At 43.3% G+C, this 121,896-nt stretch overlaps 3 protein-coding genes across 4 annotated transcripts; 2 read left to right on the top strand and 1 right to left on the bottom strand.

The window, feature by feature from the left end:
• Positions 1 to 7,846: 7,846 nt before the first annotated feature.
• SPATA2 (spermatogenesis associated 2) lies at positions 7,847 to 33,222 on the bottom strand. 2 transcript variants are annotated; one of them, XM_030211765.1, is made up of 3 exons: positions 33,136 to 33,222; positions 21,755 to 22,181; positions 7,847 to 12,118 (listed from the first exon to the last, which is right to left on the bottom strand). In XM_030211765.1, exons 2-3 carry the CDS (start codon positions 22,070 to 22,072, stop codon positions 10,877 to 10,879), a joined length of 1,560 nt encoding a protein of 519 aa, XP_030067625.1. In that variant the 5' UTR covers positions 22,073 to 22,181; positions 33,136 to 33,222; the 3' UTR covers positions 7,847 to 10,876. The 2 variants fall into 2 exon arrangements, with proteins under 2 accessions (XP_030067625.1, XP_030067624.1); XM_030211764.1 differs by having other exon boundaries at positions 33,133 to 33,198.
• A 5,193-nt stretch (positions 33,223 to 38,415) lies between these two features.
• RNF114 (ring finger protein 114) lies at positions 38,416 to 49,613 on the top strand. Its single transcript, XM_030211116.1, has 6 exons — positions 38,416 to 38,575; positions 41,535 to 41,685; positions 43,324 to 43,430; positions 44,689 to 44,803; positions 46,405 to 46,512; positions 48,702 to 49,613. Exons 1-6 carry the CDS (start codon positions 38,454 to 38,456, stop codon positions 48,765 to 48,767), a joined length of 669 nt encoding a protein of 222 aa, XP_030066976.1. The 5' UTR covers positions 38,416 to 38,453; the 3' UTR covers positions 48,768 to 49,613.
• A 12,087-nt stretch (positions 49,614 to 61,700) lies between these two features.
• Positions 61,701 to 64,203, top strand: SNAI1 (snail family transcriptional repressor 1). The gene is made up of 3 exons (XM_030211114.1): positions 61,701 to 61,893; positions 62,194 to 62,709; positions 63,994 to 64,203. The coding sequence occupies exons 1-3, from the start codon at positions 61,815 to 61,817 to the stop codon at positions 64,173 to 64,175; spliced, it is 777 nt and encodes a 258-aa protein (XP_030066974.1). The 5' UTR covers positions 61,701 to 61,814; the 3' UTR covers positions 64,176 to 64,203.
• The last annotated feature ends 57,693 nt before the right edge of the window (positions 64,204 to 121,896 follow it).

Genomic DNA, 121,896 nt, shown 5'->3' with positions numbered 1-121,896 from the left:
GTCCTCAGGACACACCAAGCCAGTCAGGTTTTCAGAATATCTTCAGTGCCATAGCTTTACATGCATTACCTCCATTGTACACAAATCTAACTCATGTGGGTCGCCTGAAAACCTAATTGGATTGGTGTGTCCTGAGGACTGGGCTGAGAAGCCCTGCTCTAGGTCAGTGGTTCTCGACTCAGTCCTTGGGGCACATCTAGCCCGTTGGGTTTTCAAGATATCCACAATGAATATACATGAGATAATGGAGGCAGTGCATGCAAATTTATCTCATGCATATTCGTTGTGGATATCTTGAAAACCAGACTGGCTTGGTGTGTCCCGAGGACTGGGTTGAGCACCCCTGCTTTAAACACTAGGCCAGGGGTAGGCAACTCCGGTCCTCGAGAGCCGCAGGCAGGTCAGGTTTTCAGGATATCCACAATGAATAAGCATGAGATAGATTTGCATACCATGGAGGCAGTGCTTGCAAATCTATCTCCTGCATATTCATTGTGGACATCCTGAAAACCTGACCTGCCTGCAGCTCTCGAGGACCGGAGTTGCCTACCCCTGCCCTAAGCTACTCCACAACTCATTGCCCTCAACAGTTAAGACAGAGGTTTTGCAGTTGCCCTGTTTTAATTTTTGCAATTACCACACCTGAACTACAGAGTCTTAGAGCAGTTTAATAAAAGAGGCCCACGGTGTCTTACAGTTTAACAGCATTCAATATCCTTAACCCATCCATTTCAACTAAGATCCTAGCAAGCAACTCAGAAGGAGGACTAAAAAAATGGACCATGTCACTTATTTGGGGCACCGCACTGCCATCTTCTTTGGAGACAGATCTATTCTTAGTGTATCAGAATTCAGTTGACAAGATCATAGGGTACTGGAGCATTTCAGGAAACAACTTGGTGCACAACATATACCTCTTCATTGCGTACTTTTGCCAGAAAACCTGAGCCAGCAATGAAACCCCAGATCCTGTCAACACTGAGTTGGCCCTTGGATTATGATTCGATACCAAAGTAATATAAATGGGAGTCACTAGAACCACAATTTAAAGAACCAATAAGGTGAGTCTAAGAAAAAGGGGATCACTAGAAAATGAATGTTCTATACAAACTTCAAACATAAGAATAGCCATACTGGGTCAGACCAATGGTCCATCTAGCCCAATATCCTTCTTTTAACAGTGGCCAGTCCAGGTCACAAGTACTTGGCAGAATCCCGAAATAGCAAGATTCCATGCAACTGGTCTCAGGGCAAGTAGTGGCTTCCCCCATATTTATCTCAATAGCACACTATCGACCTTTCCCTCCAGGAACTTGTCCAAATCTTTTTTTCTAAACCCAGATAAAAATATTTAAATTATGTATGTTTTAAAGGATCCATTCTGCAGATTTTTTTTCATGATATTTACTGAACACACATAGTTATCCCACTTAATATGTGCATTTAAAATGGATCATTAGACTGTAAAATACCAGAACAAAGAATGAACAAATAATGTTATCTTGGTTGCCTTCTATTTTGTATATAAAAAGAAAATCTCATCAATTACTTTGTGGTTTCAGCAGTGCAAACCCAAAATACAAATATACTTACTAATCTCCTTTAAAAGGTTTAAAATAGCAACTTGTTTTCTATCACTTAGGGCTTCTTTTACAAAGCCACACTAGCAATTCCTGCGCAGTAAATGAGAGGAAGCCATTCAATTCCTATGGGCTTCCTCTCATTTGCCGTGTGGGAATTACGAGCCTGGCTTAGAAGCCCTTAATCATAATTAAAAATCATTTTAAACATAGTAATTTTTAGTAAGAATATAATTTATGTTCTCTCTGAAATAAAAGCAAGTGGGAGAGTTGTGAATTTCTATTTGCAATTTATACTGTGCCTTTTCAGTCCCTAAGGATCACCCAAAGTAGCTTAAATCAAATAGAAACATAATGCAGAACACATAATTCGTAAAATAACAGGAAACATCTACACAAATTAGGTTGAACTTAAATACTTCATCAAAATGAAATGGATTTGTTCTGGTGCTATAACTCTCTACTAAATCTAGGATTCTTGTCTCTGTGGAATCGCCTTTAGTAAACAAATTATATAAATAAAATCTTGATAAGGTATAAGGAGGACCAGTACACACCCAATCCATCATTATCCTGTTCCTTATACCAATTGATCAAATTGCATTATTCAATACAATAAAAAGGAGCAGTAAAAAATATATACATCTTCGTATCAATATTCATCCAGTAGTGGTCAGTGCTGTTTTAAATGCTGACCGCTATAGGCAAAATTAGGCCTAGATATTCAATGGCAGGTCATTTTCGGGCACTGGCATTGAACATCTCAGGCCATACTGGCTTAGGCTGACCATTGGACCTTGTGTGGGTCCTGGCCAATATTCAGCCAGGACCCGCTTAAGACACTTATGCAGACCCCAGCAGAATATCGACTGGCAACTGCAGAAAGGAAATCAGGTGCCCTCACTCACTCCGAGTCCCCCTTTCCTCTCCCCAATCCCAATTCCCCCTACCTCCCCAAAGGATGAGAAGTACCCGACCAGGCCCCCACCTTCCCCCACTCCAGGCCTACCTTTTCTAGCCCTGTCGGTCTAGGTCAGGGTGTCCAACCTCTGGCCTTGAGGGCTGCAATCTAGTTGGTTGTCAGGATTTCCCCAACAAGTATGTATGATATCTATTTGGATGCACTGCCTCCACTGAATGCAAATAGATCTCATGCATATTCATTAGGGAAATCCTGAAAATACCTGGTGAGGGTAAAGGTTGGACACTCCTAGTCTAGGTGGTCCTCACTCCTGTCCATCATGGTTCTGGCCTCCAAATGGCCACCACTTCTAGGCTCCTGCCCAATTAAACCACGATGAGGTAGCCAGCTGCCAATAATCAGCAGCACTTTGGTTAGTGCCATTGAATATCACTAACTGGCCATCCCCTAACAGGCTAGGATAGGGGCAGGCTGAGGGCGGAGTTAGAGCGGAGCAGCAACTTAGCCAGTTAGCCGAGATATTCAGTCCGCTAACCGGTTAAGAAAGTGCATAAGGTTAGAACACCAAAAGAGCTGTCCGCTGCAGGCTGAATATTACCCCCTAAGAGGATGCATTTAAGGGGTCTTTTACAATGTGGTTACCGCTTGCTAAAAGGAACTATCACCAGCTCAACGAAGCCACTGGCGGTAGTAGCGGCTGGAGCGCACGCCATTTCTGGCACTCCAGAAAACTTTTTCTCTAGTGCAGTGTTAACCCGGTGGTAATCGGGCATTGCTGCGTAGTGCCCGGTTACCGCAGGTAAGTGCTCCCTGCAGCATGGCCACACGATAAGGTTTATCTTACCACATGGCCATTTGGGGGGGGAGGGGGGATTTTTACCCACTATAGTAAAAAGGGCCCTGGTGCGTGGGAAAAACGGCCCCTGCCACTACCGCAGCTTAGTAAAAGGGCCCCTTAACAATTGTACTTCTAGGAAAGATTCCAAGAGAAGATGTTCATATTGTTTATTCTTTGAAGATTAGCAGTCTGGGTATTTTCACCTCTTTTTTTTTTTTTTTTGTGTGCAAGCAGTGTAAAGGATGCCAAATAGTATATGCACATTTGTAACTGAAAAAATATGCACTGTAAAATCATGCAGGCAGAGATCTTTCATATCACTTTGTTTGTGTTCTTTCATGTTGTTTTGTAACAGCAGGAACTATTCCTAAATAACCATGTGCTATTCATTGCATCCCAAAGCTCCTACGTGTTAACATTTAGTGCACGATAATGTGAATAATATCAGGCAGTGTTAGGGAAAAGAGGCCTAATTAAAAAGTGTGTGTTCATACAAAATGACCTGATGCAAAAATGCATGTTCTTAATACAGTTACGCCTTTTATATTCTGCTAATTCCTGTCAATAGTTTTAAAGCTTAAGAAGCCTAGATTGCGGGGTTCATTTTCAAAACAGAAAAAAAAAACATGTAAAAAATGGCACAAAGTGACAGATGGATGTTTATTTCGCAAAAACATCCAAATCGCAATTTTTCAAACTCACCTTAAACACATTTTTCTATGCAGTTTGTCTACATCTCAAGGGGCCATGTTGGTGTATTTTGGTTGGGACTAAGGTGACCCTTTTTTTTTTTACATCATTTTCCTGTCTCCCTCAGTTCTTGGAAGAGTCCTGTTGGTCTTGCTACTTCCTCGCTCCTATACTGTTTTCTTTGTAGCAGACCTTGTTTCTCCATCTTGGTGGTTGATTCCCGTCTTTACCCAAAAACTTAGGTGCCAGAAAGATCCGCACTAAACCCATATTCTCTAAAGGGCGCTCCGTGCCAAGTGTTCTTTATAGAACGGCGCTTAGTACTGATTCCCGCACCCAGCTTTGGGCATGAGGACTTACACCTGCTGAAGCCTGGTGTTAATCCTGATAAGCAAGTTGGGTGTGCAAACTCAGAGGCCCTTTTACAAAGGCGCAGGTGGGCTAACGAATGGGTAGCACTCACCCAATCGGCACTACCGCCGGGGTAGCGCGTGTGCCCAGCAGTAATTTTGAGTTTGGCGCACACTGAATCCCATGGTAGACAATAAATTTTCTACTAGGGGGGAGGGGGGGGTCCCACCGGTAACTGTCAGCACACCCACATTGGTGCGAGCTGCATGGTTACTATGTGGGTAGCGTACGTTCCCTTAATGTTAGGTCAATGGGTGATGGTAAGGGCTTAGGCTGTAAATAGGCACGCACTAGTTTTAATATTAACGTAGGCCCATTAAAAATAGCCCTTTTCCAACTGCAGTAAATTGCACACCCACACTACCTACCGCAGGCCACTTTTTACTGTGGCTTTGTAAAAGGACCCTTCAGAATTCTAACATTGCACATAAATATATGGAATGCCCCTGACCAGGGTCAGTGTTATGGGGGTGGCAAACAGGGCAAGTGCCCTGGGGCCTCATACCTGCTTCAAGCTAAAGGTCCAATAGATTATCTTAAACTAGTAAAAAAAGGCCCGTTTCTGACACAAATGAAACGGGTGCTAGCAAGGTTTTCCTCGGAGTGTGTATGTTTGAGAGAGAGTGTGTGTGAGAGATGGAGTGTGTGTGTCAGAGAGAGAATGAGAGAGAGACAGTGTGTGTGTGTGTTTCTGTGAGAGAGTGTGTGAGTGACAGAGATAGAGTGTATTAGACAGAGAGTGTGTCAGAGAGAGTGTATGTGAGAGACAGTGAGTGAGTCAGTGTGGGCCCGCACGCCCCCACCCCACTGGTCTCAGGACCCCCTTCCCCACCTCCCTCTCCCCCTGCCCCCACCCATGTCCAGCGACCCTCCCCTCCCCCCCCTCCAGCCACCCATGTCCTGCGACCCTCCCCCTCCCCCCCAGCGCATCAAACCCCCTCGCCACCTCAAGTGCGGCACCGCAGACAGCCATCAGGCATTGGCTGTTGGCTCTGCAGCCGCTCCTCCTCTCCCCTCCGGGGTCTTACTCCAGGGGCAGTGATGTGGAGGCGAAAGGAGGAGCAGCCTGATGGCTGTCTGCGGTGGCGCTTGATGTTTTAAAACATTTCTTGCTTTTTTTTCTTTTTGTAGCGGCCGCTGCTGCTGAACAGGAGAAGCAGCAGCAGCCGGACAGCGTTACCAGTGGCAGCTGCGGGTGGCAAGGGGGTTGATGTGCCCGGGGGAGGTTTGTCTGCAGTGCCGCGGTTGTCATTTTTTGATGCGCCGTTCCCTGCCACTTGCTTGGAGCAAGTGGCAGGGAGCGGCGCACTCACAGCTGATTCCCAGGCAGGGGGAGGAGTAGGGAAACACTTCACACGGATAGTTATATGGTCATTTTATAACATGGACATTGCTATGCTGCCACAATGATGTTCATGTCCCTTGTTTTGCCCCTTTCATAATTTGGACATTTCAGTTTTCAAAATGGTTACTCATGCTGGACATCACCAGCACATAACAGCCATTTCTCATGTATTTTACAACAGGCTGCACACCAGCAGATCCTGTTCTAAAATACAACATATTGACCTGAATATCCTATTTCTAAGCTGAAATTTCTAAAGTGCCTTTCAAAATGTCTACAAAAAAAGCATACAAACATGTTTTATCCTAAAAGCAGAACAAAAAAAAATGTTCACTAATATAAAGAAGGAATTTATCAAGATACTGTAAAAGGCAGGCTTTTACCATGGGAGTCTCTAACCCACGGTATCTCAAGTAAATGAACAACACTGTTTGCGAACCACCTTACTAGCAAACACTATTCCATTGGCCTGGGAGTATCAGGCCTCTAAGCCGTGGTCCTATGCTCCCTGGCTACATCATAAAGTGACCATCAGAGCTACTGCCCCCCTCAGCACCTGGCCCCCTTGAGCCTACCTACACATCCATGGTGGTCCAGTAGGTCCTTGGACAGGAGCTATCCCCAGTAGCTCTTACCCTGGCCAGCTCCTTCAGGCAATATGATACCCCTAATAGCAGGACTACAAGACCACCACTAGGGGCACCATACTGGCTGAAGATGCTGGCAAGGGCAGGAATGACTGGGGATTGCTCCTGCTTGGGGACTCACTAGACAATCATGCAGCTAGGCCAAGGGGAAGGTTTCTTTTGGGGGCTTGGGTGCTGATTAGGGGGGTGGAGTGATGAACAGCTCTGATGGCACCTTTCAGATGTGGCCTGGGAGCATCTGAGCTCTCTTTTTCATCAAGCACTGCCATTTCCTCCCCTCACCCTCCCCACTGACAGTTTGAACTTTGTGGGTGTGGCTTGGATCTCTTTCAGGGAGAGAAAACTAACAACTTATAGCAGCAGCTTCAGAGAGCATTTTCCATCTCACAGATAGGCTGCAGAGAATACCTTCTCCTGCTTTAGACTTAGCCTGGCCTCAGAATGACATCCTATAGTATATCTCCTATCAAACTGAGCTCTCTTTTTCATCAAGCACTGCCATTTCCTCCCCTCACCCTCCCCACTGACAGTTTGAACTTCGTGGGTGTGGCTTGGATCTCTTTCAGGGAGAGAAAACTAACAACTTATAGCAGCAGCTTCAGAGAGCATTTTCCATCTCACAGATAGGCTGCAGAGAATACCTTCTCCTGCTTCCACCCACCCTACCCCTCTACCCACCCACCCCTAGAGTGACATGTCTTATATAACCTCCCTATCAACCCACTCATTACTTTACCTCACCCATTTCTATTCTTCTATCACCTTCTCCCACTACTCCAACCAGAGTTACACCTAATCACACTGACCACCCTTCAACATCTTCTGTCCTTCTGTGACTGTTCTCTTGTGCTTGACTGCTTAAATATTTTAAATTTAAATGCTTTACTTTTTGTCTATTAGATTGTAAGCTCTTTGAGCAGGGACTGTCTTTCTTCTGTGTTTGTACAGCGCTGCGTACACTTTGTAGCGCTCTAGAAATGTTAAATAGTAGTAGTAGTAGCTCCTAGATTTGATGCTCCCAGGATGGTAAAATAACCCCAGGTTTTTGCTGGGGTTATTTTTCTAGCTATAAAGCTATGTTATAAAATTAGCATAATGATGAAGTGTTTTCCATGCATTTGCATGTTTCGCATATCATTACTATTTACTCCACAGCAACTTGCCTAACATTACATTGTGGTAATTTAGTGCCCTTTAACGTGTTACGGGGCGAAGCACACGGGTTATTGCCATAACACAGCTTGATAGCTTCCCCCTCAATGACAGAATATAGCACAAGCACTGAGTGCATATACTTTCTGCAAACAAAAAGAAAACACAGAAAATGTTATCACAACTATCTGGTATTTCTAGTTTGCCAGAGACACACATAAAAAAAAAATTAGGACTGCATTTAACATTTATTTTCTTGGAAAGTGTTCTTTATTTTTAGAATATATATATTGTAGGCATTGTAAATGCTCAAATATGATCAAGATCTCTTGATGGAAATCAGATACACAATGGCTGCATTTTAAATTAGTTGTATATATATATATATATTTATATATGCATATATTTTACTGTCTCAGTCACAGCACTCTCATACAAGGTACACACACTAAAAATAAAAAATAAAGGTGTGGTGTCGCTTGCAAGTTATCACATTTTATATTACAGTATTCCATGGAAAATTTATACACAGGACTTTTTTGTAAAGCAAAACTGTAGTCCCTCCAACGTTCACTGTACAAGTTACGTGGCATCACATGTTATTACTTGTTAGTGTAGTGGCAAGTGGCAATACGGAAAGGACACATTCACCAGCATATGTACTGTGTACTAGTGGAACAACAAAATGGACACACAATTTCAGAAAAACAAAATGAAATCAAAATAAACACCAACCTAGAACCAACCATACAGACTTTAATAAAATGTTCCATTTGGCTTTATATACAGATCGTGTATCTACATGTGTTCCAGTATAATAAAAAGCCCCATTTGACACTCTTGATCACTCCAAAAAGGCAAATCTACCCCACATCTGTGCAGCTGTCAGTCATATTTCTGTAAGATACTGGGCACTTTGTTCAATGGACACAATAGAGCAATGTTAATAAAATAAGCCCAATCTTTTGTGGTTGTTCTGATATTAAAGAATTTGGGCTTTTCTTTCTTTATACAAACGCAGATCACATACACTTAACTGTTAAGCTTGGTTTCTTTTCCATATTTCACAATTGCAAATATATAAAGGCCAGCTCTAGTGGTGAACTATCAGCCTCAATTAGAACATGCTCAGCATGTGACAAAGTGCAAAGCTAATCACCTGTACATTTTAGAGAAAAAAAAATAGGCTCAGTTTCTAAATGTAACTTAACATATCGATTTCCAAAAAGGCATGCTGTCACATAGGCCTCACTTTTTCTAAAGGAAGTCAGTCAAACGGTTACAGTGCCAGTTCCACCATAGTAAAACTCAAAAATTGTAAAAAGCAGCATTCCAAATTGCCCAATCTGAAAATAACTTGATGAGTTCACTCACACATAGGCATTTAAACAGATTTTAAAAATGTATTCATATTAGGAGCAAAGTAAAACGGGTCCTCGAAAAGTTCCCTCCCCAGCAGCTTGTGAACCCCCATGCTGGCCTTAACAACACAGTGCCACGGAGAGACACAAAAATGGAGCTGTCCTGAAGTGCACCATTAACCGAAAAAAAAAAAAAAAATCAAAAACTTTTATTAAAAGAGGCTTACTTTAAGGCTAGGTTTAAAGCATTTGTTCACCTGGCATCTTGAAAGCATAAGGCTGTTTCTAACTCAGTATACGGTATCTAGTAATTGACTAATAAACATTGTCCTTAACCAGCTCTGACATAGTTTCACCAAACCTTTCTGCCACAACAGCTGTGTTAAGCTAGGCAGGTGCTACTGAGAACCGAGCCCAATTCAAACCAGAATATTAAGCTGTATATCATGCAACAGCATCCGAAGATCCAGGGATTACCAAGTCAAATCAACTGACTTATGGATTTAGTTTGCAAAAAGAATTCTAGCTCCACAGCCAACAAAAATACATAAGCCTAACGCAAATACTTTAAGGGACAGTTTAGCCTGCATGCACTGGAAAATTTCAATTTGGCCAATCAAACCAAGGTCTTAAATTAAATTAAAACATCAGAAATAAATTTCAAAAGATCAAATTAAGAAAATGTTTGAAAAGCTGCATAAGAATGTGTTTTATGGCTTTTATGCAGAGACTATACTGATCAAGTTTACTGAAAAAAAAAATAAATATCTGTACTGTTTTATTTAGAGTACACAAAATGATGTAATACAAGTTATTTAAGCATTATTTTGCTTATTTGGAATGACAACCATGTGCAGTATAACTGAGACTTCTTCATAAAATCCTATGACTAAGAATGCTGTGTCAATAGTAATTAAAAAAAAAAAAAAGTTATGCTTCTCAAACATACAGGCTTGAAATTGAGATGGCTCAGGGGGAAGGGGAGACTACGGCAAAATGAAAAGCAGAGATGTGCTGGTCTTTAAGGATCAGTAATCATATATGGAACAGTTGAAATTTATACCACTAACACACCCTTTTGTATACACTGAATTAGTCACCTGCTATGTAAACTGACAGTAACTTTATAAACCTCCTACTGTTGTGTTAACTTATTTTGTGTTGGCTGTCTTACTTTATAACCTTAAGCAGATACATGGTCTACCTGAAAACAGAAAAAAACTGATAGACCGGAAAAGAAAAAAATATATATTTCTCTTCCTTCTCATAACAACTGGCATAAAATTCAAGCCCAAAATGGAACCGAGGCAGTCTCACTCTTAAAAGAAATGGAGCAGCTAGTTCAAAAGCTAATGATCAAAACATTTCTATTAACGAAACGATAAACTTCCAGAGGCATAATAGTGAGAAAATAGATTAAGGAACAAAACCACCACTGAAATCTGTTTAAAAAATGGTGCTCCAAAGTGCCAGTAGTTCTGAAGTTCAACTGGTTGTACAACCTTGCCTACTCTCTGCTGGACTTTTAGTGTTAGATGAGTAAAGATACATTAAATGTAAGCCTAAAGCACAGGTTACATTCCTTTAAAGAGCAAAACTGCTTCCATACTAGGTTAGTACCTGGTTAATTTCAGTCAAGGATGTGGATCAAGTACAAGCAACTTGCCATTTGCACATATAGTAGGGATGGTAATATCGTGTGTAGCTACCAGTTTAAATAGCAAGTTTCCTTCCAAGAATTACTGTACCGAACTGCAGCAGCATGAACTGTTCAGCATCTTTCTAAGCCCAAGGACCAATGACACCCAATTAGTCAGAAATATATCCCAATGATTTGGCACATCTCTGAAGCAGAGGTCAGTGTTTAATATTTCCAGTCATGACAGAGTTCTCTACTTTAGCCCTTTTTTTTCAATAGGAAACTGAAAATCTACCTATATACAATGTGGGACAATGGGTTCGATTTATAATTTAGTTGATTGTTGGGTGTGAATTTATGATAGTCATTTTTTCGGCCACAAAAGTCATGACAGTATGCAGCGACACACGTATCACATGAGACTTTTGAACAGACCATGCATGTGTGTGATGCTCCGGGTCGGTTACAAAAGCCACAGCGCAATGGTGCTGGTTTCATTTTTGTATTTAGATAAACCCTATCTTGGCTTGCTGTTTGAGAGCCATGCAGTTTCTCTCGTAACACACTCCCAGAGGGCATACTGTCGTTAACAGGTGTTCTGCCAGACAAACTACTTTGCTTGACTGCCTGATAATCCGGTCTTAAAAACAAAATCTCACACTTCTGGCAAACAGAAGTGCCACAAGGTACACCGCAACTTTGGCACTTAACGGACGTGGTCTCTTTGGCTGGATGTGTACGCTTATAATAAGCAGGACTGGTATCATTCTTTAGCAGCCACACATCGGCTTTGACTGGTTCTTGTCTTTTAACATGTAGCATGCTTCTAGAATCGTGATCTGTATATAAATCTAGATCTTCTTGAGCGGAAAAATAAATGTGATTGGAGTTTGTTCGCAGTACTCCATTGGGATTGCATGAAACGTGCACAAATTCATCTGAACACCCATGAGGAGAGCTTGACATAGTGAGAAGAGAAGGCGATGGACGAATGATTTCGTCTTTGATATCATCTTCTGAATCAACCAAAACTGGTTCTTTCCGAAGACTCAAAGATGTCATCAAAGGAGGTTTATTTTTGTTTTCCCAGTAGCTCTCGTATGTGTCAACAGACTTAGAAGGCTTGGTTACTTTTGGTTTGAAATAGTCTTTAGAGGCCCTTTCACTAGCCGATTTCTGAAGTACCATACGGGTCATGGACACATTCAAATTTTCTTTGCATTCTGCACGCCTTTTCAGCTCATCGCTGCACCCACGAACATCCTCACTGCTATTTTTTCGCTCATGTATAACGTCACGTTCCAAATACCCTTTATCTTTCACCTGTAAATGGATTTCAAGTAGTAGTTCACATTCAACTCTAGCCAAGAAAAGTTCAAATGAAATCCGTTTCACTTGGGCAGTGTCAACCATGTCTTTGAGTTTATACACAGCTCCCAGTTCATGAACATATCCCATGTAGTTCAAGATTTGTCTTATGTCTTCTTCAATTAATGCAGACTTTATATAATAAACAAACGGTCCTGTGTAAGTCTGAAAAAAAAAAACGAAAAAACTGTAGTAAAATCCTAAAATATCTAGCCAACGATTTAAAAAGAGCTATTTCTAGCATTCCTGATCTAGTAAAGTTAACAAATTCACTTAACAGGTATGCTCTGTGTTGCTTGCAGAGCAAAGTAATTTCAAACAAATCCTCAAAACAAATGTAAAATCTGTTTAAGCATTTCTAATTAAGGCAAGTAAACTGAATAAACCTTAAAATAATAAATCACACCATCTTTATTCAATTAACAACTCTAGGCTCCACGTATAAAAAGAATTTCCAAGGTGAGAACTTCAGGCAGCAAAACAGTAAGTAAACCTCACTCTTCCTGATTCTGAATCTCTACTTCCTTGTCATGTTCCCTACAGTATCCCAAGTACATTATGCATGCATATATACATACTTGCGGGAAGAAGTCTTGAGCAGCAATCCTATATTATAGTTATGGAAATATGTAAACTTCTTGAAGCTATGCATTATGGGAAAATTAGGTTCTTACCGTGATAATTTTCTTTCCTTTAGTCATAGCAGATGCAGCCATTACAGATGGGTTGTGTCCATCAACCAGCAGAGGGAGATAGAGAGCACACTTTTTTCAGTGCCTCATACCAGCTTGCTCCACTGCCTCTCTTCAGTATTTGAAGCTTCCAAAGCAGTATGGCAAACCGCAATGGGAATAACATGAGCTTTCCTCACAGCGAACGATGGCCCTACAACAAAGGGCATTAACTCAGAATGGAGGGAATGAAACATCCTCCCGGAGGGCATAAACTCATCCTCCACTGAGACATAACTGGAGGGAATAAACTCATCCTCCCGGAGGGAATAAACTCATCCTCCAAACAGATGCAGCCATTACAGATGGGATGTATCAAAGCAATCCCTAGATAAGGTGGGAACAAGCCACACCACGCGCCAGCACTTGCGCTCCAAAATGTGCATCCCTCCTGGCAGCCACATCCAGTCTGTAATGTCGGGCAAAGAGAGCTTAGAAGCCCATGTTGCTGCACTACAAATCTCTTGAAGAGAGAGTGCTCCAGTTTCAGCCCAAGAAGAGGAAATTCCTCTAGTGGAATGCGCCTTAAAGGCATCAGGCGGAGGCTGGCTGGCAAGCAAATAAGCTGAAAAGATAGATTCTTTAAGCCAGCGGGCAATAGTGGCTTTAGACGCTGGAGACCCTCTGCGAGGACCTGATAGCAAAACAAACAGATGATCAGAGGTCCTGAAAGAGTTAGTAACTCGCAGATACTGCAGCAGAGTCCTGCGCACGTCCAACAGGTGCAATTGCACAAAAGATTCTGGAAACTCCTCCTCAACAAAGGAGGGCAAGAAAATAGGTTGGTTTAGGTGAAACGCTGAAACCACCTTAGGCAAGAAGGAAGGCACGGTCCGAACCGTGACCCCGGACTCTGAAACTGCAGAAAAGGGTCTCTTCAGGACAGCGCCTGGAGCTCTGACACCCGTCTCGCTGAAGTAATGGCCACTAACAAGACGGCCTTCAGTGTCAAATCTTTCTCTGAAGCACGCCGAAGCGGTTCAAAGGGAGCACCCTGAAGGGCCTTCAGCACTAGCCCCAGGTTCCAAGCTTGGCAAGGTGCACACACGGGAGGACGGAGCCGAAGCACCCCTCTAAGAAACCGTGCCACATCCGGATGAGCAGCTAAAGACACGCCTTCAACCTTGCCACGCAGGGAGGCCAATGCTGCCACTTGCACCCGCAGGGAATTATAGGCCAAGCCTTTTTGTACACCATCCTGCAAAAAGTCCAGAATCGGCGAGACAGGAGCCCGCAGGGGTGTGATCTCTCTGGAAGCACACCAGACTTCAAACTGGCGCCAAATCCTGGCATAAGCCATGGCAGTGGAACGCTTGCGGGCTTGCAGGAGAGTGGTAATTACTTTATTGGAATAGCCTCTCCCTCTCAATCGCCAGGCCATAAGACCTAATCGGCCAGCGTCCTCCATGGTCACCGGACCCTGTGACAACAGGTTGGAAACCAGAGGTAACTGAAGGGGATCCTCCATGAGCATCTGTCGGAGGTCCGCATACCAAGGCCTCCTGGGCCAATCCGGGGCGACGAGAACCACTTCTCCTGGATGCAGCCAAATCCGCAGGAGCACTCGCCCTATCAAGGGCCAAAGAGGGAACACATACAGTAGGCCCGGAGGCCAGGGTTGAGCCAAGGCATCCAACCCCGCCGAGCGAGGATCTCTCCGTCTGCTGAAGAAGCACGGAACTTTGGCATTGGAGCTTGTCGCCATTAGATCCATCACGGGCTTGCCCCACTTGGCACATATCTGCAGGAACACTTCGTCTGCAAGTTCCCACTCCGCTGGATCGATCTGATGCCTGCTTAGATAATCGGCTTGCACGTTGCTCTGACCTGCAATGTGAGCTGCCGACAGAAACTGTAGATGCAGCTCGGCCCAGTGGCAAATTTGTTCGGCCTGCGCAACTAGAGCTCTGCACTGAGTGCCGCCTTGTCGATTTATGTAGGCCACTGCTGTCGTGTTGTCCAACATCACTCTGACAGCCAATCCCTTCCAGGGTCACTTGAAAGGCCAGAAGCGCCTGAAACACCGCTTTCAACTCTAGGCGGTTGATGGACCACTCCGGCTCCTCGGGTGTCCATAGACCCTGGGCATGCTTCCCCTTGCAATGTGCGCCCCAGCCTTTCAGACTGGCATCTGTCACCACTAGGCATCAATCGGGGAGCGCCAGTGGCATTCCTCGCCGCAGCATGCTGTCTGAGAGCCACCATTCCATGCTGAGTCGGGCCGCAGGGAGCCAAGAGAATCTGCATTGGTAATCCTGAGATACTGGAGACCATCTTTGGAGTAGAGCATACTGTAGAGGTCTCAGGTGCGCTCTTGCCCAGGACGTTCCATGGTAGCCATCATCGATCCAAGCAGCTGGACAATGTCCCAAGCTCGCGGGCGGGGCATCCTCAGGAGCAGACGGACCTGATTCTGAAGCTTGCACCGCCTTTGCTCGGGTAGGTACACATACCCCGAGGCTGTGTTGAACCTGGCCCCCAAATATTCTAGAGACTGCGAGGGGGTCAGGTGACTTTTGGTCAAATTGACGACCCAGCCCAGAGATTGAAGTACTGAGACCACTCTGGCTGTTACATGCTGACTCTCTGCAGCAGAGTTTGCTCGAATGAGCCAGTCGTCCAGGTACGGGTGAACCCGAATACCCTCTCGCCTTAGAAAGGCAGCTACTACCACCATAACCTTCAAAAAGGTGCGGGGAGCTGTGGCGAGGCCAAAAGGCAAGGCCCGGAACTGGAAATGCTTTCCCATCACCGCAAACCTCAGAAACTTCTGGTGCGGGGGCCAAATTGGAACGTGCAAGTAAGCTTCTTTCAGGTCCAAAGACGTGAGAAACTCTCCTGGCTGTACCGCCGCAATGACGGAGCGCAGGGTTTCCATGTGAAAATGCTGCACTCTCAGGGACTTGTTTAATTCTTTTAAGTCCAGAATAGGGCGAAAAGACCCTCCTTTTCGTGGCACCACAAAGTAGATGGAGTAGCGGCCGCAGCCGTGTTCGGCGGGAGGTACCGGGGACACGACCCCTATCTGAAATCAGACCTTGTAAAGTCTCCTCTACCGCCACCCGTTTGGCGGCAGAACCGCATCGGGACTCCACAAACACGTCTCTTACAGGGGCGTCGAATTCTATTCTGTAACCGTCTCTGATCAGGTCCAAGACCCACTGATCTGAGGAAATGTTGGCCCACTCCTCGGCAAAGAGGGAAAGACGTCCTCCGATGACGGGACTCGAGGAGAGGGCCGGTGCACCATCATTGAGAGGGTCGCCCCTGAACTCCAGGCCTTGAGCCAGTGGCTGTGGAACGTTTGTCCGAGCGAAAGGAGTTCCTCTGCTGAAAACGGGCACGAGAAGTGAACCCAGCAGAACGCCCCGGGCGGTACTTTCGAGCTTCACGGAAACGAGGTCTGTAAGAGGAGTGGACCGCCGCACCCTTAGAGGAAGGCCGAGGCCTATCTTCGGGCAAGCGCTGGGGTTTAGCCTCACCCAGGCCCTTCACAATTTTCTCCAACTCCTCACCAAACAGGAGAAGGCCTTGAAAGGGCAACTTCACCAACCTTTGCTTAGAGGCCATGTTAGCCACCCAATGCCTTAGCCAAAGAAGATGGCGAGTCGCCACTGCTACTGCCATGTGTTTAGCCGAAGCTCTGACAATATCATAAAGGGCGTCAGCAAGAAAGGACAAGGCCGACTCCATCCGCGGAGCCACATCTGAAAAGGGCTCCGCTCCATCACCACTGCCTGTTGCAACCAAGCCAGGCAGGCTCTAGCAGCATAACAACTGCATGCAGACGCCCGAATAGTGAGACCTGCAATTTCAAATGACCGTTTAAGTGCTGATTCCAGTCTACGGTCTTGAATATCCTTCAGGGCAACACCTCCTTCAACAGGGAGGGTAGTTCTCTGTCACAGCTGTGACTAGGGCATCCACTTTAGGCATAGCAAAGCGAGCCATATGCTCCTCACTCAGAGGGTATAATTGCCCCGTAGCCCTGGAAACTTTCAAAGGTCCCTCGGGGTCACCCCATTGAGCCGAAATAAGCTCTTGGATGGAGTCATGCAAAGGAAAGGCTCGAGCAGGCTTTTTGGTACTAGCCATCCTAGGATTCACAGAGGAGGCTGTGCCACTGGCAGGGTCCTCAATAGAGAGAGCCTGCAGGGCATCAGAAATAAGCGTTGGCAGCTCATCACGGTGGAAAATCCTCACCGCAGAGGGATCGTCCAGATCCTGAGTCACTTCTGCACCAGACTCTGGCTCCTCAGCCTGCCAGAGTCCTCCGAATCTTCGCAGCCCGACCACGGGGGGGAAAAAGGAGGTGCAGCACTCTCTGAAGGGGAATGAGCACTTCTGCGCTTCATATTCTGCCAATTATCAAGGAATAATGTCTCAGAGGGCATACCCAGGCTAGAATCCACCGGGGGGGGGGGGGCATTAGAAGAGGCCCGTGCCGGGCTTTGTGGGAGAGCTCTTTTAAGCATGTATGCTTTATGCATTAATAAGACAAAATCAGGGGAGAAAAACTCACCCTGGGCACCCGGATCTCTGCCGGGGCTAGTAGCTCCCATATCAGCCTCACTCCGAGGCCTCCCCACCGGGCTCAGGACTCTCCGTCTCAGCGGAGGTCGCGCCATGTGGTAAATTCAAAATGGCGCCCGCTGCCAGCTCAGAGCGTGAAGAATCGTCGCTCGCCATGCTCGGGCCGGCTCTAACGTCTGTACAGCACGATTTACAGAGCCCCGCTGCTGATCTGCGCTTGCCACACTTGGAACAGCGCTTTACTGTCTCCGCAGCCAACGCCGAAAACGGCGGTAAAATTCAAAATCGCCCCAATCGCGGGCCCACCCCGGAGGAGGCAGAAAACACTCTTACCTCACTGGACCGAGTATCACAGCTCCGGTCCCACAGAAAAAGGAAAGGAAAAACCTCTGTTCCAGCGTCTAAGCGCCAAAGCGTGACGCAACTTTTCTTTTTTTTTTTTAACGCTGTGAGGAAAGCAGAGGTAAATAGAACTCCGGAGGCTCAGGTGAGTGGGAAAGGCAGGGAAAGGGTGAACCTATGTGCCTGCATCCACTGTTGGTGGGGAAGGACAGGGAACGCTAAGTAATGTGTCCACATCCACGGAGGTATGGGTAAGGCAGGGAAAGGGCGAACCTATGTGCCTTTAAAGTGAAGCTGCTATAGCCTCCAACACCCCTGCTAACAACTGGCAAAAGCACAGGAGCAACCTCCAGGCAGATTTTAGATGGAGCTCGAAGAAGCTGCAGCCACTCTGCTAGGGGAGATAGAGAATACTGAAGAGAGGCAGTGGAGCAAGCTGGTATGAGACACTGAAAAAAGTGTGCTATCTCCCTCTGCTGGTTGATGGACACAACCCATCTGTAATGGCTGCATCTGCTTGATGACAAGGAAGTGATTGTTTTTAGAACTATTTCCCCTTTAGACTCTGTATAAGTAAAAGTATGACCATTTCAAATCGATAGCACTTAGTATTTCACAAAATGGACTAACCAATCAAGTTATCAGCCCTGCCCTGGCAATATCAACGTGAGGGCATGAATCCTAATCATACTATGAAAAACCCTGATTATATCCCACATACCCAGCACTCCAACTAGAAATTCCCAGCTCTAGGTTTCTGTATGTCATAAATCAAAAAGAAGGAGAACAGGATAACTCAGGAAGGGAAAAGATACATAAAAACACAGATAAGCTGATACAGTGAAACTATTCTAAAATACTAACCCTCAGATTTTATGAATAGTGCTAAAAATTGCACACATGCACAATTTGAGTAACGAGCCAATTAGCGCCAATAATTCAGCGCTATTGGCATTAATTGGCAATTTGGATTTGCACATACTATTCTATAAAGATGCACGCGCAAATTGTTTAGCACATAACTGGAGAGGGTGTGGCCATGGGAGGGGTATGGTGGGTCAGGGGCGTTCACTAAAGATGTACAAAGTATCATAGAATTTGGGGGATCTGCACCTAATTTACACCAGGTTTCAATTGGTATAAATCCTCAGGAATGGAGGAATGGATCCTCGCGCCATGTGCTATTCTATAAACCCAACTCGGACCTCCATTTATAGAACAGTGATCAGCATGCATTTTTTACAGCGCACAAATTTGGGGCGTCATTTACAGAATCTGGTTCAAAGTACATCCCATGCATTTTTTGAAAAAAAAAAAAAAATCAAGAGGTACATAATTTAACATTTATTTCTATAACTACATTACAATAAAATATTTTTAACCATATCTTGGTTTGCAATTTGTAAAGAAAATGTGATCATCATCATCTATGCTTTTATTTGTAGCATTGGATAAGTTGATTAAATACTAAAAAATTGTTTCAAAAGAAAAAAAAATATATCAGTGAACTAAGAAGGTGGTATCCAATTGGATTTTGTAAGGCCAGTAGGGGGGAAAGCCAGTCGCCAAGCTGCACATGCATAGAACAGTCAATCGCTAAGCGTGGCTGCTCTGTACATTCTCAGAACAGCGTGCGCTACCCACGGCTTTCATACACACATACAAGCTGCATGTATGAAAAGCCATGTGTAGCTTTTTCTTCAAAACTGGAGTCACAGGAGAGCTGTGGGGTCTGGCGAGCCTGATGCAGGATCTTCTCTGGATCAGCATAGTTTTGAAAATTAACCACAAAACATCCCTTAATTGGGGTTGGGGAAAAACAAAATGCAGTTAGAGGAAACACGGCGAGCTCTTTAATCTTTAGGAAATGGCAGAACAGCCATTAAAAGCCAATACAGATTTGAAGGCTACGATTTTTTTTTATTTTTGTCTGTAAGCTGGTCCAGACATGGCAGGCAGGGAATGCTCATGCTCCACTGGAGCCACTAAGAAATATCATGCATAACGAAGTGCTACACATGAAACTAAAAATCAAAGAATTACTTTTCTGATCAAGATTTGCTCAAAACGTCACTGCGGTGTGCTGTAGGGGGACCTGTTATGTGGACTCTCTGTAGACCTGATAAATGTAGCCTACTGAGTCTGCCTGGATAAAAGAGCAGAGAGAGCAGAGGCGTCACAAGCCATGCTCCGGGGCATGCACAGGGGATTCTCCTTAAAGGTCGCAATTCTCATGGAAGTTATCACAGCGGAGAGGCCACCGTCATTCTACGACTGCTCCTGCCCTTCCATAAATAATCCCTCGTTAAAGGTAGGTGCTACATTTTGGGAATCACCTGTAAAACGGCTGTGCATTGCTCGGAATGCACATTTAAATACATTACCGTACGTTTCCTGTTGTTACCTGCCGCAAACGGTTCAAAGCCCACACAGCCCCTTTGTGCATTGTCTGCCGATACCATGCTCGCTGAAACGCACATTGGTGGCCCGGTATGTTTTGGCAAAAAATGGTTACCGGCTAAATAAACGCTCCCAAAGGGGACTTCCCCTTCTCACGACGTCACATCCAAGAACCAATCAAGACACAATCAATATTGAAAATCCAATCACATCACAGACCCAATAGCTCAGTAGAAGGCTTCCCATTCAAGCCTCTTGGGAACATAGTTTGTAGCCATTTTTTGCCATTAATCTTTAAGACTGGAAGATATTCGTTATTTCTAGTTCACCCCTCCTGAGTAGTAATGAAATAGAAGGGTCCTTTTGTTAAGGAAATGGCATGTTGCTTCAGTTAATATGTTCGGAGCTCACCCTGGATGAAGGTTGGATGTTGGATCACCACTGGGTGGAGAAGCTAAGTGATTACAGTTTTGCTGTGCACATGTTCTTCAATTTAAGATTATCTTCTTCGGTAGTCATTTTTCTTAATAGTTTTGGTATTAACTCAGTACTTCATTATTATTAAGAAACTAGTAAAAGAGGCCCGTTTCAGAGCAAATGAAACAGGCACTAGCAAGGTTTTCGTCGCCAACACCCCCCTCCCTCCCTGGCCAACCCCTTCGTTGTTCTGCCATTGCTCCGCCCTCGAGGGATTTTGGTGGCTTCACCACCACGAACCTTCGAACCTTTTTGAAGGAAGTCAGGGCTTGGCTTCACTGACGTCAGTGTCCTCAGAACGTTGAGGGTGAGTTTTATTATAGTAGATTTCCTCTGGTTCTTTAGCTGCAGTGTTTTTCTCCATTAGGGAGTTGTTTTGCACTGCAGTTGGTTTCAGAGGTTACATTAAAGCCTGTGATGAGAGCCTATTAAGGGGAAGACCATCATTGTAAGCGCCATAGGCTTTTGAGGTTTCCTTTATTTAAATATTCTATATATATGAAGTCCTGGTTTAATAGCTAGAGCAATTTTTGATTTAGATTTTAAATACAATATTGCTGTATCTCGCTATGAACACCAATTGAAGAGCAACTTTCCAAAACTCACTCACAGTCCATTTTTTTGTCAGTTTTGAGCTATGCGATTAATTTCATTCATCATGGCGAGATTAATTTACTGTTGCTTATTCCCGTGCCCTTTATAGTAAAATTACCTCTTATTCTACTAATATGTTTTTATTACATAAGTACTGACACTGTCCTTAGTAAGATATGATTTTTGGATTTTGAAAATAACGGTTAAACCTTTAACGCACAGGCTACCACAGAACGCATTAAAGCATTTTGCAGAATTTGACCTACTTGCAACACCCTAACCCATGCATTAACGATTTAAAAAAAAAATTTTTTTTTGAGTGGGCAGTCCCATGTTTTCTGGCTAGCGTGTTAGGATTAAGTGCATGCTAACCGGATAACGCGGAGTTAACACAGAAACACTTAACACTTCCTAAACAGGAGGCGGTAAGTTCTCTCATGTTAATTCTTTGCAGGTACCACACACTAATGGGAACATTAATGCATGACCTGCAATTAACACAGCAGAAAAAGCCTTTAAAAATGCCGCATTCAATCTGGGCTTTGTGCATGGGAAAGTCCCATATTAAGCCCAGATTTTACCACAGCTTAGTAAAACTTCCTCTAAAATGCTTGTGTCTCCTTCATGTACCTTATAAATAAGCCACGAAAATATAATACAAAAACCTCTGTAAATCTGAACTGCAGTTAACATAAAGCAAAAAATAAGGAATAAGAAACCTTACCTTAATGTGTTTGAATTCTTTCTTCCAAGGATAAAGGAAAAGATTAATTCCAACTGTTTCCAGCACTCCAAAAGCAATGTGAAGGGCACGTAAACTTGAAGATTTCAGAGACCTTAAGGAGTTTTCAGCCACCTCGTAAAGGTTTATTATCCTGAATCTATAAAAGGGATCGATTGTGTACAGGTTGAGTAAGGCTGAAGCTGCTGTTCTAAGGTATTCATCACTAATGGAGCGCTGCCTGCTGTCAGAAGCATCCACTTTGGACTCGTGAAACTGTACATACTTTTTAAATAAGTCGTCCCGGTATTTTGTATCCATTGAAACTGGTTTCTAAATGTCAGTAAGCAGCTACCTCATTGCATCCATGGCTTCTTTAGGAAAGGTGGGTTGGTTTGTGCCACATTACTAACTTTGGCAACGGTGATTCCTGGAAAAGAAATCAAACAAAATTGGTGAACAGACTTAAAATGGCCCTCAATTTACAAGACTTATTTGGATTTGATACATACATAAACTGGCACTTATCTTGCATAAACGTCTAAGTCCCCATTTCACAAAGCCAGGAAATCCAAGTGCATGCAAATGGCAAGGAGGCATTGGTCTGGACGTGTCTTGGGGGAACAAGGGTGTGGAAAGTTTATAGAAGAGGGCTAAACATCTATGTCCCAAAAGATTGACATCAGGAGTTACACCTGTTATTAAGCATATTTAGGATTTGGTAAACAGTTGCTACAGAGCAGCAATCCATTGGAGGGATTAGGGGGATTGTCTCCTTAAACACCCAGTGGTTTTTGTCCCCTCTCAAATGTCAAGCTGGCAAAAGAAACCGGTCACTGACAGCATCGAGATAATACCCGGTTATGTTTTTAAAGGTTACGAAGATAACCAATCATGTTGCTATTGGCTTTGAACCCATCGATATACAATGGATATTTTTGGGGTAGATGTGGCATAAACATCCATTTCTCCTGTATTTTAGGACAGGCTATATACATCAGCAGATTTTGTTTTAAAATACTGGTGAAACTTGAGACGCACCGACCTGCACATCTCAATTCCTACTTCTATGACCTGTCTAAAAAGGGGCTGTATATGGAGTAATCACTTATGTTTGGCTACTAGCTTTTGGATTACACAATATTAAAAAAAACCCAACAAACTATACAAGAGATATAGTCTAGAAGCACACCAGTATATTTTCTATGCTGTTTCAGTTAACATGGCAAATTATGGGCAAATAGTACAGCAAAAAGAAGCCTTTAAGGACACTCCTCCGATCACCTCAGACATCCCACAAACACTCTCCTGGCTACTTTGGATATTCCCCTATCTGCTCCAAATGCCCCCCCCCCCCCCCCCCCAGAAATGCTTCTAAAAGTGGAGAAACGCCAATTGCTCCTGCCTCCAGCACTACCATCTTTCAAAATATTAGTGCCTGACCCTTTTTTAAGAACATATAAGTACGTAAGTGTTGCCATACAGGGTCCATAAAGTCCAGCATCCTGTTTCCAACAGTGGCCAATCCAGGTCACAAGTACCTGGCAAGATCCCAAAACAGTACAATACATTTTACGCTGCTTATTCTAGAAATAAGCAGTGGATTTTCCCATCCATTTTAATAATGGTCTATGGAAATTTAAGAAAGTTATCCAAACCTTTTTTAAACCCCGCTAACTGCTGTTACCACATTCTCTGGCAACGAATTCCAGAGTTTAATTACATGTTGAGGAAGAAAGATTTTCTCAGATTTTTTAAAATTGACTACTTTGCAGCTTCATTGCATGCCCCCTACTCCTAGTATTTTTGGAAAGAGTAAACAAGCGATTCACATCTACCCAATTCCACTCCACTCATTATTTTATACTAGTAAAAGAGGCCCGTTTCAGAGCAAATGAAACGGGCGCCAGCAAGGTTTTGTCGCCACCCCCCCTCCCTCCCTGGCCAACCCCTTCGTTGTTCTGCCATTGCTCCGCCCCCGTCATGACGTTTGACGCGAGGGCGGGGCCCGGAGCGATTTCCACCCCGCCTCCCTGCCAACCCCTTTCGTTGTTCTGCCATTGCTCCGCCCTCGAGGGCGGGGCCCGGAGCGATTTTGGTGGGTTCACCACCACGAACCTTTGAACCTTTTTGAAGGAAGTCAGGGCTTGGCTTCACTGACGTCAGTGTCCTCAGAACGTTGAGGGTGAGTTTTATTATAGTAGATACCTCTATAATACCTCCCCTCAGCCGTCTTTTCTCCAAGCTGAAGAGCTCTAGCTGCTTTAGCCTTTCCTCATAGGAAAGTCGTCTCATCCCCTTCATAATTTTCGTCACCTTTCTAATTCCACTATATCATTTTTGAGATGTGGTGAGCAGAATTGCACACAGTATTCAAGGTGTGGTTGCACCATGGAGTGATACAAAGGCATTACAACATCCTCATTTTTATTTTCCATTCCTTTCCTAATAATACCCAACATTCTATTCGCTTTCTTCGCCGCCGCAGCACAGAAGGTTTTAAAGTACCGTCAAAGATGACTCCTAGAGCCTTTTCCTGGTTGGTGACTCCTAAAGCGAAACCTTGCATCACTTTGCACTTGCTCACATTAAACATTTGCCATCTGGATGCCCAGTCTCCCAGTCGTAAGGTCATCTTGCAATTTAATAAACTTTGTGTTTTCGGCAAATTTAATTACCTCACTAGTTATTCCCATCTTTAGATCATTTATAAATATGTTAAAAAGCAGCTGTCCCAACACAGACCCCTGTGGAACCCCACTATCTACCTTTCTCCATTGAGAATACTGACCATTTAACCCTACTCTCTCTTTTCTATCCTTTAGCCAATTTTTAATCCACAATAGAACACTACCTCCTATCCCACCACTAGAGATCAATTACCACTATACTTAAAGATGGTGGCACTAAAGGCAGGAATGACTGGGCATCAACTTCTGCTTTTAAAAGTGGGTCTGGGTGGGGGAGCAGGTGAGGGAGAAGGAGAGATGCTGGACCTGGTGTCATGAAAGGAAGGGAAAAAGGGATGCTAGATCTGGTGGAGTGGGAGGAAGTAGAGATGCTGGACTTGGTGGCATTGGTATACGCTGGTTGGTGTTGTGCCTTATGTGGGAAGATATTTCTCAGCTCTTTTGGACAAAAAGCGAGCACCATTACTGTAGAGGCAGAGGAAGCAGTGTTCACAGGCTCCTTACTCCCTCTCAGGGACACTGTGCTACCAGGGTATAAATTATATCACAATGATAGAGTGGATCGAATTGGGGGGGGAGTTGTGCTGTATGTTAATGGATGAATTCTGTGATACAAAATAAAAATTCTGCATGAAAAAGACAGCAATGTGGAATCCTTATGGATAGAAATTCCAAGTGTGAAGGGAAAGAGTACACTGGTAGGGCTGTATTACCATCCGCTAGGATAGAACGATCAGACAGATGAAGATATGTTAACAGAAATTAGAAAACCTAGCAAATTTGTAAACAGCATAATAATGGGTGATTTCAATTACCGAATAAAAGAATAAACTTATGGCATAGAGATGAGATTAAATCAAAATCCAAAATGATTCACCTCTCTTCTACCATAGGGGAAGAACTGACCACCTGCAACTCAAATTATACGTACAGAAACAAAAGACCTCAGTTATATAAAGAGACAATTCCAGTGTTTGGATTACCAGTCTCCTTCTTCCCCTGACAATGCCTTGTGGGGAAACAAGGATCTCCCGTTGGCATTTTTAAGCAAAGATAAGCAACTATTTTGATTTCCTATAACGTTAGATTGTGGCTGATTATGCTTGCTGTTAAAATCTACTAACATTGACTGGACATTATTTGAATGCCTACTAGGGTAAAAGCTTTAACTACTGTTGGGTCTGCTGCAAAACAGTGATCATAACATGATCAAATTTGACTTAATAACTGGAGTGCAGTCACTAAGGAAATCTACTGTAGCAGCATTTAATTTTTGAAAAGGTAACTGATAAAATGAGGAAAATGGTGAAAAAAAAAAGCTGAAAGGCTCAGCTGAAAGGTTAGGACTTTAAATTGGGCATGGGCATTGTTTAAAAATACCATTATGGAAGCCCAGACCAAATATATTCCATGTTTTAATACAGTTGGAAAGAACAATAAATGACAACCAGCATGGTTAAAGGGAGAACTGAAAGAGGCTATTACAGCCAAAAGAACATATTTCAGAATATGGAAAAAAAGATTCAAATGAAAAAAACAAGAAGCAACATAAGCACTGGCAAGTTAGATGCAAAACATTGATAAAGATGGCCAAAAGAGAATACAAAGAGAAACTTTCCTCAGTGGCAAAAACTCATAGTAGAAACGTTTTTAGGTATATCAGTAGTAGAATGCCTGTGAAGGAATCCATGGGACCTTGAGATCATCAAAGAATAAAAAGGGTCACTCAGTGAGGACAGGGCCATAGCAGAGAGGCTGAATGAATTCTCTTCCTCGGTCTTTACTGAAGATATAAGAGATCTACCTGTACCAGAGATGGTTTTCAAGGGTGACTATGCAGAGGAACTGGAAGAAACCTCGGTGAACTTGGAAGATGTAATGAGCCAAACTGACAAAGAGTGGTAAATCACCTGGATTGGATGGTATACACCCCAAGGTACAGAAAGAACTCATATGAAATTGTAGATCTGCTGTGGGCAATCTGTAACCTGTCATTAAAAATTGTCAGTAGTACTTGAAGATTGGAGGGTGGCCAATGTAACACCTATTTTTAAAAGGGGATCCAGGGGTGATCTGGGAAATTATAGATTGGTAAGTCCAATGTCAATGCCGGGCAAAATAGTGGAAACTATTATAAAGAACAAATATCACATCTACACATAGACAAACATGGTTTAATGGGCCAGAGTCAACAGAATCAGCCAAGGGAGGCCTTGCTTCACCAATTTGCTTCATTTCTTTGAATGTATGAATATACATGAGGATATAGTTGATGTAGTGTATCTAGATTTTCAGAAAGCTTTTTACAGAGTCCTTCATGAGAGACTCCTGAGAAAATTAAAAACCCATGGGATAAGTGGCAGTGTTCTGTTGTAGATTAGGAATTGGTTGATGGATAGAAAACAGGAGGTAGGGTTAAATGGCCAATTATCTCAGGGGAGGGGGTGAAGTGCCCCAGGGATCTGTACTGGGACCAGTGCTATTTAACATATTTATTAATGATCTGGAAATGGAAACAATGAATGAAGAGATTAAATTTGCAGATGACACAAAACTATTCAAAGTTGTTGAAATGTATGCAGGCTGTGAAAAATTGCATAAAGGCCTTAGAAGTTGAAAGACTGGGCATCCAAATGACAGATGTCATGTCCCTGGTCCTAAATGTGATAAAGAAAAATGATGTCTATTTTCTTTCCTTTAATGCTACCAGACTAGTCCAGACTAATGGGTTATACAATACTATATGATACTTATAGACCACTAACTTCCAGTAAACTGGTTCAAAGCAGGTTACAATTAACAAAAAGAAAATACACTAGTTAAACATATAATTTCTGAAAAAAGATAAGTTTTCAAACCTTTAGGAAAAAAATAGGCAAAAAACACCAAAATTGAACAGCCTGATATACAAAAGTTGACTACAAAGAGCTTTTATATTTAATTTGATGGAATGAAGTATAATAAAGAAGCAGAGAATCCCCTGCCTTAGAGGTGGTAGGTGATAATGGAAAAGAAAATAGACTTGCTAGATAATCAGAACAAGATCTTTCAAAAATCTTATAAACCCAGCAAGCCAACTTAAAAGAAACTCAGGCTTTTATAAAAGCCAATGCAGTTCTATTAGTAATAGTGTGGCATGGTCAAACCACCTCTTGCCAAATACCAGCTTTTCAACCTTCAAAGTTAAGCCATCAGGTAATAACTCAGTAGGAATTAGGGACCAGGTACAATGTAACCACAAATGATTACCCAAGAGGATACTGACACAGTTCGGCTGAAGAGACAGTCACCACAATGCCCATGCAAGAAAAGAGGCTGCGCCTAACACGAGGGAAATGGGATGCTAGTCGCTTGGATTCTGTTTTTCCCATCATAGCACAAAGGGCCATAGGCACTGGAAGAAGGAACCAAAAAGTTGCCGTAAGTACGTAAGTGTTGCCATATTGGGACAGACCAAAGGTCCATCAAGCCCAGCATCCTGTTTTCAACAATGGCCAATCCAGGTTACAAGTACCTGGCAAGATCCCAAAAAAGTTCAATACATTTTATGCTGCTTATCCTAGAAATAAGCAGTGGATTTTCCCCAAGTTCATCTTAATAATGGCTTATGGACTTTTCTTTCAGGAAGCTTTCCAACTTTTTTTAAACCCCGCTAAGCTAACTGCTTTTACTACATTCTCTGGTAACGAATTCCAGAGAGTTTAATTACACTTTGAGTGAAGAATTATTTTCTCCAATTTGTTTTAAATTTTTACTACTTTGTAGCTTCATTGCGTTCCCCCTAGTCCTAGTACTTTTGGAAAGAGCAAACAAGCATTCACATCTACCCATTGCACTCATTAGACCTCTATCACTGTTGTCATGGAGCCTAAATCTGAAGATAATCCATTGCACAAGGTAGCAGTTTGCGCAGGAGTGAACAAATCTGGTTCTGAAGTCTCACACTCGGCCGTGAAGAGTCTTTTCTCCAAGCTGAGGAGCCCTAGCCGCTTCAGCCTTTCCTCATAGGAAAGTCATCCTATCCCCTTTCTCATTTTGTTGACCTTGTCTGTTCCTTTTCTAATTCCACTATATCTTTTTTGAGATGCGGTGACCAGAATTGCATTGCACACAGTATTTAAGGTGCAGTCACACCATGGAGTGATACAAAGGCATTATGGCATCATAAAGCAGGGTTGTCCAGCCTTCACTGTATGCAAACAGATCTCATGCATATTCACTGTGGAAATCTTGAAAACCCGACCTGACGTGGGCCAAGATTGGATGCCCCTGCCATAAAGATTCCAAAAGGGAGAATCCTAGTACAACTTGTAAGATGGATGTAATACCCAAAATAGAGGATGCTGCCCCCATGCAACCCAAGAGGGTGCTGACAAACACAGCCCAAAGGCCACCGACACATATAAGCCATGCACTTGCAGCCAAAAACAAGCCAAGTGGCTGCTGATACCCACTAGGAATGCAATCACTGTGGCCAAAAGGAACAAGACACAAGATTGCTGAAAATAATGAATCTCCTATGCTGAGGAGACAAGCCAGCCACAAGGCTGCTGCCACAATTAGACGTAAACTGCCTTACACCAGAATCCAAGAGGCTAACATTTTCAAGAAGTCAAGAGGCTGCTGACCAGAAGTCATTAATAGCTGTTTAAAATGAAGGCCTAGATTAGTGTGCCTTGTAGAAGGAAAACCATGAGACCACCACCAGAGCTCAGCCCTAGAAGGGATGCTGACAACGTTACCTTGGAGGCCGTGAACCAGAGGCAGCCCAAGGGAAGGAAAGAAGAGCGGCCCAAAGGGCTGCAGACATAAAGTGTTCTCCTCCCTCAAGGGGCCGCATCGCAAGCGAACAGGCTGCCGGTGAAACTGAGAACAAAAGGCTGCCATGATCAAGCACCCTAAAACCGACATCCACCAGGGCCACAAGGCATTGCAAATGCGCATAAGGAAAGCGCAAAATGGAGTCAAAAGAAGCAACTCTAGGGCAGTTGCAGGAGCTGCCACTGCACTTCAACCATGCTATCACCACAGAAAATAGGAACTCACATGAGAATCATAAAGTGACAAAATCATGGCAGGCTGCAGACACATGGGAATTGCCTACATACCATAAGGAGAGAGTTCCTGCAAACTAAGGTTATGCAGACTCTGTCAGCAGAAGAGGAAGCATCAAATGAATCAGGCACACAGCTAAATTGACACTGCACATGAGAAACGGCCATTGGAGCACATCGATGCTCAGAACAATGCGCTCCAACTGACGCCTGCACAGAAACAAGAGCATCCCGGCACAATTAAGTCAGATAAAAAGGTGCAGCAGTGCTCAACACCCAAATTCTGTCTGTTTGGTCAGAGATACGGAAATACAGGCAAGGGGAGGGAAAAGGCTAAACATCCCCAACCCCTGCAGTGTGAAGGTGGAAGTAGTAAAGACCTGAAACCCAGGACGTAGAATGTGAAGGGAAGAAACAGCCTGCCAAAAATGGACATGACAGAGAGGGCATGAAAACTGAAAAAGAGAAATACAGAATTGAAGACAAGAGTCGCCTGTCTGAAGAAGGAAAAAAAAAAAAAGATTCCCCCCCCCCCCCCCCCAAAATCAGTTCACCTCAGCAAGAAAAGGAAAGTAGTATATACTTGCCAACGCCAAATAGTTAACCATTCAGTGAAGGAGTGTGCTCCATGTAACTCCAGACAATCGGACGCCGTGCTACAAAGGCATATAGGCGAGGAAGGAGGGACCCAGTACCACTAGGTGTCACCCTAACCGGCAGATGAAGGACCCAGCACAACTGGGTGTCATCCTAGATCAGATAACTTGCTTGGTAACCAGCAGAACATTTAACTCAACTGAACCCCAGAACTAGCCAGGATAACAGGAGTTGCATGATCTGTCCACCATCCACTAGGGGACAGAGAAAATACTGAACATTCCAGGGTGCACGATACCCTTAAGGGGCAAATTACTTGGAACTATTTTCTCTATCTCCTTCCAGTTGTGGATGGACATAATCCATTAGTCTGGAATCGTCTGGTATGGATGAAAATGAATAATCCTTGTTGGGGCTGCCAGCTCTTCTCCCTCCCATTACGTGCAGTACAAGATAACAGGGGATTCCACACAAACAGCACAATACCTACCAGAGACAGAAGGAAAAATAAATAAGAGCTTAAAACAGATACACATCCATTAGAAATATTATATAATATACACATCCATTAGAAATATTATATAATATTATATAATATACATGAATAATTTTATAATCACTGGACAAATGCTCATATCAAGAGTTTCAGGTTTATATTAAAAATACTTGTACAGAAATCAGTGGCATTATCAACACTGAGAGCCAGATGCACTAACTCCAAGGAAAGAGCCCTTCCTTTACCAATCCTTTAGCGAATCGGTAAAAAATGGGCATGCATGAAGGAAATCGCATGCAAATGAGCTGCTCACTGTTAGCTCATTTGCACGCGACTTCCTTCCTCAGGAGGGGAAGCCAGTCGGCCAGCTGAGCATGCGCAGAGCAGCCAAGCGTTATGCTGGCTGCTTTGCGCGTGCCAAAGACGAGGTCATACACGCAGACAAGCTTTATATATAATAGCCGTCTACAACCAATAAATTGCCGGGCATTGTGCAGCAGAGGGAGAGAGCAGGATCCTACAAAGAGAGAATCGGGGATCAGGACATGCGAGGACACCCAAATCGAAACTATTTGGACCTCCCTGTCGATTATGCCCCTCCAGGTCTCTCTCAGCCAATCAGTGCATTTAGCTGACACACAGCTAAACGCGCTGTGATTGGCTGAGACAGACCTGGAGGGGCATAATCGACAGGGACGTCCAAATAGTTTTGATTTGGACGTCCTCGCATGTCCCGATCCCCGATTCTCTCTGGCAGTGGTCATTTCAGGCACCTTAGTCGTAAGAAAAACACATCCAAGAGAAGGACGCCCATCACAAAATCTGAAGAAAAAAATGTCCAAGTGTTCATCGTGGCCGTCCTTTTTTTTTTTTTTTTTTGAGTGAAGGACGTCCCTGACAAGCACTTGGACGTTTTCTTTTTCTTCCGATTTTTGCGATGGGCGTCCTCCACTGCATGGGTCCCACTCACAGCAGCCCAACGAGAAGTATAGACCTCCTGTTAGGTTTTCCACGGTGCATGGGGTCAGAAAATGGCTGTGCATCTGCCTTGCATGCGCATTATAATACTAATTAGCTCATTTGCATTCCGTTTTCATTAGCTGCTACTGTGACAGGAAAATGGCTCAGAGAACCCTTTTGTGCATGTCTTGTTTTACTACTTGCTCGTTAGACTGGCTAGAACTGGTTTAAAAACCACGTTGCTGGCTCATTAAGTTTAGTGCATCTGGCCCTGAATGCAACAGAACATCCATTAAAAAATGAATGGCATCTCTATTGTTATGGACATGCAAGCAAAATAAATGTTTCCAACAGCAGGGTATGCTTTACAATTTATTTTTATAATATATCAAGCCTTTAGCAACAATACCCTGCTTAGACACTTTGTAATACCACAACAGTTTAAATGTGGGCAATAAATAATAAATCAAATCAATTCCACTCTATTGTCAGCTAAAGGCCTTATAAACTAAGGCCAGGAACCAAACTTTGCAATGAAAATTTGGCGACTGTATTTTAAGACACGATTTTCTAGAATTGTAATTGCAATGCTTAAACACTAGTGATTTACAGTCATCAAATGCATTATCATCTATACTCAGTTTTTTTTTTTTACAGCACATCCTGGTTTAATATATATAATTTACTCATAGCAACATCACTACGTCATTGTTCACTACTTGGCACGCTGACTGCAAACCTAATCGGAACGAAGATTACAGAAGGCAGCAGTTATTTGTAAGCTGTGCCATTAATATTATCAGGCTCATATTTCATTCCATTACAAGAATCCAACGCGTTTTTCACCTTTCACGATCGGCAATGATCAAATGTGGCTCATATGAACTGATGACAGCACAACACTTATCATGCATTTCAGAATCGCAACCATTCCAACAGTAAAACCAAATAAGATCAAGTGCTCGAGAAGTTCAGCGCTTGCTGCGCAGCAGCTCTGCCGCTGTTAATACCCGACCTTGGTGCATCCAGTCACTCCTCCAGAAATAATCCCCGAGCCGCAGCATCATTTTCTCAGGACCGAATTCCCCACATCAAAGCAGTTCCCAATGCTGAGATGCAGCAACTTCTCAGTTCGGCTCGTGGTGGGGGATTCTTCTTCCTCCCCAGCCGGAGCGCTCCGTCCATTCACAGGCACCAAAATGAAGCACCGTCCACGACGAGTCGCAGTTGGGACAGTTTTATATAAAATAAAGGACCAGGAAAGTGCGTTGGGTTGACAGGAGGGGGAGGGATGCTCGCTTTCACCGGCGTAGCGCTTCAGGGAGAGAACAAGCTGCAGCCCCACCACATCTCCCCCACATTCCGGTACAGTTTAACACCCTAAACACTCTGCCCCAAAAAAAAAAAAAAATGAGCAAAGCGGCGAGAAGGTACTCGGTAAAACGTGAGGGGGAGTCACGCTCGAGCCACTTCCTAGGCTCGCACCTTCTTCCAATGCCTCCCTTCCCCCGGTCACCGAGAGGGAGGGAGGTAACTGAGGGGGAGGGAAGAGACACAGCATCGCAGGGCACCGAAAATACTCACCACCAGCTGCCACCGTGGGCCGCAGATCCCGGCTGGGCTCTATTTCTGGCTTCCCCGCCCTCCCCCACCCCCCCCTGTGGCCTCTCCCTCGTCTCCAGCTCGATCAACGAGCCTCCGCCGCCATTGCAACCAAAAAAAATTAAAAAAAATAATCCCACACGGCGCTCACTTCCTCCTCCCGAGCGCCGTCAAGACGTACGAAAGCGTGCGCGTGCGCACAGGCGGCAGTTTCGTTGCGTTTTATTAAACCTCCTTGAGCGCGTGATTGGCAAGAACCGGGGGCGGGCGGGCAGGAAAGGACCTCCATGGGCGGCGCTGGGGGCGGGGCTAGGAGTGACAGTTAAACAAGGCGGTGACTTGACGTAACGCTAGGCAAAACGGAAGAACGGGTGACGTTAAAAGGTTTCTGCCACATTCCTAATGGTTGCCGGCAAACAAGGAGGTTTTGATTGAGCACAGAGGACGGCATGACGTCACAAAGTTGAAGCCACTTAGGTTAGCCTGAGTTTCCCCTTCCCCGTTTAGCCGTCATTCTGTGTACACTCAAAACAAAGCAAACAAACCTATGAGATGCTGCATCCACGTTGTAGTTCTTTATTGTTGGCAGTATTTTTATTTAATCCTTTCAAACATGTCAGCTTGTGCAGCATACGAATGTACACAAAGGAAGTATAATAACAGAATAACGTTTGATAGAGTTATAAATCGTAATCAAGGTGTCATTCGGAGGGGCTGGTTACAGGGCCATCCTAGCACATGTTATATTCGTGCAGAGATTTTTTCCTCCTGGTGAAAAGGCCACTAAAACAGACTACTACTACTACAAATCATTTCTATAGTAGCGCTACCAGTTGTACGCAGCGCTTCACAATTGAACATGAAGAAAAGACAGTCCCTGCTCTAAAGAACTTACAATCTAAATCAGGACAGACAGACAGGACAAATAAGGGATAAGGGTAGGACAGACAGATAGGACACATAGGGAAAGGGACTATTGAAGAGAGGAAGACAAGCAGCTTAGCCGAGATTGGGTGGCAGAGCCAGTGGTGGGAGGCGGGGCTGGTGGTTGGGAGGCGGGGATAGTGCTGGGCAGACTTATACGGTCTGTGCCGGGGCTGGTGGTTGGGAGGTGCGGAAAATGCTGGGCAGACTTATACGTTCAAATATTTGAAAGGTATTAATCCGCAAACGAACCTTTTCCGGAGATACGAAGGCGGTAGAACGAGAGGACATGAAATGAGATTGAAGGGGGGCAGACTCAAGAAAAATGTCAGGAAGTATTTCCTCACGGAGAGAGTGGTGGATGCTTGGAATGCCCTCCCGCGGGAGGTGGTGGAGATGAAAACGGTAACGGAATTCAAACATGCGTGGGATAAACATAAAGGAATCCTGTTCAGAAGGAATGGATCCTCAGGAGCTTAACCGAGATTGGATAACAGAGCCGGTAGTGCGAGGCGGGGCTGGAGGTTGGGAGGCGGGGATAGTGCGGGGCAGACTTATACGGTCTGTGCCAGAGCCGGTGGTGGGACGCGGGGATAGTGCTGGGCAAACTTATACAGTCTGTGCCCTGAAAAGCATAGGTACAAATCAAAGTAGGGTATACACAAAAAGTAGCACACATGAGTTGTCTTGTTGGGCAGACTGGATGGACCGTGCAGGTCTTTTTCTGCCGTCATCTACTATGTTACTATGGTCTGTACCAGAGATGGTGGTGGGAGGCGGGGCTGGTGGTTGGGAGGCGGGGATAGTGCTGGGCAGACTTATACAGTCTGTGCCCTGAAGAGGACAGGTACAAATCAAGGTAGGGTATACACAAAAAGTAGCACATATGAGTTTATCTTGTTGGGCAGACTGGATGGACCGTGCAGGTCTTTTTCTGCCGTCATCTACTATGTTACTATGTAGGTTATGATCAGGTGACAAGTTAGGAATTAAAAGCAGCATCAAACAGGTAGACATCATGTTATGAGAATCAAGTGCTCAACTATTTATTTATAAATTTATTTGTTTGTTTTATTTGTATCCCACATTTTCCCACCTATTTGCAGGCTCTGTGTGGCTTACATGGTACCGCAACGGCATTCGCCAGTTGCGGTATGAACAAATACAGGTGTTATTGTGGTAAAAGAAGGTTCGTGTTTGGTAGATACATTGGGGAAGTTAGGGAGGGGGGATGAGGGTTAAAGTATGTCCATTACAGTCTTTGGTTTTGCACTGTTGCAGGAACTTAGGTTTTTATGTTGGGTCGGTGGGGTATGCCTTTTTGAACAGGTTTGTTTTTAGTTCTTTCCGGAAACTTAGGTGGTCATTCGTTGTTTTTAATTATCTTTGGCAGAGCATTCCATAGTTGTGCGCTTAAGTAAGAAAAGCTGGATGCATAAGTTGATTTGTATTTGAGTCCTTTAGTACTTGGGTAGTGGAGATTTAGGTAAGTTCATGCTGATTTTGTTGTATTTCTGGTTGGTAGGTCTATGAGGTCTGTCATGTATCCATCCCAGGGCTTCGCCGTATATAATTTTATGAACCATGGTGCAGACCTTAAAAGCAATGCGCTCTTTGATTGGGAGCCAGTGCAGTTTTTCTCGGAGAGGTTTGGCGCTATCATAACGTGCTTTTCCAAATATAAGCCTGGCTGCTGTGTTCTGAAGTTTTTTTTATAATTTGTTCTTTGCATCCCGCATAAATTCCATTGTAGTAATCTGCGTGGCTTAATACCATTGATTGTATCAGGTTGCGAAATATAGCCGTTGGGAAGAATGGTTTCACGCGTTTGAGTTTCCACAATAATGTCCCACATTAAACATAAATTAAGTTGAAACCTGGGAGCATTTAACATTTATTTATTAGGGTTTATTTACCGCCTTTTTGAAGGAGTTCACTCAAGGCGGTGTACAGTAAGAATAGATCAAACATGAGCAATAGGCAATTACAGCAGTAAAAATATTCGAAAACAATACAAAGTATAGCATAGTATACTAGCAATGTCAACACAATACGTAATAGAACATTATAATTGGTAGTGAAGGGTAAGGCAACGTTGTAACATATAGATGGGTAAGAAAGTAGGAAGAATTAGAAAGTAAGGTGACTGACTTGAAGAAAGTTACACATGGAGGAGTGGTTAAACAAATCTGGTGGGGGGGGGGGAGGAAATGAGTCAGCATGAGTAGAGCAATCAAAATCTAGCTTTAAAACTATTAGCTGGTTGATATTCAGCAGAAGTTAACAAAGCCAACGTCAAGCTTCCTAATATGATTTGATAACAGCATTTTCTCAGTTATTACCCAAATGCGAACACAATTATAATATTAATTATATGACCATGTCTGCCTCTGATGGTAGTTAGGGTAACCCATTCATACAATATTAGCCACAGTCCACGATTTAGTAATTGTTACATGTTCGTTCTTTGCTTAGGTTTCCATCAGAGCCTTTTTTCGACAGCTTTTGTTAATTAAACCTGTGGCAGAAAAATATTTGCAAATGCGATTTTATTATACAGGCAAACAATACGCCACCAAAATACAAGATAGCAAGCAGCACATTATTATACACCAAGTTCATACAAAGTTAATTATTTTCAGTGGAAATTAAATCTGTTGGCTGCCTGCTTTGTGAATATTCCATCACTGTTTCATTATTGCTACCAAGTATTACATATTTAGGGCATAGCCCTTAAACATAGATTGTTTAAATTCATTTATCCAGACCTTACATGGACATGGTATTGCTTGTTAAACTCAAAGGCAAAACCTAAGGGTGGTTAAACAATTTGGTATAAAGTGTGTTGTTTATGAATTTACTTGTTTTGTACTGCTTTGGATCCTACTGATCTGTACATCTGTTGTGTTAGTTTGGTGAGTGGAAACAGTTGGGTGGGCCTATAGAGAGGGAGGGGAGTAAGGGAGAAGGGTTCTTGGGATATGTTCTCTGTAATAACTTTTATTGTGTCATGTTGGATGGTTCACTGCTTTTCTTGTTCTGTATGAAGCTTGTCAACCAACATGTGCTTTGAATAAAGATGATTAAAAAAACGTAAAAGATAAGTTTTGGATGTTACTGAATTCTATTTCACTGTATTTCCAGTTTTGGCACAGTATAAGTCATCACAAGGACAAAAAAAATGAGAGATCTGCATGAAAGAAAATACTTATTTTTATTATTTTGACCTATGAAAAGCACTTGTCCCTGAAACATGCTCAAAACAGAATAATCCATTTGTACAAAAGAGATGAGGTGAAGATGTGATTCCATGTGCCCTAATGAAAGGAGAGTTTAATTTTATTTCCAATCTTTGTAACACCAGGCTTCCCAAGGCAGATTACACCAGTTAAGAAGAACCCATCAGTAAACATATCCTCACTGAAATTTGGCAATGCACTGTATTGTATAGAACAGTGTAGAAAAATGAGCACAAAATACAGCCTTTATTAGTGCTGTTTCCATCTCCCTCCTCACACCTACCCATACCCATCCTGTTAGAATATCAATGAAATGCTTTGATGTCCCCATGCATACCTCCTACCCACCCCACCCTCCCACACTGTCAGACTGTCAAAGTAATGCTTGGGTGTTTCACTTATATATACTATCTGCTACCACATTTGCTTATTTCTGATCTAACGAAGAAGGGCAACCTTCGAAAGCTAATCCAGAAATGTATTAAGTTATGTCCAATAAAAAAGGTATCATCTTATTTTCTTTTCCATGTTTTATTTTGTTTGATTTCTATTGATAACCTTAAGAGTGGACTAACATGGCTACCACACCTCTCTACACAAGCTACAATAATTTAAGTTGATTTGTTGATATTAATTTTTTATTTCATATTTATATCTATATATGGAAAGCTTTGAAATAAATTCAAAAACTGTCAAATAAGTTCAGAAAAAAAATCTTTTGTCCTCCACCTTTTAAGGCACTGCCTACTATCCGATTGGAACAGGTTTTGACTTTTTACAGATGGACCAAGCATAGGCAGTCCGTTATTTCTAATGATGATCTTTTTGCTATAGTTTTCAATAGCGTTTGTTTGGGTGAACCAGTGTGGCGGCAAACCCCGCCTACTGGCTTCAAGATTAGGCTCACTCACCCCGCCTCCTTTTTTTTTTTTTTCTAACCTCCTTGGGCTCACCCCCATCTCCTGTTCTCAATCTATCCTCCTTGACGTACCCCACTTCACAAATAACTTGCCCACCCCTTGCTCCCGCCAGCCACTGCGAGACCGGAAACGCCTCTTGCTTGTGACGTCATGTTCAGTTTGCGGAAGTGGACAGTGGAAAGAGACTGTGAGGAAGGAGGAGCAGAAGACGGCGGTGAATATGGCGGCCGAGGTGAGCTCGCCGGCTGGAAGGGCTGCGAGTGCGGATGTGCCGGCGCCGTTCACCTGTCCTGTCTGCCTGGAGGTGTTCGAGAAGCCTATTAAAGTGAAGTGTGGACACGTGTAAGTAAAAGGACCCCTGCACTGGCTAAAAGTGGAAACGAAAGTGAAGGGAAGGAGCAGGGCGGCTCATCTGGAGTTTTGGGATGTTGCTTGGCAGACAGACGGTATAGTGTTAACAAAGAAAAACTTGTAGCACAGGGATAAAAGTCACTGGGTAAAGAGAGAAAAAGCGGCTTTTGTTGCTGTAGCTTTGCTTTAGGGCATACTCCAGTAGAGACACCACCAACCAACCCAGTGCATAAGAAAGTGAAAGTGGGATTAATTTAACGCCTTTGACCTGCTGGATGTACCCCCTCCCCCCCCCCCCAAAAAAATGGTATCAAAACGTAATAGAAAGCGTATAAGAACGTAAGAGGCTCCAAAGCTTTTAGGCCACAGGGTCATCATCAAATGGTAACTGCAAACACTACCAATGTCCGAAATCATTTTTACTTACGTTTGTAAATATAGTTAAAAATAGGGCTCTTGTCTGATGTAGTCATTGAGGAACGCCAAACTCTGGTGTACAGTTTAACAAAACGAAAAAAAAAACCCCCACTGTCAAGCAGAAAAACAAATGGCTCATTTCGGTGCCCCTAAAACGTATCCTGCAACTTCGTTTCTTATGGACCTAAAGAAAAGTTTTGTACTGGCAATAGAATTTGATCACCTACTTCCAGTTCTGGACAAAGTGAGTTTTTTTTTTTTAATCTGCTAGTTTGAATGACATTTTCCTAGAACATAGTTTAGGAATGATAACCAAGTGAAAAGATAATATTTTAATTATAACAAAGTAATACAGCTGGGAATTGATAGTCTGGAAAACAATGTGAATTCTAGCCACTTGTGATTTGAATTGTCTACTGTTGGAGACGGCTTGCTTGCCTTGGTCTGATCCACTATCGGGGGCATTTTCGAAAGAGAAGGGCACCCATCTTCCGACACAAATTGGGAGATGGGCGTCCATCTCTCAGGGTCGCCCAAATCGGCATAATCGAAAGCCGAATTTGGGCGCCCTCAATTGCAGTCCGTCACGGGGGCGTGTCGGAGGCGTAGCAAAGGCGGGACTGGGGCATGCTTAAGAGATGGGCGTCCTGGGCCCATAATGGAAAAAAGAAGGGGATCCCAGTCGAGCATTTGGTTGACTTTACTTGGTCCATTTTTTTTCACGACTAAGCCTCAAAAAGGTGCCTAAACTGACCAGATGATCACCGGAGGGAATCGGGGATGACCTCCCCTTACTCCCCCAGTGGTCACCAACTCCCTCCCACCCTAAAAAAGATTTTTTAACATTTTTTTGCCAGCCTCAAATGTCATACCCTGACAGCAGTATGCAGGTCCCTGGAGCAGTTTTAGTGGGTGCAGTGCACTTCAGGCAGGCGGATCCCGGCCCATCCCCCCCCCCCCTACCAGTTACACTTGTGGTGGTAAATGTGAGTCCTTCAAAACCCACCTGAAACCCACTGTGCCCACATGTAGGTGCCCCCCTTCACCCCTTAGGGCTATGGTAGTGGTGTACAGTTGTGGGGTTTGGGGGGCTCAGCACCGAAGGTAAGGGAGTTATGCACCTGGGAACAATTTGTGAAGTCCACTGCAGTGCCCCGTAGGGTGCCCGGTTGGTGTCCTGGCATGTGAGGGGGACCAGTGCACTACAAATGCTGGCTCCTCCCACGACCAAATGCCTTGGATTTGGTCGTTTTTGAGATGGGCGGCATCGGTTTCCATTATGGCCGAAAACCGGGGACGACCATCTCAACAATTAGGTCGAACTGATTTGGGCATCCCCAACCGTATTATCAAAACGAAAGATGGACGCCCATCTTGTTTCGATAATATGAGTTTCCCCGCCCCTTCGCTGGGATGTCCTTAGAGATGGCCGTCCCCATTCGAAAATGCCCTTCTATGTCAATACTTATGATGTTATAGTATAAAGCTCATCGGGATCCTGGATAAAGAGGTTGCATAAATCCAAATGCATTTTGCCAAGAAAGCAAAGAAATACTGATGGAAAGATAAGTGTTGATTGCTTTGAACATTGTCCAGGGACTTTCTAGATGTAAACAGATATTTAGAGAACTCCTTTTGAAAATTTCCCCTGACTTCTGTAGGGGTGGGATTAAGGCAAGCTAGTAAAATACATGTGGGGATTTAATTTTCAAATGTCCATTTAAGAAGTCCCCAGGGTAAAGAATCTCTGTAGGGCTGCCAGGGGATTTCAAAGGGAATCTCTGAGTGGTTTTCTTTGATAGTTAGTTGGCAGGCTTTGCAAGCTCCTTGCTGGTATGGAAAGTACTCTCAAAATAAGGAGGAGAATGAAAGAGACTTGAAGATTCTTTAAGAAGGGGAAAAAGTTTATTGTTGGTGATGAACCTATGCTATGTAGAAAACATTATACTATAACTGGGTTCCTCCATTTAGGTGCTCCAAGGGTGCATGGTAGAAGCCTATAACAGCACTCTGGACACCCATGTTCCAATATATAATACTAATATATCCCAGTATTGGTGCACCTAACATTTATGTGCCCATGGTTAAACCAGCCATAGACCTGGTGTAACTACAGATGTATAAATGTGGCCAGGATGCATGTGTAAGTGAGAGCTCCACTCATGCATTTGCCCTCTTATGTTTATGCACAAAAGTCATATGTGCCAGCATGTAGATGCTCTACTGGCACTTTTGCAAGTCTATACATATTATAGAATTGCCCTTAAATGTATGTGGGCATTATGCACAAGAGACATCTGGTAAGTAAAATTACCAAGCACCCTTTGATGTGGAAGTAAAAAGCTATGGGTCTTCAACATTAATGAAACTTGTTAAAATGATAAAGTACATAAATTAAATCACTCGCATAGCTATTTAATATTTTTTTTTTTACTTTCCTTACTCACTAACGTTAGAAACTCTTCTATCCTTCACAAACAAAACTGAGTATATGACAGAATTATCATTAATCTTCATATTTTTTTTATGTTAGCTTTTGTACTGTGTGCCTGCAAGAATGTTTGAAGCCAAAAATACCTGTATGTGGTGTGTGCCGCTCCTCGCTGACCCCTGGTATTAGGGCTCTGGATCTTGAAAAGCAAATTGAAACAACTGAAACCACTTGCAGAGGATGCAATCAAAAAGTATGTGGAAAGCACTGGCTTCTTTCTATATTGATTTCAGCATTTACCAAACTAAGAGGCCCTCTTTATTATAGTGCAGTAAATTTATGCACTTACCACACTTTTAACCGCTAACATTGGGGCTCTTTTGCTGAAGTTTTGCACGTGCTAACACTAGCATGCACTAAGTACTTGTGACCTGGATTGGCCGTTGTTGGAAGAGGATGCTGGGTGTGATGGACCTTTGGTCTGTCTCAGTGTGGCAATACTTATGTACTATGTGGCCCAAAGGTATGCAATAAGGCATGCAGCATTTAACACACATACTAAGCTTTAGTGAATGAGCCCCATTCATGTGTAGTAAGTGCAGAGGACATGCAGTAATTGTTGGGGGCATGCCCAGCAAATTCCCTTCAGTTACCAAATAGAGAAGTTCTATACTGCATGTTAAGTTGATTTGCATTGTGCCCATGCCAACAAATGACATTGTGCACTAATTGCCTTGTGCCAGTGAAGTGTGTGGTTTACACCCATTCTCTGACTATAACCTGCCCCATCCCATGCTGGCTGTTTTTAGCATGCACAAAATACCTCGCTAACTGCATAGTGCACTTAGAAGTCTTTTTACTAAGCTGTAGTAAGCATTAACGCGTGCATACCGCAGCTTGAAAAGGCTTATTGTGGGGCGCTACACACTCTCCGCCCCCCTAGACACGCACCTCGGGGAGAAAAAAAGTATATTTTTTAGCGCATCTATGCTAATCAGTTTGTCGGCTTTGCTGTGCTCTGTGGGATTAGCACATAAGCCTTTACTGCCTACAACATAGGTGGCGTTAAGGGCCCATGTACTAATGTTATTATTATCACTTGCTCTCTAAATAAACCAAAACTGTAAGCTATCAAGAAGCTCCCAGCAATAAGCTGAAAGAGCGGGACTTCCTCATCATTGGCACAAAAAAACCTCCTTAAATGTGAAGTGATATTGAATGAACAGCATTAAATAACTAGATTTAGTCAAAAAGTACTTAGCTTCAGGGTCTCTTCTTTCCAATTATAACAAAACCGACTGTGACCAACGGTGGCCAACGTTTCGAAAGACTGTGTCAGGGTCAACTGGTTGAAAATATATGAATTCCATTCAAAAGCTGCAGTTTTTGAATGGAATTCATATATTTTCGACCAGTTGACCCTGACAGTCTTTCGAAACGTTGGCCACTGTTGGTCACCGCAGATCCAGATCTGTGACTACTGGGGAAGTAAGGGGGGAGGGCTATGCCTTAAACCCTCCAGTGATCATTTTGTTATTTAGGGCACCTTTTGGTCGCTTATTTGTGATTGAAACAGATGTAGCCAAAAAGTCTTAATTTTGGCTCTAGACGTTTTGTTTCATTATAGCAGAAAAGCATCTATCTTTTGGTGTCACCCAGGTCCTGTCCAAAACACGTCCCCAACAAGCACCCTTGAAATTTGGATGCTGTGGAGAAAAATGTGTAAATTTGAAGTGTCAAAAATCACAACTTGGATGTTTTTTTTTCTCAAACACGTCCATCTACAACATTAGGGCCTTTTTTTTTTTTTTTGAGCCCCTTAGCGTTTATGTGATGGGAGAGGTAGAATTCTGTTTTCCTAGTTGTTTATAATGGTTATTGATTTGCACAGATGTACCTTTCCAAAATGCGTGTCCATGCTGCTTCCTGCTCTAAATACCAGAATTATGTAATGGAAGGCATTAAAGCAGCAACAAGAGATCAGCCTCCTCATACCAGGTGAGTGCGCACAGATTTGTCAGGATGACATTTATGTTTAATCATACTCAATTGTATATTGTTAATAAAGTTTTTACATCAATAATGTGGGAATACAGTGAACTGTATCAACTCTCCTGTACAAAGGACTTCAAGCTGTATATCACTGCTATAGGAGCTAACTTTGGCCTGTGATATTGGCCCAGGCCCTCACATTTCACTCTGTGTAAGTTATTCTTGTAGTGTCCTCTGAAGTGACTGGAGACAGATTAGGATGTTTTCAATGATGGCACCTACTTGGTGGAATGCTCTTCCTGAACATTTTACAACAATTTAAAAAGAAGTTAAAACATGGCTTTTTCAGGCTGAATAGCCCGGCAGTGGGGAGCTGGATTATTTAAATAATTTGTTGAGATGTGAAAAACTTGTCACGGTCATTGATAATTGATGTACTTTTGTATGTGGCTATTGCTTTGACTGTCTTTTTATGCAAACTGCTTTGAACAAGTACTGTAATTGGTTACTGGCATAAGTTGTATAGAAATTTTTAATAAAGGTAAAAGATTAATCCTGATTTTTTTTTTAGTGTCATAAGAAATAAAAAGACAAACCTTGCTAGTCCCACTGCTGGTAACCTTAAAGGTACTACTAAACAGCAAAATATGGGGGTCCTTTTACTAAACTGCAGTAAAAAGTGACAGTGCACCCTTATTCAGGTTTTTCCTGTGTGCTAAGGCCATTTTTATCACAGCAGTGAAATGGCCGATTCTCTCTTTGCATTAATGGCCATGTACTAATGTTGCAACTAGTGCACAACTATGAACTGTGGAAGCACTTACCAACACCTATTTTGTAGGCAGTAAGGGCAGTGGTAATCCTGCGCTAATCAGCACTGATTAGCACTGGAGTGCCCATTCTGTGCCTCCCCTAGACACACTCCCACTGTCCAAAAATTAAAAATATATTTTAGTGAGCAGTTAGCACACACCAATTGAGAAGTTACTGCAGGACGCCTGCAGTTTAGTAAAAGGATCCGTATGTGAATTATTTTAAAAAGTTAAATTCAGCATAAAAATGTTCAAAACGTTTTTGTCTATAAATTTGAATAGGTCAGGACATGAGTTTCTGATGTTCAGTGAAACCAAATATTTCCTGAATCCCACATTCTGTTGATGGTAGTAATTCTTGCTCGGAGTATTTGACAGTGAGTTGTCAGGGTCTCAGTCTCTCTGTCAGAGGATTCTTAGCAGCAATATTTTTCATTTTTTTTTCCTTCCAGGGATGTTCCAAATCGCTACACATTTCCCTGTCCTTACTGCAGCGAAAAGAACTTTGATCAGGAAGGATTAGTTGAACACTGCAGAAAATGCCACAGTATGGATACCAGACAAGTGGTAATATCAGTCTATCCTCTCCAGATCACTTCTTTTCATAAAAAAAAAATCTTTTACAACTATAATATACTATACGATATGTATAATCGAGAAAAGGAAACATCATAAAAGCAAAAACACACATATTAGAATAAAAGCATCCAACTACAGAAATCCTAAAGTCCACATTATGGAGAGAACTAAGAGAAGATCAAGAGAAAAAAAAACACTTTTCGTTAAGAATTTAGGAATGTTCTCTAACCAGATGTAACCTTTATCGAGGGTAGCCATTTACATTTTAAACAAACCAAGCTAGAAAGTTAATTTTTAAAGAGTAAACCTAGGATCAGGCCTCTGATTTCAGGTGCATATCTCCCTGGTTTTGCTGTGTCAACTTCTCATTCTTCTGATCTCTCTCTGGCTCTGAGAGGCTGAGCACAGCAAGTTGGACGGGCCCTTGATTAAAACCTGGTGTTGGGTGAGCTCGGAGAGGGATAAATGTAATGGGCTCTTCCTAAATCTTATATAACACCATGGTAAGAAATTTCTTTATAATAAGATAGCTATCCAATTAAAAAGAATAAAAAGTGCTTTGGAGAAGCAAAGTCCTAATTTTCATGATGTTTGTGTTATTAGAACGTTGCTGCTTTTTCTGAAACAAGCTTCTAGAAGGCAGAGCAGGGCCATTTAAGTTAAGTTCTACCTCTGGCAGAAAGTTCGTGTTTAAAACCGTGGGGAAAAGGGTTTTACATTATGGAAACTGCTTATTTTTAATTCAAACTTAATTGATTAAACTGTCTTTTATCAATCAACCTACAATTTCTTTTATCCCAATCTTTAAATTGCCAAAGCACAGAGCAAAATGATGTTCACTTACCCAGAGAAATATTCTCTTCTCTCAGAACTTCAATGTCATTCATAATATGTACCATAAAATACAACAAAAGATGTAATACAAAAAATATTTAATGCAATTAGCAGAGCAAAGGCTCAACAAGCACCAAAATGTTGTGAAAAAAAAAAGTAAGCTTTAAACTCCTCCCCTTCCCGTCGCTTCTGTGGCCAGTGGACCTCAGCTGCTTTGAACCGTATGACTTACCACTGTTCAAAGAAGCCTACTTTAAGCAGAATAAAAGTTAATAGAACAAATGAGAGGTAATTCTGCAAAGGAGGCCGAAAGGTCCGGTGCTAATTCTGTAGTGATAATTATGGGGTTAATTGTCGTTATAGAATACGTACGTGCATAACTTTAGGTGTGACCACTTACGCCATGTCAGTGACCAGTTCAAATGCTCATATGCCCCTATCTAATGTAATTGTAATTGAGTCACCTGTGCATTGTAAGCCACTTTGAGTCTGCTTCATGTGGAAAAGAGTGGGGTATAAATGTTCATAAATAAATATGTAACTGCTCCCCTCCCCTCCAGTTACATGCTAGAGCGTTTAGGTACAATTTCACACAAAACTGCCATGTTTCCCCATTTAAGCTGCATAACTGCCATTTTAGCATGGAAAGTTACACGCTTAATCAGCTCCTAACTTCAGGGGCTCTGTATAGAATTGGGATAATGTATAGGTGAAGCACCTGGAACAGTTTTTCACAAATCTTGTTCTTTTCATAGGTTTGCCCAATCTGTGCTGCTATGCCATGGGGGGATCCAAATTACATGAGTGCAAACTTCATGGAGCACATTCACAGACGGCACCGCTTTTCCTATGACACTTTTGTGGTATGTGAGAATCAGTGTTCTCTGCAGAGATTCTGCTGCATCTCTTGCATTGCCTTGGAGTAAGGTGTCAAACATACGGCCTTGATTCCTATGAGCTTCCCTCCCCCCCCCCCCAATAAAAAAAACAAACAGTTTTCCACCTTGCTGAGATGCAAGGGGATCCTCTGGACAAAACAATGTAGCTGGATCCTCCAGGTCCCACCAGCTGAAGTACTCTGGGGGCATTATTGAGAGGTGCAGCAGGAGCTTTAACCCCCCTCTTCTCACCATTCTGCCTCCTCTGTTATATGCTGTCACTTTCTAAACTCATGGGGCATTTTTGTTGCAAATCTCACCAGTTTAGAACATGCTTGTGGTTGGTGTTGGCACATGATGGAGGAGGTAAGGTGGGGAAGGGGAATAGATTCCTGCTGCTTAGTTAATCTGAGTGTTTTCCAGTAGCCCCCTGTGTTTAATGGTTTGCAACTGAATATCCTTCGTCAGTAGGCAGAACAGTGGCAGCAAGGGACTAGAAGGGGGAATAGAAGAGCCCAGGGCTTCTTTCTATAGCACTACCCTTTCCCTGGGACCCAGAGCTTAGGTCTGTTTTATAAAAAAAAAATAATAATAATAATTTGCTTTTTATATATTCAAGTTTCATGCTGTATTTGTAAAGGTGGGAGGCCTTGGAGCAGTTCCCGTGGGGAGGGGATCAGAGATGTGAGGAGATCAGGGTGGTTGGGGATGTGTAAAAAAGTGAGAGAAATTAGATGTTCTGTTAACTTCTGTTCTCAGAAACCCATTTTTGTCAGTTATGGTTAAGGTTTCTTAACACTTGGAAAGACAATTTGCAGCTTGATTTGGAATGTGGTGGTTACTTGGCAGCACTTTCACACAGAGGTGCGAAGCGCTGTGATTTCAATGCAGGGGGCCCGGCCCGGTGGCAGCCGGTCTGGTTATCCAAAATAATCAATGTATGGCCCTTGGTGTGAGAGCCAAGTTACTTGCTAAACATGTTTCCCCATAGAGACATGGGAGAAAATGTTTGGTTTATTTAGTTAACCAACTTTCTGGAAAAAAAAGAAATTCACCCAATGTGGAGTACAGCAAGAATAAGCCAAACATAGACAATAGAGAATTACAGCAGTAAAAATATTCAAATAACGGGTTTTCAACAAAGTCCTCAGAACACTTCAAGCCTGTCAGGTTTTCAGGATACCCACAAAGATTTGCACACAAATCTGTCTCATGCATATTCTTTGTAGATATCTTAAAAACCAGACTGGCTTGGTGTACCCCTGAAATAACACACATTATGACAGTGGTTCTCAAACCCATCCTGGGGGACTACCGGCCAGTCAGATTTTCAGGATGTTCATGACAGATATGCATGAGAGAGATTTGCCTATAATGGAGGCAGTAGGCAAGCAAATCTCTGTGATGTGTATTTGTTGTGGATATCCTGAAATCCTGACTGGCTGGAGATTGGGCCTCCCCCCTGGACTGGTTTGAGAACCACTGCGTTATGGCATAGTATGCTACGTTCAGTGTCAACACAATGTGCATTAAACCATCTTAGATGACATAGGGTGGAAGCAGAGGTGGACCATGTAAGATAACGTAACAGGAGTTAGATAGAATTAAAGGTGACTAACTTAAAGAAACATTGCAGATGAAGTCAGAAAAAGTGCAGGAAAATCATCTCGGCAAGTCCTGATACAGTATGCGCAGCTGGTGTTAGTCCTTATAGCTGTGACTAGATAGTTGCTTCTTCCATTAAAAGCTTGGGAGAAGAGGCCAAGCTTTCACCTTCTTCCTGAAATAGGGATAGTCTTGCGTTAAGTGAAGCCTTTCTTAGAGTGTATTCCAGAGTATGGGGGCTATTCTGGCGAAGGCTCATTGGTGGGTATCATATCACATGATTTCTTTGGAGAGGGTGTGGTTTAGCAAAAACATCTAATGAATGTTCATTGCAGACTGAAACGTTACGTCCACAGCTATAGTTGCCAAGTACTGGTTGATTGTTTTTTTTTTTTTTTACTCATGTTTTAATTAATAATGCACAATCTTTTACATTGAAACCCGAAGCGATTTACACTCAGATCTCTCCATTCTCAGTAGCCCTAAATGACAGCAGTTGCCCCATCCCAATACACAATAATTCTTATCAACGCTGTTTGCGTGTTTCAGGCTATTGGTTTTCTTTCCAGGACTATGATGCTGATGAGGATGCCATGATGAATGAAGCCGTGCTGCGATCTTTGGTGGATAACTGAGCCTAGTAATGGAGAAACCGAAGTCACTTCCGTTCTCCAGAAGGGCCTGGAGTGTCTTCAGTTAGCTTTGCTCTATTCCTCTGCACTTCACTGCATTCTGTCACCAGGTTTCTCAGTTTGGAGTCCATTTAATTTGTTTGTTTTTAAATAAACAAACAAACAAACAAAACACAAAAACCCACTTTTCCCAGCAAGCCTGAGCATCTGAATAGCAGGTAGTATCTCCCATTTCCTCCAATGGCACTGCCTAGAATTTAATACAACTAATTTTTTTTCTATTTTTTTTTGTTCCTGGGATAGGAAAGCAATAGTACATATTTAAAAAAAAAAAAAAAAAAGATTTTTTTTTTTGTTTATTTAATCAGCTCGAAGACAATATTTAGGTATTTATTGGAAAATGTTTAGATAAATAAATATCTTACACTGTTCCAGCAAATGTTATTTGCAGAGCTATATAGCAGTCTGAGGCATAGCCTGCAGTGTCTGTGCTGCCTGTGTTTTATTTCTCTACAAAAAGACTTGATCTTTTAATTTACAGAATAAGAAATTTCATAACACGCGGTGGTGTTTGGGGGGGGGGGGGGGGGAGTCAAGAGTTTTGGAATGTTATGTACCTAGTTTTTCAAAAATTTATAATGGCAAAAATTCCAGTTCAACCACCTCTTGAGCACCTTCCCCCAACCAGAAAACCAGTATTCAGCCCTTGATAATATCTGTCCTCTCTGTCAGATTTAGATTGTTAATAATTTTGTCTTTGACATCTTCCATTTCTTACTAAGAGTAGCATTACCACTAAGAAGCTGTAGTAGATCTGTAGATATCTCGGTTAGTCGTTAAATTAAAAAACAAAATAAAAAAACTTTTATTTTTTAAAGTCTTCAAAAGAGAAGTTTTTGGAACATCTTATTCATCAGTTTTTTGCAGTTAGGAACCTATGAGAAGTGCCTGAATCACACTGCCACAGCTGCAGAATGTTTTTGTAGTTTATTCACATTTGCTGTACCGCCTTTAACTAGCAGATCAAAGCGGTTTTGCTGTCTAAAAACAAAAAACATCAGAGTAAAAGAACTACGAAATGCAATAGGAAAGTGTAGATTCCATTTAGACAACGTTAAACTGAGGAAGGAAGTAAAAAGTATACGATGGGGAGAGGGGAAAAACTAGAAGAAGAAAAAAAAACTACATGTAAGGAGGAATGAGACAAGAACCTAATAATACGGATGTGCCACTAACTAAGTGTACAGCTTTTATTCTAAGTTATGTGAAATATACATGCAATAAAAAAGGACAGGAGGATCAGGAAACACAAAGATAAGCCTCCGGGTGAAGCACTAGTCAACAAGTTAATATTTTTGAAGCATCTTGCTGAGAATTGTGACTGGACAGTATCCCCAACTGACCTGGGAAGCAGAGACAACTGCGGATGAAACCAGAAATCTTCCACTTTGCAATGCACAGTCCTTTGCCACCTGAGCCTCTGACTGGCCTGTCAGTTCTTTTATCCACTGTTTAGGAGAACAGTTCCCAGCACACATTCACTTATGTATTGACATTTTCATTCTCTGAATTCACAAATCGACAGCTGCAGGAGTTTAATCAGTTTGGTTCTCTTATCAACTCCAAACTAAGGGGTCTTTTTATGTAAGCTGCGGTAAAAAGTGGCCATATTTTGCCCTTATACGGTCCTTTCCTGCACGCTAAGGTCATTTTTACTGCAGCGTTAAAATGGCTGTTTTTCTATTTTCGGAATTAATGACCCTGCATTAATGTTGCCATTAGGCGGTAAGGGCTCGCGGTAATTAGTGCAAAAATGCCTGCTCTCCGCTCCCTAGACACAGCCCTTCTGCTGAAAAATGTAAAATATATTTTTTTTAGCATGTGGGTGGTGCACGCAGATTAGGAACTTGCCACAGGATGCCTCAGTTCATCCTGCAGTAAGACCTTTTTAAGTTGTGCTAAGCGCGCACACTAATACATACTGCAGCTTAGTAAAATGACCCCTAAAAGAGGAATAATCTAGAACTGCCTCAAGCTAGAATATAGTAACCTAGTAAATGTTGGCAGATAGATCTGCACGGTCCATCCAGTCTGTCCAACAAGGTTCCACTTCCTCATTAATTGTCTGTCCCTGCCAGTTTTGGGGCACAAGAGTGTAGAAGTCTGCTCGGCCCCAGCCCTACTTCCCACTTACTGGAGTTGTCGAAGCCCACTCCAGCCTTGATCCTGGTCTGGGGTTTTTTTTTTTTTGCCATTTACGGGGACCCAGACTGTAGAAGTCTGCCCGGCTTTGGTCTTACTAATAAAATGCAAATTACCTGACTTCTTGAGTACTCTATTGTGTAAATGGGAGTATAATTAACATATGCTTTAAGGGGGTCATTTTATAACAGGACGCCTAAGTTTGAAAGCAGAGAAGGTGTCTATTTTTAGCTTGTGTGTTTTTACAAAATACTTAGCACATCTGGAAGAAATTGAAGTCATAAATGTTAGCGCATACTTTATAAAGTATGTATGTAAATCATAACTCCATCCGCACTCCACCCAAACTCTGCCCCTGAGCACGTCTGTTGTAGAAGAATGCACCAGTTTTCACCAAGAGCACCTGCAGGAGTGATCTAATCTTCTAAGAGCCCACTTGTTCATGAAACGGTTCCTAAAATTACCCTCTAAGGCCCCAATGATCTGAAGCAAAACGCGGGCGCTAGAGGCCATTAGCGCCAGACTAGTGCCTGCGTTTGCCTGTGCTTCAGGATCAGAGCCGGTGAGCACGTGAAACAACGCGCTTGCCAACTTTGATTGCTAGTTGCATGCAAATGAGGGTCTCCCACATTCCTCCCTAATGATTAGCGGGCAGAGCGCCAAACAAGGGCGCTGCTCCCGCAGCAAACCCTACACCAGCTCGGACCTGGCATTAGGGTTTGCCAGCAAGGGAGCAATGGGGGAGACCCACTGAAGAGGTTTGAGAGGTGTAGTGTAAAACCAAAGCCGCTAGCCCACTCTTCCTCCATCCCTCCTGGCACCTCCCCCTCCGTCGCCTACTACCTCGTCTATATTTGGAGCATAGAGGGACCAGCACTCCCTCTTCTTCAGGCGCCTACTCAAAATGGCGGCACCCTGCCTGGTGCATCCTGGGATGCGCTGGGTGGAGCTTAAGTTCTATTAAACCCTGCCCTGCGCAACCCAGGATTCACCGGGCAGGACGCTGCCATTTTGAAGAGGAATGGATGGGAGTGCTAGTCTTTCTCTCCTTCAACTACGGATAATGAGGTAGGCTGCCGGGTGTGGGGGGGAATGCCAGGAGTGATGGAGGAAGGAACTAGACCACCAAGCCATTTTTTTCAATGGGGGAGGGGAGCTAGTGGTCCCACTGGACCACCAGGGTACTAGTGTTTTTTTTTTTTTTTTGGGGGGGGGGGGGGGAAGGTGCGGGCTTTGGTTTGACAGGTGTGGGAGAAAATCCTGGACCTTTCAAACAACTTCTGCAGGAGGATTGTGCCTTGGGTGGTAGGGGCACTTTTTGCTACATGCTACAGCGGATAAAAAGGCCAAAAAATGGCATGGCCGTGTGGTAAGATTTCACTTACCACATGACCATGCCGGGGAGGGGGGAGCACTTAACGCCACCCACTGAGGTGGTGTTAAGGGTTCCGGCGCTAACCCTGTGGTAACTGGGTAGCACACAGCGCTGCCCCATTACTGCCTAAGCTGGGAAATAGCTAGATATTTTCTGTAGCGTAGCAAATGGCGTACGTCGGGCCTGAAACTATCACCAGTGCCCATGTTTGGCCTGCGGTTGTTCCAGATTAGCATGCCGTAAGCTCGCATTGGGTTTACCGCAGCTCTGTAAAAGGACCGGTTAGTGCATAAAAGGGCCCCATAGCCTGACGCCTGCTTTCAAGGCAGCTTAGTGTTGCAGAGTGTGGAACCTCCTTTTGCACAGTGTTGCTCAAGTACTCTTGTCATTGTAGGTACCGGAATTTTTTTTTCTTAGTCCATTCAAAAAAATGTTTAGATGTTAAGTGAATTACAAAATAATTAAATTTACTTTTGGAGTAGATGAATGGAGGGGTTGGTAGGCTGACATTTCACTTCTGAGGAACTGAGTTCAAAGTAGCTGAAAAAGCAAAATCCAGTACGGCAGTGATTTCAGACTATATCTGACCACCTCAGAGTGCTGCTAGCAGGCAGTCTCTGCTCACAGGAGGCTTGTATTTGTAATGGTAGTGAGGTTCTATTTGGATAAGTTTTTAGCCTTTAGTTTTCATTATAATTCTCTTTGTACAAACTGTAAACTCAGCAAATTGCAAAGCACATTGATGTTGTGACATAACATAGTAAATGAAAAGGCCTATATTGCTTTGTGTTTCTGTGATATCTATTTCATTTACAGCCTTATGTATAAAGAATGTACATTTTTCTATTCATAAATTTAACTACTACTGTTTTTATTATTTGCTAAATAAAGATGTAAAATGTCATTTTCATTAATTTCACCATTTTAAAAATAAATCTTTAAAAGGAAGAGCTTGTAAAAGTGTTTTTATTTTTGTTTTTCATTGTAAACACAATTTAGGTGTTTATAGTACAAATCCTTAGTTTTACTTATTTGCTCAGTCTTCCTAACTGTTGGGATTCTACTTCAGGTGCTGTTTTTAATTTTGTTTAGTCTACCAGCTTGTGCTAGTGTTGCAGAGCAGACAGAGGAGAACATGCCAGTTTAACCTTTACTTTTGAATTTTTTTTTCAGGCCTTTCAATTAAAACATGCTCTAAACAAAATGCAAGCAGTGAAATGCAGCACAGCAACAGTGCATTAAAATTAGCAATAAAAGTGTAGCCAAGAGAGAGGAAGTGACGTCACCGATGTAGTCGGTAGCCAGAGTGTAGAGCTCCGCGGGTTATAGCAATAAAAGAGTGTCTACCCTAGGATAAAAGCTAGATAATTAATCCCGAGATCGCTGGAAACGGATTATAATAGCGTATGGCGGCGAGAAAAAAGTTGGCGAAATACAAGTATTCGGCGGATTCGCCGCGGGCTGTTAAAAAAGTGAGCGTGGCCCTACTTCAGAGTGGAGCTAAAATGGCGCCGACCGAGGAAGAAGATCCCGATAACGATATGGAGGAACAAAGTGCGGGAGATACCGAGGTGGAAAGGAGCGAAATCATCCGATGGTTTCAGGAGCTTAAATCTGAGATGATCAATACTAGGAAAAGTATACAGTCGGCGGTTGCAGAGCTTCGAGAAGAGGTAAAAGAGATGGGTCAGCGCGTAGTTGAGACTGAGGAGCGAACAGAGGCAATGGCGGGAGAATTACAAACGCTAAAAAAGAAAGTAAATATGGAACAACAAGTGAGATTGAACATAGAGCAGCAAATAGAGGACTTAGAAAACCGCTCCAGACGGAGTAATTTACGTTTTAAAGGCTTGCCGGAAGAATCTCAATACAAGGATGTAGAGAAGACTGTAAAAGAGATCTGTGCCTATATTTTGAATCAGGGAAAAGATCCCCAGGAAATGCTGGAAGGGCTCACAATAAAAATTGATAGAGCCCACAGAAGTTTGGGACCGCAGAGGAGTGAACTCCCCAGAGACATAATTGTGTGCTTCCATGATTTTCAAGTTAAGGAGGCAATATGGCGGAAAGCACGCGCTATGGGGGAAGTGGAATGGAACAATGTAAAGGTACAGATTTTTCAAGATCTGGCGAAAGCAACTCTACAAAAAAGGCGGGACTTTAAAGATATAACTAAATATCTGCAAAAGGCTGGCCTGCGATATAGATGGCTGTATCCCAGCGGCATATTGGTATCAGTGGGTGGTCAAACAAAGAGAATAATGCATACAGAGGAAGCATGGAAAATATTGACAACACTAGGATGCACTGACTTGCCAGAAGTAACAGCGACACCTCAAAGCTCCCAAAAAGGCAAATCCGCCAAGGGAGCGGGGGGATGGAACCAGCAAAGCAGAGGCAACACTAGAAGGAGCCCAACATATGAGGATCAAGGGCATGAGAGAGACGCAGAGACTTGAAAAAGCTACTGGTTCCAGGGCAATAGCCCGGATCTAAATCTGGTATTATGTACACTGTATTATATGAGAAGTTATGTTAAGAAACATTGAATGTTTTTCTATTTCTGTTGGCTATGATTAAAAAGGGGATTAGACGAGATGGATGAGGGTGGGTAAGGGGGGACATGAAAGATAAACTGAGGATGGAAAACCCATTGGAACGACACTTCCTTAGGGATCTAACTGGCATCTAAGCTTGGAGGCCAGTTGAGGGGACTTAATGGGGGAGGGGAGGGGCAGGGGGGGGTAGGGGGAGGGGTGGGATAACAGTGGGATCATGGAATGTGAATGGCTTGAATACCCCTGAGAAAAGAAGTATTATATATAGGGAAATTTATAAAATGCATTGGGACATTGTAATGTTGCAAGAAACTCATATTCAAAAGAAAGATGAAAGACTACTACAATATAAAAAAAAAAGTGTAGCCAAGATAACCACGGTACCCTGTACGCTGTTTGAGCAAACATCCAACTGGCTGTTCTTAATAGCGTTCATATGAGGTAGTTAATGCTATCCGATTACATAACATTTCATATGTCCAGAAGTTCTGGTCTCCTTTAGATGACAACTGTAAAAATGCCAGTTTTAATGTGTGATGGTGTACTGTTCACTTACACTATCCCTATCCTCCCGTTTTCTTGACCCTTTACTGTACTATCTGACTTGCAGCCAGTGTTGTGTGTGTGTGTGTGTGTATATATATATATATATATATATATATATATATAATATACACACATAATAAATAATTTTATATTCCCTAATGGGTTTCTGTTCATTTCAATACTTAATGTTAATCTCTTATATCCATCAATTTCTTTGCAGCACTATGTAATATTCAAATTTCAAGAAATTAAAAAAAAAATAGTATGCATTTATGATGATAGACACCCCCCCCCCAACAAAAAAAGGTACTAATACTATAAATATTGGTCTACTTCAGCTCTGTTCTGTATAGCATCGGTACTGCAGCGTAAATCATGCTACTAGTTGCAGTAATGGATTGCTCCAGGGGATCCTTTTAATAAGCTGCAATAAAAGGGGGTCTGCGCTTGCCTGACGCCCCCTTGTACCGCAGCGGGTGAAAAGAAATGGCCGTGTAGTAAGTGAACCACTTACTGCATGGCCATTTCGGTGGGGAGTCCTTAACTCCACCCATTGAGATGGTGGTAAGGGCTCTCGCGCTAACCCGGCAGTAACCACCGAGTAAAGTTCTGGCGCTATGAAAACAGGAAATATTTTTGTAGCGCTGGAAATGTTCAAAATTGCGCAGTAAGCCTCAATGAGAAATGAACTTATGGAAAAGTGTTGTGTAAAGCCATCAGACCACCAGAGGGAGCTCTTTCATTAAACTTGGGTGCACGGAACTACTGATTAGGAAAATTATTGAATTCTAGTTATGCTATCAATGTAGTGACATTTCTAGAAGTAAATTATATATTGCTAATAAAAAAGGCCCGTTTCTGACACAAATGAAACGGGCGCTAGCAAGGTTTTCCTTGGCTCCCCTGCAGCCACCCATGTCCAGTGACCTCCTGCCCCCCCTGCAACCCCCCCTGCAGCCACCCATGTCCAGCGACTCTCCTCTGGACATGGTTCAGCTGTGAGGCATTCCCCCCCCCCCCCGGGTTCTGAAGTTGACATCATAATGGCTATGGTGATGTCAGCCTGATCTACGGAGCCTAGCAGACCAACTCGGAATGAGCCACGGTCCCAGGCAAGTCAGAACGCTGGAGGTGAGAATTATTATATAGGATATGTGATATTGCTAGCATATTTTATTTTAATTCTTGATTTTCTTTGGTAATTAATGTTTAATAACGAACAATACCTGACTCTTCTTCCCCCTCTTCCTCTCTAAGTTCCCCCAACTGTACCTACCATACATGTACCTCATTCTACTACAATATCACTTTGTATTCATTCATACCAAGTATCTGTTCAGACCGTAATCGGCTAACGCCGTTAATGGTTATATGTAAGCCACATTGAACCTGCAAAAGGTGGGAAAATGTGGGATACAAATGTAACAAATAATAATTTTTGCTATTGTTATTATTAACCTGTTATTTTTTATTATTGTAAACCACTTTAAAATCTTGCTGTATTTAGCAGTATATCAAGTAAGTAAATCAAGTCAAGCTTTGTATTGCTGTTTTGCAGTGTGGATTATGTTTTGAGACACCTTAAAGGAAATTATTAATTTTGCTGATTTCTGTTACAGCGTTTTAGTCATATTTAGGCTTGTGCTTCTATGTTTTCCTCTTTGTCAGGAATCCAGCATTTCTTTTGACTTTTGCTTTCTTCCAGGTAGCATAAAACTAATACCCACTAATCACATTATTCAATCATCCTTAATCTATTTTGGACAACTTTCACATTGCAGCTTACCTGTAACATATTCTTGCCCATGATGCTTTTGGCTAGAAACTGATTTTTAAATGGTTAAAATCCCTAATGAAAAATCTATTGTTTTATAAAGACTATTGTTCCTCCTCCCCCTGTTTTACTAATCCCAGGTTATCTGACCTTCTAAAAATGAGTTACTGAAGGTGGCTCCTGATTGCTTTCTTTAGTGCTTTGGTCTCTTAAAAGTGAATTTATACTATTGTCCTGGATTGTGATAGATTTTTGTTTGAAAAGGGGTTTCAACGTTGTTATTGCTCGTGTATAGCTACATATATCTTCAGTTTTCTGGCTGGGTTAATAAGATGTGATCTGCAGATAATGCAGTGATGTGGTATGTATCCTGGTGCTAATATAAGAACCCTGGAACATGTATGAGCAAAATCTTTGTTATACAAGTGTTTTTGTAAGCCTGAAACATGTTTGTTGTTAAGTCTGGTTTCTAGTGAATGCATTTTATAGAAGTATACTCACAGTAGATACATATTTAACAAACGGTCTATGTTCTACTCTATTCTGGACGTAAAATTGTTTTCTTTTTTTTTTTGGGGGGGGGGAGGGGGTTATATGAAAATACATGGTATGCAAAGAAAAGAGATTAGGGATTTGGGTCGGGTCAGTGCATATACTTGAAACATGGACTAACTTTCTGACGATGCTTAGAATTCTGAGAGAAATTCAGATGCTCTTTACAAGTGAGATTAAATGATAGGGGCTGTGCTATCAGGACATAGAACCCTGGTTAGATTTTTTTTTTTTTTTTTGCCTTGTCTGATTTATTTTGCCTTTTGCATGTCTGTGTACCAGCGCTAGAAAGTGCTGCAAAACTGCCCCAATCTGATTCTAAATATGGTATTTGGGGTTCTTGCCTGTAGTGCTTCTATGAAATTTCTATGAAATTTAATGGGATGAAGGTTTTATTTCACTGCTGCACTGCAGACTGATATTAATAAACCAAAGTTACTTTTTGCTGGACTTTTTGCGTAGTAGCTGTTGTATACAGTAGGTGATGCTTTATTTTCTGTCTTAGTACAAGGTGGCATGTTTTATTTCTTGGACCAATTCAAAGCTTTGCTTGTTTAGCTTTAACTAATCTTTATTGAGATAGAAAGGACTTGTGTGTTTAATTGTATCCTTTTTAGTCTAGTCCTGTTTACTGGAAATCTACACCAAGTTTGCCAAACCATAATGAAAATGTCATCCCTTGAAAGTAGCATCCTCTGTCTGTGTTAAGGTAGATGAAGTTTATGTAGTAACATGGTAGATGTCGGCAGAAAAAGACCTGCCCGGTCCATCCAGTCTCCCCAACAACATAAACTTATATGTGCTACTTTTTGTCTTTACCTTACCTTGATTTGTATCTGCCATGTTCAGGGCACAGACTGTAGAAGTCTGCCCAGCACTAGCCCCGCCTCCCAACCACCGGCTCTGCCACCCAATCTCTGCTAAGCTTCTGAGGATCCATTCCTTCTGAACAGGATTCCTTTATGTTTACCCTACACGTTTGAATTCTGTTACGTTTTCATCTCCATCACCTCCCGCGGGAGGGCGTTCTAAGTTAAATGAAAAAATATTTCCTGACATTTTTCTTGAGACTGTCCTCTAGTTCCACCGCCTTCCCATCTCCGGAAAAGGTTTGTTTGCGGATTAATACCTTTCAAATATTTGAACGTCTGTATCTGTTTCTCCTTTCCTCCAGGGTATACATGTTCAGGTCAGCAACTCTCTCCTCATACGTCTTGTAACGCAAATGCCATACCATTCTTGTAGCTTTTCTTTGCACCGCTTCAATTCTGTTTACATCCTTAGCAAGATACGGCCTCACCCAACGACTTAGACAAATGTGTAAACTACTGTTATACATACCATTATTCCCCCTCCCCCCTGGTGTTGTCTTTCCTGCCTTCTCCTAACAGGCCCCTCAAAGGGTACAGCATGAATTTTTGATACAATCTTTAAACCCAGGAGCACAATAAACACATTTTAAAAGGAAAGGGAGGGCATCCTCACCCTAAGGTGACAATCAAGGTACAGCATTCAGAGGAAGGGATTGTTTATTAAGCAATGCTAAAATTAGGGATATTTTGTTACTAGCTGTAACACCTGCTAGAAGTAAGACAACATGGGGTGGGTATGGAAAAGTGACTGACATGTAGCACCGCTTCAAGCAAAAGTGAAAGTGGCTGCCATATAAATATTTTGTTTATCCCTATTCATTCTGTGGCAGGTACTTCTGTTGCTGTTTCTTCAGATTGCCACATATTAGATTGCATTTCAAAGCTGGAGTATACTTTTATCACTTCTATATGTGGCATTTTGCACTATTAAAAACTGAGGGTAGCAGTGGTGTAGCCAAGGGTGGGCTTGGGTGGGCCCAGGCCCACCCACTTTGGGTTCAGGCCCACCCAGTAGCAGCATACATATGATGTGGCTGGCAGGGATCCCCAAGCCCCACCAGCCGAAAACTCCCAACAAGTGTCCCTCCTGCATACCTTGTAAGTAGCAGATCTTCGCCTGCAGTGAGCAGTGACATACATACTGCTCGCACCGGCCCCACAGCCTTCCCTCTGATGTATTTCTGCCTAGGCGGAAACAGGAAGCTGCATCAGAGGGAAGGGTGTGGGGCCAACATGAGCAGTGTGTATTAGTTGCTGCTCGCTGCTGGTGAAAATCTGCTATTTAAAAGGTATGCGAGGGGAGGGGATGTTTGCGAGACCATATGGCATGCAGGCAAGAGAAGGAGAGACCAAATCACCTGTGGGATTGGGTGAGGTTCTTCTGCCCACCCATCTTAGGCCCAGGCCCACCCAAAATTGGGTGTCTGGCTACGCCCCTGGGGGGTAGGAATATTTTCCTTGCAAATATACTTAAATAAATGGTACCTGTCTCCCAAATCCATTAAGCCTTTCCGCTCTGACACAAAAGTTATGGCAAGAGTTAGACGTGCAAGCAGTGTGGGCTCCTGTTTGGTGGATGTGCCAGGCTGGCTGCTGTCCCCAGCGCCCACTGCTGGGAGGCGGGAAATACTGCGGGGCAGACTTGTACGGTCTGTGCCCTGAAAAAGGCAGGTACAAATCAGGTATCCACCTATGAGTTTATCTTGTTGGACAGATGGACCATGCAGGTCTTTTTCTGCCGTCATCTACTATGTTACTTCTCATCTCGGCTCAGTCCTTGCACTGGGCTGAGACATTTGTCATAAATGATGGCGGCCAGCAGAGGGCAGAGCTGCCCTCCGCCTGCACCTGCCCTCCTGGAATGCTGTAGGGCAGGTGCCACCTGGCAGACACGTGCAGACCTGCCCGGATCAATCAAAGTTCAGGAAAATAGGAGAAGCTGAATCAATGCAAAATACTAAAACGGTTTCAGCTGCTCTCGCTGCGCCGCACGTATTGAGCCCGTACAGTGCTGCCAACGGGCCGAAGCTTATTACATTGTACCAGATCGCAGCTGGCTGGGGGCGTCCTAACTTTTCAAAGGGTTCTTTACGGCTACCAGAAGTACAAGCGGAGGAGGGGTGGGGGGCAAGCCTAATTAATTCTGGAAAGTAGATTTAAAAGTGACGCACCAGCAAGTCTGCAGTTTCCCCATGTAAACGAAGTTGCTTAGCTTCTTCTGTCGTAATTGTCTGTCCCCCTCCCCCCCCATAGTACGATATTTTAATACTTTAATCTACTACTTATCATTTCTATAGCGCTACAAGGCATACGCAGCGCTGTACACCGTACAGAAAAAGTCAGTCCCGCTCAAAGAGCTTACAATCTAAATGTTTCCAGATTTCAATCTAATTCATGTTTAATTTGAAATATAAAAACAAGTAAATGAATAGATTGAAACTCTGAATGCTGAGCACCTGATTGATTCTCATAAGATGATGTCCGTTTTAGTTGCCCTTTACCAAGAGAAAGAAATCTCTACACGAATATTACAGTGCTAAGGTGTCCGTATAACCAACTCTCCTCCAAATCTCACAATGAATTATTCAAAACTTACTAAAGATTTATAAATCAAAAACCAAATAAGTTACAAAAACCACTTTTCCATTACTTTGGAAGTGATCGAAGCACAATGTGGGACATTTTGCTTCAAACTGGAACTGGGAAAAGCTCGATTTTTTTTATTTTAATTTTTACTTTTGCATTCTGGAAGGCGTTGCAGCCTGATACGGAGGAGTGCCTGTGTTTTTTTTTAACCCGATCCTCCCTTTCTGGCCGCAGTTAATAATTAGGACTGACCCTACCCACCCAGCTAAAGGCTGAGAGTGCAGGTGAGGTGCTGGTGGTGGCGCCCCTTTGGCCCCAGGTCCCCGAACTTGTGTCACGCCACCTGCTGCAGGCTTAGGGCGGAGCGTCCCACCTCCCCTCGCTCTTGATTGGTCCGTCGGTGACAAGTTAAATTAGCATAGCCCGCCCTCCCTCTGGCTGTGGCTTCCTTATTAGGAGTGAGAGCACGCGCTGTCCGTGTTTGTGGCGCACGCGAGTATCTCTGCAAGGTTTGCCCCGGGCGAGGTGAAGGCTATAGGGGAGCCCGAGCCGTACCGACTCGTTCCGGTGGAAAGGAAATCCAAGATGCCTCGGTCGTTTCTTGTTAAGAAACATTTCTCTGTCAGCAAGAAGCCCAACTACAGCGAACTTGAAAGCCAGACAGGTAAATATCGGAGCTATGCATGCATCTGGCTATAGCTGCTCCAGCGTTGTCTTGGTACTGCAACGCTGCTTGTGCAAAATGTGCGCAATTTTGTGTTTGGGATCCAAGATAGTGCTGTAGGCTTGCGAGGGTTTTATCCTAGCCCATACTGCATATTTTAGACTCTGTGTGCAGAAGTGGTAGAAAGATCAAACGGAACTGAGGCTTGATCTCACTTATATCTATAACTCTGCACCGTTACATTTATTTTATTTTTCCCAATTAAGACTATGGCTAATCTTTTACTTGTTTTGTCTTTAGTGATTGTTTCACCCTATTTGTATGAGACGTACCCTTTTCCGATCATACCCCAGCCAGAGATCCTGAGTTCGGGGACTTATTGCCCATCTCTTGTATGGGACACTGGCCTTCTGTCCAATTTCTTCACCTCTGAGCCCGAGTATACCAAAGCAATCGCCTCTTCCAATGAAGAATCGAAACCTCTAGATCTGACCTCCCTGTCCAGCGAAGATGATGACGGGAAAACCTCGGATCCCCCTAGCCCAGCCTTGTCGGCCACCGAAGCCGAGAAGTTCCAGTGTAACCAATGCAGCAAGTCCTACTCGACCTTCGCAGGGCTTAGCAAGCACAAACAATTGCACTGTGACTCCCAGACCAGAAAGTCTTTCAGCTGCAAGTACTGCGAGAAGGAATACGTGAGCCTGGGCGCTCTGAAGATGCACATCCGAAGTCACACGCTGCCCTGTGTGTGCAAAATCTGTGGCAAGGCCTTCTCCAGACCGTGGCTCCTCCAGGGACACGTCAGAACCCATACTGGTAAATCTCGGCTCTGTTTAACGATTAACTGTTATCTGGCAGGGGATTTGCAGAAGAGAGCATATCATTGGCACCCTATTTGTAGTTTCTTGATTTACTGGGAGGAGAGGTGGTGGGGCTTTATCGGGAGCTGTATACAGGCCGTGGGCTAATAGCTGAGCAAATACCTGCTAATTGTGTTAAAAAAATAGGATTAAGGCTTGAAAAGAAAGATATTTAAAGCCACCAGACTTCTATTGTCATCATTTAGTAGGATGCAAGGCAGTAACTTTAATAAAGAAGTTCAGGCCATATCTATATACCTCTCTGTGAATGTGGTGCCCTTCAGATCCTGCAGCCTCCCTGTTGTGTTAAATTTCTTTTCTTTAGCTGTGCCAGATGTTTGTTTCTAAGCTTCATACCGGCAATCATTTACTTCCCAAAAGAGGAGGTTTGATAGACGTCCATGCCAATGTAACTGTAGTGGGATGAAACTTGCAGCATTACTGGCTAGTTCCATTGCCCAACCTCCCTAAAAGGGATAAAGCAGAACCTTGAACACAAAAGCTGGTGCTGAAGTTCAGCATTTCAACATCCTGAATGTTTATTGTTCCGACTGATGGCGCAGTTGAGGGATGAGCTGGGGCTAGGACCGGTGCAGGATGGGCAGGTGCTTTAATGTAACAAAGGCTGGGGGTTTTTTTTTTTGGGGGGGGGGGTACACCTGTTACCGTTAAAGCCTTAGGCACCGCAGTCACAGACTCCCAGCTGCCAGCCTCTTGAAGCTTTTTAGCTTCTAATCCAAGCAGTATCACGTTTACAATACATTCAGGCTGGGGCTTTATTCTTGCCACAGGGATAGTTTAATTGTCATTTGGAGCTGATTTCACACCCTCTTCAAGTGCTAAAGATGCCTGTCCAAAGGAAACCAGAAAGACTTAATTGTGCTTTCTGAATTAAGCCTGCACACTTGTCCCCTCAAAAGGGCTATTTAGACAGGACTTCTCGCTGCGTAGTCTTTTGAATTGAAGTGAGGCAAGCAGAACAGGGGAAGGAAATAGCTATGGTCCCCTTTTCCATGGCAGAAAGCCAGTTGAATCTCTTGCTAGGCTTATCAACGCTAAAAACAAGAGAATTGCATCCGTGAGTTGAAAACGGTTTTGAGTTTTGTGGTGTGATGTAGGGAGTGAACCACTTTTCCTATGTATTGACCGTTACATTGGGTAATGTAGTTTTTGTTATAGCTTGACTGCTATGATTTGTCTGGTATTAAGTGAACCTTTTCTTTCTTTTTTTTTTTTGTAGGGGAGAAACCATTTTCTTGTACACACTGCAATAGGGCCTTTGCTGATCGATCTAACCTCCGAGCACACCTGCAGACACATTCAGATGTGAAGAAATATCAGTGCAAAACCTGCTCCAGGACTTTCTCTAGAATGTCACTGCTTCATAAACACGAGGAAACGGGATGCTCTGGAACACGCTAGAAATCCTGTTCCCCCCCCCCCCCCCCCCCACATTCATCATTTATAAGACTGCCTGGGTTTCATAGGCACATATGTTTTGACAGTTTTTCTTTGAGATCACCTTCTATGCCACCACTCCAGCATGAGTATTGAAACAAACTCGGCTGCTTCAAGGCTTAAATTTTTCTTTTTTTTTGTTTAATTTGATAGTTGTGACTGAGTTTGTAACTTATGATCTCGGTTTATGCAGATGGCAGACTTTGTTTTATACTCTTTAACAATTTTGAAGAAAAAAAAATCCCATCGATTCTGATTTGGAGCTTAGTTTTGAGGGACTAGAACCAAACTGTTGTGTTCTTTTTGGTGTGTATATAATATATATACGCACACAGCAGAACACTGCCGCAAAAAAAGATGTAGCTATGCAATGTTATCGCATTTTTAAGTGTAAGGCAGCTGCCTTTCCCACAGCACAATACCAATTTGCAATGCCTTAAGATTAACAATGTCTATAAAAGGCAGTGGTAGCCATTTCAAACAAGAATCCTGTTTACAGAACAGCTATGCACTCCAGCACCTGTTAATGTGACTCTTTAACAACTGCTTTTCAAGAGAACTGTGACCCAAGTGTGCAGTTGTCAAACAATACAAATGGCAGACTGTGGAAAGACCTCAGCATTGACAGGTGTGTGTCAAAAGACCTATTTTATGGTTATTGGCAGGTGCCTGCTGAATGGATCTTATCTGTATGTTGTTTTCAAATAATCATAGCAAAAAATGTTTACATTTTTTTTAAGGTACACTGGTATTTATATTTTTACATGCCATATTTTGTACTGATTTTTTAAAAATTCTATATGCAATTTATTGATATTCAATAAAAGGCTTATTTATAACAGTGTCTATAGCTGTAACTTTCATATATATGTTCTGGTGCATCTCATACAGAGGAGTCATTCATTGCAAAAAGACTTCGACATCTTTTGTGGGTGGTCAGGCTGAATAGCAGTGTTATGAGGAATGTTTGCAACAAATCAAGTGACCTTTTGAAAAATACTTGCAAGTGCATTGAAATTTATTTAGTAAGTGCTTTACTATGGGATAAAACCTGGCTTCTTGGACACTGGAAACCATATTCCGAGAGTAAATATATTCTGTGGAAAGTCTTCAAGATTTTTTTTTTTTTGTATAGACCAGTATATATAATCTGAATCTTAGGTAATTTGTTGGGCTTATCTACATTTGAACATGCTGCCTCTTAACGTTCTGACTAGAAGCAAAATTAGTACCTAAAACATATATTAAGGTTCCTCAGGAAGAAATCTTCAGTGCTGAATCTGGAAAATATGCGGGGTCTTGTAAGCACTGATACTTTTGTATTGGACCAATGAAATAGCTGTAGGGGTGAGCTTTAAAAACCACTGACTTTCCTTGAGATGTTGAAGGAATTTACAATTACTAAACTTGTCACTTACACAAATCATGCTCCTATTTCTATTGGGTTTTTCATCTAATGCTTGCTTACTGAGTCTCTTTTGAAAATTTTTTTTTTTTTTGGGGGGGGGGGCAGTAAAAACATGTTATGTCAGCAGTACCACCACCTAGAAGGAGTGGGGGTGACCCAGAAAATGAGATGAGTTTCAAAACACCATGAACTTAAAAGTATCCAAAATGCAACTGTTCTAGTAACTCAACAAAGCTGTGTTTTGGTGGACATTGCTTGCATTAGGGGTCCAGAACATGGGCGTAGACTGGGGGGGGGGGGGGGCGGGAACGACGAAGACGACTTAATCTACTTTCCCGCAGCAGCGAACGGGCGGGTGACGCGTAAAAGCAGCAAGCAAGCAGCCAGGCTCAACTTCCTGAATCCTGCCCTCTCAGCGTCCCGCCCGCCTGAAAGGAAATGACATCAGAGGAGGGCGGGATGCAGAGAGGGCAGGATTCAGGAAGTCGAGCCTGGCTGCTTGCTTGCTGCTTTTACGCGTCGCCCGCTGTGTCCTGGGACTCCCGCGCGTGTTGTTGACGGTCGGTGAGGGAGTGCGAGGTGGAGTGGGAATAGAGTTTTTTTTTTTGTACCGAGTGAGGCGATGGCGGTCAGTGGAGACAGGGAGTCGACGGTTTCTTCATTAGTGGAGAGTCTACAAACGTGCAGTGCATCATAGGAGTGCTGAAGTCATTGCTGATGAGGTGGAAGTGGTGAAAAACGAAATGATCAGACAACAAAAGGTAGAAAAAAGTATTTTATTCAGAATTTAATTGGAATATGTCAGCTTTTGGAAATGTGCATCTGTGCTATGGGAAAGGGGGTGGGGAAATACTAGTGGAGAGGAAGAGGGAGTGCTGGGTAAGGAGGAAAGCAGGAAGGGAGAGCTGGCTTTTTTGGGAATAACCATAATGTATACATTATGTATGAGATCTCATACATATTCATTACGGTTATTTCCCAAAACAAGCCAGCTCTTGCTCCCTTCCTTCCCTCCTCCATATTAGCATAATTTGCATATACAAATATGCAAATGAATATGCTAATATGACCCACCCCTTCCTTTGCCCCCCCAAATGAAACAGTCAAACTACGCCTATGGTCCAGAAGTTCTATATTATGGAAAAAAAATAATAGACAACACTATCTAACAAACCACTTGAGTGAGAATGAGAGCTGCATCTGTTTTTGTTTCAGCTCGGTGACAATTAGGGGTTCCCCCACCCCCTCTTTTTAAACTGTACTCTTGTGGGGAGGTTATCGGGCACCTGCTGTGGCTGTCCTGGCCATTCACTTAAGAGGTTGTGTCACCTCTCTGCCCCTGGAATCCTCACCCTTCCCAAGCTCTTCTTTTACAGATTTGGTTTTGGGGCAAAGGCTTGATTCTTGCTCCTTTAACCAATTAGTTCACGTGAGCCCGGTCTGAATAAGAGGTACCTTGTTCCTTACTGCAAAGCCTCATATCTGTGGCTTGACTAGACTGTAAGCTCTCAGGAGTTGGGCCTGTCAGTTTATAGAATCTTCAAAACTCTTGAGTTGCTCTGATAGCATTATACAAATGGCAACATCACATTATAAATCACAAAAAAATAACCTACCAAACTTGTGCATGGTCAGTGATCTTTGCTCTGAATCAGCACAAACAGTTGCCCTGTTGATTCCAGAAAGAGAATGGGCATTAACGCCAGCTTTGCTTCATTCTCTCAGAGGAGGTTAAACTTTCTCATCACCTAGAGGTGCACATGTCAGCTCTGTCGTGTGTATGTATTTAACATAGTAAGATTTGGTTAGTAGCTGCTTTCTATAGCTCTAAGCAGGTCTATTGAAGACTGCCAGGTATGTAATCATACTGAGGAATGCTTTGCAAATGTTTATCTTAAGCCAGCACAAAAGTGACGACCTCCACTGCAGGCATCTTGTTGAAAGAAAACCGAGCAATTGGATATGCAATGGACCAAAAGTGCTTAAAGTTCAGTGATGAAACTGGCACAGGCTACTCCAGCAGAAAAAACCTATTACCATATTGATGCTAGGTACATCAGTGGGCAAATATTCAGAGAAATGTATCCTGAAAATTGCTGCAGGAGATGTGGAGAGTATTTATTTATTTATTAGGACTTACTGCTTTTTTTTTTTTTAAGGAATTCACTCGATGCGGTGTACGGTAAGAATAGATCAAACATGAGCAATAGGCAATTACAGCAGTAAAAATGTTCAAAAAATACAAAGTATGGCATAGTATACTACATACAATGTCAACACAATACGTAATAGAACGTTTTAAGTGAGAGTGAAGGGCCCTCTTACTGAGCTGTCTAGGTGCCTACGCGTGCCAAATTGGAGTTACCGCCTGGTTACCACTTGGCCCTTGCCGTAATTTCAGTTTTGGCACTCGTCCGCTACCTGCATCCGAAAAATATTTTTTATTTTCTGACGCACGGCAGCTACGTGCGTCAAGTGGCATTTCAAGCACGTTGACGACCATTATCACCCGGTTACCGCATGAGACCTTACCACTAGGTCAACGGCTTGCAGTAAGGTCTCAGACCCAAAAAATGGGCACATGGCAATTTTCGTTTTGCTGCACATCCATTTTCAGCAAAAATTTAAAAAAAAGACATTTTTTGTAGATGCGCTGAAAAATAATTCTGCGCGCGCGCCCAAAACACGTGTCTACACTACTGCAGGCCATCTTTCGGCGCACCTTAGTAAAAGGACCCCATAGATTGATAAGAACAGTTAGAAAGTAAGGTGACTGATTTAAAGAAAGTTGCACATGAGGTCGGAGAGATCAGTTAAGATTCCATTGGTCAAGTCTTCATCAATAAAAAAGATGGAAGAACCAATATGAGTTCTGCCAGTTGCAGTGGTGAAAACTGCCAATAACTTCAGTTCACCCTACTAATGTATCTATATATATAAAAAGCAACCCCAACGTTCTGAAGCCTCCACGGAAGTTGAGGCGCCCGAGATATCCGGTGTGCCCTGGAGTGTCTGCACCGCCCTCGCGTCAAAACGTCATGACGTCGAGGGCGGAGCTATTGACACTCGAGGGCCGAAACGGCCCACAGCGAACAACGCAAGTAGCTTCGAGGGACGGAGGGAGGGGGCCCCTTGCTAGCGCCCGTTTCATTCCGCTCAGAAACGGGCATTTTTTCCTAGTATTTTCATAAAAGAAATAGTTTATTTACATTTATGAGGTGCTTACCCATAAAAATGCAGGTGTGGAATGTTTATAGTGATGAGTGATATACACATTTCGTTAGGCTGAATATACAGAAATTTGGTGGAGTGTACTACCGTTTTGTTCTAACACTGAAAATATGATTTAACACTGGCAAATATGATACAATACTTTTGGTTTTATACCCTGTGCTGTATAAAAGATATGACTTTTTACAATGTATACATTCTTGTCTCCCCTGAAATATGTTTATATTTGTTCACTTTCTCATTTCCATGTATGCTCAACCATGATTTGTGTACACTTTGAATTGTCCAAAATATTTTTTGTCTTATTTTTAATGTTTTACTTTCATTATGATTATTACTATTATGATTCATAATTATTTTGATTGTGGATTATTTTTTTAATGAAACTTTTTAATCATTTCCTGTTTTAATTTGATGTCTTTTACATACAGTATGTCATTTAGACTCCTGAGGCAGGCCTGTGGCCGAAACAGAGTACTGTGTCGAGTCTACATTAAAGTTTGTTCATCATACATCACAGCTTCTTGGAGTCATTGGTCCACTTCCCACTTCTTTATTTTACCTATAAAAATGCTCCAGGTGACTTAAAATCAGCATATATAATAGAAGCACAAGACAAATTAACAATACAGCAAGCCACTTACATCAAAATACATGACAACATAGATTAACATAATAAAATCACAAACACAAAACAGTATAATATACCTTAGTACCATAGATTTTATTGCAAAATAACCTTTCCGAAATGGCCACATCTTACAAGCCTTGCAAGAAAGACAGCCAAGACCTCTGCTATCCAATTTCATGCAATAAATTTCATTCGTGTAAAGTGGCATCAGGTTATCTAGAAAATAAGAGAGTGTGTAAAAGTGCTCAGTTTCCTGCCTATCACTTCTGAACTGGCAGTACCCTTACCCCCTGAAAAAATATTCCCATACCTTGTCTTTGAATGCACCATTTATTCCTTTGTTAAAATAACATTGAGCAGGCCCATTGTTAGGGGTTAAGCTCAAAAGTATTTCTTTTATGATGTCATCATCAGAACTGTAGTTATTACCATCCTTGGACTATGGAAGAACCCAAGCAGAACCTGCAAATCTAGTTGCAACTCAATATATGTTTACATCACTGTTCTGATGCATTTTGTCATTGTTGAACAGTAAAATGTAGTCCATTCCACCAAAAACTCTCTTGGAGGCTGTTTACATTTCAAAAGTAAAGCAAATGCTCAGTATCAGCTTGATGGTTTTTAATTCCCCTTATTTAAGGTAGTAAAGCAAAGCAAATTTTAAGTAACTGTAACTGTTTCCTTTTTGTTTTAAAATAGTCTTTCATGAACTAAGCAAACATGTAATTACACAAGCAGAAAAGAGATAGTATTTTTTTTCTTTTTTGCTGTTCTTTAATTAAGTGCAATCCCAAGAAAACAGAAACTTTTCCATATGAGTCCAGGCCACTGTAATCTTTATTATTTAGCATGACAAGAGGTTTTTTTTCAACAGGAAATAATGGCATAGGGAGACCCACTAATTACTTTCCAGTTTCTGCTTTCATCCATGATTTTTTGATATTAACTAAAGATATCTAGGAAAGCTATTTTTAAGATTACGATCGGTTATTATATTTTAATTTGAAGATAAAGCAAAATTTATGTAAGAAAGAGAACAGGAGGCTAGGCTCTTGAACTGAGCATATTAAAAAAAAAGCCAGTGTCTCAGCCTGAAATTAGTAACTTCCTCTCTACAATATGAGAGTAATTTTATAACCCGTTTTTTGCATGTAAAATACTGATTGATGTATATAAATAAGGTATAAAAATTAACTTAAAAGTGTCTGCTGTGCAAGCTGGTGCATACTTATAAATTGGGCTGGCATTAGGAGGTGACAACAGAGCAATTGCCCTGGGCTGCATGCCACAGGGGGCTTCAAGCTGAAGAAGGCAGGCTTTGGGGCCCCCTCCCCTATTTCTGCCCTGGGCCCACTGAATGTCTAACACCAGCACTGCTTGTACAGCAGATGTATTCAGGGGCAGAGCTTGGGCAGTGTATGGATGAAGCCACAGTTCATGCATGTATTGTATGTGTGTACATTCAATCAGGTGTATTATCTGTGCCTTCAATCTAAGTGCAATTTCTGCAGGATCTGTTCTAGCATTTTATAGAGACATAGAGATGCCTATGGGGCTCATTTTCAAAAGAGAAAAATGTTTAAAAAGTGGCATCAACCAGCAGATGGATGTTTTTTTTTTTCACCAAATTGGTATTTTCAAAACCCATTTTGCAGATGTTTATCTATGCAGTTCGCCTGCAATGCGTCCAAATCTTAAGGGGGCATAATGGGTCTGTGTTAAGGGTGGGATCTGGATGTTCCTAAGACTTGGACGTTTTTCAGCCATAATGGAACAAAACAAAAACATCCAGGACTAACACTAAGACACTTTCAGCTAGACCTGTTTTAATAATGACTAAGCCAAAAAGAAGTGCCCTAAGTGACCAGATGACCATTGAAGGAATAAAGGAATGACCCCCCCCCCTTACTCCCCCAGTGGTCACTGACCACCTCCCACCCACCAAAAATATGAAAGAAATGGTAGATACCAGCTTCTATGACAGCTTCAGATGTTATAACCACTTCCTATTAGAGCAGCAAGCAGGTCTCTGGAGTAGCTTAGTGGTTGGTGCAGTGCACTGTGGAGAAGGGGCCGATGCCAATAATCCACTCTTACTGTTACACTTGTGGTGGAATGTGTGAGCCCTCAAAAACCTACCAAAAATCTACTGTACCCACATATAGGTGACACCTGCAGTCATAAGGGCTATTGTAGTGGTGTACAGTAGGTTTTTGGTGGGTTTTGGAGGGCTCACTATACATATAATGGAGCAATGGTGAAATGTGTACCTGGGAGGTTTTATGTAAAGTCTACTTCAGTACCCCCTAGACTGCCCCACTGCTCTGCTGGAATGTCTGTGTGGGGAGCTAAGAATGCTGGCCCCCTCTTTCCTGCCCGGAGTGCTGCCTTGCCCTGCATTCTGTTGCTGTGATGGTCTCGGGATTCAAAATGGCCACCGAGAGTGAAGCGGCCTCGCGAGACTTCAACTCTTGGCGGCCATTTTGAATCCCGAGACCGTCACAGTAACAGGATGCAGGGCAAGGACAGAGCTCCGGGCAGGAAAGAGGGGGCTCTTTCAGGTCCCGAAGAGGTCACTAGACCACCAGGGCAGTAGATAGTAAGTAAGGGGAGGGGAGGTGACCGGGGGGGGGGGGCAGGGAAGGGGAATATGTGACCTGGGGGAGGAGAATATATGACAGGGCGCGGGCGAGGATGCGAAAGGGGCGTGGGCAAGGGGCGGGGCATGTGGCCTCTTTTTCAGAGGACAAAATATGGTAACCCTAACTATTCAGATTCTGGGCATTTTGAGCAAAACGTCCAAAGTCAGGATTAGACATCATATCGAAAATGCCCCTCCATGTGCCTTTATAAAACAGGCTCCTTCCTGCCCTATTAACCTAGGCATCCTGTCATAAAATTACCATCTTTATGTCTAGCATGGTAAGCCAGCTTAAACATCAATGCACTAATTCTCTAAAGTTATGTGCTCAACTCGGCGACTCACAAGTAAAATTGTGTGCACAAATTATAGACTAAGGGCAGATGTGCACATAACAAGCTGTTCATTGCCATTAAAAAAAAACAATTATTGGTTATAATTAGTGTTCATTGGCACTAATTGGCAGCAATTACATATACATAGTAACATAGTAGATGACGGCAGAAAAAGACCTGCATGGTCCATCCAGTCTGCCCAACAAGATAAACTCATATGTGTATACCTTACCTTGATTTGTACCTGCCTTTTTCAGGGCACAGACTGTACAAGTCTGCCCAGCAGTATTTCCCGCCTCCCAACCACCAGTCCCGCCTCCCATCACCGGCTCTGGCACAGACCGTATAAGTCTGCCCTTCACTATCCTCGCCTCTCAACCACCAACCTCTCTTCCCCCACCTGCTCCGCCACCCAATTTCAGCTAAGCTTCTGAGGATCCATTCCTACTGCACAGGATTCCTTTATGCATATCCCACGCATGTTTGAATTCCGTTACCGTTTTCATCTCCACCACCTCCCGCGGGAGGGCATTCCAAGCATCCACCACCCTCTCTGTGAAAAAATACTTCCTGACATCTTTTTTGAGTCTGCCCCCCTTCAATCTCATTTCATGTCCTCTCGTTCTACCGCCTTCCCATCTCCGGAAAAGATTTTTTTGCGTATTAATACCTTTCAAGTATTTGAACGTCTGTATCATATCACCCCTGTTCCTCCTTTCCTCCAGGGTATACATGTTCAGGTCAGCAAGTCTTTGCTCATACGTCTTGGAACGCAAATCCCATACCATTCTCGTAGCTTTTCTTTGCACCGCTTCCATTTTTTTAACATCCTTCGCAAGGTATGACCTCCAAAACTGAACACAATACTCCAGGTGGGGCCTCACCAACGACTTGTACAGGGGCATCAACACTTCCTTTCTTCTGCTGATCACACCTATCTCTATACAGCCTAGCAACCTTCTCGCTACGGCCACCGCCTTGTCACACTGTTTTGTCGCCTTCAGATCCTCGGATACTATCACCCCAAGATCCCTCTCCCCCTCAGTACCTATCAGACTCTCCCCGCCTAACACATAAGTCTCTCGTGGGTTTCTACTCCCTAATTGCATCACTTTGCATTTCTGATGCATTTAGGGAGTTACGCATGTAACTGCTCCTAGTCGTATTCTATAAATTGCATGTGCAAATTTCAGAGCATGCAACTGCAAAGGAGGAGGGGCATGAACCGCATTAGGATTCATCGGCCAGGAAAGGGATCTAGGTGTCATCATTGATGATACATTGAAACCCTCTGCTCAGTGTGCAGCGGTGGCTAAGAAAGCAAATAGAATGTTAGAAAGCAAATAGAATGTTAGGTATTATTAGGAAAGGAATGGAAAACAAAAATGAGGATGTTATAATGCCTTTGTATCGCTCCATGGTGTGACCGCAGCTCGAATATTGTGTTCAATTCTGGTCACTGCATCTCAAAAAAGATATAGCAGAATTAGAAGGGCGATGAAAAAGATAAAGGGGATGGGATGACTTTCCTATGAGGAAAGGCTAAAGCAGTGAGGGTTCTTCAGCTTGGAGAGAAGACAGCTTAGGGGAGATATGATAAAGGTCTATAAAATAATGAGTGTAGTGGAACAGGTACACGTGAATTGTTTCTTTACTCTTTCCAAAAATACCAGGACTAGGGGACACGCAATGAAGCTACAAAGTAGTAAATTTAAAACAAATTGGACAAAATATTTCTTTACTCAATGTGTGGTTAAACTCTGGAATTTGTTGCCAGAGAAAGTGGTAAAAGCTGTTAGCTTAGCGGGGTTTTAAAAAGGTTTAGATAGCTTCCTAAAAGAAAAGTCCATAAGCTATTATTAAGATAGACTTGGGGAAAATCCACTACTTATTTCTAGAATAAGCAGCATAAAATGTATTATACTGTTTTGGGATCTTGCCAGGTACTTGTAACCTGGATTGGTCAATGTTGGAAACAGGATGCTGGACTTGATGAACCTTCGGTCTGTCCCAGTATGGCAACACTTATGTTCTTATGGTGCCAAAAAAATCAGTGCTTATAAAACTTTGTATTAAGTGCTAATCTATAAGCTGTGTAGCATTTGGCACTTGGATCCCTCCACACCCAATTTTGGGCACGAGGATTTACACCAACTGAAACCTGGTGAAAATTCTCACGCCTAACATTAGGTGCAGAGCTCTCTTATTCTGTAACACGGTGTGTAAATTCCAGGAATGCCCCTCCTATACCTGCACTGCATTTTCAGATCCTACTACTACTAATAATCATTTTTATAGCACTACTAGAGGTACCTAGCGCTGTAAACATTATATGCAGGTACTTTCTCTGTCCCTAGAGGGCTCCCAATCTAAGTCTTTTTGTACCTGGGGCAATGGAGGGTTAAGTGACTTGCCCAGGGTCACAAGGAGCTGCAGTGGGAATCAAGCCCAGGTCACCAAGATCAAAGTCCACTGCACTAACCATTAGGCTACTCCTCCATGTATAGTAACATAGTAACAAAATTCGCCCTTTCCTCTCTGAGCACACCACCCGAACTCTTGTCCACGCTCTCATCACCTCTCGTCTCGACTACTGCAACTTGCTCCTCACTGGCCTCCCACTCAGCCATCTATCCCCCCTTCAATCCATTGAGAACTCTGCCGCACGTCTCATATTCCGCCAGAACCGATATACTCATATCACCCCTCTCCTCAAGTCGCTTCACTGGCTTCCGATCAGATACCGCATCCAATTCAAGCTTCTCCTCCTTACTTACAAATGCACTCACTCTGCTGCTCCACCCTACCTCTCTACCCTCATCTCCCCCTACGTTCCTACCCGTAACCTCCGCTCACATGACAAATCCCTCCTCTCTGTACCCTTCTCCACCATTGCCAACTCCAGGCTCCGCTCATTTTCCCTTGCTTCACCCTATGCCTGGAACAGTCTTCCTGAATCCCTACGCCAAGCCCCCTCCCTACCCATCTTCAAATCCTTGCTTAAAGCTCACCTCTTCAATGCTGCATTCGGAACCTAACCTTTCGAACATATAGGTTGCCCCAATCTGATGACCTATATGATTAACTGTACATTTGTCTTTTTAGATTGTAAGCTCTTCGAGCAGGGACCGTCCTTCCATGTTAAACTGTACAGCGCTGCGTAACCCTAGTAGCGCTTTAGAAATGTTAAGTAGTAGTAGTAGTAGTAGTAGTAACATAGTAGATTACGGCAGAAAAAGACCTGCACGGTCCGTTCAGTCTGCCCAACAAGATAACTCATATGTGCTAATTTTGTGTATACCCTACTTTGATTTGTACCTGTGTTCTTCAGGGCACAGACCGTATAAGTCTGCCCAGCACTATCCCCGCCTCCCAACCACCAGCCCCGCCTCCCACCACCGGCTCTAAAATGTACATCAGATCCTGGTGTCTAAAGATGCGTGCGTAAATTTAAATTAATGCCAATTAGCACCGATAGTTGATTACTAACTGGCTTGTTAAATTATGCAAGCCAATTGGGCGCATGCCCACATTTTTATATGCAATTTTGAGCGCCATATATAGAATTAAACAGAAGATGACTAAGGGTATTACTTGCAAAATGTTCCTATTCCCACCCCCTTCCTGGATGGTTCATTTTGGCTAATATTTTACATCCAAAATGATCTATTTAACATCTGGGATTAAAAAAAAATAGTTATGCAGTTAACCTTGCTGCCAACTGCAGAAGTAAATTAGAATATTGACCCATATATGTTTGTTAACTATGCATGGAAAAGAACATTTTCTTTGTATAAACGTTTTACTGGATAGATATCATTAAGGAACAAAAAGCTCTCTGAAATTCTTCAATTAGATGCTCTCACTTGCTTTATAGCAAGTTTACATGGTTTTAGAAAAATTTAAATTTTTCATAGCTGGAGGTCAACAGCATATTAGGGTTTTTATTCAAGTTACTGCAATTTTTCTCTTGCATTTCATTTGCTTCTAGGAGGCTTACTTGTCAAAACTCTTTAAGGCCCTGGAATTATCCCTGGAACCACGTTTTATATGTCGTTCTGAATGATGTTCCAAACTGCCAAACCACATTTAACCTACAAAGTTAGAGAATCATTCTTTCTGATGGTGCTGGTTAATCATAGCATTAAATGTAATATTATACTAGAATTAAGTAATGTGCTATTATGGAACCTATGAAGAAGAACTCATTCCAGAGGCACAGCGAATACCCTCTGTTTCTTGCTGACTTGTTGAAGGAGCAGTAAAATGTACTTGAGGGCAAGACTGCAAGGAGCAGATACATTTTAATGGTTTCAGGACGTAAATATACTATAAGGTTGCTCCCTTGAGCCTAGTGCTTTATCCAGGTACAGTGATGGTGGTGACGGGGGTGGGGGGGGGGGAAGGAATCCTGTGATAAAAGCAGGGGAGCAGCAGGGGACATGTAGTGACCACCTTGTGGGCACATCTGCAAAAGATTACAGTGCTAATAAAAGACAGGACTCAATCAACTTTAACTCCAGGTATCTCAAGACCACTCAACACACAGGGCCTGTAATCAAGCCACAGGGAGTGCTCGGACCATTAACTGTCTTTTTACCTAGTGTGTTCTGGTTTAGTAAAGATTGTGTGTGTTGTTTTTTTTGTTTTTGTTTTCTTTTTCACCTTTCTCCATCTGACAAATCTCTGGGTGATTTTCGCCCCACACGAAGATCTGTCTAGGAATTCATGGATTCCTCTTTGCTTTCATGCTTCATTAGAAAGTATTCTTTATTTCAACTTGTATTTTCCAAACTCATGTAAGTTCTGTTTGGCTGTGAGGATTTGTTAGTTACAACTCAGTTATTTCGTTATAAGTAGATTTTCTGACTTTAGGTTTTCATCAATAAACGTCTAAAACATTCCAAATGGAAAAATAAATTAAAATAGGTGTTGTGTTGTTTATTGAATAAACACTGGAAAACCCCCAGTTCCCTCTTCTCTCACCCCTCCCCTGTCTTGTATTCTGCACTCAGGTTTGGTGCCTTGTGTTGATGACTCCTAAGGGACAAAAATGAATATATAGCTATGAGTGACTTTGGGTGGGCACAGGCCCACCCATCCTTGGCTCAGGCCCAGTGGCGACCAAGGGGGGGGGGGCGGTGGGGGCGATGCAGAGCATCGCAGAGGGGCAGAGGGAGCATGGAATGAACGAAGGACAGGCGCGCACGGCACCCCCCCCCAGCAGCGTGCACCCGGGAGGGGGTTCTTTCACAGGGGGGTGTCCTTTCACTGGGAGGGGAGGGGTATGTGCAGGACGTCAGACTCACAGAAACAGAAGCCTGCGCGGCCGCATTGCTGATCTGCAAGGCCAGGCTTCTACATGGAATATTGCTAGTTGAGGAGTAGCCTAGTGGTTAGTGCAGTGGACTTTGATCCTGGGGAACTGAGTTTGATTCCCACTGCAGCTCCTTGTGACTCTGGGCAAGTCACCTAACCCTCCATTGCCCCTGGTACAAAATAAGTACCTGAATATATGTAAACCACTTTGAATGTAGTTGCAAAAACCTCAAAAAGGTGGTATATCAAGTCCCATTTCCCTTTCCCTTCCCTTCAGGTGAATTCTGTAAATCTGCATGCAACTTTGTGGAATGCTCCTGGCCAGGCCCCCTTTTCAGTCAGGTACTGTGCTTCATAGACTAGCGTGCAGCGAGATGCATGTGCAGATTTTTAAGCCTGCCAATTAACATCGATAATTGGTTGCCAGCACCCTATTATTCATGTTTCCAAGCTCATTAGTCAATTCATTTGCACACGCATCTCTGATGTGAACACAAAGTTGGGGTGTGGAAATTTGGGCACGATATATAGAATCAGGGGGAAAAGGCTAATTCTATAAATGACCCTACGGAGAGGCATCAATTGTCCAGGTAAAGTTATAGAATAATAGAAGGGATTATTTCCAAAACTCACTAAGTCCATATTAGTTGCATTGGACTGAGAGAGTTTTGGAAATAAGCCTTTCAATAGCATGTACATGTATGACTGACACCACTAACTGGCATAAGAACGTAAGAACATAAGCGTTACCATACTGGGACAGACCGAAGGTCCATCAAGCCCAGCATCCTGTTTCAAACAGTGGCCAATCCAGGTTACAAGTACATGTGTACGTGCTAGGCATTATTCTATAACATGCATGCCATCACTTAGTACATGTGTGAAGGGGGCGTAAACATGGGTGGAGCATGGGCGTATCTCTGGAATGCAACGAGACCCACCCTGTGCCAAAATAGCATGACTTGTGGCAAAGCAACCCATCTTAACAGTGGCCCATGTTCAGTGTTCCCTGTAAGCTGAGCGGGAGTCCTCCAGCTGCATTGCTGCCAGTGGGGGGCGGTGCTTCAATATTGTGTTTTCAATTACTAGAGACAGACAGGTTTCCTGGAATCCTGCAGAGCTTGCCTGTCCTTCACTATTGAAAATATGATAGTGTAACAGCTCCCCCCAGTGGCAGGACTGTAGGTGGAGGACTCCTGCTCAGCTTAGAGGGCATAGTGCCCACGTTGAAACTTCCCCCCTGGAAAAAAAAAACCTTTCGTGGTTTGCATTCTCGTGTTTTTCCAGACCTTGCGAAGGAAACGCAGAAGCGAAGACAAAAGTTTCTCCAAATGAAACAAGAGACTCTTCAATTGGGTGCTACATTCTACCTTAAATACCCATGTAGATGTATGATCTCTTATCAATCTGTGAAATATGTGTATTACGACCCTGCCCAACTGTTATCCTTTTTATCATCAAAAAGAGTTCCTACTTAAAGATAACTGAACTGGAACAACTCTGTTCTTAAATTTGTTGTAGATTTAATTTCCTCTTTTTTCTCCAGTGTAGGAAAATTGGACTCCTATTGTGGACTTTAATGAAGCTATAGTTTCTTTTTTCTTTCCTTTATTATAATTGAGTATTACTGTAGAATGTAATTGATATAGTGGAATTTTTCATTTTCAAGTGATCCGCTTGTTTAATTAATTAATACTGATAAATAAAAAAAAAAAAAAAAAGAAACTTCCCCCCTTAGTGTGGTGGCACCTGCGTTATGGAACAATCTGCCCAATATATTTGGGGTTGGAGATTTCTCACTCATATTTTAAGAGTTCTCCGAAGATATAGTTTTTGCCTCAGGAGTATATTGATGGCTATGCTAACTGGACTGGAGGAGGTGGTGGATCTGGAGCAACATACCTTTCTTAATGTTTAATTTGTTCTTTACATTAAATTATGTAACTTCTCCTTTTTATTTCCATTTGTGATTGTAAATTGCTTGAATATACCTATCATCAATGTGCAGTATATCTAGTGTTAAATAAACTTGAAATGTGGTCATGAAGCAGAGCAAACATCTGACTTGGTGAGGAATAGGTGAGAAATATTTTGCAGAATTTGGAGAAGGTGACGGCGCAATCTTGCAGAAAAGGGTCGGAGAAGTCTTGAATCCAAGCCATGGCAGTAGGTGTGGCAACTCCTGGCCCCACACAGTTATCTTTGACTTGCATGAACATGTACTAGTCCCTCCCTTAAACTGACTTGAAGCTTCATATATCCCCAGGGACTGAGGCAGATTCTGTAACTCCAGTGCACAGAACTGCTGCTGAGAATGGGAAAGGACAAGTGGTTGGATGTTTGGCAACCGTGCCTCCACCTTCACAAGGTGACATTCCCCCCCCTCCTAAAGTAGTTGTTAAAAGCACGTAGTGGACTTCACAAATAATGACACCAATGCTTGAAATCCACAGGCTTGAATTTTCTTTGAAGCATCTGTTTAGTCTGCTCTTGAAGCACTACCCATGATGTTAGCTGGCTCTGGCCTTACATTACAAGTGAAAACAAAAAGGAGGGCAAATAATCACCTCGGTCTGTGCCAGAGCCGGTGGTGGGAAGCGGGACTGGTGGTTGGGAGGCGGGGATAGTGCTGGGCAGACTTGTACGGTCTGTGCCAGAGCCGGTGGTTGGGAGGCGGGGCTGGTGGTTGGAAGGCGGGGATAGTGCTGGGCAGACTTATACGGTCTGTGCCAGAACCGGTGGTGGGAGGCGGGGCTGGTGGTTGGGAGGTGGGGATAGTGCTGGGCAGACTTATAGGGTCTGTGCCCTGAAGAGCACAGGTACAAATCAAAGTAGGGTATACACAAAAAGTAGCACATATGAGTTATCTTGTTGGGCAGACTGGATGGACCGTGCAGGTCTTTTTCTGCCGTCATCTACTATGTTACTATGTTACTATGACTATCATTTTATTTATTTGTTATGATTTATTTACCGCCTTTTTGAAGGAATTCACTCAAGGTGGTGTACAGCAAGAATAAGTCAAGCATAAGCAATAGACAATTACAGCAGTAAAAACATTCCAACACCAATACAAAGTATGGCATAGTATAATGCCAACACAATACACAATAAAACATTTTAATAGACAGCATAGGGTGTAAGCAAAGATGGAACATATAGAGAGATAAGATAGAGTAAAAGGAGTAAGAAAATAAGGGACTAGCTGAAGAGAGTTGCAAATGAGGTCAGAAAGGTGCTTGAACATTTTCTTGGCTAGGGTAGGAGTGGATAAACATGTCCTGCTATAATATGTGCCGCCGGTGATATTTATTTCTTCCGTTAAAGTTTTGGTTGAAAGGCCAAGCTTTCACCTGCTTCCTGAAGTAGAGATAGTCTTGTGTTAAGAGAGTGCATTCCAGAACGTGGGGGCTAGTCTGGAGAAGGCTCGCTAGCGGGTATCACATGGAGAGGCATAATTGAAAGGGGCACCCAAGTTTTCCTGAGGACGTCCTCGCAGGACGTCCCGGCGAAGGGGTGGGGAAACCTGTATTATCGAAACAAGATGGGCGTCCATCTTTCGTTTTGATAATATGGTCGGGGACACCCAAATCTTGACATTTAGGTCATCCATAGAGATGGTCGTCCTTAGACTTGGTCATTTTTGATTTTCAGCGATAATGGAAACTAAGGACGCCCATCTCAGAAATGACCAAATGCAAGCCCTTTGGTCATGGGTGGAGCCAGCATTCATAGTGCACTGGTCCCCCTGACATGCCAGGACACCAACCGGGCACCCTAGGGGGCACTGCAGTGGACTTCAGAAAAGGCTCCCAGGTACATAGCTCCCTTACCTTGGGTGCTGAGCCCCCAACCCCCCCCCCAACCCCCACTACCCACAACTGTACACCACTGCCATAGTCCTTACGGGTGAAGGGGGGCACCTAGATGTGGGTACAGTGGGTTTCTGGTGGGTTTTGGAGGGCTCACATTTACCACCACAAGTGTAACAGGTAGGGGGGGGATGGGCCTGGGTCTGCCTGCCTGAAGTGCACTGCACCCACTAAAACTGCTCCAGGGACTTGCATACTGCTGCAATGGACCTGAGTATGACATTTGAGGATGGCATAGAGGCTGGCACAAAATATTATTTTTTGAGGGTGGGAGGGGGTTAGTGACCACTGGGGGAGGGGAGGTCATCCCCGATTCCCTCCAGTGATCATCTGGTCAGTTCAGGCACCTTTTTGTGCCTTGGTCGTAAGAAAAACTGGACCAGGTAAAGTCGTCCAAGTGCTCATCAGGGACGCCCTTTTTATTTCCATTATGGGTCGAGGACGCCCATGTGTTAGGCACGCCCAAGTCCCGCCTTCGCTATGCCTCCGACGCCCCCAGGAACTTTGGTCATCCCTGTGACGGAAAGCAGTTGGGGATGGCCAAAACTGACTCTCAATTATGCTGATTTGGGCAACCCTGTGAGAAGGACGCCCATCTTCTGATTTGTGTCGAAAGATGGGCGTCCTCTTTCGAAAATAAGCCTGATTGTGTGTCCTTTGGAGAGGGTGTCATTAGGGAAACTCCTTGGGAGGATCTTAGTGGCCTTGAAGGTATGTAGAGGGAGATCCTGTTCTTCAAGTACTCTGGACCATTTCTCTAAGGGAAATAATATCATAATCAAAATCATAATATACAAGTGATCCCATGATAAATTATATTATGGTAAATGGAATCCACTCGGAGGAAAGGAAAGAGAGTAGTGGACTGCCTCAGGGTTGGTACTGGGACCGATTCTGTTCAATATATTTGTGAGAGACATTGCAGAAGGGTTAGAAGGAAACATTTGCCTTTTTGCAGATGACAAAAGATTGTCAACAAAGGGGATATCCCAGAGGGAGTACAAACCATGAAAAGAGACCTCTGCAAATCTGAAGAATGGTCAAAGGTCTGGCAGTTACATTTTAATGTGAAGAAGTGCAGAGTAAAGTGCATAGAATGCAGAAATCCAAAGGAGTTGTACGAGATAGGAGGCAAGAGATTGATAAGCACAGCTCAGGAGAGGGACCTTGGTGTGATGGTGTCTGAGGATCCCAAGGTGATGAACAATATGACAAGGAAATGGCCACTGTCAGAAGGATGCTAGGCTGCATAGAGAGGGGTATAACCAGCAGAAGAAAGGAGATGTTGATGCCCAACCTGGAGTATTGTGTTCAGTTTTGGAGGCCATATCTTGCTAAGGATGTAAAAAGATTTGAAGCAGTCCAGAGAAGAATGATGAAAATGGTATGGGGTTTGCCTCACAAGACGTATGAGAAGAGACTTGAGGACCTGAACATGTATATTCTGGAGGATAGGAGAGACAGGGGTGATATGATACAGACATTCAAACATTTGAAAGGTATAAATCTAAAAACAAGCCTTTTCCTGAGACAGGAAGGTGGTAGAAGTAGAGGACATGAATTGACATTCCAGAAGGGCCGACTCAGGAATAATGTGAGGAAGTACTTTTTCATGGAGATTGTGGTAGATACAGTGGGGGAAATAAGTATTTGATCCCTTGCTGATTTTGTAAGTGTGCCCACTGACAAAGACATGAGCAGCCCATAATTGAAGGGTAGGTTATTGGTAACAGTGAGAGATAGCACATCACAAATTAAATCCGGAAAATCACATTGTGGAAAGTATATGAATTTATTTGCATTCTGCAGAGGGAAATAAGTATTTGATCCCCCACCAACCAGTAAGAGATCTGGCCCCTACAGACCAGGTAGATGCTCCAAATCAACTCGTTACCTGCATGACAGACAGCTGTCGGCAATGGTCACCTGTATGAAAGACACCTGTCCACAGACTCAGTGAATCAGTCAGACTCTAACCTCTACAAAATGGCCAAGAGCAAGGAGCTGTCTAAGGATGTCAGGGACAAGATCATACACCTGCACAAGGCTGGAATGGGCTACAAAACCATCAGTAAGACGCTGGGCGAGAAGGAGACAACTGTTGGTGCCATAGTAAGAAAATGGAAGAAGTACAAAATGACTGTCAATCGACAAAGATCTGGGGCTCCACGCAAAATCTCACCTCGTGGGGTATCCTTGATCATGAGGAAGGTTAGAAATCAGCCTACAACTACAAGGGGGGAACTTGTCAATGATCTCAAGGCAGCTGGGACCACTGTCACCATGAAAACCATTGGTAACACATTACGACATAACGGATTGCAATCCTGCAGTGCCCGCAAGGTCCCCCTGCTCCGGAAGGCACATGTGACGGCCCGTCTGAAGTTTGCCAGTGAACACCTGGATGATGCCGAGAGTGATTGGGAGAAGGTGCTGTAGTCAGATGAGACAAAAATTGAGCTCTTTGGCATGAACTCAACTCGCCTTGTTTGGAGGAAGAGAAATGCTGCCTATGACCCAAAGAACACCGTCCCCACTGTCAAGCATGGAGGTGGAAATGTTATGTTTTGGGGGTGTTTCTCTGCTAAGGGCACAGGACTACTTCACCGCATCAATGGGAGAATGGATGGGGCCATGTACCGTACAATTCTGAGTGACAACCTCCTTCCCTCCGCCAGGGCCTTAAAAATGGGTCGTGGCTGGGTCTTCCAGCACGACAATGACCCAAAACATACAGCCAAGGCAACAAAGGAGTGGCTCAGGAAGAAGCACATTAGGGTCATGGAGTGACCTAGCCAGTCACCAGACCTTAATCCCATTGAAAACTTATGGAGGGAGCTGAAGCTGCGAGTTGCCAAGCGACAGCCCAGAACTCTTAATGATTTAGAGATGATCTGCAAAGAGAAGTGGACCAAAATTCCTCCTGACATGTGTGCAAACCTCATCATCAACTACAGAAGACGTCTGACCGCTGTGCTTGCCAACAAGGGTTTTGCCACCAAGTATTAGGTCTTGTTTGCCAGAGGGATCAAATACTTATTTCCCTCTGCAGAATGCAAATAAATTCATATACTTTCCACAATGTGATTTTCCGGATTTAATTTGTGATGTGCTATCTCTCACTGTTACCAATAACCTACCCTTCAATTATGGGCTGCTCATGTCTTTGTCAGTGGGCAAACTTACAAAATCAGCAAGGGATCAAATACTTATTTCCCCCACTGTACCTGAAATGCCCTCCTGCGGGAGGTGGTAGAGATGAAACGGTAACAGAATTTTAAAATGCATGGGATAAACTGAAAGGAATCCTGTGTAGAAGGCATGGAACCAAACAAGCTTAGTGGTGATTAAGTGGCAACACTAGTAATTGGGAAACAAAGCCAGTGCTGGGCAGACTTCTATGGTCTGTGCTCTGATCATGGATGGGCAGATTCCGCTTCAGTAGCTGCAGAACAAGGCCAGTGCCAAGCAGACTTCTACAGTCTGTGCCCTGAAAACAGCAAAGACAAATCAAGACCAAGTGTACATGATGGTGCGGATAGCATGAAGAAGGACTTAGTGAAGCTAGAGGAATGGTTTGGAATTTGGCAGCTTAGACTTAATGCTAAAAAATGCAGGGTCATGCATTTAACATAGTAACATAGTAACATAGTAGATGATGGCAGAAAAAGACCTGCACGGTCCATCCAGTCTGCCCAACAAGATAAACTCATATGTGCTACTTCTTGTGTATACCTTACCTTGATTTGTATCTGCCATTTTCAGGGCACAGACCGTAGAAGTCTTGCCCAGCACTAGCCCCGCCTCCCAAACACCAGTCCCACCTCCCACCACTGGCTCTGCCACCCAATCTCAGTTAAACTTCTGAGGATCCATTCCTTCTGAACAGGATTCCTTTATGTTTATCCCACGCATGCTTGAATTCCACTACCGTTTTCATCTCCACCTCCTCCCGCGGGAGGGCATTCCAAGTATCTACCACTCTCTCCGTGAAAAAATACTTCCTGACATTTTTCTTGAGTCTGCCCCCCTTCAATCTCATTTCATGTCCTCTAGTTCTACCGCCTTCCCATCTACGGAAAAGGTTCGTTTGCGGATTAATACCTTTCAAATATTTGAACGTCTGTATAAAAAAGTATAAAAAGACAGCTCTGTGTTAAAATATTTAGGGGCCCTTTTACTAAGCCGTGTAAGCGTCTACGAGTGCTCAACATGCGCCAAAATGGAGTTACCACATGGCTACTGCACGGTTATTTCATTTTTGGCACGCATCCGCTTTGCGCGGCCGCAAAATATTTTTTTATTTTCCGGCATACGTCATCTACATGCACCAAGTGGCATTTGGCATGTAGGTCATTACCACCTGGTTACCGCCAACTCTGTAGTACGCAACTCCCCTCTAAACAGCTGGGCTGCAAAAACCCAAGAGAACAGTACAGTTTAGGGGGGGTGAAGAACTTTTGTGCATGAAAGAGGTGCAGGACTTGGGTGCGATCATAAGTGATGACCTTCAGGTGGTCAAATGGGTAGAAAAGGCGATGACAAAAGCTAGAAGGATGCTTGGGTGCATAGGGAGAGGAATGGCCAGTAGGAGAAAGGAGATGATGATGCCCCTGAGACCTCATTTAGAATATTGTGTACAATTCTGGAGATCACACCTTTAAAAAGATGTAAACAGGATGGAGTCGGTCCAGAAGGCGGCTACTAAAATGGTCAGTGGTCTTTGTCATAAAACATATGAGGACAGACTTAAAAAGGGGGGTGGGAGTGGGGAATGCTATCTCGGTATATATTCGAGTATATACAGTCATTGGCACTAATTGGCAGTTATATATGTAATTACATTAGATGCTATTTGGCAATGTTAGCACCTAAGTTCTATAGTGTGTAACTGTGAGAGGGACGTGGAACGGGCAGGAGAGTGCCAAGCAGTTACGTGCTAGGCCTGCCATAGAGCTTGTGTCTGAAGTTATGTGCATAGCTGCAGGTTATGTATATAAAGATATAAAGGAATTGGAGAAGGTGCAGAGAAGGGCGACGAAAATGATAAAAGGGATGGAACGACTTCCCTATGAGGAAAGGCTAAGAAGGTTAGGGCTCTTCAGCTTGGAGAAAAGGCGGCTGAGGGGTGATATGATAGAAGTCTACAAGATATTGAGCGGAGTAGAGCGGACAGATGTGAAGCATTTGTTTACACTTTCAAACAGTAATAGAACCACGGGACACAAGATGAAGCTAGAATATGGTAGATTTAAAACAAATAGGAGAAAGTTTTTCTTTACTCAGCGTGTAGTTGGACTCTGGAACTCGTTGCCGGAGAATGTGGTGGCCTTACAGAGTTTAAGGGGGGGTTTGGACAGATTCCTGAAGGAAAAGTCCATTGAACAAATTATTATTATTATTATTATTTGGGGGTGGGGGGGGGGGGGGTTGCCGGGTTCTTGAAGCCTGGATTGGCCGCTGTCGGAGACAGGATGCTGGGCTTGATGGACCCTTGGTCTTTCCCAGTATGGCGGTTCTTATGTGCTTATGCTAGTATTCTGTAACTAACTATCACTAGAGAATTTGAGCCTAGCGCGTATACATTCATAGGCTCTTCCCAATAGGCACATGCAATAGTTCATACACGCGCAATAGCTTGTGCATGCATGGTGGTTCCACTATCAGGAAAGAGTGCACCTCTTTCCATATAGGAGGAAATTCTATAATCGGCACTGATGAAAATCAGCATTCAACATTATTCTATGAGCGCTCTTTCTAGAACAGTGTTGAGCGCCAAATTCTGTGCTCAATTTTGGGTGTGAGGACTTGCACCGGCTGAAACCTGGAGTGAATCTTGGTGTGCAAGTTGCCTATCCCTGCTATTCTGTAACACTGTGTGTATCTTTTGTGATGCCTCCGACACGCCTATGCCCCTTCCATGGCCACATCAGCTTTTCAGTTGAGCACGATCCAATTTAGGCGCCCATTCTTACCGAAGAGACATCCAGATCATAATTAGTGCTAATTAAGTGCATGTTAACTCCAATAATTAAATAATTGGAGCCTATTAACTAAATATTTTGAGTGCCGATCTGGGATCTGCACCATTTATAAAATCCAGGGGGATAGTGTGCACTCCTCCACTGCTATGCTATGAATGGCAAGGACAAATCAAACTCGGGTATACATATAAATTATCACATATCATGTAAAATGAGTTTATCTTGTTGGGCAGACTGGAAGGACCGTACAGGTCTTTATCTGCCGTCACTTACTATGTTACTATGTTATGTTCTCTACTAGTGTATCACTGCTCACTTCAGCTTTTGGTACTTCCAGTACAATGATGGGAGATTAGAAAAGCCAAGATTAGAAAATCTTCAGATGTGGTACAGCCTGAAGTCAACAGAATATCTGACAACCCTCTCACAGTCATTCTGGGGAATGTCACTGAAGCTGCAGGCCAGTAATCTCTCATTTACAATTTGCATCCAGCGCTTTCTAGATTTCAGACACCGGACACAAAGAGCAAATTGTTATGAAGCACTATGAGGTCATGTCTGACTAATGATGTGTTCAATGTACTACTTTAATAACCTGCCCAGGGCACAGTCCACACAAGATTTTCTTTCTCTGGGATGTTCAAACAGAAACTGAGCCCATTGGATTCAGGTAACTCAAACAGTTCTACACGAAAGAGGTTTTTATGCTAAAGTTCCAGAGCCTGCTGGGTAGCTCATCCCAGGAAGTGCAACACACTGTGCTTTTTAAACATTATGGTACCAAAGCTTTCATTATAATACTTTTTAAAAATCATAATGGATTTGATTTTCTTTATTAGCTTTTAATACAAATCATATCTCTGATGCACCTTTCAAAGGAAGTTTGCCTGCTCTGGTGTAGAAATGAAGGAGCAAAATTTGATGCTTTATTAATTTGCTTTACATTGCATAGAAAGGAAAGATAATTTGAAGAGTAAAGCCTGAGTTTGGTTGCACAGGAAGAGGGGGCGAGGCACTCAGCATATGGCGGAGAGAAGCCTGCAGTGAGAATGTGGACATGGCAGCTTAAGAAGATAAGAACATAAGTATTGCCATACTTGAACAGACCGAAGGTCCATCAAGCTCAGTATCTTGTTTCCAGCAGTGGCCATTTCAGATCACAAGTACCTGGCAAGATCACAGAACAGTAAAACAGATTTTCTGCCGGTTATCCTAGAAACAAGTAGTGGATTTTCCAAGTCCATCTTAATAATGGCTTATGGACTTTTAAGTAATTAGCAAAACATTTTTAAACCCTGCTAAGATAACTCTTTTTACCACATTCTCTGGCAGCAAATTCCAGAATTTTATTATATGTTGAGTGAAGAAATATTTCTGTGTTTTTTTTTAATGTACTACTTAGTAGCTTCATTGCATGCGCCCCTAGTCCTAGTATTTTTGGAAATTGTAAATAAGTGATTTGCATCTACCCATTCCACTCCGCTCAGTATTTTATAGACCTCTGTCATATCTTCCCTCAGCTATCTCTTCTCCAAGCTGAAAAGCCCCAGCTACTTTAGCCTTTCCTCATAGTGAAGTCGTCTCATCCCCATTATCATTTTCGTCGTCCTTCTCTGTATCTTTTTTAATTCTGCTATATCTTTTTAGAGATGCAGTGACCAAAACTGCACACAGTATTCGAGGTGTGGTCGCACTATGGAGCGATACAAAGACATTATAACATTCTCATTTTTGTTTTCCATTCCTTTCCTAATAATTCCTAACATTCTATTTGTGTTCTTAGCTGCCGCTGCACACTGAGCAGAGGGTTTCAACGTATCATCAATGTTGACACCTAGATCCTCTGTCTGGGCGATGATTCCTAATGAGAAACCTTGCATCACGTAGCTATAGTTTGTGTTCCACTTTCCCACATGCTTCACTTTGCACTTACGTTAAGGGCTAGATTCTATATATCACGCCTCGATTTCCACATGGAAATCAAAGCGTATTCTATAAAGTACACTTTAATTTAGGCGTACATTATAGATTACACTGAGTGCTGCTCCAGACAACTAAATTTAGTGATGGTCAATTATGCTAACTAAAACCTGGTGTAATTCTGATTCCTAAATTAGGCGCAGAGCAGGTACGTTCAATAACAATGCGTATAGATTTTAGAAACACCCATGATCCACACATTCCACTCTCATAACCACGCCCACTTTTCAACTACACAACTTAGAATTTACGCGCACCACATTACATAATGCACTTAACAAGTAGTGTGCGTAAATTCTAATTAATGCCAATTAGTGCTAATAATTGCTTGTTAAAATATAATTATCAACACTGATTAGCTTGTCAACTAATTCAGTTATGTGCATTGTTATGGAATACGCTTCAATTTCCATGCAGAAATCGAGGCGCGATATATAGAATCTCGGGGTAAATATCATCTGCCATTTGGATGCCCAGTCTTGTAAGGCTCTCTTGCAATTTTTCACAATCCTCTTGTGATTTAACAACTTTGAATAACTTTGTGTCATCAGCAAAAATTTAATTATCTCGCTTGAATCCTGGGCCTTCAAATTTACTGCTACTACTACTTATCATTTCTATAGAGCTACTAGACATAAGCAGCGCCATACACTAAGAGCTAAATTTTATATATGGCGCCTGAAAATTTTGCACACAAATATAAATGCACCTAGGCGTATTCTCTAAAGTACATCTAAATGTTATAGAATAGGCTTAAATTTCCATGTGGTATATAGAATACGCCAAGCGCCTCTCCACGCGACCAAATTTAGTTGCAGCCATTTACACCATGTTTTACTTGGTGTAAAATCTTGATGCCTAAATTAGGTGCAGAGCGGGTGTATTCTATAACAAGATGCATATATTTGAGAAATGCCTATGCCCCGCCCATGGCCACTCCCCCTTTCAACTATGTGACTTAGAATTTACTCACATCACATTACAGAATATGCTTAGTGAGTTGTGTGTGTAAATCTTGATTATTGCCAATTAGTGCTAATTGCTTGTTAACATCCAATTGACAGTGCTGATTTAGTTAGTTAACCAATTAAGTTACACACAATGTTATAGAATATGCTTCGATTTCTGCACGGAAACGAAGGCGCTATATATATAGAATCTGGTAGAATACGCTTATGAAACAGTCCCTGCTTGACAGAGCTTACAATCTAAGCACACACTGCAAGCACCGTCTTAGTTTCTTTAGGGGGAAATTTTCAAAATGGTAAAGAGGTGTGGTAGCCGTGTTAGTCCACTCTTAAAGGTTATCAATAGAAATCAAACAAAATAAAGCTAATCAAGAAATGTATTAAGTTATGTCCAATAAAAAAGGTATCATCTTATTTTCTTTTCCATTTTTTATTTTGTTTATTTCTATTGATAACAAAATGGTAAAGGAATTGCAAAGTACCCAGAAACATTTACTGTGTTTTGGAAGCCTGCATGCACCTTCTCATCAAGCAGTGGATGGCAATTTTCAAACAAGTCAATTTAGCTAAGGGGTCCTTTTACTAAGGCATGCGGTAGGCGTGGGTTTTGGACATGCGCAGAATCATGTTTCAGTGCACCTGTAAGAAAGGGCTCTTTAAAATTTTTGCCGAAAATGGACGTGCGGCAAATTGAAAACCGCTGCACGTCCATTTCGGGTCTGAGACCTTACCACCAGCCATTGACCTAGCGGTAAAGTTTCATGTGGTAACCGGGTTGTAATGACCTACATGCACCAAATGCCACTTCGCGTGCATCTGATACCAGGGGCTTAGCCAGACTTTGGCGGGAGGGGGGTCCAGAGCCCGAGGTGAGGGGGCACATTTTAGCCCCCCCGGTGGCACCGACCCCCCCGCCCACCGTTTCCAATCCCCCCCCCTGCTGCTGCCACCATCACCACCAACTTTGACCCCCCCTCCCACCACCAACCCTCCCCTGCCGCCGCCTACCTTTGCTGGCGGGAGACCGCAAACCCCCCCGCCAGCTGAGGTCCTCTTCTTCCGGCGCAAGGCTTCGTTCTGTTTCTGAGTCTGACGTCCTGCCCGTTGTACATGCAGTATGTCAGACTCACAGAAACAGAATGAAGCCTTGCGCCAGAAGAAGAGGACCTCAGCTGGCGGGGGGTTTGCGGTCTCCCGCCAGCAAAGGTAGGCGACGGTGATGGCAGGTTGGTGGCGGGATGGGGGGTCGAGAGGGTCATCGGCAGGGGGGTCCAGGGCCAAATCTACAGGGGCCCAGGCCCCTGCAGCCCCACGTATCTACGCCACTGTCTGATACGTGCAGCAGAAGATAAAAATGATTTTTCATCCACAAGTATCGAACGCGCAGCAAAAATGAAATTAACCACAAGAGCCACGTAGTAGCCATGTGGTAACTCCATTTTGGTGTGCGTCGGGCACGTGTAGACGCTTACGTGGCTTAGTAAAAAGGCCCCTAAGTAAATGGCTTTGAAAATTACCCTCTCAAGATTTAAGTGATAATCACAGCAGACATTTGGCACAGAATAAGGATAGACTGGACTGATCTCAGGCAATTAATCATTACTCACCCCTTAATCATGACCAAAGCAATGATCCTTCTGATAGGAAACCTCCACATATTTGTTCTCAAAATAATTCAAAATCGTTTTGCAAAATTAGCTGTAAGATTTTTATTTTAAATGAACCTCGGAAATCAGGAGGAAATGTCCCTCCCCCCTCTGACTCATTACACAGGGGCTTGAAAGATCTGTGCATCCATTACCAGCCTCGTCAGAAGTGAAGCAGGTGTAGCAACCTTCCACGTCAACGCACTTTCAGGGGAAGGGAGTCCATCACTTAACAACTAGCTATAAGGAGTTACATTTGCAAACAAGGATGCAGGTGTAGCTATTGTTTTTCTGTCTCTGCAATATTAAAGCTACAGATAATCCCAAATTAATCTTTCCCACATCATTTGGTAGCCATGCCATACTGCTAAGGTAGTGCAGCATCATTAATGGTTGGACAAAGAACTCTTATGTGTGGAGTGGCGTGTGAGGACATCGTTATGTCCCTTGCCACTTTGAAGCTGTCACAATGATTATTTACTGAAGAAAGACCTATGACCAGGACTGGCTCTGCTGTGGGTAGCACCTTGATAGGGAATGTCAATGGCGACTCTCCTGGTCCTTTTGGGAATAGAAACATGAGGAGCAGCCTAGTGGTTAGTGTAGTGGACTTCGATCCTGGGGAACTGAGTTCGATTCACACTGCAGCTCCTTGTGACTCTGGGCAAGTCACTTAACCCTCCATTGCCCCTGGTACAAAATAAGTACCTGAATATAAGTAAACCACTTTGAATGTAGTTGCAAAAACCTCAGAAAGGCAGTATATCAAGTCCCATTTCCCTTTCCCCCTTTTCCTTATGACATCACAATATCAGAAGTGAGCCAAGTATCGGGCAATCAAGCTATTGTGACATCACTGATGAGGTTGGCTCTTATTGGTGGAATGAGTGGAGGAGTAGCCTAGTGGTTAGTGCAGTGGACCTTGATCCTGGGGAACTGAGTTCAATTCCCACTGCAGCTCCTTGTGACTCTGGGCAAGTCACTTAACCGCTTTGAATGCAGTTGCAAAAACCTCAGAAAGGCAGTATATCAAGTCCCATTTCCCTTCCCTTTCCCATGTGTCCCTGCTCCTGAGGTAAGGGGACTTCTTGCAACGTCATTTGCTGCCTTGCAATAAGGTGGTAAATAAATCCTAATAAATAAATAAATATTTCTCCCCCACTAGGCCACACAGAGTGGGTTGTATTTTGTACCGTTGGACATTTTAACTGGGTGGATTAGGGAACCTTGGGGTAGTACAAGTCAGCTATTGTTGGATGGGGACAAAACCAATGGGGACATAAGTACATAAGTATTGCCATACTGGGAAAGACCAAAGGTTCATCAAGCCCAGCATCCTGTTTCCAACAGTGGCCAATCCAGGTCACAAATACCTGGCAAGAGCCCCAAAAAAGTACAAAATATTTTATACTGCTTATCCCAGAAATAGTGGATTTTCCCCAAGTCCATTTAATAACGGTCTATGGACTTTTCCTTTAGGAAGCCATCCAAACCTTTTTAAAACTCTGCTAAGCTAACTGCCTTTACCACATTCTCTGGCAACGAATTCCAGAGTTTAATTACACCTTGAGTGAAGAAACATTTTTTCCAATTTGTTTTTTTTTTGTTTCATATTTTTATTAAGGTTTTTCAAAACATAAATCAGAAAGGAAAAATCAAACGAGAACAACAATCCAAGGCAAATTAAATAAGCATAAATGAGAAAAACAGAACATTTTCAGCATTCCATGACAATACCCTTAGACAATCAGCAGTTACACAGTGGTCAGTTAGTGCTATTAGGATCTTGACAAAATAAATCCAAACGAGCCCAAGTCTTTAAGACAGACTTAACTCTCCGATGTTTATGGGCCAGAATTGTTTCATATTTTCTAATCACACACACGTAACTCCACCATTCATTATAATTTAGATGCACATTATTTTTCCAATTTGAAACAATCAAATGTAAAGCAACAGCCAATTTGTTTTAAATTTACTACTTTGTAGCTTCATTGCATGCCCCCTAGTCCTAGTATTTTTGGAAAGCGTGAACAGATGCTTCACATCTACCCGTTCAACTCCACTCATTATTTTATAGACCTCTATCATATCTCCCCTCAGTCGCCTTTTCTCCAAGCTGAAGAGTCCTAGCCACTTTAGCCTTTCTTCATAGGGAAGTCGTCCCATCCCCTTGGGACGGGACAGGGACAGAGACAGAACCCATAGGGACAGGGACATATTTTGTCCCTGTGTCATTCTCTAGGCAGGAGAACCTGCAGGGCTATTTTGAGATGACCACTTTACAATGTAAGCAGGCAAACTATGCTTTTATCTTTATCGTTTAAATTGTGAAGCGCTGCGTACGACTGGTAGCACTATACAAATGATTTATAGTAGTAGTAGTACCATGCCCTGAGCGACTGACCTGCTCACCCTACCTTAAACCCAGCCTCATTTATGAATGCAGCAATAAAGTGAAAATGATTCTCTCTCCCTTTTTCCCCCACAGTGTTGGCTCATTGGTTTTGTTATGGTTATGGTGGGGTAGTTGTTTGTGTTATATTGGGAAGTAAGAACTAGACATTGAGTTTTTTCTGCGTTAAGTTTTAACTGGAGTGAGTCCGCCCAAGAGTGTATGATTTGGAGGCTCTGGTTGATCTCATTGGTTAATCCCGCTTAAATCACCTTTCATCATAGGGAAGTCGTCCCATCCCCTTGGACTGTACCCATCCCCACACTGACCCTGTGAGATCTGTCCCTGTCCCCCACCCCGTCCCCTCAGGCTCTGTCCCTGCCCCATGTCTGCAGGCTCTGTCCCCGTCCCCATCCCCGTGATTACCATGGGTCCCCGTCCCCATGTCATTCTCTACCCCTGCCTTGTCATTGCTGTCTCTTGATGCCCACCTTCCCCCCAAAAAACAATTTTTAAAAAAGGCAGCAAATGATGTTGCAGGAGATCTGCGTAGAAAATCATCACTGAGCGCTTTAAATCAGGGCTGGCCTAACCATCGGGCAAAACTAGGCCATTGCCTAGGCAGCAGCTTCTGAGGGTCACCCAATAGCTGCTGCAGTCAAAGCAAAAAAAAGAAAAAAAAAGAGGTCCTGATAAGGAACAAAGCAATGAACAACCTCAGATTATTCTCAGAGGGATGGTGCAGGAGAAGCTGCAGTGCCATTTTGAGATGACCACTTCACAATGTAAGCAGGCAAACTGTGCTTATATCTTTATCGTACCGTGCCCTGAGCGACTGCCCTGCTCTTCCTACCTTAAACCCAGCCTCATTTATGAATGCAGCAATAAAGTGAAAATGATTCTCTCTCCCTTTTTTCCCCCCACAGTGTTGGCTCATTGGTTTTGTTATCATTTGTTTCAGGGTTTGATTGATAATTGTTATGTCATCAGGGCATTAATATGACATTAACATGAATACATTTTCAAAAATATTTTGTTTCTAAAGTACATTTAGGAAGATTTTTAACTAAACTGAGGGACCTCACTTTTCAGTTGGAAAGTCAAGGTTGCTAAATTTAGGCTTACCAATGGGATGCACTTAGGGATCGATACACAGCGTGATTTAAGCAGGATTAAACTCCACTGAATGGGCCATCCCTGCATTTTCAGCAGCACTGCTGGTCCCTAGACATGCCAATGGCTTGTTTTGTGCGTTTTTCCCTCGTGTATTTTTGGTTTGGAAACTGCCCTTAAAGAAAGATGCATTGAACACAAAAATGTCTAACGGTGATTTTCAAACCAAAAAGAAAGATGGGTTTCTGGTTCGAAAATGACCTTGTTTGGCATTGGATTTTTGGATATTTGTTTTGCAAAACCTCCAAAATCAGATTTGGACATCGTATCAAAAATGCCCCTCCACTGAAGGAGTGGCCTAGTGGTTAGGGTGGTGGACTTTGGTCCTGGGGAACTGAGGAACTGAGTTCGATTCCCACTTCAGGCACAGGCAGCTCCTTGTGACTCTGGGCAAGTCACTTAACCCTCCATTGCCCCATGCAAGCCGCATTGAGCCTGCCTGCCATGAGTGGGCAAGCGTGGGGTACAAATGTAACAAAAAAAAAAAAGTATATTTCAGAAACCTTAGGAACTACTAAGGTTACACCATGACCCAGAAACCATTAGCTAAAGTAGCACCAAGAGGTAGCATCTAAAAGACAAATATCACGCTACTAGAGTGATTTCACACTGCATATCACACCTGTCCAGCCTGTTTATCTTTGCACTAAGCCTATTATTTAAGGCAGGTGGATACTGCTTTGTCATTCATATGCGACTTCATTTCATATGGGTGTTACAAAAGCACAAGAAGACAGAGATGTGCCAAAAGGTGGTGGATACATTCTAACAAAGGCAGCAACAAAATGTTGCCATCAAGGAAAATGTTCTCATTCAACAGTAACGTAATGATCAGTGGAAATGACTTTGATGTATTTCAGATATTTTACCTTGGATCTTTCTTTGAGGCAGGGCTACTGAGAGATAAAGTAGAGCCAGGATGAACAATTTTAAGGTCCCTCCTGTCCTCTGCCCCCACACCCCATCCCCCCTTTCCCCCTTCCCTCCTGACCAGTTGACATTGGCTCCTGAAAGAATTGTCCAGAACTTTATATTCTATTGCTTCAGTGTTAGCCCCATGCAGGTAGAAAACTGGCTGAGTTGGTCTCCTGCTCCTGTGTCGGGCCCCCTGCTGCTTCCCTGGGTGTGAAGTGAACGGAGGATTGGGTGGCAGGCGCTGGAGATCAAAATAGTAAGACCTTGTGTTTAAAGAAAGGAGAAAGAATTTTCAAAGAATTTGTTTCAATTTAAAGTATTCTGAGTGCTCAATGAGGGCTGAAAGAGTAACAGTGAACACAGATATGAAATTACATTAATAAAAGCAACATAACTCAACATAAGTTGGAATATGAACCATGTGACATGATGATGCAGACTTGGGATGTGATGTATGGGGGGTTCGTAGTATAGGTTACATGTGTGTGTGTGTGAGAGAGAGGTAAGCATTTGTGTGGGAGGGTCCTATGTGTGGCTCTATGTGGCTGGAAGCGTGAGGGGTATTTGGGGACATAAGGTATGGGCTTGTGGTTGTGTGAGGAGAGGTATGGGATTGTGTGTGTGGGGTAAATGGATGTGTATGAGTGTTTGCATACATGTGGAGAGATGCATTTGGGTAGGAAGGGGTGTGTGGGATGGTGTGTATGTGTGTTTGTGGACACATACAGAGCATTGGTCTTGCATATGGGATATATGTGTGGAGTGTGTGTCTCTATGCTACAGGTCTGTAGTCTACACTTTTCCCCCCTTCCATTGTCCATTCATTATTCTGTCCCTTCCCACTCCCTGTACCTCTTGCCCACCCCTTCTGGCCCTCTATTCCATTTCTCCCTCTTATCCCCTCCTGTCTATCCCCTTTCAACCCCAGCCATTATCACCTGCTTCAATTCTTTTTGGGAAGCAGGGTCTGGGCTCCCAGCCCCCCCAGACCTCAGTCTGCTCTGCCATGAGAGTTGCTGTTCCTTCTGCTGGTTGGGACTGAGGATTCTGTCTCCCAACACTTTCTGCTGTTTTGTGATCCTTTACTTTTTTTGTTGTTGTTACATTTGTACCCTGCACTTTCCCACTCATGGCAGGCTCAATGTGGCTTACATAGGGCAATGGAGGGTTAAGTGACTTGCCCAGAGTCACAAGGAGCTGCCTGTGCCTGAAGTGGGAATTGAACTCAGTTCCTCAGGACCAAAGTCCACCACCCTAACCACTAGGCCACTCCTCCACACTTTCCTTCAACATCTTGAGCTTCTGAAATGAAAACCTCAGATGGATGGATGAACATATAGAGATATAAAAGGTCCTGCTTGTGTGAAATGCACCTAGAGCTGTCTATTGCTTACCCGCTTATTTTTGAGAGTTTCCCAAATTAAAATCAACCGAATCTGAGGTTCACCATGTATCACATGGCCTATTTCATTTATTCTGAGTATGTCAAACATTATTGTTAGTGTAAATGCTAGAGCAGGGGTGGGCAACCTCGATCCTCAAGGGTCACAACCCAGTCAGGTTTTCAGGATTTCTTCCATGCATATGCATGCGATCTGTTTGCATTCACTGCCTCCATTATAAGCAAATAGATCTTAGGCATATTAATTGGGGAAATCCAGAAAACCTGACTGGGTTGTGGCCCTCGAAGACCAAGTTTGCCCATCCCTATGCTAGAGCAATGGTAATAGCTTGTAGTCAAAAAGTTAAACTAAGCTGAAATTATGAGCTGGTTAGGAGTGGTGCAGAAAATCATCAGTGAGCACTTTAAATCAGGGCTGGCCTAACCATCGGGCAAAACTAGGCCATTGCCTAGGCAGCAGCTTCTGCGGGTCACCCAATAGCTGCTGCAGTCAAAGCAAAAAAGAAAAAAGAAAAAAGAGGTCCTGATAAGGAACAAAGCAATGAACAACCTCAGATTATTCTCAGAGGGGTGGTGTTGGGGTGATCATGATTGATGGGGCGGGGGGGGGGGTTGCCTAGGGCACCTAATTTCCTTGCACCAGCCCCGCTTTAAATCCAGCATAGTAGCACACATTTATGGATCACTTTCTGTATTAGCAGGATAACTGGAAGCCACGTGATGCCTGTTTTGCTTTTTCCTCAGTAAAAAGGCTCACATTTCACATGTGCAGAACTTGGCGTCTTCCAAGCTAATTAACATAGGTTCTCTTCTTCCACCTCCGAATTTTCCATGCAGGGTTATTCTGGCGACACTTTGTCTATAGCTCCCATAAAGACCACGATGTTGTGCATTAGTCTCACTTGTTGACAATGTGCTTGAGGCACAATTGACCAGGCGAGAAAGCAGTGGTGTGTGTCAGGGGAGAGTCCAGCAGTTACAAAGGACTTCAAGGGTCTGCATAATGTCATTACTCAGCTGGCCAATTAGTAATGGGGCTTCATTAAAGAGAAAGTAGCCATTCAATGGTTATAGTCTTGTGCACGTTGTATGAAGGTAATATAACCAGTGCTCTTCATTGTACCCCTGCTGTGCTGGAAGGGTAGAAACTTCCAACCCAGACATATTTATTTATTGTGACATTTATACCCCACATTATCCCGAACTTATTCGAGTTCAATGTGGCTTACAAAACAACAGGCAAGGTTAACAATACCATAAACAAAATATCAATAAAGAGCAGAGTAGCACAAATAATAAAGATCTAAGGGTCCTTTGACTAAGGCAGGCCAAAAAATGGCCTGCGTTGCTGTAGGCACGTGTTTTGGACGCATGCAGGTCCATTTTTTAGCGCGCCTGTAAAAAAAAAAAGACCTTTTGGGGGGGGGGGGGGGGTTGAAAATGGATGTGCGGCAAAATAAAAATTGGCGCGCGTCCATTTTGGGCCTGAGACCGTACCGCCACCCATTGACTTAGCGGTAAGGTCTCATGCGTTAACCAGGCAGTAATCATCAGCGGGCGTACACTGACGATTACCGCCCGGTTAGTGCTGCACGGTACAAAATAAAAACTATGTTCCGACACGCATATCGAACGCGTGTAAAAAATGGAATTACTGCCTGGGGCATGCGGTTGTTCCAAATTGGTGCACGTTGGACACGCATAGGTGCCTACACAGCTTTGTAAAAGGGCCCCTAAATAATAAACCATTGATGGCCAGTTACAATCTAACACACTCCATCAATGGGTAGAAACCTCTCAAAAAGGAAAGTTTTCAGCCTTTTGTGAAATACCAAGTAATCAGGCTGACCCTGCCACTGGCAGTGAATTCCACCGCTTAGCACCTTGGTATCTAAAGCCGAAGATGAAGTCTAAGGTAGTCCCTAGAACCAGAGGTTGTATTACGTATATTTATTTCATTTATTTGTATTTGTTACATTTGTACCCCACATTTTCCCACCTATTTGTAGGCTCAATGTGGCTTACGTGGAGGGGCATAATCGAATGGGGACGACCATCTCTAAGGGCGTCCATCTCTAAGGACGTTCCGGCGAAGGGGCGGGGAAACCTGTATTATCGAAACAAGATGGATGTCCATCTTTCGTTTCGATAATACGGTCGGGGACGCCCAAATCTCAACATTTAGGTCGTCCCCGGTTTTTGGCCATAATGGAAACCGAGGACGCCCATTACAGAAATGACCAAAGCCAAGGCATTTGGTCATGGGAGGAGCCAGCATTCGTAGTGCACTGGTCCTCCTCACATGCCAGGACACCAACCGGGCACCATAGGGGGCACTGCAGTGGACTTCAAAAATAGCTCCCAGGTGCATACCTCCCTTACCTTGGGTGCTGAGCCCCCCAACCCCCCCCCCAAACACACTCCCCACAACTGTACACAACTACCATAGCCCTTAGGGATGAAGGGGGGCACCTACATGTGGGTACAGTGGGTTTCAGGTTGGTTTTGGAGGGTTCACATTTACCACCACAAGTGTAACAGGTGGGGTGGGGGATGGGCCTGGGTCCGTCTGCCTGAAGTGCACTGCATCCACTAAAAACTGCTCCAGGGACCTGCATACTGCTGTGATGGAGCTGGGTATGACATTTGAGGCTGGCATAGAGGCTGGAAAAAATGTTTTTTTATTTTTTTTTAGGGTGGGAGGGGGTTGGTGACCACTGGGGGAGCAAGGGGAAGTCATTCCCGATTCCCTCCGGTGGTCATCTGGTCAGTTCGGGCACCCTTTTGAGGCTTGGTCGTGAAAAAAAAGGGACCAAGTAAAATCGACCAAATGCTCTTGAGGGACGCCCTTCTTTTTTCCATTATCGGCCGAGGACGCCCATCTCTTAAGCATGTCCCGCCTGTCCCGCCTTTGGTACACTGCTGACACCCCCCCATGAACTTTGGTCGTCCCCGTGATGGAAAGCAGTCGAGGACACAAAAAATCGGGCTTTCGATTATGCCGATTTGGGCGACCTCGGGAGTAGGACGCCCATCTCCCGATTTGTGTCAGAAGATGGGTGTCCTTCCCTTTTGAAAATAAGCTAGATAGTGCCGGAGAGGTGTTTGCAGACTCCAGAGTAAACAAATACAAGGTGATGTTGTGGTAGGATAAGGTTCGTGTGGTAGGACCACAAAAGGAATCATGCAACGGAAGAGACGTGTAATGTCTATTGCGAACTTTAGTGTTGTTGTGTTGCATAGATCAGGCATTTATGTTGGATCGGTAGGGTATGCCTTTTTAAACAGGTGAGTTTTTAGTGATTTTCTGAAGTGTAAGTGGTCGTACGTACTTTTCAAGGCTTTTGGTAGTGCGTTCCACAGTTGTGTGCTGATGTAGGAAAAACTGGAGGTGTAAGTTGATTTGTATTTGAGTCCTTTGCAGCTTGGGCAGTGTAGATTTAGGTACGTTCATGTTGATCTAGATTGTAAGCTCTTTGAGCAGGGACTGTCTTTTTGTGTATGGTGTACAGCGCTGCGTATGCCTTGTAGCGCTATAGAAATGATAAGTAGTAGTAGTAGTGATTCGGATATGTTTCTGGTTGGTAGGTCGATCAAGTCTGTCATGTATCCCGGTGCTTCACCGTAGATAATTTTGTGAACCACAGTGCAGATTTTGAAAGCAATGCGGTCTTTGATAGGGAGCCAGTGTAGTTTTTCGTGGAGGGGTTTTGCGCTTTCAAATAGCGTTTTCCGAAGATGAGTCTTGCTGCCGTGTTTTGAGCGGTCTGAAGTTTCTTTAAGGTTTGGTCTTTGCATCCCACATATATTCCATTGCAGTAGTCTACATGACATGTAGTATCATTGATTGTATCAGGTTGCGAAATGTTTCCCTTACATGCACTGTATATTTTGGGACCAGATTTTTATAGAGCTTTTTAAGCACAGCAATAGAGCAGTATATACATTTCCACTCCCTTCCCCCCTTCTCCATCTATCTATATACATGTGAGTGTGGGACTATTGCATTATATTACATTATTTCTATCCCGTTTTCAATTCAGTGTGGCTAACAAAAAAGAAGATTGAGACAGTGGCGTAGCAAGGGTGGGGCGGTGGGGGTGGTCCGCCCCGGGTGCACGCTGCTGGAGGGTGCAGAGAGCAGCTGTGCGCCTGTCGGCTCCGCTGGTTCCCTGCTCCCTCTGCCCCGGAACAGGTTACTTCCTGTTCCGGGGCAGAGGGAGCAGGGAGCCAGTGGAGTCGACAGGCGTGTGGCTGCTCTCTGCACCCTCCAGCAGCCAAGAATGCACCTGGGGGGGGCTTGATGCGCCGGGGAGGGGGGTGTCATTGTGCCGGGGGTGTGTGTGTTGTGCTGCACCCTGGGGAGACGGATGCTGCTGCACCCGGGGGGGGGGGGGGGTGCGCAGTGGCGATCCACCTCGGGTGGCAGCCGACCTAGGATCGCCACTGGATTGAGAATTCCCAGGAAAATTATGACATTTAACAAGCCTTTCAAGTTTTTTAAAAATTTTAATATTTGGATTTTGCTCACACCTTTTTCAGTAGTGGCTCAAGGTGAGTTACATTCAGGTACCTGGATATTTCTCTATCCCTGGAGGACTCACAATCTAAGTTTGTACCTGAGGCAATGAAAGGTTAAGGGGCCTTTTTACTAAGCTGCATAGGCGCCTACGTACGCCCAATGCACGCCAATTTGGAACTACTGCTCGGCTACTGCATGGCCCAGGCAGTAATTTCATTTTTTACGTGTGCCCATTACGTGCCTCAGAAAATTGCTGGCGCATTGCGCTAACCGGGCAGTAATCGGCATTGTACGCACACTGATGATTACCGCCCAGTTAATGCATGAGACCTTACCGCTAAGTCAATGGATGGGGGTAAGGTCTCAGGCCCAAAGTGGATGCGTGCCAATTTTCATTTTACATCCATTTTCGGCCAATTATAAAAGAGGCCTTTTTTGCAGGTGCACTGAAAAATGAACCTGCGCGCGTCCAATACATGTGTCTACACCAGCGCAGGTCACTTTTCAGCACACCTTAGTAAAAGAACTGCCACGTGACTTACCCAAGATTACAAGGAGCAGCAGCAGTAGGATTTGAACTTGGCCACCGCCACCTCTGGACGTCAAGACCAGTGCTCTAACCACTAGGCTACTCCTTGCTGGTGTACAGCAAATTTCTGGAAAGGAAAGATTTTAACACTTTACAAAATAATATGTTAGTTTTCTTATGGAATTTACTATGACACATGGATTCACAATAATACCAGGCTGACCCATGTATATACATTTTTTAAAATCTCTTTGGCTATAAACAAAACAATATTAACTATATTCAAAGCAGTAACTTTTCTGGAAAACATTTCTGAAAGGCTAGTGCAGTAGCATAACCAGAAAACACATTTTTTGGGGAGGCCAATGGGTAACAATGGCAAGCACCAGTTTCTTCTTCTCTCCCTCCCTCTTTCTGCTTCCCTGTCAAACTTAACAGTTAAAATTTCTCAGCTGGCAGGGATCACCAAACCCCGAAAGCTGAAGACATCCAGAGTCTGCTGTCCCCGCAGTCAGGGGCAGTGCTTTGCATCCTCAGTGCCAGCATTTCTAACATGTGAACTGAGCATGCCCACAATCTCCATGATTCTATAAAAGTCACCAAAAACTATGCATGAAGATTTAGGTGCACACAATTTAATAGAATAATGAGCCAATTAATGCCAATAATTGGCTTTTTAACAAGCAAATATGGTCACTAATTAGATTTAATGGGAAATTATGCATATAAATTTAGCCGCGGGATCTGTGCCTAAAATTTACGCGTGGCCTGAAAAAGGGGGTGCAGAATTGTGAGAGTCATGGGCATTTTGGGGTGAATCAAGGGCATGGTTTTCAGCTACATGCATAATTATATAATACTAGTGGAACCATGCCCGTTTCCTCAACAATGAAACGGGCCCTAGGAAGGCTGTCATGTAAGCTTTTCTTTTCTCTCTCCCCTGCCCTCCCCTCCATGTCCAGCGATTCTCCTCTTCCCTGCCCTCCCATCCGTGTCCCGCAATTCTCTCCTTTACTGTCCTCCCATCCCATCCATGTCCATCAATTCTCCTCTGCCCTCCCCTCAATGTCCCGTGATTCTTTCCTCCCCTCGATTGGTACCTGAACGTTCTCTGGCTGGCTGGCGCTGGCTTCCATTCCATTCGTAACATCCCTCCTGACGTCAGCTCGCCTTCAGCGTTCCCTTCCCTCTCACTGTTCCGCCCTCTTACGTCATTACATCTTGGCGCGAGGGTGGGACAGTGAGGGGGAATGGAACGCTGGAGGCTGGCTGACGTCAGGAGATGTTACAAACCCAGACAGCCAGATATGGAACGTTGGAGGTGCAAATTATTATATAGGATGGGTGCTAGGCGTGGGCATTTGCACCACATTTTCATTGGTGCAAATGGCAGAACATAATTTACGCACGACCTCTCCACTTAAGTATTATTCTATAAACTGTACTGAACTTTACTAGTTGACACATCTCAAAAAAGATATCATAGAATTAGAAAAGGTACAGAGAAACGGAATGAAAATGATAAGGGGATGGAACGACTCTCTTATGAGGAAAGGTTAAAGAAGTTAGGGCACTTTAGCTTGGAGAAGAGGCAATTGAGGGGAGATATAAAATCCTGAATAGAGTGGAATAGGCAAAGGCAAATTTGAAGGTAGAAGCCAATTTATATTTTTTTAAATTTTGAGGTGGTGTTAAACGATTGCCCTCTCAATCTCTGGTGGACACTCCAGGTTCAAATGAGCACGTAGCAGGCAGTTACACACATCCTGAAGCAGGTGCAAACACCAATGGGGAAATTTTTGTAAGTATATATGTATTTCACGTATAATTTTTAGACCACCCAAGTCACACTCAGAACATGTTCCTTTAAGTCTGTGCATCCTGCAGCTTCTACATATGTAACTAGCAGCATTGCAAATTGGTACTTACATGTGTGGTGCATTTACACATGTAAACAGCACTATTTACATATGTAGAAATCACAGAGACTTCTAAAATGATTTCCTTAAGAGCTCTTTTGCTAAGCTGCATTGGGCATAAATGTGAGTTTAACACAGCGAAAATGACCAGCGCGGGACATGCTAAAGTGTTCCACGTTATTTCTGTCCTCTAAGTGCACTAACTGTGCAGTATTTTTTGTGTCAGGGGTGGAGAATGGGCGTGGATGTGCTACTTAGCTAGAACACTGACATTAGTGAATAACGCAGACTTGACGCGGGAGCCCTTACTGCTTCCAAAACGGAGGCATTATGTGCTTTGAGCATTAATTTATTTTAATGTCGTACACTAATGCTAACATTAGCATATAATAGAAAAAGGTCATATCTCCCCCGTATTCTATATAGTGCCCCTAGCATTCCGTGCCAAAATCCAAGTGTATTCTATAACAATGCATGTAACATAATTGACTTAACAAGCCAATCAGCATTGTTATCAGCACCTAACAAGCAATATTGAGCAGTAATTGTCAATAATTAGAATTTACGCACGCAACTCCCTAAGCGTATTCTGTAATGCACTGTACTTAAATTTTAATACACGCAGACAAAAAGGAGCATGGCTATGGGCGGGGAAATGGGAATTTCGTGGGTATTCCAAAATGTACACACGCTGTTATAGAATATAGCCCTCTGTATTTAAATCTACCTGCCACCACATTTTCTTTGGTGTAAATAGACACTAGGATATTGACTAAGCATATTTTATATACTGTGCCTAAATCTAGGCGCCACTTATAGAATACGCTTAGGCGGAAATGTTTTCTGCTCAGATTTCTTAAGCATCATATATAGAATCTGGCCCATTACGGCTGCATTAGAAATAGGCTTAGCATACAGGGGGGTCCTTTTACTAAGCTGTGGTAAACATACATAGTAACGTGGTAACATAGTAAATGACAGCAGATAAAGACCTTACGGTCCATCCAGTCTGCCCAACAAGATAAACTCATTATACATGGTATGCGATACTTTATATGTATATCCGAGTTTGATATGTCCTTGCCATTCTCAGGGCACAGACCATAGAAGTCTGCCCAGCACTGTTCTCGTACTAAAAGTTCTGAAGATTCTGGAATCCTAAAGAGTTACAAGATTCTGGAATCCCGATTAGTAGCAACATTCCATGTAGAACCCCAAAGAGTGACCTGCGGTAGTACATCTTTCGGGCTTGTGCTGGGCCATTTTTTACTGCGTCTAGGAAAAAGGGCCCTTTTTAAGGGGTTAGAAAATGGATGTGCACTAAAATTGAAAACAGCGCACATCCATGTTTGGCCTGAGATCTTACCGCCACCCATTGACCTAGCGGTAAGGTCTCATTCACTACCCATGCAGTAAGCATGCAGCGAGTGCCAATTGCTGTTTACCGCTGGGTAAGCGGCCCACGGTAGAATATAGAAAATTATTTTCCACCACGGGATTCGGCGTGTGCCAAATTCAGAATTACCTCTCGGCTCACGCGCTAGCCGGACGGTAGTGCCAATTTGGTATGCGCTGTACACGCATAGGCCCTTGCGCAGCTTAGTAAACGGGCCCCCTGATGCGCTAAATCCATTTCTTAGCACAGCATAGTAAAAGGGCTCCTTAATGCACAGGATATTTCTACAATGCCACTGATTTTATATACACATTACTGGACGATTCAAGTAGCCTTTCCAGATATCTTTCGTTTTGTTTAATTGGGAGATTTTTGCAAGATGTCAGTTAATCTCTATAGGACTGTCTGCTTAAGAACTAGATGCTTGCTAATCCAAAACTGATGTATGTATCTGTCTGAAAGTTGGAGACTGTTAGGTGAAAACCACAGAAAGAAAAATAACTTTAAAAGTATGCGAAAACGTGAGTATCACAAATAATTCATTCCCTTATCTGTCTATCCAGTGAAAGGATCACGGTGTCTGCCCACCACTCCCGGCTTTGCATGTGACTTGGGCTTACCATGGATTTATCTGGTGCCAAGTTTCACTCTAGAAGTACTGTACAGGATTTGACTTTTTCATTTTATATATTTTTCTCCATTAGAACAAAAAAAACGAAACATGAAAACAGCTTTTCATATTCTGAATGCTCTGTAAGGCATCATGTTAAAGCAGCAGAGAAGAGCAAAGTACATCTATTAGATTTATACCACACTGTTTCGGTCAAAAGGTCTGCGCAAAGCTGCTCACAACAAATCTAATATAAAATTAACAATTCAATCTATAAATTCAGTAAAGCACAAATGAAATGCAAATCAACACATACCAAGCACATATATCAAAATGAATATAGTATGGCAGATGAAATGTAATGTGGGCAAATGCAGAGTGATGCACATTGGGAAGGACAATCAAATCATAGTTAGCTGATGCCAAGGTCCACCTTGGGGGTCCGCACTCAAGAAAAAGATCTAGGTGTTGCTGAAATCTTCTGCCCAGTGTGTGGCAGCGGCCAAAAAAGCTATCAGGATGCTAGGAATTATTAGTCGAGCGGTGTGGTAGCTGTGTTAGTCCACTTTTAAAGGTAATCAATAGAAATAAAACAAAATAAAACATGAAAAAGAAAATAAGATGATACCTTTTTGATTGGGCATAACTTAGTACATTTCTTGATTAGCTTTCGAAGAAGGGCAACCTTCAAAAGCTAATCAAGAAATGTACTAAGTTATGTCCAATAAAAAAGGTATCATCTTATTTTCTTTTTCAGGTTTTATTTTATTTTATTTCTATTGATTACCTAGGAATTATTAGGAAAGGGATGGTAAAGAAGACTGAGAATACTATAATGCCTGCTTTTCTATCGCTCCATGGTTCGACCTCACCTTGAGTACTGCGTTCAGTTCTGGCCGCCATATCTCAAAAAACATATAGCAGATTTAGAAAAGGTTAGAAAAGGTTCAAAGAAGAGCGACCACAATGATAAAGGGGATGGAACTTCTTATGAGGAAAGGCTAAAGAGGTTATGATTTTTCAGTTTGGAAAAGAGACAGATGAGGGGAGATGATTGAGGTCTCCAAAATCCTGAATGGCGTAGAACAAGTAGAAATGAATCGATTTGTTTACTCTTTCAAAAAATACAAAGACTAGGGGACACTCAATGAGGTTACATGGAATACTTTAAAAACGAATTGGAGGAAATATTTTTTCACTCAAACAAATAGTTAAGCTCTGGAACTCTTTGCCGGAAGATGTAGTAACAGCAGTTAGCGTATCTGGGTTTAAAAATGGTTTGGACAAGCTCTTGGAGGAAAGGTCCATAGTCTGTTATTGAGACAGACATGGAAAGCCACTGCTTGCCCTAGGATTGGTAGCATGGAATCTTGCCGCTATTTGGGTTTCTGTCAGGTACTTATGACCTGGGTTGGCCACTGTTGGAAACAGGATACTGGGCTAGATGGACCTTTGCTCTGACCCAGTATGGCTATTCTTATGCTCTTATGTTAATTTTGGCTCCCACTGGAGAATCTGAAATTTCAAATAAAGAAAACCACTGATAGAGGTAGGTCTCCAAAATCCATTGCTAGATGGTCAACTTTACTATAAACACTGCTCAACACCAACTGAATAAGACCTGGAGATTCATTGTTAGCCCCTATCCGGATACCAGCACTCAATTCAGCAGCCTTTCGGGAGTTACCTGGGTATCGCCGATATTCAGGGTTGGTACCTGGATAGCCTTTAAGTAAAAGATCCCAAGTAACTTCTGGCTCCATCCTAACTCCCTCCTCCCTCCACTGCCCTGGCACTAACCGGATAGTGCTGTGGTCATCAGACAGAATATTCAGCAGCACGATCTAGTTATGTGCAGCCAAATATTTGTGGGGACCCCGTTAGTGCCAGCTATTTTGTTACAATTTGACTTGACTGCTGCATTTGATATATTATTGTATAAATTGAGTTCATTGGGAATCTCTGCTAAAGTTTTTTGTCTTGGATAGGATAATTTGTTTCATGTTGATATTATATTGCAAATTACTCACTAGTAACTGTTTAACATTTTAAAATATATTTCTTTATTAATAAATCAATACAATTTTCCTAAAATAAAATCCATTCCCTTAACCCATAGTTATTAACCAATCCATACACTAATACATTTAAAACCAAACAATTCTCCACAATACTCTTTCAATACACATTCAATGTGTGATCATAGCTCTTTAGTCATGTGTTGATATTATAGAGTTAAAATGGCTGATCAAATCTCCAAAAGCTGGACTCCGCCTTGTGGAATACCTTGGGGATCGCCACTGTGTCCCATATATTTAATACATCTTTCTGTGGTCATTTTTCTGCTTTGGGGGCTAAATTCTTTTCCTATACTGATGATATGTCCCTGTTGATACCTGTTCATGACTTAGCTAGCACAGTTACCCCCTATCACAAATTTTGTCTTGTATCAGCGAGTTAGAAATGTTATGTTCTTCACATGGTCTTAAACTCAATAAGGAGAGAACCGGGTTGCTCAGGTTAGATCGAGTGGGCAAGAATATACCTTCAGATTTAACATTCCCTGATAGCTCCATATTAAAGGTCGACAGGGTGTCAAAGATATTAGGTGTATATTTAGATACTTCATTATCTTCAAAGCCTCATGTTAATGCAGTTGTAAAGTCTACTTTTTATAAGTTATACTAGTAAAAAAAGGCCCATTTCTGAGACCAATGAAACGGGCGCTAGCATGGTTTTCATTGTAGTGTGTATGTTTGAGAGAGAGAGTGTGTGTGTGTGTGTGAGAGTGACTGTGTTAGAGAGAGAGACAGAGTGAATGTGCGAGAGTGTGTGTGTGTGACACAGAGTGAGGCTGTCTGTGTGAGAGTGTGTGTGAGAAAGAATGTCAGTGTGCGGCACGGTCCCCCCTCCATCTCCCTCCCTCCTTCCCCCTCCCCCTTGTCTTCCCTCCCCCCTCCAGGGTCCAGGGACCCTCCCACCCACCCTCCCACTGCCACGTTCAAGCTGGCTCCCTCCCACCCACGTTCAGGCAGGCTGGCTGGTTGGCTGTCTGGCTCCGACGTTCAGGCTGCCTGCCTCCCTCCCTGCCTGCCTTTCTGCCTCCCTCCCTCCCTTCCTTCCAATGTTTAGGCTGGCTCATTTGCTACCTCACTCCCACATTCAGGCTGCTTTTCTCCCTCGCTTTGTCCGGAGTCTCAGGGCTCCGCCCTCGACGTTATCGCATTGTGACGTGAGGGCGTGGCGTTCGCAATTCGATTTATGTCACGTTTGTAGCTTAGGAATGGGTTGTGTAGATCGGCCCCTTAATTTTCATTTGCTGGTAGCGATGCGATTCGTCAGTGCTCCGCCCTCGACGTCATCACGTTTGATGCGAGGGCGGGGCAAACCCTCATGGGCGAATTTAGATCTACACCACCATGGATTTAGAATGTTGGAAGTTGTGGAGGCTTCATTAGAACATTGGAGGTGCATTTTATATATAGAGACTAGGAAAAAATGCCCGTTTCTGAGCGCAATGAAACGGGCGCTAGCAAGGGGCCCCCTCCCTCTGAGCTACTTGCCTTGTTCGCTGTGGCGTTTCCGTTTCGGCCCTCGTCGAGTGTCATAGCTCCGGCCTCGACGTCATGACGTTTTGACGCGAGGGCGGTGCAGACACTCCAGTGCACACCGGATATCTCGGGTGCCTCAACTTCTGTGGAGGCTTCAGAACGTTGGGGTTGCCTTTTATATAGAGAGATTGTTTAAGAAAAATCCATTCTTGCTTTGAGATGAAACATTTTTTGATTTTGGTTCAAGCAGTGATCCTCTCTAAATTAGATTATTGTAATGGTCTATATTGTCTTCTTTCAGCCAACTTGATTGCTAGGCTGTAAATATTGCAAAGCACCGTAGCTAAGATGATCATGGGGCAAAAGAGATCGGATCACGTTACACCTACATTGATCAATTTCCATTGGTTACCCATTATTTATAAGCTTGCATGTTGGGTGTATAAGATATTCTACGGTATATGTCCAGAATACTTATTTTCTTTATTTTCATTTCCATTATCTCCTATTTCATCACGTGCTATAGATTAATGCCTTCTTTATTTTCCATCATTTGTAAAAGTAAGATTTAAGAAATCTCTATCGACATCATTTCCGTATCAGGCAGTTTCAACATGGTGTTGATATTAGAAAGATTAATTCTTTCCTACTGTTTCGAAAACAATTGAAAGCTTACCTGTTTAAAACATTTCTGCTTCAGTGATACAAATCTTTTTAGGTATCTATTTCTTTTCATTATTGTGTAATAGTTCATTCTTGTGTTATCTGCTTTGAACCTTTGACTGAGAGTTGGTGGACTACAACCACTGTTACCATTACATCCCCCCAAATTAAATTGCATTTAACCAGCCAGGATAGAGACCTGACCAGCCAAAGTTAAACCGGATATTCAATGCTGGTCACCGGAAAAGACTCAGCGTTGAATATCAGCTCTCAGCACCGACTGCAGGACTTAGCCAGTCTAACTCTCGTAGTCTAAAAATTGGCCCCCCAGTGTTTACCATGTGCATAAAAGGTTAACATTGATCACATGTGAGAGGTGGTGTGGAGCGTATCAATCCCCTTCAACTCTAGCACACTGAAATTCTCTCATAGTTAGTGGTCTCCTTCAGGGATGTGAGGCACCCCAATACTTTAATTTCAGTTTACTTTTTAAAAATTTTGTTCATTTTTTAAAATGTATTTTGTTTCGCTTCTTTATGCCTGTAAATTCCGTTTTATGCAAGTAGCTCCGTTGTATGCACATAAAATCCAGAGTTATACCCATAAACTCAAAGTTATGCTTGCAAAAAAAAATTATGTGCATAAATGAAACAAACAGATGCACATTCCAAACCTTTGCCCTCCCCTCCTAGAGTCTCAAGTGCAGTCCCAGGATACTTTCCATTCCCTGCTCAGTGACCAGAACAGAAAGAAAGCGGGTGATCTCTGTCTCTGGGACTCAAAAGATGGCACTGGTCCTTTTGAACACTTCTTTATGACCTTTAGAATATAAAAAGAGATGGTGAATGGAGCTCTATTCACACACCGGCGCACAGATTAACCTCCAACCACAAAACACAGTTTTTCCTCTCCCCCTTCCTCAAGAAAATATAAAAAAAAACTTTTTCTTTAAATATTACTACAAAGATAAGCCAGTCTTGGTCTCCTGGAGTACCTATCAATTCCCAAATACAAACTAACATAGTAAATGATGGCAGATAAAGACCTGTATGGTCCATCTAGTCTTCCCAATAAGGTGGTTAGAGTTGTGCCTACGCTTTTTGTAGGTCACACCCCTCTATAACTTGTTTAAAGCTTTGATTCCATCTTCTTCCTACGTAGGGATACTCTGTGTTTATCCCTTATGTTTTTGATTTCCAGCACTCTTTTTGACTCCACCACCTCACCAAGAGGATATTCCAGGCGTCCTCTCTGTATTTCCTGATGTTATTCCTAAGTCTGTCACTGCAACTTCAGTTCATGCCCTTTATTTCTACCACTTCCGTATTTCTTCCCCATTTGATGCTGCTCAGTCCCAGAAGCATGAGCTGAAGATGCCTATAGTTAGCTGGCTAAACAATGGTTAATGGACTTGTCCTCTAGAAATGCATCCAAGCCTTCAACCAAATTACTAACTTTGGTCCCATCCTATGGCAGCAGATTCCATTGTTTAATGATATGTTGACTGAATAGAAGTCTTTCTAGAATTCCTTTTAAATCTGCTAGTAGTTAATTTTGTGTAATGTCCATAGTTGTGGTACTATTGGAAAAAACAAGTAACTGTTCCCTATCAACTTGTTCCAGACCACGCATAATTTTATAAACATTTATCATGTCTGCTTTAGTCATCTTCTCCTCTAGTGGAGGAGCAGCCTAATGGTTAGTGCAGTGGCCTGGGAACCAGGTTTGATTCCCGCTGTAGCTCCTTGTGACTCTGGACGAGTCACTGAAAAATGGCCTGCTGTAGTGTAGGCGCATGTTTTGGACGCGCACAGATCCATTTTTCAGCACACCTGTAAAAACGCCTATTTAGAATTTTGACCGAAAATGGACGTGCGGCAAAATGAAAATTGGCCCATGTCCATTTTTGGTCTGAGACCTTACCGCCACCCATTGATTTAGCGGTAAGGTCTCACGCATTAACTGGGCGGTAATGGACTAAGCACGTCAAATGCCTTTAACCGCCCAGTAGCGTCATGCGCTAGAAAATAAAAATTATTTTCTGGCGCATATAGTGGACACGTGTCAAAAATGAAATTACCACCCGGGCCACGCAGTAGCCGGGTGGTAACTCGGAATTGGCATGTGTTGGGCCCACGTAGGTGCTTATGCTGCTTAGTAAAAGGGCCCCTCAACCCTCTATTCCCCCAGGTACAAAATAAGTACCTGTAGATAATATGTAAACCACTTTGATTGTAACCACAGAAAGGCAATATATCAAAATCCCATTTCCTTTTCTTTATAAGTATACCTAGGAGTGGTGCAGAAAAGGCAACATTTTTGGAAGAGAGTATTTGAATAGAACTACAAAACTGAAAGGGGGTAAATCTATAACAAGGCTCCTATTCTATAAAACATTGATCTTCAAGACCCTTAAAGGAAATGGGTCAGAGGACCTGAAGACCAGGATCTCCCTCTACACTCCTCCAAGGTCACTAAGGTCCTTCCAAGGATTATCCCTAACCATACCCTCTCCAAATGACATCACATGATGTGACTCTCATCTACGAGCCTTCTCTGGAGTAGCCCCCACATTCTGGAATGCACTTCCTGAAACACTTTCTAGTATTGAGTTGTAATTGTATGTTAATTTCTGCTGGATAAAGTAACTAACTTGTTAGTCACACACACATACACACACACGGACTAACACTAATGGCAGATAGTTTCAAGTTTATTTAAAACTTGTTACCCCACCACATTGGGGAAAAACATCTGAGTGGCTTACAATATGCTAAACCGAAGAGAAATAATTAAAAAAAAAAAAAAAAAAAAGAAAGGAAGAAATCAGGAGAAGAAAATGGAAGTACAATTATTATTTTTTTGTTACATTTGTACCCCACTCATGGCAGGCTCAATGTGGCTTACATGGGGCAATGGAGGGTTAAGTGACTTGCCCAGAGTCACAAGGAGCTGCCTGTGCCTGAAGTGGGAATTGAACTCAGTTCCCCAAGACCAAAGTCCACCACCCTAACCACTAGGCCACTCCTCCACTGTTGCTACTCTTTGAGATTCTACATGGAATGTTGCTATTCCACTAGCAACATTCCATGTAGAAGTCAGCCCTTGCAGATCACCAATGTGGCCGTGCAGGCTTCTGCTTCTGTGAGTCTGACATCCTGCACGTACGTGCAGGACGTCAGAAGCCTGCGCAGCTTCTACATGGAATGTTGCTAGTGGAATAGCAACATTCCATGTAGAATCTCCAATAATATCTATTTTATTTTTGTTACATTTGTACCCTGCGCTTTCCCACTCATGGCAGACTCAATGCAGCTTACATGGGGCAATGGAGGGTTAAGTGACTTGCCCAGAGTCACAAGGAGCTGCCTGTGCCGGGAATCGACTCAGTTCCTCAGTTCCCCAGGAACCAAACTCCACCACCCTAACCACTAGGCCACTCCTCCCCTAGACAAGACAAGAAAGAGACTGTAACAGGACTTCTTTATCCACCACTCTTACCCTAGCTGAGATCATATTCATGGACCTTTTCTGACTTCAGGTACGACTTTCTTTAAGTTAGTCTCCTTGGGGTCCTTTAACTAAGGCGCGCTGAAACATGGCTTGTGGTAGTGTAGGCATGGGTTTTGGGTGCGTGCAGATCCATTTCTTTGCATGCCGGTAAAAAAGGCCTTTTTTTTTTCCGGCTGAAAATGGACGTGCGGCAAAATCAAAATTGCCATGCCTCCATTTTGGGTCTGAGACCTTACCACCCGCCATTGACCTAGCGATAAAGAATCTGGGCGGTAATGACCTACGTGCATCAAATGCCACTTGACGCACGTCCATTACGTGTGCCTGAAAATAACAAATATTTCATTTACAGCCTATGCTGTTTATTAAGATGTTTTTTTGTGTGTATTGTGTTGCAGTGGCGTAGCCAAGGGTGGGCCCGGATGGGCCCAGGCCTCCCCACTTTGGGCTCAGGCCCACCCAGTAGCAGCACACCTATGATGTGGCTGGCAGAGATCCCCAAGCCCCACCAGCCAAAAACTCCCAACAACCGTCCCTCCTGCATACCATGTAAATAGCAGATCTTCGCCTGCAGCCAGCAGCGACTGATACATACTGGTTTCACCGGCCCCACATCCTTCCCTCTGATATATTCCCGCCAATGTGGAAACAGGAAGTTGCATCAGAGGGAAGGCTGTGGGGCCAACATGAGCAGTGTGTATTAGTTGCTGCTCGCTGCCAGTGAAAATCTGCTATTTCAAAGGTATTCGGGGGAGGGGGATGTTTGAGAGACCACATGGCATGCAGGCGAGAGAGGGAGAGACCAAATCATTTGTGGGCAAGGCAGAATTCTTGTGCCCACCCATCTTGGGCCCAGGCCCACCCAAAATTGGGTATCTGGCTACGCCCCTGTTATGTTGATATTGTAAGTAGCATAATTGATGCCATGCTATGCACTGCTATTTTTATTGTCTATTGCCTATGGGTGAATGTCTTCAAAAAGGTGACAAATAAATCTTAATAAATAAGTAAATAACCTGTCAAGCCTGGTATCTCTGGCCTCATATGCTTTAGAGACCCAGTACAGCTTCTTCTAAAAACTCAATATTTTCGTTCAAATAAATGTTCACATTTCCTGATAGAATGCTGCTGGCCACCTCTCTGAGAAAGGAAATAGCTGTCTTATAAATTATACCAAGTGAGGGTAAGTAACAGAATATGTGAACCAGTACCGAAGATAAAAGACTGGGAAAAAAAAAGCCTAAGCTTAGGGCTTGAACCAAAGAACGTTTTCCATGTTGAGAAATAGTAGCAACAAGAACAGTGAAGTTAAGAAGGCACAAAATGCATTGTAATATAAAGTTAATAGATTATGCCATATGCCATGAGTGAGATAAATGTTTTACAGGTTACAAGTTGGAGATGGACAAGACAGTGCACAGAGTGCAGGGGGTCAACTGGGAAAGCACCACCTTACTTTAACTTTTTGTACATTCAGCATAGTCTACAATTTATTTTCAAGCAAATTCGATTTCATATCCTTGTTTTTTTTCACTCATGAGTTTCTCTGGTTTTCAGTTCAGTTGGTACAGATATCCACTGAGCTATAATGTCATGAGCCTTCATTTGCAACTGTCCGTTGGGTGGATGGGGAGGGAGGGGGGAAGGGCATTTTTCTTCATTACATGAATTCCACACCATCTAGTTCAGCCATTGAAATGACCAATACCCAGGGCCGGTCTTAGGCAGAGGCGACCAAGGCGGCCGCATAGGGCTCCGCGCCTAAGGGGGCCCCGCTCAGCGTGCCTCAACTCTGCCTCGTGCCTCCGCTCCGACCGGGACCGCATCGAGTCACTCAACCTCTCTCCAACCATAGGCAAATAAAGCATTCCTGGCATACCTTGTACACTGTAGCACTGTGCTGGATCTTTTCTTAATATTTTTCCTTATTTTCTCCTTTGTTATGAGAATTGGAACTACTAATTGTAGTGGACTTGAACTGAATAATTTCTGGGGAGGGGAGGTTTCATGATGATAGCATTGTGCTTATTATTTCAATCAGTTTTTTTTTTGTACAAGTTTAGCTTCATTTGTCTTTATTTGAAATTTCATAAATAAAAAAAATTTCTAAAAATGGAATAATCTTATCAATGGGGTGGAGCTAGGGTGGGGGCGGAGCTAGGGTGGGGGCGGGGCTAGGATGGGGCCCCACCAAATTGGTCTGCACAGGGCCCCGCACTTGCTAAGATCGGCCCTGATACCTATGACTATGGATCCTTCCAGAACACAGTAAGTGCAGGCTAGGAGCAGCCTAATGGTTGGTGCAGCAGACTTTGATCCTGGGGAACTGGGTACAATTCCCACTGTAGCTGCTTGTGGTTGTGGGCAAGAAGTCACTTACCTCTCCATTGTCCCAGGTACAAAATAAGTACCTGTATATAATATGTAAACAGCTTTAAGTGTAGCTGCAAAAACCACAGAAAGGCAGTATATCAAGTCCCATCTCCCTCTGGATTCTATATGGGTCACCCACATTTTGGTGCAGATCCCAGATCCATGCATAAACTAATTAGTCAGACACTAACAATCAATTACTGAAGTTATCAAACACTTAGTTGACAGTAACTAGGAGTTACACATGTATCTGTCCTATGCCCTATTCTATAACATGTGTACCTACATTTCATAGTGCGCAGCTCTAAAGGGTGTGTATCCATGGGACGGGCATGAGCAGGTCGGGGTGTTCCCAGGATTTAGGCGCAATGTTATAGGAGATGGGAAGGCGGTAGAACTAGAGGAAATGAAATGAGATTGAAGGGGGCAGACTCAAGAAAAATGTCAGGAAGTATTTTTTTACGGAGAGAGTGGTGGATGCTTGGAATGCCCTCCCGCGGGAGGAGGTGGGGATGAAAATGGTAACGGAATTCAAACATGCGTGGTATAAAAATGAAAGGAATCCTGTTCAGAAGGAATGGATCTTCAGAAGCTTAGCGGAGATTGGGTGGCAGAGCTGGTGGTGGGAGGCGGGGCTAGTGGTTGGGAGGCGGGGCTAGTGCTGGGCAGACTTCTACGGTCTGTGCCCTGAAAATGGCAGATGCAAATCAAGGTCAGGTATACACAAAAAGTAGCACATATGTGTTTATCTTGTTGGGCAGACTGGATGAACCGTGCAGGTCTTTCTCTGCCGTCATCTACTATGTTACTATTGTTACATGCATTTGTGTGCCTAACTGCCATGAGTTGGGCACCAGCCTTTGGCAGGCAGAAATGCTCCAGCCCAAAGTTATGCATGAAATGTGTACTAAGCTAGCATTCTTTAATGGATGTTCCATGCAGAGCACCCTTTCCAGAATACTAGCTTAGCGTGGTTCATCTCTGGACACCATTTACTGAATGTATCTCCCTAGGGCTGATAATTCAGACTGTGTTTTTTATTTATTTTTTATTGTCAGCCCTCCAGAAATAAAAAAAATACCTATTGTATCTAAATATATAAGCCACCTGCAAGCCTAGTGTACATTCAGGTACAGTATGTATTTTTCTGTTCCTGGAGGACTCACAATTACAAAAATAAAAGAGTTAAATTGGTATTTGAACCAGGGGCGTAGCCAGACTTCGGCGGGAGGGGGGTCCAGAGCCCGAGGTGAGGGGGCACATTTTAGCCCCCCCCCGGTGCTGCTGACCCCCCCTCTGCCATTGCCGACCCCGCCGCCGCCACCATCAACAACAGAAGGAAGCCTTTTGAGAGAAGAAGAGGACCTCGGGTGGCGGGGGTTGGAGTCCCCCGCCTGCAATGGCAAGCGACGGCGGGTTGGCTGCGGGAGGGGGGTCGAGAGGATCGTCGGTAGGGGGGGTCCAGGGCCAAATCTATGGGGTCCCAGGCCCCCTGGCCCCACGTAACTATGCCACTGATTTGAACCTGGGTCCCTTCTTTTAAAGTTTATTGTACTAACCACTAGGCTACTCCTTTGCTTTGCAGGGATGTCTGTGTGGCCATTTTTCTAAGAATGCTGCCAGACAGATGTCCTTGTCCCTGCTTTTTTGCCTTTCATATGTTGGACCTTCCAGTTTGTAAAATGGCTGTTCATGCTGGATGTCCTCAGCACATGGACATTTATCTCATGTATTTTCTGTTGGAAAATACATGTGAAATGGATGTCCATTTTGGATGTTATGAGCTGGACGTCTCTATTCTGACTCAGAATCTAAATATATAAGCACAGATACAGTGGGCAGTGGTTAGAACAGGGGTGGAGAGATTTTGTAAAAGAAATATGAGGCCTGGCTATGGGTGTAGGTATGGAAATCCAGAATGACAGTGAACAAAAGAAAGAAGCAAAGGATAAGAAAAAATATTTTGCAGGCAGCCAATCTTGTATAGTTGACGTCTGGGAGATATCAGCATATACAGAAAGAACCGGCCAGAGAAGGTGGTCCAGTTGGTCCTTACTTGCTGATACTGGCTATATTACTAACTATTTGTAACTATGAAATGAAATGAAAATCAATATTCCCCAAGCAGCGTGTAAAACAGGAATCTGGAGGGCAAAATTTTGTCCAAAGCAAATCTGATAGAGGGAAATAGGTTATTCCAATGATGTGAAAGTAAGCAACTTCACACTGAGAATTTGAATCATACATCCATGGGAGAAAGAAGGAAGGAAATCAATGAATTGCTTTAACATGAAGGTCAGCACTGAAGTCAGACTGAAGTTAAATATAGCACCCAAAAATGCATTTCTGAAACCCAGCTAGCAAATAAATTCCTCTGAAACTATTTGACTGAAAACACAGATGGAGAGTCAAGTGGATGGGGCCGAAGTTGGGGATTTGTGCTGTCGCAACACTAAAGCTTTGCAAGGGTCAGGCTGTGTTACACTGTAGATTTGCAACAGAAGCATGTCCTATGGTGGTACTTAGACTAAGAAGATAATGATGATATTAAAAAATTAGAAAGAATCTAATCTGCTTTTAACTCCTAACCCTTACTCACTTGTTCAGTACCCAGGTGTTATCATTCCCACCTTAGTAATTCCCTTATCCCTTATTTGTCCTGTTTGTCTGTCCTAATTAGATTGTAAGCTCTGTTGACCAGGGACTGTCTCTTCATGTTCAAGTGTACAGCGCTGCATAATCTAGTAGAGCTATAGAAATGATAAGTAGTAGTAGTCTTTGGGATTCCAGAATCTTGCTACTCTTTGGGATTCTGGAATCTTGCTACTCTTTGGGATTCTGGAATCTTGCTACTTTTTGTCCTTATCCCTCATTTGTCCTGTTTGTCTGTCTCGATTTGATTTTAAGCTCTGTTGAGCAGGGACTGTCTCTTCATGTTCAAATGTACAGCGCTGCGTACATCTAGTAGCACTATAGAAATGATAAGTAGTAGTAGTAGAAGTCTTTGGGATTCCGGAATCTTGCTACTCTTTGGGATTCCGGAATCTTGCTACTCTTTGGGATTCTGCACAGAATCTTGCTACTCTTTGGGATTCCGGAATCTTGCTACTTTTTGTCCTTATCCCTCATTTGTCCTGTTTGTCTGTCTCGATTTGATTTTAAGCTCTGTTGAGCAGGGACTGTCTCTTCATGTTCAAATGTACAGCGCTGCGTACATCTAGTAGCACTATAGAAATGATAAGTAGTAGTAGTAGAAGTCTTTGGGATTCCGGAATCTTGCTACTCTTTGGGATTCCGGAATCTTGCTACTCTTTGGGATTCTGCACAGAATCTTACTACTCTTTGGGATTCCGGAATCTTGCTACTTTTTGTCCTTATCCCTCATTTGTCCTGTTTGTCTGTCTCGATTTGATTTTAAGCTCTGTTGAGCAGGGACTGTCTCTTCATGTTCAATGTACAGCGCTGCGTACATCTAGTAGCACTATAGAAATGATAAGTAGTAGTAGTAGAAGTCTTTAGGATTCCGGAATCTTGCTACTCTTTGGGATTCCGGAATCTTGCTACTCTTTGTCCTTATCCCTTATTTGTCCTGTTTGTCTGGACTTATTAGATTGTAAGCTCTGTCAAGCAGGGACTGTCTCTTCATGTCCAGTGTACAGCGCTGCACCTGTCTAGTAGCGTTAGAGAAAAGATAAGTAGTAGTAGTAGTAGAATCTGTTGCAGGTAAAAGGGTTTAGTCTGTCTGACTAGAATGGCCAGCACAGGCATTGTTTGAAGGGATGGGTGGACTGTACCACACCTAGGTTCTCTGAATACTAGTGCTGAATTGGCTTCCCTCACCCTACCCCACAAATATAGCCTCCCTGCCCCTTTCCATGACATTAAGCAGCTAAAGTATAGCTGTAGTGGTCCGACATTTGGAAGACGCATGTACACAATGGGCATCACCAACCTTCTAAAAACACTGTCAAGTAGTCAATTCATACCTTGTAATCTAATTTTGCTTTTCTAAGTAACAGAAAATCATATTGTAGAACCACATACACACATAGAGGGGCATAATCGAACGAAAACGTCTATCTCCATGGGCGTTTATCTCCGAGAACGGGTCCGTGAAGGGGCGGACCGAACCGTATTTTCGAAAAAAAATAGACGTCCATGTTTTATTCGACAGTTTGTGAGCTGGGCGTTTTTGTTTTTCAGCGATAATGGAAAATGAAAGCGCCCAGCTCAAAAACGAATAAATCCAAGGCATTTGTTCGTGGGAGGGGCCAGGATTCGTAGTGCACTGGTCCCCCTCACATGCCAGGACACCAACCGGGCACCCTAGGGGGCACTTTTACAAAAACCAAAAACAAGGTAAAAGAGCTCCCAGGTGCATAGCACCCTTCCCTTGTGTGTTGAGCCCCCCAAATCCCCCTCAAAACCCACTGCCCACAAGTCTACACCATTACTATAGCCCTAAGGGGTGAAGGGGGGCACCTACATGTGGGTACAGTGGGTTTGGGGGGGTTGGACGACTAAGCATTAAGCAGCACAATTGTAACAGGTGGGGGGGGGGGGGATGGGCCTGGGTCCACCTGCCTGAAGGCCACTGCACCCCCTAACAACTGCTCCAGGGACCTGCATACTGCTGCCAGGGAGGTGGATATGACATTTGAGGGTGAAAATAAAAAGTTGTGAAACATCATGTTTTGTGGTGGGAGGGG

This window comes from Microcaecilia unicolor, chromosome 8, assembly GCF_901765095.1.
Source record: "Microcaecilia unicolor chromosome 8, aMicUni1.1, whole genome shotgun sequence".
Taxonomy (NCBI): domain Eukaryota; kingdom Metazoa; phylum Chordata; class Amphibia; order Gymnophiona; family Siphonopidae; genus Microcaecilia; species Microcaecilia unicolor.
The sequence above is the reverse complement of the archived record's forward strand: the minus strand, read 5'-3'. Positions and strand labels throughout refer to the sequence as shown.

What these genes read in the sequence shown, in the direction of transcription:
- SPATA2 (XM_030211765.1), bottom strand. Translation starts at nt 22,072, where the DNA reads ATGGATACAAAATACCGGGACGACTTATTTAAAAAGTATGTACAGTTT. An exon ending in AAGAATTCAAACACATTAAG is followed by an intron (nt 12,119 to 21,754) that starts GTAAGGTTTCTT and finishes TTTTTTTTTCAG; the next exon opens with ACTTACACAGGACCGTTTGT.
- RNF114 (XM_030211116.1), top strand. Translation starts at nt 38,454, where the DNA reads ATGGCGGCCGAGGTGAGCTCGCCGGCTGGAAGGGCTGCGAGTGCGGAT. An exon ending in AAAGTGAAGTGTGGACACGT is followed by an intron (nt 38,576 to 41,534) that starts GTAAGTAAAAGG and finishes TTTTTATGTTAG; the next exon opens with CTTTTGTACTGTGTGCCTGC. An exon ending in GCAGAGGATGCAATCAAAAA is followed by an intron (nt 41,686 to 43,323) that starts GTATGTGGAAAG and finishes TGATTTGCACAG; the next exon opens with ATGTACCTTTCCAAAATGCG.
- SNAI1 (XM_030211114.1), top strand. Translation starts at nt 61,815, where the DNA reads ATGCCTCGGTCGTTTCTTGTTAAGAAACATTTCTCTGTCAGCAAGAAG. An exon ending in CGAACTTGAAAGCCAGACAG is followed by an intron (nt 61,894 to 62,193) that starts GTAAATATCGGA and finishes TTTTGTCTTTAG; the next exon opens with TGATTGTTTCACCCTATTTG. An exon ending in ACACGTCAGAACCCATACTG is followed by an intron (nt 62,710 to 63,993) that starts GTAAATCTCGGC and finishes TTTTTTTTGTAG; the next exon opens with GGGAGAAACCATTTTCTTGT.